The 144,179-nt window shown below is 40.5% G+C and overlaps 4 protein-coding genes and 1 non-coding gene across 8 annotated transcripts; 3 read left to right on the top strand and 2 right to left on the bottom strand.

The window, feature by feature from the left end:
- Window positions 1-19,993: 19,993 nt before the first annotated feature.
- Window positions 19,994-29,294, bottom strand: LOC136711314 (synembryn-A). Its single transcript, XM_066687484.1, has 14 exons — window positions 29,209-29,294; window positions 28,691-28,782; window positions 27,976-28,023; window positions 27,123-27,140; window positions 26,574-26,666; window positions 25,666-26,255; window positions 24,953-25,109; window positions 24,642-24,830; window positions 24,202-24,296; window positions 23,739-23,889; window positions 22,796-22,891; window positions 22,480-22,624; window positions 22,022-22,292; window positions 19,994-21,880 (listed from the first exon to the last, which is right to left on the bottom strand). The coding sequence occupies exons 2-14, from the start codon at window positions 28,772-28,774 to the stop codon at window positions 21,742-21,744; spliced, it is 2,076 nt and encodes a 691-aa protein (XP_066543581.1). The 5' UTR covers window positions 28,775-28,782; window positions 29,209-29,294; the 3' UTR covers window positions 19,994-21,741.
- Window positions 29,295-53,045: 23,751 nt separating this feature from the next.
- Window positions 53,046-56,851, top strand: LOC136711366 (insulin-2). Its single transcript, XM_066687573.1, has 2 exons — window positions 53,046-53,294; window positions 56,398-56,851. Exons 1-2 carry the CDS (start codon window positions 53,048-53,050, stop codon window positions 56,562-56,564), a joined length of 414 nt encoding a protein of 137 aa, XP_066543670.1. The 5' UTR covers window positions 53,046-53,047; the 3' UTR covers window positions 56,565-56,851.
- A 10,560-nt stretch (window positions 56,852-67,411) lies between these two features.
- Window positions 67,412-67,485, top strand: LOC136712029 (small nucleolar RNA SNORD66). The gene has a single exon (XR_010804801.1). It is a non-coding gene; the product is annotated as a small nucleolar RNA SNORD66 (small nucleolar RNA).
- A 22,957-nt stretch (window positions 67,486-90,442) lies between these two features.
- On the top strand, window positions 90,443-109,042 carry atic (5-aminoimidazole-4-carboxamide ribonucleotide formyltransferase/IMP cyclohydrolase). The gene is made up of 16 exons (XM_066687514.1): window positions 90,443-90,599; window positions 91,197-91,323; window positions 91,694-91,770; window positions 92,140-92,206; window positions 92,810-92,898; window positions 93,933-94,084; window positions 96,063-96,219; window positions 96,580-96,705; window positions 97,526-97,633; window positions 102,708-102,793; window positions 103,202-103,291; window positions 104,436-104,561; window positions 104,931-105,023; window positions 106,951-107,133; window positions 108,214-108,369; window positions 108,816-109,042. The coding sequence occupies exons 1-16, from the start codon at window positions 90,584-90,586 to the stop codon at window positions 108,933-108,935; spliced, it is 1,773 nt and encodes a 590-aa protein (XP_066543611.1). The 5' UTR covers window positions 90,443-90,583; the 3' UTR covers window positions 108,936-109,042.
- A 1,693-nt stretch (window positions 109,043-110,735) lies between these two features.
- LOC136711255 (fibronectin) lies at window positions 110,736-143,373 on the bottom strand. Of its 4 annotated transcripts, none has more exons than XM_066687377.1 (46): window positions 143,032-143,373; window positions 142,156-142,281; window positions 141,810-141,947; window positions 141,217-141,348; window positions 140,810-140,947; window positions 139,175-139,333; window positions 138,890-139,087; window positions 138,450-138,629; window positions 138,035-138,211; window positions 136,783-136,938; window positions 136,271-136,399; window positions 134,648-134,791; window positions 133,017-133,138; window positions 131,920-132,088; window positions 131,398-131,574; window positions 131,118-131,246; window positions 130,939-131,028; window positions 130,412-130,606; window positions 128,892-129,176; window positions 128,476-128,739; window positions 127,962-128,056; window positions 127,653-127,821; window positions 127,038-127,124; window positions 126,668-126,859; window positions 124,955-125,227; window positions 123,694-123,876; window positions 123,309-123,398; window positions 122,822-123,088; window positions 122,508-122,624; window positions 121,723-121,887; window positions 121,176-121,331; window positions 120,787-120,900; window positions 120,255-120,524; window positions 119,628-119,815; window positions 119,366-119,453; window positions 118,850-119,026; window positions 118,478-118,567; window positions 118,034-118,222; window positions 117,615-117,704; window positions 116,655-117,103; window positions 115,672-115,810; window positions 115,003-115,155; window positions 113,410-113,535; window positions 112,745-112,851; window positions 112,302-112,412; window positions 110,736-111,776 (listed from the first exon to the last, which is right to left on the bottom strand). In XM_066687377.1, exons 1-46 carry the CDS (start codon window positions 143,174-143,176, stop codon window positions 111,708-111,710), a joined length of 7,407 nt encoding a protein of 2,468 aa, XP_066543474.1. In that variant the 5' UTR covers window positions 143,177-143,373; the 3' UTR covers window positions 110,736-111,707. The 4 variants fall into 4 exon arrangements, with proteins under 4 accessions (XP_066543474.1, XP_066543478.1, XP_066543477.1 ...); XM_066687381.1 differs by having other exon boundaries at window positions 116,655-116,779; XM_066687380.1 differs by lacking the exon at window positions 124,955-125,227.
- Window positions 143,374-144,179: the final 806 nt, after the last annotated feature.

Below are 144,179 nucleotides of genomic sequence, written 5' to 3'. Positions count from 1 at the left end.
GTAAATTGCATTTGTAAGCATATGTATTGCAATTGAGCACATCAAACTTCACAGAATGAAGATATTGCAAAACCATCCAAAACAAGCTTCTTTCAGTCTGATATGCTCCCACACTATACTTTAGAGCACTCTCTGTCATAGGTGAAGAGTTTACATGTATATTTGCAAGATAACATTGCAATTCATCAAACTCTTGAAACCAAGTCAGTTCTGACCTGAAACAACATGAAATGTTGTAAAATTCCATTTGTAAGCATATGTATTGCAATTGAGCACATCAAACTTTACAGAATGAAGTTATTGCAAAACCATCCAAAACAAGCTTCTTTCAGTCTGATATGCTCCCACACTATACTTTAGAGCACTCTCTGTCATAGGTGAAGAGTTTACATGTATATTTGCAAGATAACATTACAATTTATCCAACTCTTGAAACCAAGTCAGTTCTGACCTGAAACAACATGAAATGTTGTAAAATTCAATATGTAAGCATATGTATTGCAATTGAGCACATCAAACTTCACAGAATGAAGATATTGCAAAACCATCCAAAACAAGCTTCTTTCAGTCTGATATGCTCCCACACTATACTTTAGAGCACTCTCTGTCATAGGTGTAGAGTTTACATGTATATTTGCAAGATAACATTACAATTCATCAAACTCTTGAAACCAAGTCAGTTCTGACCTGAAACAACATGAAATGTTGTAAAATTCCATTTGTAAGCATATGTATAGCAATTGAGTACATCAAACTTTACAGAATGAAGTTATTGTGAAACCATCCAAAACAAGCTTCTTTCAGTCTGATATGCTCCCACACTATACTTTAGAGCACTCTCTGTCATAGGTGAAGAGCTTACATGTATTTTTGCAAGATAACATTACAATTCATCAAACTCTTGAAACCAATTCAGTTCTGACCTGAAACAACATGAAATATTGTAAAATTCCATTTGTAAGCATATGTATTGCATTTGAGCACATCAAACTTCACAGAATGAAGATATTGCAAAACCATCCAAAACAAGCTTCTTTCAGTCTGATATGCTCACACACTATACTTTAGAGCACTCTTTGTCATAGGTGAAGAGTTTACATGTATATTTGCAAGATAACATTACAATTCATCAAACTCTTGAAACCAAGTCAGTTCTGACCTGAAACAACATGAAATGTTGTAAAATTCCATTTGTAAGCATATGTATTGCAATTGAGCACATCAACTTCACAGAATGAAGATATTGCAAAACCATCCAAAACAAGCTTCTTTCAGTCTGATATGCTCCCACACTATACTTTAGAGCACTCTCTGTCATAGGTGAAGAGTTTACATGTATATTTGCAAGATAACATTGCAATTCATCAAACTCTTGAAACCAAGTCAGTTCTGACCTGAAACAACATGAAATGTTGTAAAATTCCATTTGTAAGCATATGTATTGCAATTGAGCACATCAAACTTTACAGAATGAAGTTATTGCAAAACCATCCAAAACAAGCTTCTTTCAGTCTGAAATGCTCCCACACTATACTTTAGAGCACTCTCTGTCATAGGTGAAGAGTTTACATGTATATTTGCAAGATAACATTACAATTCATCAAACTCTTGAAACCAAGTCAGTTCTGACCTGAAACAACATGAAATGTTGTAAAATTCCATTTGTAAGCATATGTATTGCAATTGAGCACATCAAACTTTACAGAATGAAGTTATTGCAAAACCATCCAAAACAAGCTTCTTTCAGTCTGATATGCTCCCACACTATACTTTAGAGCACTCTCTGTCATAGGTGAAGAGTTTACATGTATATTTGCAAGATAACATTACAATTCATCAAACTCTTGAAACCAAGTCAGTTCTGACCTGAAACAACATGAAATGTTGTAAAATTCCATTTGTAAGCATATGTATTGCAATTGAGCACATCAAACTTTACAGAATGAAGTAATTGCAAAACCATCCAAAACAAGCTTCTTTCAGTCTGATATACTCCCACACTATACTTTAGAGCACTCTCTGTCATAGGTGAAGAGTTTACATGTATATTTGCAAGATAACATTAAAATTCATCAAACTCTTGAAACCAAGTCAGTTCTGACCTGAAACAACATGAAATGTTGTAAAATTCCATTTGTAAGCATATGTATAGCAATTGAGCACATCAAACTTTACAGAATGAAGTTATTGCAAAACCATCCAAAACAGGCTTCTTTCAGTCTGATATGCTCCCACACTATACTTTAGAGCACTCTCTGTCATAGGTGAAGAGTTTACATGTATATTTGCAAGATAACATTACAATTTATCCAACTCTTGAAACCAAGTCAGTTCTGACCTGAAACAACATGAAATGTTGTAAAATTCAATATGTAAGCATATGTATTGCAATTGAGCACATCAAACTTTAAAGAATGAAGTTATTACACAACCATCCAAAACAAGCTTCTTTCAGTCTGATATGCTCCCACACTATACTTTAGAGCACTCTCTGTCATAGGTGAAGAGCTTACATGTTTATTTGCAAGATAACATTACAATTCATGAAACTCTTGAAACCAAGTCAGTTCTGACCTGAAACAACATGAAATGTTGTAAAATTCCATTTGTAAGCATATGTATTGCAATTGAGCACATCAAACTTTTCAGAATGAAGTTATTGCAAAACCATCCAAAACAAGCTTCTATCAGTCTGATATGCTCCCACACTATACTTTAGAGCACTCTCTGTCATAGGTGAAGAGTTTACATGTATATTTGCAAGATAACATTACAACTCATCAAACTCTTGAAACCAAGTCAGTTCTGACCTGAAACAACATGAAATGTTGTAAAATTCCATTTGTAAGCATATGTATTGCAATTGAGCACAACAAACTTTACAGAATGAAGAGAATGCAAAACCATCCAAATCAAGATTCTTCAGTTTGTAAAGCTCCCACATTATACTTTAGGGCATTCTCTGTCATACGTCAAGAAATTACATGAATATTTGCAAGAAAACATTACAATTCATCAAAGTCTTGAAACCAAGTCAGTTCTGACCTCAAACAACAAGAAATGATGAAAAATTGCATTTGTAAGCATATCTAATGCATTTGAACGAATCAAACTTTACAGAATGAAGATCATGCAAAACCATCCAAAAAATGATTCTCTCAGTCTGATATTCTCCCACAATTTTAGGGCATTCTCTGTCATACGTCAAGAGTTTACATGAATATTTGCAAGAAAACATTAGAATTAATCAAACTCTTGAAATCACGTCAGTTCTGACCTGAAACAACAAGAAATGTTGTAAAATTGCATTTGTAAGCATATGTAATGCAGTTGAACAAATCAAATTTTACAGAATCAATTAATTGCAATATCAACCAAAATAAGTTTCTTTCAGTCTGATATGCTCCCACACTATACTTTAGGGCATTCTCTGTCAAACGTGAGGAGTTTACATGAATATATGCAAGATAACATTAAAATTCATCAAAGTCTTGAAACCAAGTCAGTTTCTGACCTGAAACAACAAGAAATGATGAAAAATTGCATTTCAAAGCACATCTAATGCTGCAGAACAAATCAAACTTTACAGAATGAAGAAATTGCAATACCATCCAAAATAAGTTTCTTTCAGTCTGATATGCTCCCACACTATACTTTAGGGCATTCTCTGTCAAAGGTGAGGAGTTTACATGAATATTTGAAAGAATACATTACAATTAATCAACGTCTTGAAACCATGTCAGTTCTGACCTGAAACATCAAGAAATGCTGTGAAATTGCATTTCTAAGCATATGTAATGCAGCTGAACGAATCAAACTTTACAGAATTTAGAAATTGCAAAACCATCCAAAACAAGCTTCTTTCAGTCTGATATACTCCCACACTATACTTTAGAGCACTCTCTGTCATAGGTGAAGAGTTTACATGTATATTTGCAAGATAACATTACAATTTATCCAACTCTTGAAACCAAGTCAGTTCTGACCTGAAACAACATGAAATGTTGTAAAATTCAATATGTAAGCATATGTATTGCAATTGAGCACATCAAACTTCACAGAATGAAGATATTGCAAAACCATCCAAAACAAGCTTCTTTCAGTCTGATATGCTCCCACACTATACTTTAGAGCACTCTCTGTCATAGGTGAAGAGTTTACATGTATATTTGCAAGATAACATTACAATTCATCAAACTCTTGAAACCAAGTCAGTTCTGACCTGAAACAACATGAAATGTTGTAAAATTCCATTTGTAAGCATATGTATTGCAATTGAGCACATCAAACTTTAAAGAATGAAGTTATTACACAACCATCCAAAACAAGCTTCTTTCAGTCTGATATGCTCCCACACTATACTTTAGAGCACTCTCTGTCATAGGTGAAGAGCTTACATGTGTATTTGCAAGATAACATTACAATTCATGAAACTCTTGAAACCAAGTTAGTTCTGACCTGAAACAACATGAAATGTTGTAAAATTCCATTTGTAAGCATATGTATTGCAATTGAGCACATCAAACTTCACAGAATGAAGATATTGCAAAACCATCCAAAACAAGCTTCTTTCAGTCTGATATGCTCCCACACTATACTTTAGAGCACTCTCTGTCATAGGTGAAGAGTTTACATGTATATTTGCAAGATAACATTACAATTCATCAAACTCTTGAAACCAAGTCAGTTCTGACCAGAAACAACAAGAAATGTTGTAAAATTGCATTTGTAAGCATATGTATTGCAATTGAGCACATCAAACTTCACAGAATGAAGATATTGCAAAACCATCCAAAACAAGCTTCTTTCAGTCTGATATGCTCACACACTATACTTTAGAGCACTCTTTTGCATAGGTGAAGAGTTTACATGTATATTTGCAAGATAACATTACAATTCATCAAACTCTTGAAACCAAGTCAGTTCTGACCTGAAACAACATGAAATGTTGTAAAATTCCATTTGTAAGCATATGTATTGCAATTGAGCACATCAACTTCACAGAATGAAGATATTGCAAAACCATCCAAAACAAGCTTCTTTCAGTCTGATATGCTCCCACACTATACTTCAGAGCACTCTCTGTCATAGGTGAAGAGTTTACATGTATATTTGCAAGATAACATTGCAATTCATCAAACTCTTGAAACCAAGTCAGTTCTGACCTGAAACAACATGAAATGTTGTAAAATTCCATTTGTAAGCATATGTATAGCAATTGAGCACATCAAACTTTACAGAATGAAGTTATTGCAAAACCATCCAAAACAAGCTTCTTTCAGTCTGATATGCTCCCACACTATACTTTAGAGCACTCTCTGTCATAGGTGAAGAGTTTACATGTATATTTGCAAGATAACATTACAATTCATCAAACTCTTGAAACCAAGTCAGTTCTGACCTGAAACAACATGAAATGTTGTAAAATTCCATTTGTAAGCATATGTATTGCAATTGAGCACATCAAACTTCACAGAATGAAGTTATTGCAAAACCATCCAAAACAAGCTTCTTTCAGTCTGATATGCTCCCACACTATACTTTAGAGCACTCTCTGTCATAGGTGAAGAGTTTACATGTATATTTGCAAGATAACATTACAATTCATCAAACTCTTGAAACCAAGTCAGTTCTGACCAGAAACAACAAGAAATGTTGTAAAATTCCATTTGTAAGCATATGTATTGCAATTGAGCACATCAAACTTCACAGAATGAAGATATTGCAAAACCATCCAAAACAAGCTTCTTTCAGTCTGATATGCTCACACACTATACTTTAGAGCACTCTTTTGCATAGGTGAAGAGTTTACATGTATATTTGCAAGATAACATTACAATTCATCAAACTCTTGAAACCAAGTCAGTTCTGACCTGAAACAACATGAAATGTTGTAAAATTCCACTTGTAAGCATATGTATTGCAATTGAGCACATCAACTTCACAGAATGAAGATATTGCAAAACCATCCAAAACAAGCTTCTTTCAGTCTGATATGCTCCCACACTATACTTCAGAGCACTCTCTGTCATAGGTGAAGAGTTTACATGTATATTTGCAAGATAACATTGCAATTCATCAAACTCTTGAAACCAAGTCAGTTCTGACCTGAAACAACATGAAATGTTGTAAAATTCCATTTGTAAGCATATGTATTGCAATTGAGCACATCAAACTTTACAGAATGAAGTTATTGCAAAACCATCCAAAACAAGCTTCTTTCAGTCTGAAATGCTCCCACACTATACTTTCGAGCACTCTCTGTCATAGGTGAAGAGTTTACATGTATATTTGCAAGATAACATTACAATTCATCAAACTCTTGAAACCAAGTCAGTTCTGACCTGAAACAACATGAAATGTTGTAAAATTCCATTTGTAAGCATATGTATTGCAATTGAGCACATCAAACTTTACAGAATGAAGTTATTGCAAAACCATCCAAAACAAGCTTCTTTCAGTCTGATATGCTCCCACACTATACTTTAGAGCACTCTCTGTCATAGGTGAAGAGTTTACATGTATATTTGCAAGATAACATTACAATTCATCAAACTCTTGAAACCAAGTCAGTTCTGACCTGAAACAACATGAAATGTTGTAAAATTCCATTTGTAAGCATATGTATTGCAATTGAGCACATCAAACTTTACAGAATGAAGTTATTGCAAAACCATCCAAAACAAGCTTCTTTCAGTCTGATATACTCCCACACTATACTTTAGAGCACTCTCTGTCATAGGTGAAGAGTTTACATGTATATTTGCAAGATAACATTACAATTTATCCAACTCTTGAAACCAAGTCAGTTCTGACCTGAAACAACATGAAATGTTGTAAAATTCAATATGTAAGCATATGTATTGCAATTGAGCACATCAAACTTCACAGAATGAAGATATTGCAAAACCATCCAAAACAAGCTTCTTTCAGTCTGATATGCTCCCACACTATACTTTAGAGCACTCTCTGTCATAGGTGAAGAGTTTACATGTATATTTGCAAGATAACATTACAATTCATCAAACTCTTGAAACCAAGTCAGTTCTGACCTGAAACAACATGAAATGTTGTAAAATTCCATTTGTAAGCATATGTATTGCAATTGAGCACAACAAACTTTACAGAATGAAGATAATGCAAAACCATCCAAATCAAGATTCTTCAGTTTGTAAAGCTCCCACATTATACTTTAGGGCATTCTCTGTCATACGTCAAGAAATTACATGAATATTTGCAAGAAAACATTACAATTCATCAAAGTCTTGAAACCAAGTCAGTTCTGACCTCAAACAACAAGAAATGATGAAAAATTGCATTTGTAAGCATATCTAATGCATTTGAACGAATCAAACTTTACAGAATGAAGATCATGCAAAACCATCCAAAAAATGATTCTCTCAGTCTGATATTCTCCCACAATTTTAGGGCATTCTCTGTCATACGTCAAGAGTTTACATGAATATTTGCAAGAAAACATTAGAATTAATCAAACTCTTGAAATCACGTCAGTTCTGACCTGAAACAACAAGAAATGTTGTAAAATTGCATTTGTAAGCATATGTAATGCAGTTGAACAAATCAAATTTTACAGAATCAATTAATTGCAATATCAACCAAAATAAGTTTCTTTCAGTCTGATATGCTCCCACACTATACTTTAGGGCATTCTCTGTCAAACGTGAGGAGTTTACATGAATATATGCAAGATAACATTAAAATTCATCAAAGTCTTGAAACCAAGTCAGTTTCTGACCTGAAACAACAAGAAATGATGAAAAATTGCATTTCAAAGCACATCTAATGCTGCAGAACAAATCAAACTTTACAGAATGAAGAAATTGCAATACCATCCAAAATAAGTTTCTTTCAGTCTGATATGCTCCCACACTATACTTTAGGGCATTCTCTGTCAAAGGTGAGGAGTTTACATGAATATTTGAAAGAATACATTACAATTAATCAACGTCTTGAAACCATGTCAGTTCTGACCTGAAACATCAAGAAATGCTGTGAAATTGCATTTCTAAGCATATGTAATGCAGCTGAACGAATCAATCTTTACAGAATTTAGAAATTGCAAAACCATCCAAAACAAGCTTCTTTCAGTCTGATATACTCCCACACTATACTTTAGAGCACTCTCTGTCATAGGTGAAGAGTTTACATGTATATTTGCAAGATAACATTACAATTTATCCAACTCTTGAAACCAAGTCAGTTCTGACCTGAAACAACATGAAATGTTGTAAAATTCAATATGTAAGCATATGTATTGCAATTGAGCACATCAAACTTCACAGAATGAAGATATTGCAAAACCATCCAAAACAAGCTTCTTTCAGTCTGATATGCTCCCACACTATACTTTAGAGCACTCTCTGTCATAGGTGAAGAGTTTACATGTATATTTGCAAGATAACATTACAATTCATCAAACTCTTGAAACCAAGTCAGTTCTGACCTGAAACAACATGAAATGTTGTAAAATTCCATTTGTAAGCATATGTATTGCAATTGAGCACATCAAACTTTAAAGAATGAAGTTATTACACAACCATCCAAAACAAGCTTCTTTCAGTCTGATATGCTCCCACACTATACTTTAGAGCACTCTCTGTCATAGGTGAAGAGCTTACATGTTTATTTGCAAGATAACATTACAATTCATGAAACTCTTGAAACCAAGTTAGTTCTGACCTGAAACAACATGAAATGTTGTAAAATTCCATTTGTAAGCATATGTATTGCAATTGAGCACATCAAACTTCACAGAATGAAGATATTGCAAAACCATCCAAAACAAGCTTCTTTCAGTCTGATATGCTCCCACACTATACTTTAGAGCACTCTCTGTCATAGGTGAAGAGTTTACATGTATATTTGCAAGATAACATTACAATTCATCAAACTCTTGAAACCAAGTCAGTTCTGACCAGAAACAACAAGAAATGTTGTAAAATTCCATTTGTAAGCATATGTATTGCAATTGAGCACATCAAACTTCACAGAATGAAGATATTGCAAAACCATCCAAAACAAGCTTCTTTCAGTCTGATATGCTCACACACTATACTTTAGAGCACTCTTTTGCATAGGTGAAGAGTTTACATGTATATTTGCAAGATAACATTACAATTCATCAAACTCTTGAAACCAAGTCAGTTCTGACCTGAAACAACATGAAATGTTGTAAAATGCCATTTGTAAGCATATGTATTGCAATTGAGCACATCAACTTCACAGAATGAAGATATTGCAAAACCATCCAAAACAAGCTTCTTTCAGTCTGATATGCTCCCACACTATACTTCAGAGCACTCTCTGTCATAGGTGAAGAGTTTACATGTATATTTGCAAGATAACATTGCAATTCATCAAACTCTTGAAACCAAGTCAGTTCTGACCTGAAACAACATGAAATGTTGTAAAATTCCATTTGTAAGCATATGTATAGCAATTGAGCACATCAAACTTTACAGAATGAAGTTATTGCAAAACCATCCAAAACAAGCTTCTTTCAGTCTGAAATGCTCCCACACTATACTTTCGAGCACTCTCTGTCATAGGTGAAGAGTTTACATGTATATTTGCAAGATAACATTACAATTCATCAAACTCTTGAAACCAAGTCAGTTCTGACCTGAAACAACATGAAATGTTGTAAAATTCCATTTGTAAGCATATGTATTGCAATTGAGCACATCAAACTTTACAGAATGAAGTTATTGCAAAACCATCCAAAACAAGCTTCTTTCAGTCTGATATGCTCCCACACTATACTTTAGAGCACTCTCTGTCATAGGTGAAGAGTTTACATGTATATTTGCAAGATAACATTACAATTCATCAAACTCTTGAAACCAAGTCAGTTCTGACCTGAAACAACATGAAATGTTGTAAAATTCCATTTGTAAGCATATGTATTGCAATTGAGCACATCAAACTTTACAGAATGAAGTTATTGCAAAACCATCCAAAACAAGCTTCTTTCAGTCTGATATACTCCCACACTATACTTTAGAGCACTCTCTGTCATAGGTGAAGAGTTTACATGTATATTTGCAAGATAACATTACAATTTATCCAACTCTTGAAACCAAGTCAGTTCTGACCTGAAACAACATGAAATGTTGTAAAATTCAATATGTAAGCATATGTATTGCAATTGAGCACATCAAACTTCACAGAATGAAGATATTGCAAAACCATCCAAAACAAGCTTCTTTCAGTCTGATATGCTCCCACACTATACTTTAGAGCACTCTCTGTCATAGGTGAAGAGTTTACATGTATATTTGCAAGATAACATTACAATTCATCAAACTCTTGAAACCAAGTCAGTTCTGACCTGAAACAACATGAAATGTTGTAAAATTCCATTTGTAAGCATATGTATTGCAATTGAGCACATCAAACTTTAAAGAATGAAGTTATTACACAACCATCCAAAACAAGCTTCTTTCAGTCTGATATGCTCCCACACTATACTTTAGAGCACTCTCTGTCATAGGTGAAGAGCTTACATGTTTATTTGCAAGATAACATTACAATTCATGAAACTCTTGAAACCAAGTTAGTTCTGACCTGAAACAACATGAAATGTTGTAAAATTCCATTTGTAAGCATATGTATTGCAATTGAGCACATCAAACTTCACAGAATGAAGATATTGCAAAACCATCCAAAACAAGCTTCTTTCAGTCTGATATGCTCCCACACTATACTTTAGAGCACTCTCTGTCATAGGTGAAGAGTTTACATGTATATTTGCAAGATAACATTACAATTCATCAAACTCTTGAAACCAAGTCAGTTCTGACCAGAAACAACAAGAAATGTTGTAAAATTGCATTTGTAAGCATATGTATTGCAATTGAGCACATCAAACTTCACAGAATGAAGATATTGCAAAACCATCCAAAACAAGCTTCTTTCAGTCTGATATGCTCACACACTATACTTTAGAGCACTCTTTTGCATAGGTGAAGAGTTTACATGTATATTTGCAAGATAACATTACAATTCATCAAACTCTTGAAACCAAGTCAGTTCTGACCTGAAACAACATGAAATGTTGTAAAATTCCATTTGTAAGCATATGTATTGCAATTGAGCACATCAACTTCACAGAATGAAGATATTGCAAAACCATCCAAAACAAGCTTCTTTCAGTCTGATATGCTCCCACACTATACTTCAGAGCACTCTCTGTCATAGGTGAAGAGTTTACATGTATATTTGCAAGATAACATTGCAATTCATCAAACTCTTGAAACCAAGTCAGTTCTGACCTGAAACAACATGAAATGTTGTAAAATTCCATTTGTAAGCATATGTATTGCAATTGAGCACATCAAACTTTACAGAATGAAGTTATTGCAAAACCATCCAAAACAAGCTTCTTTCAGTCTGAAATGCTCCCACACTATACTTTCGAGCACTCTCTGTCATAGGTGAAGAGTTTACATGTATATTTGCAAGATAACATTACAATTCATCAAACTCTTGAAACCAAGTCAGTTCTGACCTGAAACAACATGAAATGTTGTAAAATTCCATTTGTAAGCATATGTATTGCAATTGAGCACATCAAACTTTACAGAATGAAGTTATTGCAAAACCATCCAAAACAAGCTTCTTTCAGTCTGATATGCTCCCACACTATACTTTAGAGCACTCTCTGTCATAGGTGAAGAGTTTACATGTATATTTGCAAGATAACATTACAATTCATCAAACTCTTGAAACCAAGTCAGTTCTGACCTGAAACAACATGAAATGTTGTAAAATTCCATTTGTAAGCATATGAATTGCAATTGAGCACATCAAACTTTACAGAATGAAGTTATTGCAAAACCATCCAAAACAAGCTTCTTTCAGTCTGATATACTCCCACACTATACTTTAGAGCACTCTCTGTCATAGGTGAAGAGTTTACATGTATATTTGCAAGATAACATTACAATTTATCCAACTCTTGAAACCAAGTCAGTTCTGACCTGAAACAACATGAAATGTTGTAAAATTCAATATGTAAGCATATGTATTGCAATTGAGCACATCAAACTTCACAGAATGAAGATATTGCAAAACCATCCAAAACAAGCTTCTTTCAGTCTGATATGCTCCCACACTATACTTTAGAGCACTCTCTGTCATAGGTGAAGAGTTTACATGTATATTTGCAAGATAACATTACAATTCATCAAACTCTTGAAACCAAGTCAGTTCTGACCTGAAACAACATGAAATGTTGTAAAATTCCATTTGTAAGCATATGTATTGCAATTGAGCACATCAAACTTTAAAGAATGAAGTTATTACACAACCATCCAAAACAAGCTTCTTTCAGTCTGATATGCTCCCACACTATACTTTATAGCACTCTCTGTCATAGGTGAAGAGCTTACATGTTTATTTGCAAGATAACATTACAATTCATGAAACTCTTGAAACCAAGTCAGTTCTGACCTGAAACAACATGAAATGTTGTAAAATTCCATTTGTAAGCATATGTATTGCAATTGAGCACATCAAACTTTACAGAATGAAGTTATTGCAAAACCATCCAAAACAAGCTTCTATCAGTCTGATATGCTCCCACACTATACTTTAGAGCACTCTCTGTCATAGGTGAAGAGTTTACATGTATATTTGCAAGATAACATTACAATTCATCAAACTCTTGAAACCAAGTCAGTTCTGACCTGAAACAACATGAACTGTTGTAAAATTCCATTTGTAAGCATATGTATTGCAATTGAGCACATCAAACTTTACAAAATGAAGTTATTGCAAAACCATCCAAAACAAGCTTCTTTCAGTCTGATATACTCCCACACTATACTTTAGAGCACTCTCTGTCATAGGTGAAGAGTTTACATGTATATTTGCAAGATAACATTAAAATTCATCAAACTCTTGAAACCAAGTCAGTTCTGACCTGAAACAACATGAAATGTTGTAAAATTCCATTTGTAAGCATATGTATAGCAATTGAGCACATCAAACTTTACAGAATGAAGTTATTGCAAAACCATCCAAAACAAGCTTCAATCAGTCTGATATGCTCCCACACTATACTTTAGAGCACTCTCTGTCATAGGTGAAGAGTTTACATGTATATTTGCAAGATAACATTACAATTTATCAAACTCTTGAAACCAAGTCAGTTCTGACCTGAAACAACATGAAATGTTGTAAAATTCCATTTGTAAGCATATGTATTGCAATTGAGCACATCAAACTTTACAGAATGAAGTTATTGCAAAACCATCCAAAACATGCTTCTATCAGTCTGATATACTCCCACACTATACTTTAGAGCACTCTCTGTCATAGGTGAAGAGTTTACATGTATATTTGCAAGATAACATTAAAATTCATCAAACTCTTGAAACCAAGTCAGTTCTGACCTGAAACAACATGAAATGTTGTAAAATTCCATTTGTAAGCATATGTATAGCAATTGAGCACATCAAACTTTACAGAATGAAGTTATTGCAAAACCATCCAAAACAAGCTTCTTTCAGTCTGATATGCTCCCACACTATACTTTAGAGCACTCTCTGTCATAGGTGAAGAGTTAACATGTATATTTGCAAGATAACATTACAATTTATCCAACTCTTGAAACCAAGTCAGTTCTGACCTGAAACAACATGAAATGTTGTAAAATTCAATATGTAAGCATATGTATTGCAATTGAGCACATCAAACTTCACAGAATGAAGATATTGCAAAACCATCCAAAACAAGCTTCTTTCAGTCTGAAATGCTCCCACACTATACTTTAGAGCACTCTCTGTCATAGGTGAAGAGTTTACATGTATATTTGCAAGATAACATTGCAATTCATCAAACTCTTGAAACCAAGTCAGTTCTGACCTGAAACAACATGAAATGTTGTAAAATTCCATTTGTAAGCATATGTATTGCAATTGAGCACATCAAACTTTACAGAATGAAGTTATTGCAAAACCATCCAAAACAAGCTTCTTTCAGTCTGATATACTCCCACACTATACTTTAGAGCACTCTCTGTCATAGGTGAAGAGTTTACATGTATATTTGCAAGATAACATTAAAATTCATCAAACTCTTGAAACCAAGTCAGTTCTGACCTGAAACAACATGAAATGTTGTAAAATTCCATTTGTAAGCATATGTATAGCAATTGAGCACATCAAACTTTACAGAATGAAGTTATTGCAAAACCATCCAAAACAAGCTTCTTTCAGTCTGATATGCTCCCACACTATACTATACAGGTTATGACCTCTTTCAAGAACGGCCAGTCCAAGTCGTCAAACATGATTTCAGTAATCTGTTTTTCTGGCTCCTCCACAACCCCTTCAATAGGGTTTGTAATCAGGGTACTGCTAAACAAAACCTTGCGATCGGTAGTTATCGATAGACTCTTCACCTCTCTACCGTAATTCTGCAAGCTTTCCCATTCACACCTTTCAAAACCCTGAGTCGGAGACCCCGTTTCGCATTCTCTTGGACCCTCTTGCAAGCCTTCTAGAATCTTATCCACAAGACCCAGATCTCTCCAGGCCATCACCTTCAACCAGTCCTCATAAGAGTATTCAATTACCGTGTGAAAAGGTTCCAACGTACCCTCCTTCTCTCCCAAAGCAAAAAGCTCCACTCCAACATAGCTGGGGTCCCTTTTAAAGCGGTAACCCCGTCGAGCCCCCCAGAACAGCACCCAGGAGCGTTCAATCTTCAAATTGGTGAGTAAAGGAACCCTTGCCCTTGGCTTGCTTCTTGCGGGGTTTCATGTTGATGTCACTGGACATGTTGAAGAAGCTGGATGTTTCAGATGCTGAGAATTAAAGAGGTATTGCCAAAAAGCAGCGTGGGTTCTTAAATAGAGAGGAGAGTTTCGGGGCGGTGCCTTCAGAGGGGTGGGGGTATTTAAGGGCGGCCTTGTTGTTCAGGGTTTTAGGGGTGTACACATTCTGACGGATATGACGAAGGAATAATTAAGGAAATAAATCTACCTAAAATCATGCCCCCCAATTATGACGTAGGAATATTAATAAGGTTAGGGCATACGTCATAACAAAATAGGCCACGCCCAAAGGACCCTACTATCTTCTCCTGTTAGTTTGGAATCAATGTTTCGGAGACAGGGATATTTCACATGATTGGTTGTAACAACCCATACGTTCATATGCGAGTATGGATGCCATACACTCAGATCACTTTCACAAGTTCCTAACACCGGCCCCTTTGAAGAAAGGGGTCTGAAAATTGGCACAGACATGCCAGGGTACATTGGGGGTGACACCATATATTTGGAGTGGATAGGTCCATGGGAAGCCTGTTAGATTGTAATCAAAAATATGGTGATAGGGATTCATATAACATGATTGGATGCAACAACCCATACGTTTATATGCGAGTATGGATGCCATACACTCAGATCACTTTCAAAAGTTCCTCAAACCTGCCTCTTTGAAGACAGGGGTCTGAAATTTGCCACAGACATGCCAGGGAACGTTGGGGGTAACACCTAAAATTAGGAGTGGATAGGTCCATGGAAAGCCTGTCAGTTTGGAATCAATGTTTCGGAGATAGGGATTTATATCACATGATTGGATGTAACAACCCATATGTTTATATGCGAGAATGGATGCCGTACACTCAGATCACTTTCAAATGTTCCTCAAAGCTGCCCCTTTGAAGACAGGGGTCTGAAAATTGGCACAGACATGCCAGGGTACATTGGGGGTGATACAATATATTTGGAGTGGATAGTTCCACGGGTAGCCTGTTAGTTTGGAATCAATTTTTCGGAGATTGGGATTTATATCACATGACTGGATGTAACAACCCATATGATTATATGCGAGTATGGATGCCCTACACTCATATCACTTTCACAAGTTCCTAACACCTGCCCCTTTGAAGACACGGGTCTGAAATTTGCCACATACATGCCAGGGAACATTGGGGGTGACACCTAAAATTTGGAGTGGATAGGTCCATGGGAAGCCTGTTAGATTAGAATCAATGTTATGGAGATAGGGATTTATAACACATGATTGGATGTAACAACCCATATGATTATATGCGAGTATGGATGCCATACAGTCAGATCACTTTCACAAGTTCCTAACACCTGCCCCTTTGAACACAGGGGTCTGAAATTTGCCACAGACATGCCAGGGTATATTGGGGGTGACACCTAAAATTTGGAGTGGATAGGTCCATGGGAAGCCTGTTAGTTTGGAATCAATGCTTCGGAGATAGGGATTTATCACATTATTGGATGTAACAACCCGTACGTTCATATGCGAGTATGGATGCCATACACTCAGATCACTTTCACAAGTTGCTAACACTTGCCCCTTTGAAGAAAGGGGTCTGAAATTTGGCGCAGACATGCCTGGGTAAATTGTGGGTCACACCTAAAATTTGGAGTGGATAGGTCCATGGGAAGTCTGTTAGATTGTAATCAAGAATATGGTGATAGGGATTCATATAACATGATTGGATGTAACAACCCATACGTTTATATGCGACTATGGATGCCATACACTCAGATCACTTTCAAAAGTTCCTCAACCTGCCTTTTTGAAGACAGGGGTCTGAAATTTGCCACAGACATGCCAGGGAACGTTGGGGGTAACACCTAAAATTAGGAGTGGATAGGTCCATGGAAAGCCTGTCAGTTTGGAATCAATGTTTCGGAGATAGGGATTTAAATCACATGATTGGATGTAACAACCCATACGTTTATATTCGAGTATGGATGCCATACACTCAGATCACTTTCAAAAGTACCTCAAACCTGCCTCTTTGAAGACAGGGGTCTGAAAATTAGCACAGACATGCCAGGGTACATTGGGGGTGACACCATATATTTGGAGTGGATAGGACAATGAAATGCCAATTAGTTTGGAATCAATGTTTCAGAAATAGGGATTTATATCACATGATTGGATGTAACAACCCATACGATTATATGCGAGTATGGATGCCATACACTCAGATCACATTCACAAGTTCCTAACACCTGCCCCATTGAACACAGGGGTCTGAAATTTGGCACAGATATGCCAGGGTACGTTGGGGTTGCCCACCTAAAATTTGGAGTGGATAGGACAGTGGAATGCCTATTAGTTTGGAATCAATGTTTCGGAGATAGGGATTTATATCACATGATTGGATGTAACAACCCATACGATTATATGCGAGTATGGATGCAATACATTTAGATCACTTTCAAATGTTCCTCAATGCTGCCCCTTTGAAGACAGGGGTCTGAAATTTGCCACAGACATGCCAGGGAACATTGGGGGTGATACAATATATTTGGAGTGGATAGTTCCATGGGTAGCCTGTTAGTTTGGAATCAATTTTTCGGAGATTGGGATTTACACTCACCTAAAGGATTATTAGGAACACCATACTAATACTGTGTTTGACCCCCTTTCGCCTTCAGAACTGCCTTAATTCTACGTGGCATTGATTCAACAAGGTGCTGAAAGCATTCTTTAGAAATGTTGGCCCATATTGATAGGATAGCATCTTGCAGTTGATGGAGATTTGTGGGATGCACATCCAAGGCACGAAGCTCCCGTTCCACCACATCCCAAAGATGCTCTATTGGGTTGAGATCTGGTGACTGTGGAGGCCAGTTTAGTACAGTGAACTCATTGTCATGTTCAAGAAACCAATTTGAAATGATTTGACCTTTGTGACATGGTGCATTATCCTGCTGGAAGTAGCCATCAGAGGATGGGTACATGGTGGTCATAAAGGGATTGACATGGTCAGAAACAATGCTCAGGTAGGCCGTGGCATTTAAACGATGCCCAATTGGCACTAAGGGGCCTAAAGTGTGCCAAGAAAACATCCCCCACACCATTACACCACCACCACCAGCCTGCACAGTGGTAACAAGGCATGATGGATCCATGTTCTCATTCTGTTTACGCCAAATTCTGACTCTACCATCTGAATGTCTCAACAGAAATCGAGACTCATCAGACCAGGCAACATTTTTCCAGTCTTCAACTGTCCAATTTTGGTGAGCTTGTGCAAATTGTAGCCTCTTTTTCTGATTTGTAGTGGAGATGAGTGGTACCCGGTGGGGTCTTCTGCTGTTGTAGCCCATCCGCCTCAAGGTTGTACGTGTTGTGGCTTCACAAATGCTTTGCTGCATACCTCGGTTGTAACGAGTGGTTATTTCAGTCAAAGTTGCTCTTCTATCAGCTTGAATCAGTCGGCCCATTCTCCTCTGACCTCTAGCATCAACAAGGCATTTTCGCCCACAGGACTGCCGCATACTGGATGTTTTTCCCTTTTCACACCATTCTTTGTAAACCCTAGAAATGGTTGTGCGTGAAAATCCCAGTAACTGAGCAGATTGTGAAATACTCAGACCGGCCCGTCTGGCACCAACAACCATGCCACGCTCAAAATTGCTTAAATCACCTTTCTTTCCCATTCAGACATTCAGTTTGGAGTTCAGGAGATTGTCTTGACCAGGACCACACCCCTAAATGCATTGAAGCAACTGCCATGTGATTGGTTGGTTAGATAATTGCATTAATGAGAAATTGAACAGGTGTTCCTAATAATCCTTTAGGTGAGTGTATATCACATGATTGGATGTAACAACCCATATGATTATATGCTTGTATGGATGCCCTACACTCATATCACTTTCACAAGTTCCTAACACCTGCCCCTTTGAAGACACGGGTCTGAAATTTGGCACAGACATGCCAGGGTTCATTGGGGGTGACACCTAAAATTTGAAGTAGATCAGTCCATGGGAAGCCTGTTAGATTAGAATCAATGTTATGGAGATAGGGATTTATAACACATGATTGGATGTAACAACCCATATGATTTTATGCGAGTATGGATGCCATACACTCAGATCACTTTCAAAAGTTCCTCAAACCTGCCCCTTTGAACACAGGGGTCTGAAATTTGCCACAGACATGCCAGGAACATTAGGGCTGACAATTTAAATTTGGAGTTGATAGGTCCATGGGAATCCTGTCTGTTTGGAATCAATTTTTCGGAGATTGGGATTTATATCACATGATTGGATGTAACAACATATATGATTATATGCGAGTATGGATGCCCTACACTCATATCACTTTCAAAAGTTCCTAACACCTGCCCCTTTGAAGACAGGGGTCTGAAATTTGGCACAGACATGCCAGGGAACATTGGGGGTCACACCTAAAATTTGAAGTGGATAGGTCCATGGGAAGCCTGTTAGTTTGGAATCAATGTTTCGGAGATAGGGATTTATAACACATGATTGGATGTAACAACCCATATGTTTATATGCGAGTATGGATGCCGTACACTCAGATCACTTTCAAAAGTTACTCAAACCTGCCCCTTTGAAGACAGGGGTCTGAAATTTGGCACAGATATGCCAGGGTACATTGGGGGTCACACCATATATTTGGAGTGAGGTGTAAGAAATGCACCTAGTAAATAGAGACTGAATTATCTGACAATCCAATACTAACCCCAGTTGAATAGTGCTGTTACAATAGGGGGCTGTAGTAACAGTACAGTGCAGTAAAATAGTGGTGTTACAATACGGGGCTGTAGTAACAGTGCAAATACATTAATCTCATCTCTTATCCTCTCTGTCTCAGGCTGATATTATCCAGGTCCTGGGCCTCCCTCTCCTTCTGTCAGTAGGCAGGTTTGGTCTTGTCAGTTGGAAAGAGAACCTATTGTGAACTCAGTCTCTCTCTTACACACACACACACACACACACACACGAAACTCAATAATTCTGGGCTTGATGCCTTCACTGCACCTGTCTGTCCTGCATCACTGAGCACTGGGTCCTGTAACACATAGGTGTCCCCCACCCCAAACACATCTGTCGCTCTCACAACACTCGCACACAGACAGACACTCAAACAGAAGGTCACACTCGCACACAGACAGGCACCTTCAAAAAAGACAAGTACATTGGAAAGCATAAGAGGCTAGTTTAATTTAACTGCAGTTTAAAATACATACAACACTACTGAAACAGTATTCTCCCCCCTACCCCGCAGGCCTGGTCCACTTTTACCCCAGGGGCAGGTCTCTGTATTCTGGGGGAGGGGGCAGGGTTTTTAATCAATCAGTCAATCAACAATGAATAAATAAACGATTAAATATATCAGTTAAGTGCAGGGGCGGACTGGGACCAAAAACTGGCCTGGGAAGTACAAGTCCATTTATGCCAAAATCAACAAACTGAAATAATAATGAGCTCAGTGAATGCAGTGCACCGTCATGATGAAGTATCAATACGAAAAAAATAGTGTTCATATTATTAGTGTAGCAGGCACAGGGCAGAGCTCCCAGCACAGGACTTAAACCATGCACAACAGAATCCTCTGAACCTCCGCACTGCACCTCAGTGATAAGCCCTTGATGATTAACGCTGTACTGATTTAGAGGGGTTACGCCACTTGTAATGGGGTCATTAATTTTGTTGAATGAGTCCCGTTACATACACGTTTAAACATTACAAAAAGTGTATTGGAGTGTACTAACTTCCGCATTATGACATTCTGTTACTGTATGCAAATCTCTCTCTCTCTTTCTCTCTCTCTACCGGGATTCGTTGCGCACAGCGTGATGGGAATTGAGGCGGAGTGGAGTATCTTCTTACTATAGAGAGCCCAATCAGAAAGTGACTCCTCCCCCTAAGATATTATAATATTGACTTAATATTAATTTACACAAGCGATGACTGGGGTGATGATGTGTGCACAAGAAAGCGAGAATGCCCAGTTAATAACTACCATTCTCAGCATGTTAACGGGCAAGAAAAAAAAAAAAATGAAATATAGACCAGTGGCCCACCCAGGTCCAAAAAGTCTGGCCCACCGGGGATTCTCCCGCACTTCCCGATTGCCAGTCCGCCCCTGGTTAAGTGTTAATGAACAATATGGTTCTCTATCTCTGTGCGTAGCCAGTCAGTAAAAAAAATATTGTCTATATTGACCACACCCTCATGTTTTTCACTTTCTTTTTCCATCTCTCTCCTCTCTCCCACTTCCCCTCTCCCTCCATCTCACACCTTCTCTGTCTCCATCTGTCCATCTCTTCTCTCTCATTCTATTTGCCACTCTCCATTTCTCCCTCCATATCACTCCTTTGCTTCCCCTCTTGCTCCCATTGTTTTTCCCTTTCTTATTCCTATTCTTATTCACTAATACTACTGCTCTCTCCTCCTCTCTCTCTCTCTCTCTCTCTTTGCCCAGCTCCCTCTTTGCTGAGACCAGGACACAGACTACATTTCCCATGAGTACTCAGCACAACCAGCCTTTTACTTGCTTGCAGATTAATTGTGGCTAACGCAATGCTCTTGGTTCATTCCGTGTAAGCTTTAAGAGCTTTACATTATTTTTTCTGATAGTTACTATAGTATGAATTGTGACACACAGACAGAATCTCCCCTCTCCTAACTATACACATCCAAACTTCTGTCCATCCCTCTTCTCTTTCTTTCACTCTCATTGTTCATCTCTTTCCCTTTATTTCCTTTCCATTTCCTCTCTCTCCCTCTCTTTCTCTCCTCTCTACCCACTCACCTTTTTTCTCCCTCTCCCTCCTGTTAACTCTTATCCCTTCCTTTCTTTCTCAGTTTCTCTCCTCATCTCCCCCTCCAACCCCTCTCATTCTCCCCACTCTCTCAGTTTCTCTCCCACTCCCCAGGCCCCTCCCTCTTCCACCTCCTCAGTCTGAGTCTCTCTCTGATTGGTTGTCCGGCTCCTCTGGCTCCTCTGTCATTGTGTCATTGCAGTTACTCCCTTCTCCACCCAGGGGCCGCAGCCTCCCATCTGTCATCATCCCCATTGGCTCGATGATCTGATCCCTGAGAAAGGGGGGTAGGGAGAGGTGGAGAGTGAGAGATAGAGACTTGGACTAATTTTCACACTGCACAAACACTGTGACCTCTCTCTCTCTCTCTCTCTCTCTCTCTCTCTCTCTCTCTCACCCCTGCCCCCACACTGACCTGGCCAGTCTGTTGAGCATGCACACCAGTCTCCTGGCCTCCTCCTCCCTCTCCTCCTCACTCATTCCCTCCATTGGGTCAGGCGTCTCCTCCTCCACTCTCCCAGTGACTGGGTTGATTCTGGCCCGCGCGGCCCTGTACTCCTCAGTGTCCGAGTCTGAGTCGGAGGAATAGCATCTGCTTCCCCCAGCACCAGCCCCCGCCAACAACCCCCGGGCAGCCAACAGACCGGCCGCATTGCCATAGCCTGTGTACTTCACAAAGCGAGAGACTGAGAAAAAGAGAGAGAGGGAGAGAGATGGGAGGAGAGAGAAAGATTGACTGACTACAGTATAGTACAGTACAGTATTGGGTCAGTACAGTACAGTGTTGGGTTCCTATCAGGTTAGTAGTGGGTCAGTAGGGGGTCTGTATGGGGTCAATAGTGGATCAGTATGAGGTCAGTAGTGGGTCTGTACCATTTTCCTTGCAGAGCACAAACAGCAGCTCGGCAGCACAGTGCTTCAGGTCAGTGTGCAGGTGAGTCATCAGCCGGACAAGCTGACCCCGCAGACCACTGCCCTGTTCCGGCCGGCACAGCACCTCACGCAGAGGGGGCAGGATCTGCAACACACTGATACACACTGATACACACAACACAAACAATACACACTGATACACACACACAACATACGCTGATAATGATTCGCTGATGGAGAAATAAAGAGATGGGGTGATGGGGGGATGGAAGGATGGAGGGATGGAGGGATGGGGGATAGAAGGATGGAGGAGTACCTTGCTGCGGAGGTATCTGCGTGTCTCTCTGTGGACACGGGAGCTCTCTGTCAGCAGATTGAGCACTGGCGTCAGCCTCTCTCTCAGCTTCTCTCCCTGAGCAACAACAACAATAATAACAATGACAATAATAATAATCATCATCATCATAACTGTCTCCATACATCAGTCCCTCTCTCCCTGTCTCTGTACATCAGTATCTCTCTCTGTCTGAGTATCTCAGTCTCTCTCTCTCTCTCTCCCTCTCTCTCTCTCTCTCCCCTCAGTCCCTGTGTGTGCATCAATGGCTATGTTTCCAATATGATACCTTTTCTCATTCGAATCTTATATTTGGTAAAGCTTGTGCACATTACCCCCCTCTAAGCTGGCATTCCATTAAAATTTAGCAAACAATATTGCCAATGTGATGATGTTATGGGTGGAGTTAATAATCGTGTGCATTGGACCGCTATTGCAACTAATTAAAGATTTCTCTTTTAAGTATTGCACGTTAAAATATTTCCATTTTACCCTCAGGGTTTGTTAAACCCTTTAAATGCCATTTATTTCTCAGGTTTTTTAAACATCACAGCATTTTGTTGCTGTTTTCCGTGTAGTGTTTGAAGCCATGTTGGTGTTTCAATGCAATGCATGATGAGGAATTTGCTTCTTTTATGGGAGTAAAAACTTCTCACATCTGTCTAATTTTCTCAGAATGCCGACTTTATTAATACTGTAGGGTCTACAGTATTAGAAAGTTCGCATCACTGAAAAAATAAATCGTAATTTATCCATTTTCATTTACCTTGTTGCACATTTTTTTTTATCACATTTTTGTAATCACATAAATACATGGCAATGGAAACATATCCAGTGTGTCAATCTCTCTCTCTCTCTCTCTCTCTCTCTCTCTCTCTCTCTCTCTCTCTCTCTGTTTCCAGTTGTGGTCCAGTTGGGATCTGACCCGCTCCAGCCGTCTCTCCATGAAGCCCAGCAGAGCCTCTACGCAGTCCATGTTGATGCCCAGGTACTCAACTGAACCTGGGCCCAGTCTCACTGACACTAGGACATCCAGACAGGACAGAGGCAGCGCTGAGAGGACATTCACTGTGTGACTGAGGGATATGGAGGGAGGGGGAAAAAGGGAGAGAGGGAGGCACAGAGAGAGAGGAAGAGAGGGAGAGAGTAAATACAACATCTTGATATTGACTCCTGGATGCTACAGCAAATTAACAGTACACTGAGAGTTGGGAAGGGGGGGAGGGGGAAGATGCCATCCTAAGTCTATGGCAAGCCAAACTGTAATTTAGAGATATCTCAGAACACTCTTTAAGATATCTTAAACTGAAATGCAGATATCTCAATCTAACTCAATCTAAATGACAATTTGGCTTGCCATATAAGTCCTTCTCCTCCGTCTCTCTCACCCCTGCAGCTCCTCTTTCCTATCCTCTCCCTCACAGTTCAGCAACAGGCAGTGACGCAGTAGGGCTGCTAGGTGGCGATAGAGAGCCTCATTCTCCTACACAAAGGGCGGAGAGAGAATTGACAGAGAGATAATTGAGACATACTGATTAACTGTTCATTACTGTAATGCTAGACTGAGAGAGTGAGAGAGGCAGGTGAGGGAGGAGGGTAGACTGATAGAGATATAAGAAAGATAAGACAGTACAGACACACACAGTGTTAATATTGTACTGAGAGAGAGAGAGAGAGAGAGAGAGAGAGAGAGAGATGGTGAATTTGCCATACTGTAAATCTCCTGGACTGAGGCTGGAGACCCTGCTATACTGTATACTGTACTTTTCTGGTGAACACCTGTTGTACTCTGCTGTACTGTACTGCCTAGTCACTCTGCCTCTCTCACCTCATCCACTGCCCCCTGCTGGACAGTGTGGACGATGTTGAAGAGGACCTTGAGGATCTCGACCACAAGCTGCCAGTCTTTCTGGGGGAGAGGAGGTGCTTTGGGGTCACCCAGCACCTCATAGCTCTCACCCCAGCGTGCATACAATGCACGCTCCAGAGCCCCCACCAGCACAGACACACCTCGCTCCTGAAGTGAGAGAGGGGGGAGAGGAGTGAGACAGAGGGAGGAGGGGAAGGGAAATGGACAGGAAAGAGAATGTCTAACTGACACACTGACTGACTGCCTGATATACTGAGGTGACCTGTCACCTCTCTGGCAAGCTGTCCTCTGAGCTCTGGCCGGAGTGCAGTCAGCAGAAAGAGGAGCCGCAAGTCGTAGAACTGACCAGGGGGGGGTGCCTTCTCCCCCTGCCCTCCTAGACCCACTGACTCCCGCTTCACCCGCCCAGTCACTGCAGACAACAGCCTGTGATAGAGAGAGGGAGAGGAATGGAGAGGGTGAGGGAGAGTCAGAGAGGAGAGAAAGACAGTAGATAGGTCTGTAGTTGGTAAGTGTACATCTCTGTATTGTAGTTCCCCTCTTCTCCACTGCCCTCTCTCTCTACCTCTTTCTCTCCCCTACTACGCAGTCCCTCATTTCAGTATCCATCTCACTCCCTCCTTTCTCCCCCTATTTCTTTCTTTATCCTACTGCCTTTGTACTCTTCCCTTGCCTCTCTCTTTCGCCCTCCCCAACTCCCCCCTCAATTATCTCCCCCTCTATATTCTCAGTGTTTCTCCCTCCCCTATCTCTCCCCCTCTCCCTTTTTCTTTCCACTAGTCCCCACATCTTCTCCCCATTTCTCTCTCTTCTCCTTTGTTTTCTCCCCTCTCCCTAACTAAAGCAATTCAAATTCCAAAAAAAGCCTTATTGGCTTGACTAAGTGACATCAGTGTTACCAAAGCAACCCCAGACAACTCCAGTGCTCAGGAACAGGGAACACAGTCATTATCAGTGTTAGACCTCTCTGCCCATCTCTCACCTCAGTCTGCAGGCATGCTCTTGTGCCCCCTGGCTGTGGTAGATGACATTGCACAGTGCCTTCATTGCCTCCATCCTGGAGTCTTCCTCGTCATCCCTCTCTCCCTCTCTCCCTCCATCTCTCTGGCCACCCTGCCCTTGGTCGCTGCCTTGGTCCCCCTCTCCACCCCTATCTTTCTCCCCCTCTCTCCACCTCTTTCCATCCTTTTCTCCATGCCTCTCTCCCTCTCCAGCATCCTTCCCCTTTCCCCAGGCAAATGCAGCTCTCACTCCCCTGTTCCTCTTCCCCTTCCCATCCTCCTCTTCTTCTGCCCCACATGCCCCAGCCTTCTCCCTCTCCTCCTCCCTCTCCCCATTATCTCCCAACTCCCTCAGTCCCCTCCTCTCGCTTTCCAAACTATCCCCCTCCCTCTCTCCTCCACAGTTCTGTATCCCAGCCAGTCTTGCCAGCATGCTCAGGCCATGTGCTGTACTCAGGGGCCCCAGCACCAGCCTGTCCCTGGAGAGGATGCGCACTGTGCGCAGGCAGGACGCCAGGCAGCAGGGCTGGAGCTCCTTACGAAGGAAACCCATCAGAGCCTCGGCCAATCTCTGAGAGGCAGAGAGAGAGGGAGAGAGTGAGACAGAAGGATAAGGGAGAGAATGAGAGACTAGAGACTGAATGACTGATACACTGACTGATACACTGAGTGACTAACTCATACACTGACTGGCTAACTGACTGACTGATACAGTACAGAGACAGACACTACACTATGGGTGCAGTGCAATCTACTTGTTAAGAGAAGCTGCTGTATTGAATAATGAAGGGACTCTGCCATTTGAATTCCTCTTTTATCTGAGATAGAGTACTGGGAATGCCAGGGTGAAGTTTCGGAAGGTGGGAGGAGAGGTGGGGGGCATCCTCACCTGGCGCAGTTTGAGATCGGGATCGTCGGAGTGATCGGAATCATAATCAGAATCAGTGTTGGGAACGTGATCCCGGAATTTGTTACGACGGAACTGAGGGGAGGAAGGGGAGAGGGACAGAGATAGAGGAGAGAGGAGGAGAGGGAGAGAGCCAAAGGAAGGAGAGAGAGAGGGAGAGAATTTGGTGGAGAAATTGATTGACAGTGAGATGGTAGAGAAATGTGTGCTTACAGTTTGTAGATTATAGTACAGTGCAGTATGTAGATTACAGCACTTTGCAGTGTGTAGATTACAGCAAAGTGCAGCATGTGGATTACAGATTACTGAAGTGTGGAGTCAGGAGTGTGTGGATTAGATTCACAGTCACCTGGAGTCTTAAGGAGCTGCTGATTACCATAGCATCCCTCTCTCTCTCTCTCTCTCTCTCTCTCTCTCTCTTTCTCCTCTCCTCTCCTCCAAACACACTCTCTCTCCCACAAACACACTCTCTCTTTCTCCCTCTTGTGCTCATTTACTGGCCTCTAGCTGGGGGGGGTGAGACTATATTACCTCTTCCAGCTCTTGTTGCTGTGGAGACCAGAGTGTGTGTAGGGGGGGGTCCGAGTGAAGAGAGGAAGGAGAAATAAATGAAAAGGTGACAGAATGTGTTTACACTATGGTGGTATCAATTCACTGGTGACAGTTTGACATAGTTTGTGTTTACCATTGAGTGCATGGTAAATAGTGATCGATAAATATATCACTCAATTAATTTACACAAAACAGCAGTATGGTTTAAAACAAAAGTGCTTACATTAATACAGTATTAACCCCATCACCACCAATAAATAAATACATACATAAACATGATCAGACTGCAATCCAGCCACTCCACCTTAAAAACAATCATGACACACAGAAGCCAATACAGACAAAATAGGGGGGGGCAATAGCAAGAAGACAGAGAAAGAAAGACAATACTGATACAGAGAGAAAGAGAAAACAAACCCACATGAAAACAAGTAAAAGAGAATAATTAATGTGGAGAGATGGAGAAGAGGAGAGGGGTGTAGATAAATAGACACTTTAGGGCCCAGACTGCAGCCAGCACTGTGGGGACTGTACTATAGAAGCCCACATTGTATCCAGCATTGTGTGCCCTATACCTCAGTGATAGCTCCATGTAATAGATTATAATCCTGCTATCCACTTAATATTCCCCTCTTAATACCAGAGATGAATAATAGGATTTAAGACCCTGAACCAGTACATTGGCTAATCTGAGAGAGAAAGAGTAGAGGTATGTGTAAGAGAGGTAAATATAAAGAATCTATGTATCTGTCTACATGGAAATATTATGAATGTCCTGTGAGTTATGAAAGTCTCTCTCTCTGCCTTTTTGTTCATCCAGGGTCTTTCATACCTTCCTTCTCTCCCTCTCCTCTGCGTTGAAGAAAAAGCACTGAGCATTCTGGAAAGGAAAGAGAGAGAAAGAATGGTTATACAGGCATATCGACTGACTGACTGACTAATAGACTATTATATTAAACTGGATTATATTGTACTGTATCTAGTGTACTGCATTGCATTATACTTTACTGTAGTGTAGTAAACTGTATCATGCTGTACTGAAGCATAGTGTGTTGTCCTGTATTTTACTGTTCTGCATTATATTGTACTGTTGTGGTGTACTGTACTGTTGTGAAATGTAGTGTATTATACTGTAGTGCAGAGTAGTGTAGTGTACTATAGTATATTATAGTATTATAGTATATTATACTGTATTGTTGTGTATAGTGTATTTTACTGTAGTGTACTGTACTGTATTCTACTTTATTATAGTGTGTTGTATTGTACCAGGAGCGTCGCTAGACCCTATTTAGGGGGGCTTCACCCCCCCTGTATTTTCACTCAGTCCCCCTAAAAATAATACAACCAAAGAATCCAAGAATGAAGAAGTAACTCTGCAAAACATTGTTAGCAACCCCCCACCCCTCGCTCTAACACTGGAAAAAAACACTGTCAGCACCCCACCCCCCCGATCCTGGACACCGCTTTGAAGCCCACCTTGAAGTCTAGAAAAGCCCCTGTATTGTACTATACTGTTGTGTATTACAATGTGTTGTAGTGTACTGTACCTCCTCATTGTAAAGGTCTAGCTCTCTCTGCACTCTGTCCTGCTGCCCCAGCTCTATACTCTCCAGCACCCTCTCCAGGTCCATCTGTAAAACTATGTGCATGACAACACCACAATATACCACAGTACAGTACAGTACAGCACAACACGACACAGCACAACACAAGACAGCACAACACAAGACAAGACGGCACGGCACGGCACGGCATATTGCAATGCAACTCAACGCAATGCAACTCAACGCAATGCAACGCAACGCAACACAACGCAACAAAACAACAAATGCAACACAGCACAACACAACACAACACAGCACAGCAAAATAACAGGACACCAGTATTAGTTGTTGTAGAGTACTAACATGTAAATACATGTTAATTAAGGAAAAGACAGACAGTGTAGTACAGGACAGCCAAAAATTGTGATATCATTTCCAGTTTTGAGATCTGCAGTTGAAGTAACGATAAAAATGGTATAGTATAATCCTGATAGCCCTCCCCCCTCCCTTGTCTCCCCTACCTCTGTATTCTGTTATTCTGGAGATGGCAGTCAGTATGTCCTACTCTCTCTTTCTTCGTGTCTCTCTCACTGTCTGCCTCTTTCTCTTTCCCTCTCTCTCTCTGTCTGTCTTTCATTCTAATCCAAATCTTATAGTCTCTATAATGTAATTCCTCCCTTCCCCCTTTCTCATCCTGCCTCCTCCCATCTGTTCCATTAAATCTCTTTCTCTCCCTCATTTTCTTTCCCCCTCTCCTTCTCCACCTCCTATCTCAGTCCCCCCTCTCTCATTGTCCTCTTTCCATCCTCTCCTTCTCAATTTTCTCATTCTGAATGACTGATACACTGACTGACTGACTGATATACTGATAGACTGATAGACTGATAGACTGATAGACGGATGGACACCCACAATTCCTCCTTACTGATTCTTTCAGTGGAATGGAACACTGGTTCAGTAATGTCCTCTTACTGACCAATGAGATATTTCTCATTGAAGTCAGTGGGACAACTGAGCATTCTAATAACTGCTGAGACTAAGGTAGAATCTAGTCACTCAAATGCAGACTAACCCATAATATTTCACAGTAATAGCACTCTGCTGGAATCCAAATCAACTACACGCTGTCTGCTATTTCTGCTACAACTATTTACAGTACAGTACTGAAGAGGCCCCAAATTCCTCACCCGTACATGAGGTTACCAAAGAGCACATAATGAGACCAGCTTCTACCAGTTTGTACCAGACGCATCTCTCTGCAGACACACAATACAAATTTAGTACAGAACGTACATTCTAGTAAAACCACAAGAAGATGAGGAAGTGGGAACACAACCCCCCCTTTGACTATCTAGACATGCGTTAGATACGTGTGGAATATAAATAACGAAATGGCTACATATGTCTCCATATTTGGGCATAAAATAGAAAACATTGTGTTTAGGCTTAATCAGGAAGATAGTGAGGATATCATAAGATAGGGAGTTCTCTCCCCCTTATTGGTTCAAACTCACTCTGTCCAGCATATCGCAGTATGTATATAACACCCTGTAAGCTCTATGATTTTAGGGAAGTAAGGACAGAGACCAGTAGTGAAGATTGCAGCTCATGTTACTATTTTGACAGCCGGAAGTCCCACCCTCCCTCCGTACCATAGACCGGAAGGCCCACCTCACCTTCTGGTTACCCCACCGGAACTCCTCTCTCCTTCCCAACCTCCACCTGGGTAATCCTTTGACCCTCACCTGTCAGCCATTTTGGATGTCAGCCATCTTGGATGATATTGGTCATCTTGGATGTCAGCCGTCTTGGATGATATCCGCCATTTGTAAGGTCATAGGTCATCTGGTAAGATGGTAGCCATTTTGTTAGGATGACATCCATCATGGTGAGGGTCCAAGGGTACCTGGTGTGGTGTGGAGGTGTAATGTTTAATAGCATAAACTGTGTTTTTTAAGGTTATATTGTTTTATGATACTGTGTTGGTAAATTAAAAAATAAAAACAAGTTTTAAATACATATATATATAAGGTTATAATGATTTATGATACTGTTTAGTAAATAAAATAAGAATGAGAAAAATACAAGTTTTATATATTTTAGGATATAATGTTATATGATACTGTTTTAGTAAATAAAAAGAGATTAGAAAAATAAAAGTTTTATATATTTTTGGTTATAATGTTTTATGATACTGTTTTAGTACATTAAAAAATAAGAAAAGTTTTAAATACATACATTTATACTTTAGGTTATATTGTTTTAAGATACTGTTTTAGTAAATTAAAAAAGAAAAATGAGTATTTACCCAGAGTGGGATTTGAACCCACACAGACATACGTCCATGTGTTTTTAGTTATATGTTTTATGATTAGGCTTAGGATGATACTGTGTTGGCAAAATAAAAAGGTAAGAAAAAAACAATTAAGAAATGTATAGACTTACATATATTGCATGTCATATATCCTAAAGAGATTTAGGTATATATGTGTGTTTAAGTTATATATATATATATATATATATATATATACACTCACCTAAAGGATTATTAGGAACACCTGTTCAATTTCTCATTAATGCAATTATCTAACCAACCAATCACATGGCAGTTGCTTCAATGCATTTAGGGGTGTGGTCCTGGTCAAGACAATCTCCTGAACTCCAAACTGAATGTCTGAATGGGAAAGAAAGGTGATTTAAGCAATTTTGAGCGTGGCATGGTTGTTGGTGCCAGACGGGCCGGTCTGAGTATTTCACAATCTGCTCAGTTACTGGGATTTTCACGCACAACCATTTCTAGGGTTTACAAAGAATGGTGTGAAAAGGGAAAAACATCCAGTATGCGGCAGTCCTGTGGGCGAAAATGCCTTGTTGATGCTAGAGGTCAGAGGAGAATGGGCCGACTGATTCAAGCTGATAGAAGAGCAACTTTGACTGAAATAACCACTCGTTACAACCGAGGTATGCAGCAAAGCATTTGTGAAGCCACAACACGTACAACCTTGAGGCGGATGGGCTACAACAGCAGAAGACCCCACCGGGTACCACTCATCTCCACTACAAATCAGAAAAAGAGGCTACAATTTGCACAAGCTCACCAAAATTGGACAGTTGAAGACTGGAAAAATGTTGCCTGGTCTGATGAGTCTCGATTTCTGTTGAGACATTCAGATGGTAGAGTCAGAATTTGGCGTAAACAGAATGAGAACATGGATCCATCATGCCTTGTTACCACTGTGCAGGCTGGTGGTGGTGGTGTAATGGTGTGGGGGATGTTTTCTTGGCACACTTTAGGCCCCTTAGTACCAATTGGGCATCGTTTAAATGCCACGGCCTACCTGAGCATTGTTTCTGACCATGTCCATCCCTTTATGACCACCATGTACCCATCCTCTGATGGCTACTTCCAGCAGGATAATGCACCATGTCACAAAGGTCGAATCATTTCAAATTGGTTTCTTGAACATGACAATGAGTTCACTGTACTAAACTGGCCCCCACAGTCACCAGATCTCAACCCAATAGAGCATCTTTGGGATGTGGTGGAACGGGAGCTTCGTGCCACAAATCTCCATCAACTGCAAGATGCTATCCTATCAATATGGGCCAACATTTCTAAAGAATGCTTTCAGCACCTTGTTGAATCAATGCCACGTAGAATTAAGGCAGTTCTGAAGGCGAAAGGGGGTCAAACACAGTATTAGTATGGTGTTCCTAATAATCCTTTAGGTGAGTGTATATATATATATATATATATATATACATACTAGCAAACACACATAAACACACATATATACCTAAATCTCTTTAGATTATATTTATCAAAAGAAACTAAAATCAAATACACCACTTTTCTTATAGAAACAGTGTAAAATGTATAGAATTATATATGTATATTTTGACCAGCCCTGTACTTATTATTTTTGTTACATTAGTGAATGCTCAAACGTAGCCTTAACACATATCATATTTAAGAATATATTGCATTTTATTACATATACATGTATAATATATATATATATATATATATATATATATATATATATATATATATATACTAGCAAACACACACAAACACACACACACACACACACGATGGTGTAGCGTAAGGTACACATATAAATTTCAATTAAAGAAGTGAATTTATAGTATCACCTTATCACGAATCCTGGAATCTTGTAGAATTCAATTTCTGTAATAATTGGACGCAGACACCAATTCCACAGATATAAATTGTCAAATTTATTCAAAAGCAAACACTAAATGTAGCACTACACTAATTATACAAAAGGGAAAAACTCCAGATCAACAAATCAAAGACAAATCACTTCCGTGACCAAATCAAAGACCATGGGATCGCATATGATAACACACAAATCGTTATTAAACACATTGACTACAATACCGGTTAGTAAGACGAAGGTCAGTCTCTCATTAGTATTGTTAGTCGGACATTAAATAACTACGCAGGTTAGTATTTATGTCAGGTAACTTCTCGTTATATATATATCAGTCTCATTTACGTTTAGGTGCCGAGAAAGATCCTATTGTAAGATATTATTTGTTAGAATATATTTTTCTATGGGAAATTCTATACCATCTGGTTTGGTAGAGGAAACAGACCTCCTCCCTTTCACCTGGTAGCCCCTGGTAGCCCTGGTAACCCTATCTTTATGACCAGAGACTAAAAAGGGACCTGTCCTCTGATTGGCTCCTAGCCAAATTCAAAATGACCCCCACTTCTAAATTACTTTAGCATAAGGCACCCAAGTCATGGTGGTGGCAAAATGCTATTGGTTGGAAGGAAACCTTATAAAAGGGAAAACAAAGAGAATTTGAGTTCTCTTAACTTCTTCATCCTGCAAGGAGAGACAGAGAGAGAGACACCGCTTCCTGCCTGACCAGACTGGCCTATAAGCTGTACTGTGAGGAGAAAGAAGAAAATGAGTATTATCTGTTTCTTACTGTAATCCAGCAGAAGCTTAATATTACTTATTTTCAGTAATATAATTGAATGATATTAGTTTCCTATTTTTGTCAAAATAAATGATTATTGCACATCTGTGACTTGACCGCATCTTCCCTCTAAAAAGAATCTTAAAAGAGAAACCAATTGACCTATGAGTTTTCAGTTCAACAATTTATTTAGATTGACTGAAAAACCAAGCATTCCAGATTCTCATACACTATCATTACTTGTTACCACAATTTCCCTTAACTGATTATTATTCAATGATTAAGGATAGGCAGGGCCACCTATAATCTGGTGTCTATTAACTTGTGTCAATTTCAGACTAAACAGTTAAACAGGAATGAGAAGATATTTCTCGGCGTTGACAGATTTTATTTCTAAAATTATCAACAAAACAATTTAATGCAACACACATTTATATTTAAGAAAACTAAATGGTATTACACATTCTAGAGTTATGAATCACAGATTAACATTTCTAATTGATTTCTCAAATGTCATGAATGATGAACTCCAAACTGTTAAACTTATCTGAACTTCGTCGCAGAGAGGCCTCTCTGGCTTCGGGCTCAGATAACAGCACACGGCACGAGGTCTGTGTGGTTTGGAACAAAGGCAGTCCGGTTCGGCTTTGTCCAAGAACTTCCACTCAGTCGATACACCTGGAAGTTGGGGTTTCGCGAAAGTAGAGTCGTTTCCAAACAGATTTTCCACTGGTTTGAAGGCTCCAAGGTTGTGCACAAAATCTTCTTTGTAAGCAGGGGTTCCACCGTAGTTACTTGAAGACAAAGTCTTTGAGGAAAGCAGGGCCCTGTTTGTTCCAAGGGTCAAGTTTCTTAAGACTCAATAGCTATTTAAATGACTGACACTTTCGTGTACAGTCGACTTAGTCAATTGTCCAGCTGTAAAACTCCACTGATCAGGTGGGCACAGGCGGGCATGCGCAGTCTGTAAAGTTCTTTATTTAATAAAGTCCTTTAAAAGAATTCTTCGTACGTCTCAATCTCCTTCTCCCAGTTTAACTCTTCTGTTGCCGGCAAAGACTTGGTTGGTTTCTGGTTCCGGTTCTGGCAACAGAGCTACAGGTTGAGCTGTGGCAGAGAGTTTCTGGTTCAGGTGAGAGATAGCGAGAAAGACTGTCCGCTGTTCCTTATAGTCTGTCAGATCAATAGGTGATTGGTCCCTGAGTTCTTGAGATTGGATTTCGGTTTCAGCCCCCAGTGTCCTATTGGAGGGGGGTTTGATTTATGACTGATGTCAATCCATGCCATCTTTTGGAAATGCCGGTTGGCCTGGGTTCGTAGCTCTATGTCGGGATTTCGGCTCTCATCCACTTCAAAGAGTTTTTATCACCTACAGGCCCCTTTCTCCAGACATCTCATAGCAGAATTCCAAACTATTTGGCCTCTTCTCGGTGCCATCCTCCCCAAAACTGTCACTTTGATGCAAACCAGTTCCAAGCTGATGAGCTAAGGAAATCTGATAACTTTGGGGGGGGGAGAGGTCTTCTTTAGATCAGTGCTTCAGCTCAGAGCCCAAATGCTCTTATCCAAATACACCCAACATAACGCTACAGTATTTTACTGCAAATTTTAAGTTTTGTAAAATTATTTATATAACTTCTAGGAGTAATCTGCAAAGTTCATAGTGAAAATGCAATTAGTCTTCAGGGAACACACACAGCAGACAGAAATAAGCACAGCGTTGTATTTATATGACTCTAGACTGCATTCTACTAAACCCTGAAACTCTGAAAAATCACTACAAACTCTACAGAAACAGATATGCTCATCCTCAACATATTCCAACACAAAAAATATGATATAAACTTAAAGGTTTACCAGTAGCACAGGGGTATTATTAATCTATTATTCTATTTATGCAACTTTTAGACACTTGTCTAATACAGAGCCAACAACTGCACTGACAGTGGGTAGCAGGGTTTAGACACTGCTGTGTGCTGGGATTTAAAATGACTCTGTAGGCCATGGCTTCAAAACTTGACATTTAAAGGCATGTTTTTTGTATCATAAACATTGTATTACTATGTACGTTAATGTGGTTTATACTTTTGATTTAAGGTGTTAAACATAATTTTATCGTATTTTTAATTACAAATTAATATATAAAAATAACAAATACTATATAATAATAATAATAATAATAATAATAATAGTAATTATAATGCAAAAACATATTAAACAATCATATTTTTAATTACAAAATAATATATACAAATAACAAATAATAATGATAATAATAATAATAATACATAAATAAATAAATAATTAAAAAACATATTAAACAAAACTCACCCTGACATTGTCATGACCCCAGGATGGGGAACCTCTGCTGTAGACCCTCATCCACTCTTTCAGTTTGTAGGTAACATGTAACACAAGGGCAGAAACATGAATTCTCGGTCTTGGTGGGTGTTCCTGTCCTGTGGTCTGATCTGATACAACTTTCTACTACGTTTTGTAGTCTATTAAAATAGGAAAAATGAGTAGTTCATTAAAAATGTGGTAAATCTGCTACTCTTATGAGGGTCTCTGCACTACAGCCCCTCATTGCTCCCGTGCGTGACACGGGCTCTTCACATTGTCATTATGGGGTATTGTTTGTAGAATTTGAAGATTTTGTGCACAACCTTGGAGCCTTCAAACCAGTGGAAAATCTGTTTGGAAACGACTCTACTTTCGCGAAACCCCAACTTCCAGGTGCATCGACTGAGTGGAAGTTCTTGGACAAAGCCGAACCGGACTGCCTTTGTTCCAAACCACACGGACCTCGTGCCGTGTGCTGTTATCTGAGCCCGAAGCCAGAGAGGCCTCTCTGCGATGAAGTTCAGATAAGTTTAACAGTTTGGAGTTCATGATTCATGACATTTGAGAAATCAATTAGAAATGTTAATCTGTGATTCATAACTCTAGAATGTGTAATATCATTTAGTTTTCTTAAATATAAATGTGTGTTGCATTAAACTGTTTTGTTGATAATTTTAGAAATAAAATCTGTCAACGCCGAGAAATATCTTCTCATTCCTGTTTAACTGTTTAGTCTGAAATTGACACAAGTTAATAGACATTAGATTATTGGTGGCCCTGCCTATCCTTAATCATTGAATAATAATCAGTTAAGGGAAATTGTGGTAACAAGTAATGATAGGATCTGTCTCGGCACCTAAACGTGAATGAGACTGATATATATATAACGAGAAGTTACCTGACGTAAATACTAACCTGCGTAGTTATTTAATGTCTGACTAACAATACTAATGAGAGACTCAGCTTCGTCTTACTAACCGGTATTGTAGTCAATGTGTTTATAACCTTTTTTGTTTAACGATTTGTGTGTTATCATATGCGATCCCATGGTCTTTGATTTGGTCACGAAAGTGATTTGTCTTTGATTTGTTGATCTAGAGTTGAATTTTAATTAGTTTTTCCCTTTTGTATAATTAGTGTAGTGCTACATTTAGTCTTGTTTTTGAATAAATTTGACAATTTATATCTTTGGAATTGGTGTCTGCGTCCAATTATTACAGAAATTGAGTTCTACAAGATTCCAGGATTCGTGATAAGGTGATACTATAAATTCACTTCTTAAATTGAAATTTATAAGTGTACCTTACGCTACAATACCATTTGTGGTTATCATATCCTTGCAATGTGGTCCATATTTCTGTGTTTTGTTTGTGTTTCATGCTTGCAGTTGTCACCATGTATTTGTAGGTTTTAAAAATAAGGGATCCAAAGGGATAGAAACATAAATGACTCACTAACTTTGCAAAAGAAGCCAACAGTCAAAGACTTAATAGAATATATATGGAATATGTTGGAAATGTTATGGAATGACATTACTCCATACAGGTCAGTGTGTCTTTCTGTCCAATGTTGGTTTTGTGAACCAGAAATTAACGATTACAAGATCTTTACATAATATTGGAGTATTTTTCTACTTCTGACTATGTCCCATGTTGTAATATACATGTTTGAAAGTGTTTCTCACTTTATTTATAATAGACAATTAATGTACTTTGTTGGAGGAATTGGGTATAACTTTGAAAGAAGAATGTTAATTCAAGTCAATAGTGAAAGACTTAATAGAATATTATTATTATTATTATTGTTATTATTATTATTATTATTATTATTATTATTATTATTATTATTATTTTTATTTCTTGGCAGACGCCCTTATCCAGGGCGACTTACAACATAAGTGCAAACAAAGTGCAAAAATACAGTGAAGTACAAGGCATCAATCATTACAAATTCAATTTAGCTAAAATAGCAATTCAAAATAATACATTATACAAATTCCAATTTACAATTTACACAAGTACAGTAAGTGAATACCTATATCCTGGACAGTGAAAGCTAAGTGCTGTCAAGATGTAGGGTCACAGACAAGGGATATGGGAAAGGGAGCAAGGAGGAAAACAATCAAGAACGCGAGAAGCATAATAAAAACTGTGAAGTGCTATCTAGCAGGGATAGAGGACTAATATTACAAGTACTGTCGGAAAAGATGTGTCTTGAGTAAGCGCCGGAATGAGGTCAAGGACTCTGCTGTTTTGACTTCGGTGGGCAGGTCGTTCCACCATTTAGGGGCCAGGGATGAGAAGGAGCGGGCTCTGGAAGAAGGAGAGTGGAGAGGAGGCAGAGTATATATATGGAATATGTTGGAAATGTTATGGAATGACATTACTCAATACAGGTCAGTATTTCTTTCTGTCCAATGTTGGTGTTGTGAACCAGAAATTAATCATTGTATCTGTACAACATTTTGTGGAGTCTTTTTCTACTTCTGACTATGTTCCATGTTGTAAAATGCTTGTTTGTCATAATGAAAGTCACCACTGTATCGTTATGATGGGTTATTTTGATAAGAGCATTTTAGTTCTGAGCTGAAGCACTGATCCAAAGAAGACCTCTCCCCCCAAAGTTATCAGATTTCCTTAAAGCGTGGGACTGGTTTACATCAAAGTGACAGTCTGGGAGGATGGCACCGAGAATAGGCCAAATAGTTTGGAATCCTGCTGTGAGATGTCTGGGGAAGGGGGCCTGTAGGTAATAAAAACTCTTTGAAATGGACGAGAGCTGAAATTCCGACACAGAGCTATGAACCCGGGCCAACTGGCATTTCCAAAAGATGGCATGGATTGACATCAGTCATAAATCAAGCCCCCTCCAATAGGACACTGGGCGCTGAAACCGAAATCCAATTTCAAAAACTCAAGAACCAATCATCTATTGATCTGACAGGCGTATAAAGGACAGTGCATGGCCTCTCTCTCTCTCTCTCTCTCTCTCACCTGAACCAGAAACTCGCTGCCACAGCTCAACCTGTAGCTCTGTTGCCAGAACCGGAACCAGAAACCAACCAAGTCTTTGCAGAAGAGTTAAACTGGGAGAAGGAGATTGAGCCGTACAAAGAATTCTTTTAAAGGACTTTATTAAATAAAGAACTTTACAGACTGCGCATGCCCGTCTGTGCCCACCTGATCAGTGGAGTTTTACAGCTGGACAATTGACTAAGTCGACTGAATACGAAAGTGTCAGTCATTTAAATATTTGAGTCTTAAGAAACTTGACCCTTGGAACCAAACAGGGCCCTGCTTTCCTCAAAGTTTGTCTTCAAATAAGTACGGTGAGAGACCCTGCTTGCCAAGAAGATTTTGTGCACAACCTTGGAGCCTTCAAACCAGTGGAAAATCTGTTTGGAAAAGACTCTACATTCGCAAAACCCCAACTTCCAGGTGCATCGACTGAGTGGAAGTTCTTAGACAAAGCCGAACCAGACTGCCTTTGTTCCAAACCACACGGACCTCGTGCCGTGTGCTGTTATCTAAACCCGAAAACAGAGAGGCCTCTCTGCGATGAAGTTCAGATAAGTTTAACAGTTTGGAGTTCATCATTCATGACATTTGAGAAATCAATTAGAAATGTTAATCTGTGATTCATAACTCTAGAATGTGTAATACCATTTAGTTTTCTTAAATATAAATGTGTGTTGCATTAAACTGTTTTGTTGATAATTTTAGAAATAAAATCTGTCAACGCCGAGAAATATCTTCTCATTCCTGTTTAACTGTTTAGTCTGAAATTGACAAAAGTTAATAGACACCAGATTATAGGTGGCCTTGCCTATCCTTAATCATTGAATAATAATCAGTTAAGGGAAATTGTGGTAACAAGTAATGATAGGATCTTTCTCGGCACCTAAACGTGAATGAGACTGATATACACTCACCTAAAGGATTATTAGGAACACCATACTAATACTGTGTTTGACCCCCTTTCGCCTTCAGAACTGCCTAAATTCTACGTGGCATTGGTTCAACAAGGTACTGAAAGCATTCTTTAGAAATGTTGGCCCATAATGATAGGATAGCATCTTGCAGTTGATGGAGATTTGTGGGATGCACATCCAGGGCACGAAGCTCCCGTTCCACCACATCCCAAAGAGGCTCTATTGGGTTGAGATCTGGTGACTGTGGGGGCCAGTTTAGTACAGTGAACTCATTGTCATGTTCAAGAAACCAATTTGAAATGATTCGACCTTTGTGACATGGTGCATTATCCTGCTGGAAGTAGCCATCAGAGGATGGGTACATGGTGGTCATAAAGGGATGGACATGGTCAGAAACAATGCTCAGGTAGGCCGTGGCATTTAAACGATGCCCAATTGGTACTAAGGGGCCTAAAGTGTGCCAAGAAAACATCCCCCACACCATTACACCACCACCACCAGCCTGCACAGTGGTAACAAGGCATGATGGATCCATGTTCTCATTCTGTTTACGCCAAATTCTGACTCTACCATCTGAATGTCTCAACAGAAATCGAGACTCATCAGACCAGGCAACATTTTTCCAGTCTTCAACTGTCCAATTTTGGTGAGCTTGTGCAAATTGTAGCCTCTTTTTCTGATTTGTAGTGGAGATGAGTGGTACCCGGTGGGGTCTTCTGCTGTTGTAGCCCATCCGCCTCAAGGTTGTACGTGTTGTGGCTTCACAAATGCTTTGCTGCATACCTCGGTTGTAACGAGTGGTTATTTCAGTCAAAGTTGCTCTTCTATCAGCTTGAATCAGTCGGCCCATTCTCCTCTGACCTCTAGCATCAACAAGGCATTTTCGCCCACAGGACTGCCGCATACTGGATGTTTTTCCCTTTTCACACCATTCTTTGTAAACCCTAGAAATGGTTGTGCGTGAAAATCCCAGTAACTGAGCAGATTGTGAAATACTCAGACCGGCCCGTCTGGCACCAACAACCATGCCACGCTCAAAATTGCTTAAATCACCTTTCTTTCCCATTCAGACATTCAGTTTGGAGTTCAGGAGATTGTCTTGACCAGGACCACACCCCTAAATGCATTGAAGCAACTGGCATGTGATTGGTTGGTTAGATAATTGCATTAATGAGAAATTGAACAGGTGTTCCTAATAATCCTTTAGGTGAGTGTATATATAACGAGAAGTTACCTGACATAAATACTAACCTGCGTAGTTATTTAATGTCTGACTAACAATACTAATGAGAGACTGACCTTCGTCTTACTAACCGGTATTGTAGTCAATGTGTTTATAACCTTTTTTGTTTAACGATTTGTGTGTTATCATACAAAAAAACACATATATACCTAAATCTCTTTAGGATATATATATATATATATATATATATATATATATATATATATATATGTGTGTAATGACATGCAATATATGTAAGTCTATACATTTCTTAATTGTTTTTTTCTTACCTTTTTATTTTGCCAACACAGTATCATCCTAAGCCTAATCATAAAACATATAACTAAAAACACATGGACGTATGTCTGTGTGGGTTCAAATCCCACTCTGGGTAAATACTCATTTTTCATTTTTAATTTACTAAAACAGTATCTTAAAACAATATAACCTAAAATATAAATGTATGTATTTAAAACTTTTCTTATTTTTTAATGTACTAAAACAGTATCATAAAACATTATAACCAAAAATATATAAAACTTTTATTTTTCTCATTCTCTTTTTATTTACTAAAACAGTATCATGAAACATTATAACCAAAAATATATAAAACTTGTAATTTTTTCATTCTCTTTTTATTTACTAAACAGTATCATAAATCATTATAACCAAAAATATATAAAACTTGTTTTTTTCTCATTCTCTTTTTATTTACTAAACAGTATCATAAATCATTATAACCTAATATATATGTATTTAAAACTTGTTTTTATTTTTTAAGTTACCAAAACAGTATCATAAAACAATATAACCTTAAAGAACACAGTTTATGCTATTAAACATTACACCTCCTTTTGCCGCCAAAACAGCCCTGACCCATCGTGGCATGCACTCCACTAGACCTCTGAAGGTGTGCTGTGGTATCTGGCACCAAGACGTTAGCAGCAGATCCTTTAAGTCCTGTAAGTTGCGAGGTGGGGCCTCCATGGATTGGACTTGTTTGTCCAGCACATCCCACATGCTCGATTGGATTGAGATCTGGGGAATTTGGAGGCCAAGTCAACACCTTCATCAGACCAGGCCACCTTCTTCCATTGCTCCGTGGTCCAGTTCTGATGCTCACGTGCCCATTGTAGCCGCTTTAGGCATTGGACAGGGGTCAGCATGGGCACCCTGACTAGTCTGTGGCTGCGCAGCCCCATACGCAAAAAACTGCGATGCATTGTGTGTTCTGACACCTTTCTATCAGAACCAGCATTAACTTTTTCAGCAATTTGAGCTACAGTAGCTCGTCTGTTGGATCGGACCACACGGGCCAGCCTTCGCTCCCCACGTGCATCAATGAGCCTTGGCCGCCCATGACCCTGTTCACTGCTTTTCCTTCCTTGGACCACTTTTGATAGGTACTGACTACTGTAGACCGGGGATCACCCCACAAGAGCTGCAGTTTTGGAGATGCTCTGGCCCAGTTGTCTAGCCATCACAATTTGGCCCTTGTCAAAGTCGCTCAGATCCTTACGCTTGCCCATTTTTCCTGCTTCTAACACATCAACTTTGAGGACAAAATGTTCACTTGCTGCCTAATATCCCACCCACTGACAGGTGCCATGATAATGAGATTATAATGTTATTATTATTATTATTATTATTATTATTATTATTATTATTATTATTTCTTGGCAGACGCCCTTATCCAGGGTGACTTCCAACATAAGTTCAGTTATGGCTGATCGGTGTAAATGTACTACACTGCACTCCAATACATTGCATTGTATTGTATTGTACTTGTATTGTACTATATACTGACCTTAATTGTATTACACTACATTGTATTGCAAGATATATAATTAATGTAATAATGATAATAATAATAACTAGAAGTTGCATGCAACTCAACTTTTAATGCTCCCATGCTGTATCAATAGGTTTCAGATTTTAGCAGGCATTTGTAGTTTAATTGCATGTTATTACGTGTGTAATTTTCAATTTCAGTCCAATGTAGCATACATTTGCGGTTTTCATTTTTTGTCATTTGAAGTATGTATACAAAGTCAGTGGACTTTTGTATCAATTTCTTAATTGCTTGCTTCATTTATGTAAGGTACAATTGTATTTTTCACTTAATTCTAGCAAGTAAGTGTAGATTTCATTATTGTGTCATTCAAGATGCAGAATGCAATTTATAGGTTTGGCCACATGATGGAGGTAGCGGTCTACATAAGGAATGTCATGATTTGGCTGACATGTGAAGCTGTCATTTTGGTTGGTGTACAGCAGCCAGGTTTTGTGTCCTATGAACTTGGCTTCATCAACTTTGACAGATCTTTGTACTAGTTTAAGTACATTAGGCTATAGTTCTGAAGATCTTTGCTGTCATAAGTGACATATTGTCACAATTTGGTGAGTTTTTGAATTTTGCTTATAGTTTTTTCTGGAGTCAATTTCATGCTTTTATAAATACAAATTTGCATAAATGCACAGTCATTTTCTTTTGGCTGCCATGTTTTTGCATGCAGTCACTTGCCTCTTGCAGACGTGATAGATAGCAGTGTCTATGTAAGATATGCAAAGTTTCAGGGCACTGGGCTTTAGAGTTCCGGAGCAGTAGCCGTTTTCATATTTGCACGCAGACACATGTTAAATCCAACATTTGCAGCTTAACAGTGCACCCTACAAACTTAATTATCTCGTTTTATGTGTAAATGTGTAACATGTCTAACGTGGCACATGTTTTTTTTCATTGGCCGACAGAACCCATGTCTTTCACTGGGGCAACTCGCCTTTAACAACCTTGATAGTACTCTGTACAAGTGTCATGCGTGCCAATTTGTCACAGTGGGTATAAGTGGCATGGAGTAGAAGGCACCAGAGCTTGAATCAGAGAACGCAACATGGCAGACAAAGCGTGAGACTGAGCAACTTCTAATGGACAAGCTTAATAGTGGTATGCCTGTGTATGAAGTGGCATATGCATGTGTCATTTGGTTTTGGAGAAGAAAATGTTTGTAGCATTTCACAATTTCGCCACAAAACGCAATATGGCGGCAGCACCATGTGACCGGCATGTGTTGTTTTCACTGCATTTGTAGGTGTATGTGGTGTCTACAATACTTGTGAGTTTTCATGAATGTATGAGTGTTTTAGGGGCATTAGAAGTAAGCATTAGAAGGCAGAAGGAAAAAAAAATTATAATAATAATAAAAATTATGGTCATGGAAGCCTAATAATAATTGTTAGCCCACCACCCCCCTCCCTTCATAAACAAATAAATGACAACTGTGCTTCATCCAAAACTCCCAAAAATACATTTCATGACAGAAACATACAAGGACAACATATTATTATTTATTTATTTATTTATTTTTATTATTATTATGTATTTATTTATGTATTTATTTAGTAGCAGATGCCCTTATCCAGGGTGACTTACAAAATATAAGCGCAATACAAAGTGCAAAAATACAGTGCAGTACAAGACATAACATTTTACAAATTCCAATTTACACAATATATGAGGTCTTACATCCGGGATTGTAGAAGCTGATAAGTGCAGACAAGATGTTAGGTCACAGTCAAGGGCCCGGGGAAGGAAGCATAGGGGAAATCAAAATAATACGAGTACTAGTAACACAAGGCAAGTAGTATGGTGAAACGTTGTATAAGTGCTATCTTACATGAGAGTAAATGACTAAATTACAAGCACTGTCTGAAAAGATGTGTTTTGAGTAAGCGCCGGAAGGAGGTCAAGGCCTCTGCTGTGTTGACTTCAGTGGGAAGGTCATTCCACCACTTAGGGGCCAGGGATGAGAAGGAGCAGCTCTGGAGGAAGGAGAGTGCATAGGAGGCAGAGTTAGTCTTTTGGCACCAGAAGACCACAGTGGTCTGAAGGGGATGTATGGAGAGACGAGGGTCTGAAGGTAGCTTGGTGCAGTGTGGTCAAGACAGTGGTAGGTGAGGGTCAATGTCTTGAACTGAATGCGTGCTGGTATCGGGAGCCAGTGGAGGGAGCAGAGCATTGGATTAGCGTGTGCAAATTGGGGCAGAGAGAATACCAGACGAGCCACAGAGTTCTGGATGAGCTGGAGCGGGTGGGTAGTAGTTACAGGCAGACCGGCCAGGAGGGAGTTGCAGTAGACATAGACACTACAGAGAAAACCTATATTTCCGTGTGCGTTCTCTCTCATTCTCTGTCACACACACCACACAATATGTCGAGTAGTGCTGAGTGCTGAGTACAGGTGTGTTGTGTGTTCGTGAAAGTGTGTGTATCGGTGTGTCTCTCTTTCCCTTTCAAAATCACCCCTGCTCATTCTCTCCTCTATATTCTTTTCAAATTTCTTTCATCTCACGAATGTGTTTGTCTTTCAAGATGGGAGTGCTTTGAAGTGAAGGATGAGGGAGAGGAGGTAGATAGGGATAAAGGAGGGATAGGGGTGTCTGAGAGCACAGAGGAGAGAGGAGGGACATGGGGGCAAGTAACAGAGAATGAGAGAGGGAAGGGGGGGATTTTGTGCATATATATATGTGTGTGTGTGTGTAGCAGAAACACTGTCTACTTATGTTTATCTCAGCTTGGATAGAAGACAGTATATAAACTGACAGACAGATGCAGCCAAAGCAGTCTCTGACCAGTTTCTAGAGACAGACAGATGCATGGATGGACTGACACACACACATTCTACAATGTAGAGATGCAGACAGACTGACTGATCCACTGACACACACATTGTACACAGTGGAGAAACAGACAGGCAGACAGACTCACTGACACCAGAGGGAGGAGACAGAGACAAACAGACTTGCAGTTGGTCAGACAGACAGAAAGCCAGATTATTAAAGACACACAGACAGAAAGACAGAACATATAGACAGACTGATTGACATAGAAACTAGAGTAGAGAGACATATAGACAGATACAGCCAAACTGTTGCATCTCTCGGCCTTGCACTAGGAATCAATTCACAAAGTATCTGAGAGGTAAGAGTGTTTTCCAGACTGTTGGTCTGTAGCTGGCTGTCTATGTGTGCATGCTTCTGTGTGTATGCTTGTCATTCCGTGTCTGTCTCTTTGTCTGTCTCTCTGTCTGCGTGTGTTTGTCTGTCTTGTTAGTGTGTCTGACTGTCAGTCTGGGGTGAAACCCTGATTTACATTAAAGTCAATGAGTTGGTAGCAGAGTAATCCAGTCAGTCAGTCACATAGGGTCAATTGCAAGAACTGAAAGCTGCTTACTAACTGGAGGTGATCCCATGGTTAGTACGCAGCTCCATACTAAAGTAGTATGCAAGTTAAATACGCATTGCAACGAACTCGGCAACTGAAGTTAGTCCCCGGCTCCAGACTAAAAAAGGTCTCCATTTCAACAAACCCCAAAATCACTGCTGCTGCCCTCAAGAGGAGACTAAGTACGGGATTAATTTAGTCCTGCTCCAGGGGAACTAAGGGGAACAAAATGTGAAAAATCACAATGTATTGACTACTTTTGTAACTGAACTACTGATAACTCGATTCATAACAATTAATTGTTTTGTTTTACATATCAAGTAGTTGACATTGACAAAATGTAATTTATTAATAATGCTATGTTGTACACTGGTGAAATTGACACCACAGCTAAACAAAAAACATAATTAAAATAAGAACCAGTATACAAATTGTTGGTTGAAAGGTTTTATTAAATACTATGAAATAATTAAATATATTGAAAGCTCTACAGGAATTATTACTCAACTGGAATTGCAATGCGATATTCATTTTATGAAGTTATAATACAATTGCACTGTATGTATAAATGTATCATTATATCATGTTATATGGCATTTGCATTTTAACACGATTAGCATTGCCAAAGTGCAGCAACATTAGCATGCCACCACTGGTGCTCTGCTCAGATTTTTCTGCTTAGTAGCATAACAACAACCTTAATCCTTATACAGTACTAAAACTGGTGATCAGTTAGTCTCCAACTCTGCTCCACCCCATTTTTCATTGCAATGGGTACTAACTTTAGTCTGCAGCTGGGGATGATCCCAAGATAGTACCATACTAGCTAGTACTCAACTTAGTACAGAACTCCGTACTAACTGACCCCTTAAGTTTACACAGTGTTTACAAAAGATCTGTTTACCTTGTAGATCACCATGTATATTTGTACAGCAAATTTACAAACTGTAAATATTGTACTTCACACTCAGTTTACTGAATAATGTAAGGTGTAAACTTCAGGTTCACAAACGTATCACCTTTAGTGAGCTGTAAACGCACAAGTTAAATTTCACAAAAATAGTAGGTCATCAGGTTTACAAATTGTAAACTTTAGGTTTTATATACTGTTTGTACAGCAGTGTACTATGCAAATCACATGTCTAGCCACATGTATTAACTGGTAAACTGTAAGTTCACTAGGATTTTCATCAATCTTAACATTGTAAACATCTAGCTCTATATTTTCCACTAAGTGCAAATGACAGATACCATAGCAAATGTATGTGGGCAATTTGTCCACAATGGAAAAATCAGGCCCTTAATGTTCACAATGGTTAGACTGGAAATGCACTTTTATCTAGCATCTATACATTTTCTGCAAACCATAGGGGACCTGAAGAGGCAGAAGTGGGTTGCAAGCTAAAGTTTTGTCATACAAATATAACACAGATAATTTTACATTACATAGTGAAGACAGTAATTGTTTTCTCTCATTGACTCCTCAATTACATTTTTGCAAATATATGAATACATTGACAACCCCATTCCCCATCAAGCTTAGTGCTCTGGCTTCTTCCCATACATCTGCTTTTTCCCATTCGTATTGAGCTCCAGCACCTCGTGATATACAATTTAAGCTCTGCTGTTGGATATTAACAAGAATGTTATATCTTTATTATGGTATATTATGTTTGTTTTTACCATTAGGCAAAAGTAACAGGTATATTCTATGTGTGTACTGCATTCCTAAAAAAACAGTTTGCACAAAATATACAAGCCATGACGTCCAGAGGTAATGTATCAGAGTTGATTAATAATAATATAAAAGTTATCCACTGCAAAACATATTTAAAAAGTATGTGTGGAGAACACAAGCCAAGAGCACGTGGACATATCATGGTGATTTTTATTCAATTAAAATACAAATACTGTATAGAAATTCTCTACCACACAATTTTGATATGGCAGCAGAAGTGCTCACCATCATCGTGTGATTCTTCCCAGAGCCATCTATAACACCTTCCACTGAGCTATTAAAACAAATATTTGTATAGCTTTTTAAAATGATTAGATAGTGCAAATCAACTATAATAACAATCTAGAGCTTAGCCGTTTGAATTTCGAACCAACGTAAGTAACCAATATAACCTCTAACGCAGACTGATGGCTAGAGAAGAAGACCCAATTGCAGGGCAAAAGCGGAGCACAGGAGAAAATAGGGGAATAGGTGAAATCTGAAATTGAGGTCAAGAAACAAGCAAGTGGTCAGAGATCAGGCAATCATTAAACAAGGGAACAGGCAATGGTCAGAGAAACAAAAAGGCAAACACAAATAGAAAATGCTCCGACTGTCACTTGAAAGCAAATAAGCCTTCACAAGAAACAAAGGAACAGGGTGGTATATATGCAGGAAACTAAAGAGCCAGGGAATCGACAGGTGTGCTAAATGACCAGAAGGTAAGCATTAATTAACCAATAAAGGAGAGAATGAGCAGAGAACTAGGGGAAAACAGAGTGAACTAGTGGTAACTGAGCTATCTGGTGGTGAACTTGGGAAAGGTCAGGTTGAGGACATGACAACCTCATTTGCAGTAAAATAATAATAATAATAATAATAATAATAATAATAATAATAATAATAATAATATATTTGAAAAGTAAAGTATTTTAAATTACACTCTTATTCTCTTATTATCCATCTTTCCCGTTAAATATATTCCAAATTCAATTTCTTCAATCTAATTATCCCCTGGGAGTGGTGGTGGTTGCAGTAGCGCTTGTGTTTTCAAATAGTGTAGCGATCCTGCGGACTCGTTCAGGTGACTGGGTGTTTTCAGTTGCTGAACTGTGGTTTGGGTGACTGGGGCAAATCTCATTGTGTATGGAAAACACTGGTACTTTTTTTCTTAATGTTCACGTATTTGTTTGGCCAGATGGCAAATATACCAGCAGGAAATCATACAATTCATACAAATCACTCAAAAAAGGACAATTTAGTCAACACATTTTTAACTTTCATTTAGTCTTGTTTCATTAACACACTTCCATTTACTATAGGCAGGCTAGGCTTTTTACTTCCTAATTGGCTTGCTTAGCCTAGCCTACTTCATGAACAGTTCCAACTATACAACAATTAAGAACACAAATCAGAAGAAGCGAGATCACCAGGCAGTTTCTTATGTTAGTAAACAAAGGATGCAATAATCTCAGGTATGCTTAACATGTGACTGCTTTTATTATTCTCTCTCACCCCCCTGCCCCACCATGGAAGACAACCCCCCCTTTAAAGTAGTATGCCTTAAGCAGTATAGGTTCTAGTCAAACCCCTCCACCCCCCACCCCTTTTTTCTTCTTCTAATACTTCTGCAAACACAACCATATGAACCACAAACCAAATAAGCATTCAACAGCTCTCAGGTGTGGAAGTCAGTAACAAAGCCTTTAAAGTGTCCTGGCCAAGACTGGACATGAGTGGGTCATAGTGGAGGGTCAGCTGGGTGTTCGGCCTGTGGGACAGACCATGAAAGTATGGAGTGAATTCATTGTCAAAAATCGAGTGCCAGAAATACAACTTGTACATGTAAAACTGCGTTTTTTGTTTTACACTTATAATAACACTCTGCGCTGGTTCAATATTGTTTTTGCATTTGAAGTTTTGCACAATTACAATTCTCGTGGCACGCTTGCAATTCTTTTTGAAAGTGTTTGCTCACAGGGGCTGCAGGTGGGTTGTGAAGGGATCGGGACAGCAGATTTGCAACAACATTTTCACACCCAGGGGTGAATTGCAACTTGAAATTGTAATGTTGGAGCCTATCAGACCAGCAGTGAAACCTGAGTGGCCTGTGGCCTGATGTTGCGAGCAGGAATGTGAGAGCCTGGTCTGTCAGCAGGATGGAGGCAGGTCCATAGAGGTATAAATGCCATCTCTCACATGCTCAGATACATGCCAGAGTCTCATGTTCACCCACTGAGTATTTTCGTTCTGCTGGGCTTGGGAGGCAAAGACAATGGGTCGCTCTGTGCCACTTTGGAAATGGGAGAGCACAGCACCCACCGCTGTGCTGGAGGCATTGCAGGTGATGAAAGTGGGTCTGGAGAAATCAAAGTGTGTTGAGGACGTGTGGTGAAGTGAGTTGGGCCTTCACAAGCCGGACGGCCTCTGAGCAGGTGGGAGTCCAGACCCAAGTTGTATACTTCCTCCACAGTTGACGCAGTGGTGCTGTGGTGGCCGAATACTGGGTCAGGAAGCGAAGGTAGTATGTGGTCATCCCGAGTAAGTATGTGACCTGAGCTGCATTAGTGGACTCAAGGAGGTGTTGGATTGCCTCGTTGTTGGAGTGGAGTAGGCTGAGACCATCAGCTGTCAGGCGAAACTCCACAAAGTCGATGGCAAGACACATTTCTCTGGGTCTGTAGTGCCTCAAAAACCAGGTGGAGACACTTGTCATGGATGGCAGTTGTGGGGCCATATCATACAGGTAGATGACCATCCCTGGGGCAACAATTTCAACTTGGAGCTTGGGGCAATGAGAGCCGAATGGAGTCCACCATGTGATTTTTAAAGCAGCCATAGCCACAAAGGGTGGTATAGGGAGCAGCAAGGGTCATGTGAGAAAATAAATGGACAAGTTCAGCAGGTACACCGTCACCCCACTGTCCAGCAACAGGGGTATGCACACATTGTCCAGTTCAACAGTGCAGGTTTTAAAAGCTAATGATATGGAGCTCACTGTGTGTATTGTTGTAGGCAAATGTGAGGTGGAAAAAGACAGTATACAACCAACCAGCCAAGCTTTATAAGAAAATGACACAGAATGTTGTGGCAGTTCATCCAATCAAAAGGTGCAAGCCCGAGTCCGTTTATGATCTGTCTTCCCGGGGGAAGATGTGGGATCCAGGGAGAGGTGACTTTTTTTGATCTATGCCAGAGGTCCGGTCCCAAGGTCATCTTTTACAACTGTCCCTCAATCATTAACAAAACAGTTCCTGACAATCTGGGGAAGCAATTAAGTCCACAAACAGACTTTTAACAAACAAACAGCTGTGGGATATTTCTCTGTTTGGGCTTTCCTCTTACCAAAGTCAAAGTCAAGTCAAAGTGGAGAGAGGAATGTCTAGAGGGTATGCCCTGAACAACTGCATAGTGGCTGTTGCTAGCTTAATAAATCTACTTTGCTCGGTCTGCAAACATTTTGGCCAATGTTTTTTGGTTCACAATTTAGTAGTATATTCTTAAAATATAACCATCCATTTTCGACTGAATCTGTATCCAGTGTGCTCCAGTCTAACTCTTCTAAGTGCCACCTCAAAGGTTTGCTTTTCTAAAATTATTGATCATTGTTTTTGACTTGGTCCTTGTTTTTTGAAAGAATGCCTCAAAGCTAACCATATTGTGATCACAGTTTGCCATTGGTTCTCTAACTAGTGTCCCTCTGACTTGATCTTGGTCATTTGAAAAGATCTAATCAATGTATGCACGTTCTCTGGTTGATTCCCTGACAAATTCAGTTAAAAAGCAGTTTTTTGCCATCTCAACCATTTCTATTTCTGCTTCTGTAGTCCCAACTGAGCTTTCCCAGTCTATGTTTGGGAAATTAAAGTGCTTGAAAGCACAGTTCCATAGAATTATGGAACACAACAACCGCAGTGAATGCGACCGAAAAGACTGGGCATTTCACGATATGTGTTACGCCATATGGGGAAGCAGCCCATCGGCTAACCCGGTAGCCATTGAGAGCTCCCTCACACTCGCAGCACCACAACCAGATGACACCACACTTCTTTCATCTTGCACGCCATCTTAGTGTAAACAACGGAAGCATGAAACATGGTACATCCTGTGACGCATATCCGCTGTTACCAGCAATCTCTGTTTTCTGTGTGAATACATCCTAGCCGGAAATTTTATGACTTTCAAACCCAATGTGAATGGGGGGCAATGGGAAAAAAGCAGAAAAACGTTGCCAGCAAATTCCCGGCAATTTGGCGGCATTTCAGTGTGAATAGGGCTTATATACATCAACTTAATGATGTCATAGACTTTACACCCTACACCGCTTCCAAGGGTTCTAAGAAATAAACCTGGATACCAAATTGAACTGAATGTTTTTTTATCTATAAAACAGGCACAAATCTTTCCTTTGTTTTTTCTTGTGGACGTGATTGTCTATTATGGTGTGTAGGGTGTATATATGATCAGAGGTAAAGTAATTTGGTAGAAAGCCAATCTGACTCTTACTCAGGACACCATGCTTGGCAAGGAAGGCCATTATCTGGGCATTGAGAATACTGCAGAACACCTTCCCCAGTTTACTACTCACACAGAATCTGGGCAGTTGTTGGGGTCCAATTTGTCTCCACTGTTTTAAATCAGGGTGATCAGTCCTTGATTCCAGACCTCAGGGGAAACACCTAGCTCTTAGATCCAGGTTGTACAGCTTCAGCAGCTTAGGGCTGCTGTTATCCAGCATCTTGTTCAGGATGCTGTCGTGCCCGCTGGCTTTCCTGGGCTTGAGGTCTTGGAACTTTTCTCTTAGTTCAGCTACTGTTACTGGGGAGTACAGTGGGTTGTCATATTATTTGATTTTCTTCTCTAATTTATCTAGAATTATATTTTGATCTGGATTTAAATAGTTTTTATTACCTTCAATTCTCTCTCTCTCTCTCTCTCTCTCTCTCTCTCTCTCTCTCTCTCTCTCAGTGATGTGCTGGCAGTCCCTGTGTCTCTCCCTGTCAGTGCTGGCTGTATTCTCAGTGCTTCCACCAGATGGTGAAGGGCTGGTACTGCGGCGGCTCTGTGGCTCCCAGCTGGTGGAGGCGCTGCTCTTTGTGTGCGGGGAGAGAGGGGTCTTCTACAGAGCCAGCCGCGGAGCGAGTGTGGAGCAGGAGGAGAAGCAAAGTCACAAGGAAGAGGAGCAGGAGGAGATGAGGAGGAGGCAGGGGGCCATTGGTGAGTGAGAAGTGGTGCAGATCCGACACTGCAGCCTGAGACCGCAGAGATTTAAAAGGACAGGGAAGGCAGAAAACGGCGCTGCAGTTAAAAAGCGCAGCACAAATGTAGCGGGGCCGCTCCCGGGGAGGTTTACTGCCGAGCAACACCATCGAGGAGCTATGCGGCTCTGACAGTGACGGAGAGGCGGGGCTGACGGGCTCCTCTGTCGCCTCGGGCGCCAGTCAGGAGTTTTAGGGTGGATTTTCCTTTAAGAGGATCAGGAGCTTTCTGCAGACATCAAAGGACAAGAGAGCGATTGTGTTGAAGGAATATTTCCCCGATGTGCAGCTTTTTATTAGTTCGGTAAAACACCTGATGAGGAACGGACAGGGAGCAGATCGCTTTACACACCTAGAAGGATACAGAATTAAAAGTCTCCTTAGTAAGTTGAAAGCGTCTGCTAAACTTACTCAAAATGATGGATGGTGGGTGTTTTACTTTTTTTCCCCCCGTTGTGTTTTGTTTGTGTGTGTTGCTCACTCTACCTCTATAATGGGCACAATTAAAATAGGCAGTTTGAATGTGAATGGTTGTCGGGACACGTTAAAGCGAGCGGCTGTGTTTGAGTATGTCAGGCAGAAGCGCCTGTCCGTGGGTCAGGGACTGCGAAAGGCGAGGTCTGTTTTAGTCATGGGTCACGACAGGGCGCAGGAGTTGCAGTTTTATTTTCAGAGCATTTTAGACGAGTTTTAATGATTGAGGTGGTGGAAGGACGCCTGCTTGTGGTCAAGGCAGTAGTTGAGGGACGGTCGTTTGTTTTTATTAAATTATATTCACCGACAAACGGCAGGGAGAGAATGTTTTTTTTAAACAGCTTGACAATGTTCTGCAGAACTGCAATATTGACGATTACCTGTTTTTGGGTGGAGATTTTAAATTGCATCCTGCATGACAAGCTTGACAGGAACCACACTGAGCCACACTCCCAGTCTGCCAGGGAGATGAGGGCGCTGCAGGAGAGGGTGACCTGCAGGATGTGTGGAGGAGTTTGCATGGGGCAGAAAGGCAGTATAGCTGGTCGCAGGTGTAGGGGGACACTCTCTCCCTAGCCAGGCTTGACCGGTTTTACACTTTTAGTCAGCATTTTAGTGTTTTTACTGCCAGTTTTATCACACCTACTTCTCTGTCTGACCATTGTTTAGTGTTGTGTACCTGTGTCATTCCAACAGCTAACAACAAAAGCTCCCATTGGCATTTTAACCAGTGATAAACATTTTCAATCGTGTTTTATTTATTTTTGGCGGAGGGGTAAGATTAACTCTTTTTCCTCTGTGAGGCAATGGTGGGATGTGGGCAAGGTGCAGATCCACCAGTTCTGTCAGCAATACACTGGGAGTGTTACCAAGAGCATTAACGAGTCAATGAGGTCCCTGGAGACTGAGATTGTGGAGATCCAGTGTGTTCTGGACTCCACTGGAAACAGGGGGCTGATTGACGCTCTAAAGCCAAAAAGGGGGCTCTGGTCAGGTCGAGGTTTCAGTGTATGTCTCAGAGCGATGCCCCCCCACAGTATTTTTTCAGCCTGGAGAGGAAGCAGGGCCAGAGTTGGCTGATCCACTGCCTGCGCTCGGCTGCAGGACGCGAGCTGAACCGGTCCGAGGAGATCCGCAGCAGGGCTGTGGAGTTCTACTCCCAGCTATACTCCAGTGAGCTGGGTGAGCCACAGACCAACATGCAGCGTTTCCTTGGAGATCTGCCACAGGTGCCTGAGGAGGAGCAGGCTGGGCTGGAGGGGGAGCTCACCCTGCAGGAGCTCACTGCTGCCCTTCATGGGCTGAGCACAGGGAATGCCCCGGGCATCGATGGCCTTCCAGTTGAGTTTTATAGGACCTTCTGGGGTGTGCTGGGGCCTGACCTGCTGGCAGCAAGGGGCACTGCCAGTGAGCTGCAGGCCTGCCCTCGTGGCAATGTTGCCCAAGAAGGGTGACTTGTGCGAAATAAATAACTGGAGGCTGGTGGCTCTGCTCTGCATCGACTCCAAGCTCCTCTCCAGAGTGCTGGCCAGTAGGCTGAGGCCGGTGCTGGGGCACCTGATCCACCCTGACCAGTCCTACTGTGTGCCTTGTAGGTCCATACAGGACAACATCCTGTTGATTAGGGATATTATGGAGGTCTCCAGGCTGTTGGGCTTATAGACCGGTCTCATTGCGCTGGACCAGGAAAAGGCTTTTGACTGGGTTGAGCACCAGTACCTGTGGAGGACGATGGAGGCTTTTGGGTTAAGCCCTGGTTTCATAGCCCTGACCAGGGTGCTCTATGGTGACACTCAAAGCATATTGAAAGTCAACGGTGGCTTGAGTGCCCCCTTCAGGGTGTGCAGGGGAATCAGGCAGGGCTGCCCCATGTCGGGGATGCTCTATTCCATGGCCATTGAGCTTTTGCTGCAGGAGCTGCGCAGAGTGGTGGGGGGCTTTCCGTCCCTTGTTGCCCGACACCCTTCCGCCTCTGCCTACGCCGAAGACGTGGTGGTGCAGTGTGGCGCCGCTGAATAAGAGAGCTGGGGTTCTGCAGTGGAGGGTGCTCCATGCCATCATTGCTGTCAACTCCTTCCTGCCGCTAATTAACCCTGCACAGTCCAACGGGTGCCCGTTTTGTGAGAAGCGGGAGACTGTGTTTCATTGTTTTTCATATTGCACCCGCCTACAGCCTCTCTTGAGTGCAGTCAATAGAGTTTTTAATGGTCTTAAAATGGTTTTTAACTATTCTGTTTTTATATATAGTGTTCGGGGTGGGAGGGAGCTGCGTGGGAGACAGCAGCTTGCTACTTTCACCTTGGGGCAGGCCCAAATGGCCATTTACAAGTCCAGAAAAACAAAATTTAGTGCTGGTGCTGAGCAGAATCTTGTTGTGCTGTTTAAATGTTTTATTAAGGCCAGGATTTTAATTTACTATAAGTTTTATACACTTAATATGGACCTTGAAACTTTTAGTAGATTGTGGTGCATAGATGATGCACTATGCACCCTCAGGGAGGGGGAACTCCTCTTTATGTTACCATTCTAAGTTTTGGTTATGTCTCTTTCTCGTTCTCTCTCTCTCCCCTTCTCCCTAACCCTATCAGGCATTGTGATGAGGCAGAGCGCCCCTTATGGACCAAAGGCCAGAGTGCTACTGGAGAACAGTGAGGAGGAGGAGAAGGAGGAAAGGCTGAGCAAGAGAGGAATAGTGGAGCAATGTTGTCACTACTACTGCAACTACTATGACCTGGAGAACTACTGCAACACATAGAGACAGAAAGGGAGAGTGTGAGAGAGGGAGAGGGGGGAAGGAGGGAGAAAGGGAGAGAGAAAAAAATAATGGGAATGTCTAATTTTATAATCAGCATGAACCACTGTACTGTTCAGTGTTGCTCTGTTGCATCAGCTTGTGTGCTAAAACCATAGCCTAGCAGTCTTCAGTAAGTTATTCAGTATTGATTTACTGAGAGGTTGTACATTCTGTAGTTTGTGTGGGTGTACTGAATAATGTGTGTAGCTGTAAATATCTGTGTGCAATAAAGTGAATCAAGATCCTTATGGGGAAGTTGATTTGTGTCATTTTTTTGGCTCCAGTGAGTCAGTGTATGTATTCCAGATGTATATATACAACTGATACATTAGGCCTACAAGGCCTACAAGGAACTTGCAGTTAGTATGGAGCTGCACACAAAATTATCTACTATCTTGGCATCATCCTTAACTGTGTACTAAGTTAGTACCCATTCCAAAAACTCTATAGTTTGTTCTGTGAAGAGGGACATTTATTTTAAGTAGCATAGGTAGCATAAACCCCATTCACACTGAAACAATTGCTGGCAAGGTCTGTGTGAATGGAGCAGGAAAATTATTGCTGCCAAATTCAGCGTCAAGTCCTTGGGTGTCGACACCAGGGTCGTTGCTAGGATTTGAGGACATCCGCTTATTGCTTATTATAGACAATAATAATAATACCCTCAGTACTACACCTGAATATGTTCCCTGCTTTTATTTTTTGTTATAGGCATAACGCTTTTAGATAGCTAGAAAACGCAAATGTAGGCTAATCATAATTAACACACCGACTGTTCATAGACGAAGCATGGTTCACGACCTCCGTGAAGTTGGCACCCCAAGTGTTCAGAATATGAATAAAAACATATGCATTTGTTTGTGCTGCATTTGTGCTGGTTTGTACCGCAAAAATCATTGTTTGTGCCGGTATGGTTTCCAAGATATTAAAGATTATATTTTATGAGCTGTGACATCACTCAGCACCCCATCAACCTCCAAATCGCGTCAAAATAGTGTCTTTCGTTTGTGCTACGTTCGTGCTGGTTTGTGCCGTTAAAATAAACATTTGTGCTATTTTATTTCTCAAGTTATTAAGCGATACTTTTGAATGAGTGACATCACTCAGCACCCCATCAACGTCCAAATCGCACCAAAATAGTCTCTTTCATTGTGCTACATTAGTGCCGTATTTGTTTTCATCAGTGCATTTATAGTTTTTTAGATATTCATTTTTTAATTCTCAGCGATGATGTCACCTAGCACCCCATCAAACTCCAAATTGATCCGAAGTGGTGTCATTCGTTTATGCTATGTTTGTGCTGATTTTTGCAGCAAAAATAATGGTTTGTACCCACATGATTCTTGAGATATTACACATTATATTTTAATCACTTAACAGTGATCTCTGTCCTTTATGCTACGAATGTGCCAATTTGTGCTCGTACGTTGCAGTGCAATTGCATAGCACGTAGACATACAGTGAGGGAAGAAATTATTTGATCCCCTGCTGATTTTGTACGTTTGCCCACTGACAAAGAAATGATCAGTCTATAATTTTAATGGTAGGTGTATTTTAACAGTGAGAGACAGAATAACAACAAAAAAATCCAGAAAAAACGCATTTCAAAAAAGTTATAAATTGATTTGCATGTTAATGAGGGAAATAAGTATTTGATCCCCTATCAATCAACAAGATTTCTGGCTCCCAGGTGTCTTTTATACAGGTAACGAGCTGAGATTAGGAGCACTCTTAAAGGGAGTGCTCCTAATCTCAGCTCGTTACCTGTATAAAAGACACCTGTCCACAGAAGCAATCAATCAATCAGATTCCAAAATCTCCACTATGGCCAAGACCAAAGACCTGTCCAAGGATGTCAGGGACAAGATTGTAGACTTACACAAGGCTGGAATGGGCTACAAGACCATCGCCAAGCAGCTTGGTGAGAAGGTGACAACAGTTGGTCCGATTATTCGCAAATGAAAGAAACACAAAATAACTGTCAGTCTCCCTCTGTCTGGGGCTCCATGCACGATCTCACTTCGTGGAGTTTCAATGATCATGAGAACGGTGAGGAATCAGCCCAGAATTACACGGGAGGATCTTGTTCATGATCTCAAGGCATCTGGGACCATAGTCACCAAGAAAACAATTGGTAACACACTACGCTGTGAAGGACTGAAATCCTGCAGCGCCTGCAAGGTACCCCTGCTCAAGAAAGCACATGTACAGGCCCGTCTGAAGTTTGCCAATGAACATCTGAATAATTCAGAGGAGAACTGGGTGAAAGTGTTGTGGTCAGAGGAGACCAAAATTGAGCTCTTTGGCATCAACTCAACGCGCCGTGTTTGGAGGAGGAGGAATGACCCCAAGAACACCATCCCCACCATCAAACATGGAGGTGGAAACATCATGCTTTGGGGTGTTTTTCTTTTGGGTGAGAACCTCCTTCCCTCAGCCAGGGCATTGAAAATGGGTCATGGATGGGTATTCCAGCATGACAATAACCCAAAACACACAGCCAAGGCAACAAAGGAGTGGCTCAAGAAGAAGCACATTAAGGTCCTGGAGTGGCCTAGCCAGTCTCCAGACCTTAATCCCATAGAAAATCTGTGGAGGGAGCTGAAGGTTCGAGTTGCCAAACGTCAGCCTCGAAACCTTAATGATTTGGAGAGGATCTGCAAAGAGGAGTGGGACAAAAAATCCCTCCTGAGATGTGTGCAAACCTGGTGGCCAACTACAAGAAACGTCTGACCTCTGTGATTGCCAACAAGGGTTTTGCCACCAAGTACTAGGTCGAAGGTTTCCCTCATTAACAAGCAAATCAATTTATATCTATCTTTTTTGAAATGCGTTTTTCTGCATTTTTTTGTTGTCTGTTTGTTGTTTGTTGTTTGTCTCTCACTGTTAAAATACACCTATCATTAAAATTATAGACTGATCATTTCTTTGTCAGTGGGCAATCATACAAAATCAGCAGGGGATCAAATACTTATTTCCCTCACTGTATATTTTTAGCTTTTGATAACAACGAGCAGCAGAATAGCACACATATACATTACACATGTTCTGCAATGTCACAGACACTAATGGATTTCAGATACCTTGTGATGGGAGCTAGTAAGAGAGTCCCAGTGTTGACCAATAACAAAAGTCAACCAAAGACAGTGAGCTGGTAATACACTCAAATATCTACATGGAACATGGAATTAATACAAATATCAGTATAACTCCTTGAAGTTGAAGAGTGACGTTTGGCTTGTTTGTTTTCAAGTGATATTTCCCTTCTGTGAATACATTATTCTGGTTCTATTACTGTTTTCCACAAAGTATTTTTAAATCATCTTCCAAATAAAATCCCATTGCTTATGAAATTATAGAGACGTTTAGCAGAATGTGCTTCAGCTAGTTTGCAGAGAAAAGCATCACAATAAGATCCACTCAAAATGAGGTTCAGAAATAAAAACAGGCTGAAACAATTTAAAGGAACTATAAGCCAAATGGGATTCAGGAGACACCCGTGTTGCCTGTTTTTAACCCATCTGGACAGACAGCAGTTGGCCGCAGTACACAGAAGTAAAGGATATTCCATCTCTATACAAACATCACCAAGCCGGATTGGAAGTCGCCCTCAGCGTGGTCATCAAACATGCCGCACTGCACTTTCGGCTCCTCCTGGGCATTCCAAACAACACACAAAACATGGGTCAGTTTTAGGCATTACATCGCATGATTAAAAAGAGCACACCAAATAGAGAACATATCAAATTGCTCCATATGCATGCTTCTGTATTTCTCACAGCCAACAGTGTTGCCTTTCAATAACTTCGCACCTTAGCTACCTGTCGGGTCCGTCATAATCAAATGGTGAATCCAGGTGTGGGGCTGAGAGGAGAAGGGAGAGAACAGGAGGAAGGCGACACAGGCAAACAGGTTTAATGGGAAAATCCAGAAATCGTTGTCAAAAGAGCGAGAGGTCAATAGATCAGGAGAACTGGGCTACAAGGGAAAATCCAAAATCACCAATGAGAAAACAAGCAAGGTAGGGCTACAAACTATGTAAGGCTCAGAAATGCGGTGAGGAAACTGGCAAGACTTCGCAGAGAGTTCTGGGAGAAGTGGGATTATAAAGAGGAGATAATGAAGAGAGAAACGAGGAGCAGGTGAGATCATTGAACAATCATGAGGGGAATCAGGGGAAGATTAATTGAAAAACTGGAGTACATGAGGCATCTAGCAGTGATGATCAGACTGCAGGCCTGACACTACCATATGTTAAAGTAATTACAACTGATGTAATTATGTGTTTAATCACTAAAGTGGTAATCCATGTGAAACCTTACAGATGAACATGTTTTCAGAAAATGTCTCTTTGTATGTATGGGGCTGCATTACTGAATACTTATTAAAAATGTGTATAACAAATACTTATGTGCATGAAAGGCAACAAGAAAAGATACATGTGAGAAAAAAACTAAAAAAAAAGTTAATATTTTCCATGTTTCTCTTATCCCCCCAGCAACTCCCCATCAAAAACTTCTGTTCCAGACTGCCCTCAATTGTGCATCATTTCTGCCAACATATAAATACATGCACTAAAACATACTACCAGCAATTGTTATTTATTTAATTTCATGATTTACTGAAATTGTGACTTATCCACAATGCCTTGCCATTTTAGTTTAAATGTACCCCCATGGCCTGTCCAATACCTGCTGACCCCAGCGAACCTTCGGACATTATAAAGCTGCTGTCACACCAGACAGATGAACCCAGGCCGAGTCCGGGTCGACAATCAAGCGCTTTCACATTGCAATCTTCAACCAGACATGAAACTCTAAACCCGGGGTGAATGTGAAAGGAACAGGGTCACACGGGCCTCAGGTTGAAACCCAAAACAAACGACAAGGGGCAAGGGGCTCGCATCTGCCCCATTGTAAAGACAAATGGCAAGAGTGCTCTGCTATGAGAATGAAGTCCGGGAGCTGCTCATGCTGTGGGCAAATGAAAATATCCAGCGACAGATGGACAGAACAAAACGCTACAGAGTGCCAGGTACGACAGACATGCATCTTAAAAATAATAATAAAATAATAATAATAATAATAATAATAATAATAATAATAATAATAATATTATTATTATAAAATAACAAGTTAAGATTACAGTTGTAATCAAGTGGGAGTGAAAAACTCGTCACTGTTCTCCCCGCCACTGTGTTTGACCTGGTTGTTGATATGTTGTGACCCGGGTATTGCAGTGCAAGGCCAATGTGAATGCCAGCAGGACTGAACTCCGGGATTAGACCGTGTCTTGTGAGAACAGTTTAAGGCAGTCTTACTATTGATCACAAAAAATCTATTAATTTAATATTTGAGACAGGCAGTGTTATAGTTAAAATTAAAATGTGCTAAGGAATGCTCTCTTATGATTTACACAAGTTTGGACATTAACTAAGCAAGGTGGGTAGCTTTAGGATCATTTGTATGAAAGCAATCAGTTTAAAACATTAAAAAATATTTATAGTATTTATGTTCTTCAGTAGTTTTGCATTTCTCCCTCATTCACCTACCTTGCTGTTCATGAAAGCTTCTATGCACCTGACACTTAACACCAACACCACTGTAAAACACCAACCAGTAAGAGGCAGTTACTGAGCTATTTTAATAACAAGCTGGGTAAAAAAGCCAGGTTTACCAAGCAAGTTGTCTTTATGTTGAGGTGGAATCCTTATCATGGATTTCATCACAACCCTAAGATGATGCACAGGATCTGATCCACAGTTTCAAGCCTCCCAGTTCAGAGACTCACCAACTTCTGCTCAAGGAGCTCCAGGACATATTCGTCAGGGCGGTCAAGCAGCATCGCCTAGTGGGGCTGGGGTCTCCTAGTGGGCGGCCGAAGAGCGCCTCTGACTGGGGATGCTCAGCTCCTCCTGGTCCTGCTTCATCCTCATGCTGGTGAACCTCTCCAGCTGTAGGGGCCACACAGAGGCAACAGCAGTGTGAAACCTGGACAGTTACTGCAGACATCAGATACCAGTCCAGGGGTGGACAAATCACTGTGTGTGGTTGTCGAATGGGCTGCCAAAAGGTAAACTATGGGAGTCGCCACAGATTTTGGTAGCCCACACTATTAAGTTCTATTTAACGCTCTGTTAAATACATTGTAGACAGATCGAAATTTAAGGTGGCAATGAAAGAGTTGTCAGTAATACAGAATTAAACGGAATTGTACAAATACCACACAGTATATTTTAAACCATGATCAATCGCTAATCGAAACAGTAATAATCATATTAACAACTTAGCAAGGTGCAGAAGTGGCAGCAGCCCGCTAGCAAAGTCAAGGGCTGCCGTATTGCCCAAGACGGGACGAGTTATTCGTATATGAACCCGAGATCATCACACACAGCGTAAACTGCTGGAAATCGGAGAAGGGAAAGTTCATCAAAACACATTTCAAGAGAAACATGCAGCGCTACCGCTTCAACACAGTCCGACACGCCGCTCTGCCGCACTAGTCCCGCAGCCGCCCGGCGCAGCTTCCTGACTGACAGCCGCCAGAGCGCCCCCTGCTGCGCGGCTGGACTGACAACCGCCGCCGGATCTGCGTCATTTCGTGCGTGCAAAAATAGGGGCACGACACTAATGTGTGCGTTTAGTTACACCTTTAAACCGCTTTGTAGTTGTATAGGTTTGAAACAGAATAGCCCGTAAATGACACGATTGGCCATTGATTTTCTTCTCTGGAACTCGTTCACTTTGAGTTTCCATACTCCATACTCCATACTCCATACTCCATACTCCATACTCCATACTCCATACTCCATACTCCATACTCCATACTCTGTTCCAACTATAGTTTAACTTTGATTACACTCTCTTATGTTGCATGCTTTATAGTGTCACGGGCGGGGCGTGACTGTCCATAAGCATTAATTGATCACTTATTATTTATTTACTTATTATAATTTTTTTCACTTAATTATTGTTTGCGCACTGTGTTCATTATTCACGATTGTTTTACTTATGAAGTATGCTCTTTTTAACTTCCTTATTGTTTCTATTTCTACGGTTAATTTGTTATTTGGGGTGATTATTGGTTTAATTAATTAATCGCTTCTGTTGCCAAGCGCAAACTGCCGGATCACATTCCCACACGGACTAACTCTGCACGTTTTCTCATTGGTCGCTTTTACCTGTGCCCCCATTTTTCTATGTAGTATTTAAGCCCAGGGAAATGGTAATTTAGGATAGAGAGCAATGGACTATTGAGCAGGGCATCTGGCGGAGAGGGGGGCCAACGCCAACGCCAACGCCAACGCCAACGCCAACGCCAACGCCAACGCCAACGCCAACGCCAACGCCAACGCCAACGCCAACGCCAACGCCAACGCCAACGCCAACGCCTCTTCAATCAAGGATTATAAAGGGAGCTTTAGAAACGGCGGGCATTGGATTGTTGGAGATGACTGCGCATGCTACGGAGCGTTAAGTACCCGGCTGTATTTCTTTAGAAGGGGAATAATTAGAAAAGAGAAGCCACACGTTGCGGAGGTTGAACTTTCTTGATTAAGATGCTGAGATCTCCGCTGCCGGTTTGCTTTGTGGAAAGGGTTCCCTGTCCTGGGGTAAAACTTACCTGCTGCGATTTATTTTTCGGTCCTTGTGATGCCGACGGGTGACTGCGGGATGGAAGAAAATGCATTCATTAATTGCTCAAATTAGTGTAAATCGAGACTTTGCTAATACTTGTTCCTACCTGCAGTTGTTGGGGTCCCAGCTCCAAACAGACTTGTTTCCTCCGAGAGGAAGGGGGGATTCTTCCGTGTGGTGTCCCTTCTTGTGAACAGAAGAGACTGTAAAACTGACGTGCTTTCTGTATTTTATATTAGGAACTTGGGTTTTATTCTATTCAGTCTGTTTCTTTTGTTATTCTGGGTAGGGTTTTTGGTGTCTTGTGCCCATTTTATTAAAGGCATTTTAGTAGGTTTTAGAATTACACATGCCATTCCTAAAGTACTGTGCTATTACAGTCCTGTACTAGCTATATATAACAAATTGTTACTTTTTGTGAACTTGCCTTCCGTGTGGCGGTGTTCTGCTGTCCGGTCGAGCCTGCCCGGGGAGGGAACTGATGAGCAGCAGGTGGGTCACTGGTACGTCTATGTAAAACCAGGAGCACAAGCGTCCATGAGTTTTTGAAACCAATAATTAGGAAAGCATTGACATAACCTAGAGGGACACATTATCATAAAAGCATACAGTATTATAACCTGCTTTATTTGGAAATGGGTGGGTAACACCACAATTGACATTTAATATGTATACGTCTCCTCTTTGTTCACTGTGATAAATCCCCTTTGGGAAGGGACTTGGATCATTCTGATCTATATATAATTGGTATTACTTTATGTAGCTAACACCTTTTATCAAGGGGGACTTTGGAAGATCAACAATGTATCTGGGGCAGACGTACAGATCAAGGTCATGTCTATCCTGCCTTTTTTAAATGCAAGTAACCAGAAGCATCAAACGCGTTCTGCCCGGAGCAGTTCTGTCCAATCGGAGTCTAAAATCTCCCGTCACTGCTTGGCTCTTGGAGCTCTGCTTGAAGGTGGGACTAAGCAGAGTCACAGTCCACAGAGCCTTTCACAGGTTACAACTGTGTTCAAAAATTAAAACCGGAGAAAGCAATACTGAAGTTTGGAAATGCTGGAGGTCAAGAGCTCTGATCCTGAGGCAATGTCTCAGTTCAAGGAACATATAAAAACGAAGAGCTAAAACTGCAGCCGCCTTGCTTCACTCATTGCGTAAAAGAAGCTGCAATCTGTTCCCAAAGGTGGACATTTTGCTCTGTCTGAACCGCCTGTGAAGAATAGCAGGCTGACAGGCTGGTCCAGACCCATGTTTTGGTGACATCATCAAGGACTTCGCTTCCCGAAGATCACGAGGAAAACCCGTGTAAGGCGGGCCCTCTCCCCAGACTAAAGCCTTGTATTGGGTGTTGATGACAGGCTGTCCCACTCATTTAGCAGGAGGCTGCAGCTGCTAGCTCTGCTGTGATCGGGAGTCACAGTCACTCGCAGCAGGCTGGACTGAGGGACACTTGTTGTGTTGCTGCTGATGTGATCAGCCATCCGGATCAAATGTTGATGCTGCTTTATTTGTTCACTGGTAACTATAAAAAAAAAAAAAAAAGTGTGGCCTCTGCTATTTCCTAGAAACGATGTGCCTTTGCTTTTTCAGGTGGCTTATTTCAGTCAGCCTGGCGATGGGTCAGTATGTAAATCTCATTGTTTCAGTGCTTTAGTCACTCAATTCAAGTAACTCTGTGTTTGAGGATGTCATATTCGTCATGGTGTACACTTCAGACTTGACAATGTGTGCGTGTCGCTGCTGGGATGAACTGGACAGAGTTTGGGGGCTGGAAACGCGTCATATCCCTGGGCCCAATGTGCGTTAATGCATGGTGTGTTCACGGTTTCTCTGGACGGATCACGCGCGTTTCTGCAGGATTTGGGGAGTTTGGAGGCTGTGTCGGAGATCCCACCACGGAGGACTTCAGATCAGTCGGTAAGTGAGACCTGTCCTTAATAATCAGCAGTGACTCTTCATGGCAAAAGAGCCGCATCCAGTGCAGCCGCGCATTAAGTGTGCACTGCGCCGCTCAGACTTGGGCCGGTTGGACAGCGCGTTGAGCCTGGCTGATGGCTGGTGCATTTGCGGGGTGATGCGAGCTGCTGACGGGACTGAATGAGTTTGTTTGACACGTGTGGAAATTTGGCTTAAAGGCATTCAAGACAGAAAACGGGAGATGCTTTTCACACCGAGAGTTATTACAATCTGGGACAAACTCCCCAGTGATGTGGTTGAAGCCACCGTTTGGGAACATTAAAAATAGACTGGATGCGATCCTCGGAAAACATAGTTATTAATGGACACCAATTAGCTGATGGGTAGAGTTATTTCCTAATCCTCCGCGCAACCATGTTCTTTAATACAAAATTGTTTTAGGTTGAAATATTTCCATGACCAGAAGGAGAAAAATGAGGCAGTTCCTGCAGGACTTCGAGTTAATCTCTGACAGGCTGCAGGAAATCCCCATTAGCGATGTGGTTAAGGTACGCTGAGCCCTGCTTGTCTAGAGGACCCTAGAGGTTTATTGTCTTCTAGTTATATATAAAACCTTCTGATTGAGATGGTTACCTGCATTGTTCTGATGGATCTGTTTAATGTTGATATTGGGCATTTGTACTTGTATACCATGTCGCATGTTTTGTCAACTGCTGTCTAATTGTGATTGTTATTCAGATTACTGTATGTGTGTTACCTGTCCACCACAGCAAGTTCCCAGAATACTGTTTTATGGCTTGAAGGAATAGCAGCTTTGGTCTGACCCTTTCTCCCTCCCTCCCCTCTCTCCAGGCCACGAAGAGCCCTGTGCGTCCCCTGGACCCCAGTCGGCTGACGGGGATGAACTCTGTCCCTGACTTTACACCCTCTCTTGCCAACCGTGGCATACAGCCCATGTGGAGACATGACCCAGAGTCTCTGTCCCCCCAGCCCTCAGCAGAGGGTCCCCGGTGCTCCCGGAAGGGCGAGAGGATTGTTCCGCAAATTATCAACGTGTCATTCACAGATGAGGTTCAGCTCAACAAGGCTGAGACAGCCTGGAAGCCTAGGATAAAGCAGGCTTCCATAGTGGGTGATGACCCCGAGGTCATTATTACCCAGCTATGTAGGAGCAGAGTGCACGGTTTGTGTTTGGGGGTTGGGAATAATAATTTGCTTGTCTAGTAAAGGGGATTGTGGGTAAACTTGGAGCCCCAGTGATCTGTTTTTAGTGCCATGGGGTCTGGGCCTCTGACCTCTACTGATGGAGAAGAGGAACTGAGGGGCTGAATACGCTCACATGCACCCACCTCTCCATAACAAGTAAAAACACGGACTTGGCTGAGGTTTGCAGCACTAACCCTTTTTCCTCCCCCCCCCCCTCCCCCCCTTCAACAGTTACTGATCCGCAAGATGAACAGTATTCTGAACAAGATGACCCCAGAGATGTTCCAGCAGTTGATGTGTCAAGTGGATGAGCTGATCAGCGACTCCAGGGTGTCATGGAGCTCATCTTCGAGAAGGCCATCTCCGAACCCAACTTCTCTGCCACATACGCCAATATGTGCCAGTGCCTTCTGAGGGTGAGAGCAGGACAGTGACGGGGAGAGTGAAGTAACAGGGAGGGGATGGTAGAGGGTTGTGAAGATGCAACATGGATCAGATTCGTTTAGCTCTGGAATTAGTTTGTGGGAGTTCAGTTTTGAATGGACTAGCAGATGTGCCTGTCTTGTGAAGTGCATATCAAGAGTTTTCACTCTGATTCCTATTAAAGTTGAAGCCAGCCTAGCACACAGACCATGCTTAGCAAGTTTCCATCTTGCTTAGGGTGGAGGCTGGAGAGTTATAATGAATCAACATCAATCTCTCTAACCTACAAAATAAAATGAAAATTCACTTCAAACGAAGACTGCTCTGATCGGTGTGTATGTATGGTGGTTAGGAAGAGATTGGGGCGTGTGATATGGGGCCCTGAACCCTTAGCTGGCAGGATAAGGGCTTGGTTATTAATGAATAATTGTCTGAGGTGATGGTTGTGTATGTGTGTGGGAGCTGGGGCTGTGAAATCCTAACCTATCTGAGAAGCTCTAATCCACATCGAATCACTGGGAGGAAGTCCAGAGGCAACTGCCCTTGAGAAGAAGTGATAGGATACAGGTGGAGGCAAGTGCTCGAGGCAAGTGCTCTTGTCAATGTTCAGTGCTTTGAGAACATTCAAATGCAGTAGAGCCCCTGTGACTAACACACATGGCACTGGTACGGATGAATACAAGACCACAGCTGTGTTTCCAGGTGCGATATTTGGATTTAATGAATGCATTGAATCCTGAAATACTGTATGATCATACAGGCGCAGTGTGCATTGTTCCAATTAAATGGAATAAGGAGGGCTCTGGATGTGTCTCAGCTCCCCTCTGTTCCCTGTGTGTATAAATCTTTGTGAAACCACTTCACTGGGCTAATTAATTGTGTGCTTTTCACACAACAAGGCTCTGTGAAAAATCATTACTGGTAGTCTCCAAATTTCTGTTTAGGTCCCTTATTTAAAAAGTGTTTCTAACATAAAATAGAATACTGTTGTTTGAACTATTAAAGTCACTGGACAAAACTGAGAGAGAGAACTTTATATTGAGAGTGTATCTGTTTTCAGAGAAAAATCACTCTTGGTTTTGATTTTAATAAAATAAATGCAAATGAAATAGACATCATCAGGGATCATGTGTTTCAACATGAACTATAACAGGGCAGACCAAAATGCCCTCTGCACACACAGACCCCCTTCCCAGGAGAGCTACACAATGCACAGGACATCCGCATGATTGTGGGACACTGAATTGTCATTTTTAACATTTGAAATGTAGGGGATCTGATTTACTGTGAGGCGAGTATCTTAGCGACATTTGTGGTGAGCAGTTAACGCAGATCCCTTTTGCTTTTGGCTCCTACTTGTCCATCACAATTTAATGGGTCTTAAATATCCCAATATCCTTAAGAACAACTAAATTGCACCATAATAATATGATAATCCCACATAGACAATTTATCACTCTTAGTGCATGACTACGCAAGCACACACACACACACATACATATATATATATATATATATATATATATATATACACATAAACATAAGACAGATTACTCATATTATTTTCACATAATGAACAAAATATGCTAATCAAGCCAAAGGACAGGACAGATCTGATTGTGCTGTTGGCTGAAAAGTTCTGCAGCAGGTTAAGATGATAAATGACACTATGGAAAAAAGATTGTCCTAGATTGCAATCACAGCTCGCAAATATTTATTCTCAAATTGGAGAAATTTTTTAAGACAATTAGCTCATCCGGTCACTAAAAAGCCGAAGCCCTGGGTACTAACTATAAACTGTGGCACAATTGTAGTGTGCTCATGAACAAATGAAGGTTACTGAAAAAGGCACAGTAATTGCAGTTGTTACAGTCCCAGACTAAGGATAGATCACCAGATAAAAGCCTACTCAGATAAAAAAAACAATTTAAAATACAAAACAGGGGTACACAATCAATTAAAAATCGAATATGGCGTTAAATAGTAATTTAAAAGCAATACAAAACAAACAAAGATAAAATAGAAAGATAAAAGCCAGGTTGTCTGACAGCAGGGGGTGCACTTTGGTCACCCCCTGTCTCTACAGGAACTTACAGTCTCTGTCCAACATCAGATTGATGGGAAATCTCCTGGGTTTGATGGCTTGCCTGTCGAATTTTATGAAGCTTTTTGGGCAGTGCTTGGGGGAGACTTCTTCGATGTGCTGGTGGAGAGCATTCGGGTGAGTTGGCGTAGAGCGTTGGTGATTTTGTTACCGAAGTAATATTAGGAACTGGCGCCCAGTAGCATTGTTGTGCTCGGATTATAAGATCTTTTCTAAAGCTCTAACCACTTAAACACTCATATGGAAACTCTAATTCACACAGACCAAACATACTGTGTTCCTGGACGCTGTATTTTTGATCATTTGTTTTTAATTCGAGATGTTCTCACTGTTGCTGGTCTTTTTAATATAAATATGGCTCTGTTTTCCCTAGACCAGGAAAAAGCTTTTGATAGGGTTGACCATGGTTATCTGTTCAAAACCCTGCATTCGTTTGGTTTTGTGGCAGGTTTTATTTCCTATGTTAAGCTCTTATATACCCATGTGTACAGTGTTTTAAAGATGAATGTTTTAAGCAGGCCATTTCCAGTGCTGAGGGGCATCTGCCAAGGCTGTGCTCTCTCTGGGCTTCTGTATTCTTAATCAATAGAGCCTCTGCTGCATGTTCTGAGGAGGCACTTGGGTGGGTTTACATTGCCTCCGAAGTGCCACAGAAGCTGCTTTACTCCTTGGAGAACTTAAGCTGACACACTATTTTTGTGGTACGGTATTCTGGAAAGCAGAGAGCCTTATGTTCCTTGGTGAATTTTATCATTGCCATTCTGAAGGCTCATACAGCGGGTAATGCCGGGGGGGTGCTGTCATGTGCTGGGTGTCCTGAAGGTGCTGGTGGTTAGCAGGATCAACCTACAGTGTGTTTATTTTAAGTTGATTACTGATTTGGAGAGTTTGAAATCAAACTGGTATATAAATAATGCTTTGTGTGATGCTGGTGCTGATGGTTTTTCTTTTTGTAAGTCATTTACAGGTGTCTGTTGATTTTAATGCATGCACATTTTATGATTTGTCTGCCGTGTTCAGTTAGTCTTTATTATCTAATCTTGTTGATGTATGCGATTCTGTAATTTGTTGAAAATGGCAATGTTTCACTTTCTTGGAAAAATGTGAAGAAATGACATAGGCAAGACATCACAATTAGGCCTACAGCATTTTCAAGGCATTGGCCAAGTTGTTCCACAGTAACAGTATATATATATATTTGTCATATTTATCAATAGAGAATAAAGATAATTTCACCACAGTGAAGCACCATTTGTGAATACTCAAAAGTATACAATAATATATGATATATTGCTGAATAATATATACACTCACCTAAAGGATTATTAGGAACACCATACTAATATTGTGTTTGACCCCCTTTCGCCTTCAGAACTGCCTTAATTCTACGTGGCATTGATTCAACAAGGTGCTGAAAGCATTCTTTAGAAATGTTGGCCCATATTGATAGGATAGCATCTTGCAGTTGATGGAGATTTGTGGGATGCACATCCAGGGCACAAAGCTCCCGTTCCACCACATCCCAAAGATGCTCTATTGGGTTGAGATCTGGTGACTGTGGGGGCCAGTTTAGTACAGTGAACTCATTGTCATGTTCAAGAAACCAATTTGAAATGATTCGACCTTTGTGACATGGTGCATTATCCTGCTGGAAGTAGCCATCAGAGGATGGGTACATGGTGGTCATAAAGGGATGGACATGGTCAGAAACAATGCTCAGGTAGGCCGTGGCATTTAAACGATGCCCAATTGGCACTAAGGGGCCTAAAGTGTGCCAAGAAAACATCCCCCACACCATTACACCACCACCAGCAGCCTGCACAGTGGTAACAAGGCATGATGGATCCATGTTCTCATTCTGTTTACGCCAAATTCTGACTCTACCATCTGAATGTCTCAACAGAAATCGAGACTCATCAGACCAGGCAACATTTTTCCAGTCTTCAACTGTCCAATTTTGGTGAGCTTGTGCAAATTGTAGCCTCTTTTTCCTATTTGTAGTGGAGATGAGTGGTACCCGGTGGGGTCTTCTGCTGTTGTAGCCCATCCGCCTCAAGGTTGTACGTGTTGTGGCTTCACAAATGCTTTGCTGCATACCTCGGTTGTAACGAGTGGTTATTTCAGTCAAAGTTGCTCTTCTATCAGCTTGAATCAGTCGGCCCATTCTCCTCTGACCTCTAGCATCAACAAGGCATTTTCGCCCACAGGACTGCCGCATACTGGATGTTTTTCCCTTTTCACACCATTCTTTGTAAACCCTAGAAATGGTTGTGCGTGAAAATCCCAGTAACTGAGCAGATTGTGAAATACTCAGACCGGCCCGTCTGGCACCAACAACCATGCCACGCTCAAAATTGCTTAAATCACCTTTCTTTCCCATTCAGACATTCAGTTTGGAGTTCAGGAGATTGTCTTGACCAGGACCACACCCCTAAATGCATTGAAGCAACTGCCATGTGATTGGTTGGTTAGATAATTGCATTAATGAGAAATTGAACAGGTGTTCCTAATAATCCTTTAGGTGAGTGTATATATATATATATATATATATATATATATATATATATATATATATATATATATATACAGTGGGGGAAAAAAGTATTTGATCCCCTGCTGATTTTGTACGTTTGCCCATTGACAAATAAATGATCAGTCTATAATTTTAATGGTAGGTGTATTTTAGCAGTGAGTGACAGAATAACAACAAATAAATCCAGAAAAACGCATTTCAAAAAAGTTATAAATTGATTTGCATGTTAATGAGGGAAATAAGTATTTGACCCCTTCGACTTAGTACTTGGTGGCAAAACCCTTGTTGGCAATCACAGAGGTCAGACGTCTCTTGTAGTTGGCCACCAGGTTTGCACACATCTCAGGAGGGATTTTGTCCCACTCCTCTTTGCAGATCCTCTCCAAGTCATTAAAGTTTCGAGGCTGACGTTTGGCAACTCGAACCTTCAGCTCCCTCCACAGATGTTCTATGGGATTAAGGTCTGGAGACTGGCTAGGCCACTCCAGGACCTTAACATGCTTCTTCTTGAGCCACTCCTTTGTTGCCTTGGCTGTGTGTTTTGGGTCATTGTCATGCTGGAATACCCATCCATGACCCATTTTCAATGCCCTGGCTGAGGGAAGGAGGTTCTCACCCAAGATTTGACGGTACATGGCCCCGTCCATCGTCCCTTTGATGCGGTGCAGTTGTCCTGTTTCCACCTCCATGTTTGGGGGTGGGGATGGTGTTCTTGGGGACATTCCTCCTCCTCCAAACACGGCGAGTTGAGTTGATGCCAAAGAGCTCGATTTTGGTCTCATCTGACCACAACACTTTTCCCAGTTCTCCTCTGAATCATTCAGATGTTCATTGGCAAACTTCAGATGGGCCTGTACATGTGCTTTCTTGAGCAGGGGGACCTTGCGGGCGCTGCAGGATTTCAGTCCTTCACGGCGTAGTGTGTTACCAATTGTTTACTTGGTGACTATGGTCCCAGCTGCCTTGAGATCATGAACAAGATCCTCCCGTGTAGTTCTGGGCTGATTCCTCACCGTTCTCATGATCATTGAAACTCCACGAGGTGAGATCATCTCACCAAGGTGCTTGGTGTTGGTCTTGTAGCCCATTCCAGTCTACAATCTTGTCCCTGACATCCTTGGACAGCTCTTTGGTCTTGGCCATGGTGGAGAGTTTGGAATCTGATTGATTGATTGCTTCTGTGGACAGGTGTCTTTTATACAGGTAACGAGCTGAGATTAGGAGCACTCCCTTTAAGAGAGTGCTCCTAATCTCAGCTCGTTACCTGTATAAAAGACACCTGGGAGCCAGAAATCTTGCTGATTGATAGGGGATCAAATACTTATTTCCCTCATTAACATGCAAATCAATTTTTAACTTTTTTGAAATGCGTTTCTTCTGGATTTTTTTGTTGTTATTCTGTCTCTCACTGTTAAAATACACCTACCATTAAAATGATAGACTGATCATTTCTTTGTCAGTGGGCAAACGTACAAAATCAGCAGGGGATCAAATACTTTTTTCCCTCACTGTATATATATATATATATATATATATATATATATATATAATGTGTTCATTTGTTCATGCTCAAATGTATAGAATTAATAAATACAAGCACACACACACACAATCAGGGTGAGATGGTGGCAAACACCTGTCAGGATGACCTGTGTCATCCTAACAAGATGGAGGTCATCCTAACAAGATGGCTGTCATCCTAACAAGATGGCGGTCATCTGTCCAAGATGGCTGACAGGAGAGGGTTAAAGGGTAAAACCTGGGGGGGGGGGGGTGGGAAGGAGGAGAGGGTTCCGGTTCAAGGGCCACCAGGGTAAGGAGGGACTTCCTGGCCGGTGGGGCTTCTGGGTAAGGTGGGGCTTCCCTGCCCATGGGGCTTCCAGCTGTCACTTTGACATGAAGTCACATTATCACTACTCTCACCATAATATCCAAAATAAACCATAATTGCATATAATCTCTGAATATTTAAAGCATCTTTCTATGACATTTATATTTTAAAAACAAAGAGTGATAGATCAATTATTTAAAAGTAATAGTATTATATCCAGTCCAAACAGTAGTTCAATAAATAATATCATTATGTTTTATGAACACTTAAAAGTCTTTCTGAAGTTGTATTGTAAACAGATAAAGGAATCCGTAAAGAATGGTAATAAGACATTGTGCTACGGCTGGTGGTTCAAAAATACTATTGCAATCAGAAATCCTGATTCAGAAATACCAATACATTAATATGTGGGAGAGGGGAAAAAAGTAGACAAAAACCCCAGACTGATTACACACAAGAAAACATGGCTGCAAAGCTGAACCATCTTCAATAAGAAGGAAGATTAGTATGGATCATGGCTATAGCATCATAAATGCTTCAGAAAGTATTGTTTTGTAAACAGTGACACTGGCAATTTAAATATACATGACAAAGTAGGCATTCATTTAAAGAAACTTTCGCAATTTCGACATCAATTACAACAACGTGTGGCTGATATGTCAAGTGACATAGTATGTTTTTAGTTTAATAGTTTAATTATTAGAACTCTACCCAAAACTCAAAAATATTTTCTTTCTCATTAGTACTCATTTTTAAAATGAAGTACATATATAAACATTCACAGGTACTAACAAGATGAGAACTTTGTCATAAGAAAGATAAGTTCCTCATTTAAGAAGCAGATAACGATAAAACAAAGTATTATTCCAAGGCTTGTGTCCTGTTGTCAGTACAACAGTTGTGCCTTTTAACTTTCCTGAGGTAAGGTGCATATTCAAAATTGCACAAATACAATGTGTAATGATCATGCTGTTTAATCAGCTCCTTTATATGCCACACTTGTCAGGCGGATGGATTATCTTGGCAAAGGAGAAATGCTCACTAACAGGGATGTAAACAAATTCATGGACAAAATTTGAGTGAAATAAGCTTGTAATGCATATGGAACATTTGTGGGATCTTTCATTTCAGCTCATGGAACATGAAACAGGCATTTAAACCAACGAGCGCAGACTAGACAAGAGTGAATGAACATAGCCTTCCACAAAGCAGCGCCCTCTATTGCCACGTACAGAAACACCCCACTTATGCTGGTTATTTTACCCATTCCTTAGCATAATAAGACCGTGTCATGTATAGAAATCAGATGAGAGATTGGTTAGTATCATAATGTCCTATTTCACCATTTTGTAAAACAATTCTGTAAACCCATGCATAGGAAACTAATCCCATTGAAACTAAGACACTAAACTGACAGGTGACAGACAATACTCACGTGTTAAGTCTCTGTACAAGTGTTTGATTAAAGACCTTATTCGGTTTTCCAGGAGTAATTACATGTACACTTGATCAGCTTTTCAACCCTGTGCTGTGCATGAGTAACCCTTAGGTGTCAGATCAACCCATTATAACACGAGTCTCTATTGACTGCAGAGCTCTCAGGGGAATCCAAAGAATGAGACAAATTAGACAGTGAGAAATTTAAATATTTAATAATACATTCAAAAAGAATCATCTAAGATCCAGCGAATGATTGTCTTGCTGGTCTTTGTCTTTCAGTGTAAGCTTCTCAGGGTCTCTTTCAGGGGTCATGGGTGTTAGCCAACTTTAGTGGGAGCAGCAGCCCTTTGCTCTTTGCTCTTTGCGGGGATGTTCATGTGATTGTGTCCCAGGCTGAATATTCCCAAGCACTCTCAGGCTCTCTGGAGCTCCTTTCTGAATCCTGACAAACAAACATGAAGCAAAAGAGTGAATCTCTGCAATTGATCAACTGCAAAAGAAAAAAAGCAACAAAACATTAAACTCAAAGAGTCTAAGAGTCTCAGGGGAGCCCAGGAGAAAACCTGATTAGCTCAGTTCAGTTTGATATGGAAAGCATCTGTCAGTACACAAACAGTAGATGCTTCAGAGTACGACCAAGCACACACTGTTCACTTCCACATTATAGCTGTGTTTCCATGCCACCATAATCGGAAGTGAATATTTGTGCATCCAATTTAAAAGGCTTTCAATACAGCGGAATTAAAGCCACTATGTCACATAATAATAAAAGCTCCTGGATCCTGGTGGTATAATAATAGCTCACTGATAAATTATACCATATTTTTTGAATGTGGGCTTAAACAAATGATCTCTCTGTTGTAATTACAAGGTATCAGTGATGCTGAAGGATGCGTTTTGAAGTGGTATTCACATTAAACCTTGCTTCCCCTCCAGTGACTTTTTTGTGGGAGGTGACAGCAATCCCCTGCCTCTCTGCTTGCTAGATGCACCTTCCCTAAAAATCGCTTTGGAAAGAAGGAAAACGTTACAGCAGCGATCCCAATATTTTCAAGGGAGAGGGGAAATAAAAACTCTGAAACTTATGAATTTTGCTAATTACACAGTCATTCTCTGAGGTCACTTTTTTTAAATAATGTGGGTCTCGTTCCATTTGCTCTGCACACAGCAAGCTGTAAGTCTAAATATCATTTGATTACAAAATGTATTATATTAGTTGCCTTATTAGATGCAAACATTAAAAAAAACATAATGAAATGTGCAAGCACCATGTTGCAAATAGAATCAGAGGGGAAAAGTAATGAAAGGGAGTAAAATGGATCTGAAATCCTGGGGAGAGGAATTCGGTGTTTGAACAGGCTCACTTCGGTTGGGGATTAAATGATGAGAATGCCTGAGCTCTCTGCAAAGAGATTTGACAGAGATCTGCCAAATACCTAAACCAGAGAAAAGTAAGATGGACATTTTCCCCTCTTTGAGGGGTAAATTTATTATTGCTGTTAGCCCTGTTTGGGGCTTATTAAATTAGCCCCAAACAGGGCTAACAGCAATAATAAATTCACCCCTGAAGAGCTAAAGACTGATCCAGACACAAGTAAAAAAATGTCGGTACCAATAGTTTTAGTTTGAGGTAAGTGCACTAAATCACCAAACTATGTGATCACTTGTAGGTTATTGAACATTTGGTGTTTATTGGCGTAAGTATATATAAGTATTACTTGAAATAATTTAATATATAATATAATATAATATAATATATAATCTAATATACACGATCTCCATCATTGCCCAGCTGCTTCAAAGCCCCACCCCCGTAAGGACACTGAATCCAGACTTTGTTCAGTCGTAGGAGGTCCTCTCACTTGCATCATGCTCTGTTGTGCTTTCTGCTGCTCCCGCCTCACCTCACCTCACAGTCTCTGTGGCTGTTTAGAAGTGGGGCACTCATGAGGAGTCTTCTTCTGGCTCGTGACTCCTGGCCATCACTCTCGCTCTTGGGTGTCAATACTTTTTTCAGAGTGTCCCTCTCAGGTCCTGAATGCACCCCCTGACAACCTCGTACTGTAGGAGACTCATCATCAGAAGAATTTACAAACAGAAGTATTTACAAGTTGCCACAGAGAGATAAAGGAGAGTACAGGTGAGAGGCAGCCATCTTGTTGCTTGACTAGTTTCAGACCAGTCTTAACATTGCCGACACCTGGCAAATGAAATTCAATGTGGACAAGTGCAAGGTAATACATGCAGGTAACAAAAATGTCCACTATAATTACACTATGGGAGGTACAGATCTAGAAGTAATGCATGAGAAAGATCTAGGAGTCTATGTGGACTCCAGCCAAGCAATGTGGGGAAGCAATAAAAAAGGCAAACAGAATGCTAGGGTATATTGTCAAAAGTGTAGAATTTAAAACAAGGGAAGTAATGTTAAGACTGTTGTAGCATTAAGTGTGGGGGTGTATTCTGATAAGAGCATTCATAGCTCTGAGCTGAAGCTCTGATCTGAAGAAGACCTCTCCCCCAAAGTTATCAGATTTCCTTGGCTCATCAGCGTGTGAACTGGTTTACATCAAAGTGGCAGTCTTGGTGGATGGCGAGAATGGGCCAAATAGCTTGGGATCCCTGCTGTGAGATGTCTGGGAAGAGGGCCTGTAGGTAATAAAAACTCTTTGAAATGGACGAGAGCCGAAATCCCAACACAGAGCTACGAACCCGGGCCAACCGGCATTTCCAAAAGATGGCATGGATTGACATCAGTCATAAATCAAGCCCCCCTCCAATAGGACACTGGAGGCTGAAACTGAAATCCAATCTCACAAACTCAAGAACCAATCATCTATTGATCTGACAGGCGTATAAAGGGTAGCGCACGGATCTATCTCGCTCTCTCACCCGAACCAGTAACCCGCTGCCACAGCTCAACCTACAGCTCTGTTGCCAGAACTGGCACCAGGAACCAACTAAGTCTTTGCCGGCAACAGAAAAGTTAAACTGGGAGAAGGAGATTGAGCCTTACGAAGAATTCTATAAAGAACTTCATTAATTAAAGAACTTTAGAAACTGCGCATGCCCACCTGTACCCATCTGATCAGTGGAGTTTTACAGCTGGACAATTGACTAAGTCGACTGCAATATGAAAGTGTTCAGTCATTTAAATAGCTATTTGAGTCTTAAGAAACTTGACCCTTGGAAACTAACAGGGCCCTGCTTTCCTCAAAGACTTTGTCTTCAATTAACTACGGTGGAAAAACCCTGCTTGCACAGAAGATTTTGTGCACACCCTTGGAGCCTTCAAACCAGTGGAAAATCTGTTTGGAAAGGACTCTGTTTTCGCGAAACCCCAACTTCCAGGTGCATCGACTGAGTAGAAGTTCTCGGACAAAGCCGAACCGGACTGCCTTTGTTCCATACCACACGGACCTTGTGCCGTGTGCTGTTATCTGAGCCCGAAGCCAGAGAGGCCTCTCTGCGACGAAGTTCAGATAAGTTTAACAGTTTGGAGTTCATCATTCATGACATTTGAGAAATCAATTAGAAATGTTATTCTGTGATTCATAACTCTAGAATGTGTAATATAATTTAGTTTTTCTTAAATATAAATGTGTGTTGCATTAAACTGTTTTGTTGACAATTTTAGAAATAAAACCTGTCAACGCCGGGAAATATCTTCTCATTCCTGTTTAACTGTTTAGTCTGAAATTGACACACGTTAATAGACATTAGATTATTGGTGGCCCTGCCTATCCTTAATCATTGAATAATAATCAGTTAAGGGAAATTGTGGTAACAAGTAATGATAGGATCTTTCTCCTCACCTAGACATAAATATATATATATATATATATATATATATATATATATATATATATATATATAATGAGAAGTTACCTGACATAAATACTAACCTGCGTAGTTATTTGATGTCCGACTAACAATACTAATGAGAGACTCACCTTCGTCTTACTAACCGATATTGTAGTCAATGTGTTTATAACATTTTTTGTTTAACTATTTGTGTGTTATAATATGCAATCCCATGGTCTTTGATTTGGTCACGGAAGTGATTTGTCTTTGATTTGTTGATCTAGAGTTGAATTTTAATTAGTTTTTCCCTTTTGTATAATTAGTGTAGTGCTACATTTAGACTTTGTCTTTAATAAATTTGAAAATGTGTATCTTTGGAATTGGTGTCTGTGTCCAATTATTACGGAAATTGAGTTCTACAAGATTCCAGGATTCGTGATAAGGTGATACTATAAATTCACTTCTTTAATTGAAATGTATAAGTGTACCTTACGCTACACTGTACAATGCGCTAGTTAGACCTCATCTGGAATACTGTGTGCAGTTCTGGGCACCACACTTCAAGAAGGATATTGCTGCTCTAGAGGCAGTTCAGAGGAGAGCAACCAGACTTATTCCAGGTCTGAAGGGAATGTCCTACTGAGAGACTGAGGGAACTGAACCTTTTCACCCTGGAACAGAGGAGACTAATTGGGGACTTGATCCAAGTCTTCAAAATCATGAAAGGCATCGACCACATCAAACCAGAGGAGCTTTTCCAGATCAGCAGGGACACACGCACCCGGGGACACAAATGGAAATTGAGCTTCAAGGCATTCAAAACGGAAAACAGGAGACACTTCTTTACACAAAGAGTAGTCACAATCTGGAACAAACTCCCCAGCGATGTGGTAGAAGCTGAAAGTTTGGGAACATTTAAAAATAGACTGGATAGGATCCTTGGATCACTTAGATATTAATGGACACCAAACGAACATGATGGGTCGAATGGCCTCCTCTCGTTTGTAAACTTTCTTATGTTCTTATCACACGACCTCTTTACTGAGTGGCACTGAGGCGTGGTTTCAGCTTTTCCCTTTATGAACGTTGATGCTGTTTCACAGCATACTGGGATTTTGCTCGACTGCAAAGTCCATCGAGCCAAAGAGCCTTTGTGATCTTTCACAGTGAGTGTGTTCTTTGCATCGGGAGTCGAAAGCGCAAGATATTTCTATGATGGTTGATTCCACGGCTGAAATGAAGGCTGTGTTTACGAATTGCATTTCACCAGAATGGAGGTTGATGTTTCTTTTACAGAAACATAGCATGGGAATGAATGTCATTCTGTTCCCTTTCTTCGACTCCTCATTTTCTTTGTCACATTTGTCCAGCTGTCCAGCACATCCCACAGATGCTCGACTGGACTGAGATCTGGGGAATTTGGAGGCCAAGTCAACATCTTGAACTCGTGATTCATCAGACCAGGCCACCATTGCTCCGTGGTCCAGTTCTGATGCTCACGTGCCCATTGTAGGCGCTTTCGGCAGTGGACAGGGGTCAGCATGGGGACCCTGACTGGTCTGTGGCTACGCAGCCCCATATGCAACAAACTGCGATGCACTGTGTGTTCTGACACCTTTCTATCAGAACCAGCATTACCTTTTTCAGCAATTTGAGCTACAGTAGCTCGTCTGTTGGATCGGACCACAAGGGCCAGCCTTTTCTCACCACGTGCATCTGTAAGCCTTGGCCACCCATGACCCTGTCGCCAGTTCACCGCTTTTCCTTCCTTGGACACCCCACAAGAGCTGCAGTTTTGGAGATGCTCCGACCCAGTTGTCTAGCCATCAAAATTTGGCCCTTGTCAAAGTCGCTCAGATCCTTACGCTTGCCCATTTTTCCTGCTTCTAACACATCAACTTTGAGGACAAAATGTTCACTTGCTGCCTAATATATCCCACCCACTGACAGGTGCCATGATAATGAGATTATCATTGTTATTCACTTCACCTGTCAGTGGTCATAATGTTATGGCTGATCAGTGTATATTACAACGTAGTAATATCAGTTGACAATAAGGTACAAATATACTGTAGTTCGATGATGTTTAATTCATAATTGTACAACAAGATGGGTTTTATGGAATGGAAACGTAACATTAAAAATACAAAAATACTTTTGAATCAAAAAGTTAATTTCATGTCTTACCTTTGTTTAAAGAAAAAACTGCCAATAAACTCAGTAACTCTTAGAAAGTTACACTACAGGCACTTGAAGGCATGAAGGTCTGAAATGATCTGTAAAGAAAACAGAGAACTCCTTGTCTATATAGATGCGATCTACTGATTAAATCAAATGTGTTTTGTAGCACTGAATGTCCAAATAGCAGCGAATAAATCATCTCTGAGCATTCTATACATACATTACAGCCAAGGCAACAATAGAAATGATGTCATCAATGTGTAATTTCATGGGGTAACGTAAAAATCAGTTCTGAATGACCCCAGGGCACATACATCGGATTTGACCATTCATACTGGAGTCGCATGGCCAGATTTGAATCGGAATTAAACCACCTCTGAATGTGGTTTGAAATGAATCAGATAAGAACTACACCTCCAGGTGTTTACTCAAGACACCTGCTCAGTGTATAATTGTAATGATTATTATTAGTAGCAGTACTAATAATCATCATCTTATTATATCATTTTGATAATGAATGTTTACTACCTGTGCATCACACACACACACACACACACACACACACACTACCCTATGAGGGGCCATTTCTTCAAAACATTGGCCAAAAACTAGTTTAAGAGAATTATGAAAAAAGTGTAAAGATAAATAAAATGTATAGCATATACAAAATGGATAGAGACAAAACCAAATTCAAGGAATACATAGAACTGCAAAGAGATGTTAAGAGAGGGATCAGGAAAGCAAAGAGGGAAATAGAAAGAAACAGCTCTTGCAGCTCAAACTAATCCAAAGAGCTTTTGTCAATACTTTAACAGCAAGAGGTCAATAAAGGAGGAAAATAAACATCTAAATGTAAACATTGAAATATCTTAGGAAACAAACAAGAAGTGGCAAATGAGTATTTCTGAATTAGTATTTCACAGAGGTTTTTACAAAAGAAAAAACAGATAACTTGCTACAGGTTAACAACCAGTCCAATCATACTCTAAGAGAGATCAAAAAACTAACAAATCACCTGGGCCAGATGTTATATTTCCAACAGTACTTAAAGAAATTAGGGAAATTATTTATAGGCCGCTAACTAAAATATTCCAATTGACACTTCTTCAAAGGGATGTGCCAACTGATTGGAAAACTGCTATTGTCTTACCAATCCACAAGAAAGGAGACAAAACTGAGCCAGGAAATTACAGACCAATCAGTCTCACCTGCATTACTTGTACAATTCTGGGAAATAATATTAGACAGAAAACAGAGGAGCATCTTAATGAAAACCATATTCTTGGAGACAGTCAACATGGGTTTAGATGAGGCAGATCATGTCTTACTAATCTGTTAGTTTTGTGGACATGCAACTGCAGCTGTAGATCATGTGAAAACATATGATATAATATACTTAGATTTTCAAAAAGCTTTTGATAAGGTTCCACACCAAAGACTGATCCTCAAATTGGAATCTGTAGGCATAACTGTGTTGCAAGTGCATGCATGCATGCTTCATCGAGATTTCTTGGTCAAACCCCTGTGCTTAAGGGAAATGGTTATTTCTGATGCTGCATTCTTTATTGATATGCTATGCTGGATAAATTCAAATACATTTTCCCATTGTGCCTTCTGCCTCTGTCTCATGCATCCAAAACGTCTTGTGCAACTGGCTTCTGTGTCTTTGCTCATCTGTGGAGTGGAACAGGTATGTGAGGTGACTGAATGTCATTAAAGCGCAGGTGAGTTGAGTGCTTGGTCTTGGTGGGAGAGACTGCTGAGCTTGTGTGCCTTGGCATTCTTACTGCAAACTAAAGATTTAAAGGATTTCATCAGAGTAGAAAAAAGCACCCACAATTTTCAACTCACAACTTTTCCTGTGAATTTTTAATGAAAACAAGCAAAGAATATGGTTTAATCTAAACAACAATTTGTAACCCAGCCATTGGAAGTTGTGAACCTCATGACCTGTCAATGACAAGCCATGATTTTTGACATTTCAAGGTTTAACCAACAATTGTATTTATAGCCGACTGAACATGAAGTGACATAGCTGACCCTATTTGCAACAATTGCATGGAATCTCCAATTCAGTGAAGACCAAACCTTGATTGGTTCAAACCCTTGTCCAGTATGACATAAACCCAAATTCTGCAAATATCTGTGGCTACACAGATCATACTGTGATCAAAACTGAACTTTCAAATATGCCGTCCTTGAGGTGATGTTCTCTCACCATCTGTTGGTTACAGATTAAAAGGTCAAGGCGTGTTTCTTACACCGTTTCGCTGATCCATGTACTTCTACTCCATGGACATATAAATCCATAGCCCGGATGCCCGTGACTACCAAAAATTGGTACCGTGATTCTAAAAATATATTGGATATATTTGAAACCACATACTACCATACTATATGTTCTACATACCAACATTTCAGTAGTATGCAGTATGCATATTGGACATATTATATGAATTTGTAGTATAGTAAAAGTACCCGGATGGCTTGCTACATTCATCAATATATGCAGTATCCAACCAGGACCCCGTTCCTTGTAGCTAGCTAACTGAGTTAAGATTAATAAATCAGTGTACTATATACAGTTAGGTCAATAAATATTTGGACAGTGACACAATTGTCATCATTTTGGCTCTGTATGCCACCACAATTAATCTTTAATTTGAGGGTAGTTATATCCAAATTGGGTGCACGGGAATTAGGAATTAGGAATTAGGAATTACACCCATTTTTATATGTGTTCCACCCACTTTTAGGGGCTCAAAAGTAATTGGACAATTGGCTGCTCAGCTGTCTCAGCTGTTCCATGGCCAGGTGTGTGTTATTCCCTCATTAGTTCAATTACAGGAAAGCAGATAAAAGGTCTAGATCTGATTTAAAGTGTGGCATCTGTTGCTGTTAATCATCAATATGAAGTCCAAAGAGCTGCCACTGAGAGTGAAGCAAGCCATCATTAGGCTGAGAAATCAAAACAAAGCAATCAGAGAGAGAGCAAAAGCATTAGGTGTGGCCAAATCAATTATTTGGTACATTCTTCAAAATAATGGTGAGCTCAGGAACACCAAAAGGCCTGGAAGACCACGGAAAACAACTGTGGAGGATGACAGAAGAATTATTTCCCTGGTGAAGAAAAACCCCTTCACAACAGTTGGACAGATCAAGAACACCCTCCAGGAGGTAGGTGTATCTGTGTTTAAGAACCCTGTACAGTTAAGAACATAAGAACATAAGAAAGTTTACAAACGAGAGGAGGCCATTCGACCCATCGTGCTCGTTTGGTGTCCATTAATATCTAAGTGATCCAATGATCCTATCCTGTCTATTTTTAAATGTTCCCAAACTTTCAGCTTCTACCACATCACTGGGTAGTTTATTCCAGATTGTGACTATTCTCTGTGTAAATAAGTGTCTCCTGTATTCTGTATTGAATGCCTTGAAGCCCAATTTCCATTTGTGTCCCCGGGTGCGTGTGTCCCTGCTGATCTGGAAAAGCTCCTCTGGTTTGATGTGGTCGATGCCTTTCATGATTTTGAAGACTTGGATCAAGTCCCCACGTAGTCTCCTCTGTTCCAGAGTGAAAAGGTTCAGTTCCCTCAGTCTCTCAGTAGGATATTCCCTTCAGACCTGGAATAAGTCTGGTTGCTCTCCTCTGAACTGCCTCTAGAGCAGCAATATCCTTCTTGAAGTGTGGTGCCCAGAACTGCACACAGTATTCCAGATGAGGTCTAACTAGCGCATTGTACAGTCTTAACATTACTTCTCTTGTTTTAAATTCTACAATTTTGACAATATACCCTAGCATTCTGTTTGCCTTTTTTATTGCTTCCCCACATTGCTTGGATGGAGAAAGTGAGGAGTCCACATAGACTCCTAGGTCTTTCTCATGCATTACTTCATCTAGATCTGTACCTCCCATAGTGTAATTATAGTGGACATTTTTGTTAACTGCATGTATTACCTTGCACTTGTCCACATTGAATTTCATTTGCCAGGTGTCGGCCCACAACTGAATATTATCTAAGTCCCTCTGAATAGCCTGTGCTGCCAAGATTGTATCTGCTGAGCCACCTATTTTAGTATCATCTGCAAATTTGACAAGTTTGATAACTATCCCAGAGTCCAGATCATTAATATAGATTAGAAAAAGCACAGGCCCTAGTACTGATCCCTGTGGAACTCCATTAACAACCTCACTCCAGTTAGAAGCGACTCCTCTAATCGACACCCTCTGTTTCCTATACTGGTTCTGGAACAACATCCTATAGACAGATGAGACAAAGATCAACTTGTACCAGAATGAGGGGAAGAGAAGAGTATGGAGAAGGGAAGGAACTGCTCATGATCCCAAGCATACCACCTCATCTGTAAAGCATGTTATGGCATGGGCATGTATGGTTTCCAAGGGAACTGGTTCCCTTGTATTTAGTGGTGATGTGACTGCTGACAAAAGCAGCAGGATGAATTCTGAAGTGTTTAGGGCTATATTATCTGCTCAGATTCAGACAAATGCTTCAAAACTCATTGGATGATGCTTCACAGTGCAGATGGACAATGACCCGAAGCATACTGCGAAAGCAACCCAAGACTTTTTTAAGGTGAAGAAGTGCAATGTTCTGCAATGGCCAAATCAATCAAGCATGCATTTCACTTGCTGAAGGCAAATCTGAATGCAAAACTCTTCAAGAACAAGCAGGAACTAAAGACAGCTGCAGCACAGGCCTGGCAGTGCATCACCAGTGAAGAAACCCAGCATCTGGTGATGTCTATGGCTTCCAGACTTCAGGCAGTCATTTACTGCAAAGGATTTGCAACCAAGTATTGAAACTCACAATTTATTTAATGATTATGTTAGTTTGTCCAATTACTTTTGAGCCCCTAAAATTGGGGGGACCACATATAAAAATGGGTGTAATTCCTACATGAAAGATGAAAGTCTACACTTCAAGCACATCTTGATTGTTTCCTTTCAAATCCATTGTGGTGGCGTACAGAGCCAAAATGATGACGATTGTGTCTTGGAACCAGACAAAGAGAGAAAAGTGGCTGTACAGGGGGGGGAGAGAGAGAAAGAGAGAGAGAGAGAGAGAGAGAGAGAGAGAGAGAGAGAGAGAGAGAGAGAGAGAGAGAGACAAAACTGTACAACACAATATTTTATATATTACATTCAAATAAATATATACATATTTAAGTAAATATATTTATGCAGAGCTGCTATGTCTTTTATTGTATTAAAATTTCTGACAAGACCTCAGGTCTTTCAGCACTCAAGCTGACATTTGTGCCCTGCTGAGAACATAGTTAATTTGTTCCAACATGGTAAGAGCTGCAGTTTGTCCTGCATTAGCTGTACCAATCAGCAGGTGACAACTGCTCCTGTGTTGCATGGGAAGTGCATGAGCTTTAGAACTTTAGAACTTTAGAACAGTACTGATCAGAGCTGTGCAGTATTTCTTGCATAATATGGACCCTTAGATTTTTTCACAATAATCACAGCTGTGAAGTCTTTGTCTTAAAGTCCCATTCTTTCAGACTTCCTGATGTACTCAAACATTCCCACACTTATGATACCTGTATGGTAGCTCTCCTGTGTGTTTACAAAGCTACATTTAATTAGTGAAACTCTTCTCACAAGGATTACAGATTCATGGTTTCTATTCTGTGTGAAATTGGTAATGAACTTTCACGATTCCTGATGTAATAAAAAAAACCTTCCCACACTGTTCTGTGGTCTCTCCTGTGTGAATTCTCTGGTGTGACTGAACCCAGCGGTATGGCCCGCTCTCCTGTGTGAATGCTGGGTTTGTGTTCATGACCAGTGGGCTACAAGTGCTGAAGGTTAATTTCTGTGTGTTAGGTATAGTACCTCCAGTGAAGTTGGTACCCCATGGGATCAGAACATGAATACAAATATTTCCATTAGTTTGCGCTGCAAAAATCATAGTTTGTGCCAGTATGGTTCCTGAGATATTAAACATTATATTTTATGATATCACATCACCCCATCAATGTTCAAATCAAACCAAAATAGTCTTTAATTTGGGTATTTTTTGTACAAACCAGCACAAATGTATTATCCTGTTTAATAGGCTATCAGAAGTCAAAGTTAGAATGGAACAACTCTACTCACACATCTCAATTAGTTTATTAGACAGGAAAAGTTTAATTCATGTAAACAATAGTGTCCAAGGATATCCATAAGTCGTGGTCGAAGAGGCAGGCAAAGGGTCGATGATCGAGCGAACAACACCGAGAGGGCAATCCAAGAGGTGGTGGTCGATAAGAGGGCAGCGAGGGTTAGTAACGGGGAAGCACTAATCAAAGGCAATCACAGGGATAGAGTGCTAGGAAATGCTACTGGGAAATAAACAAGACTGAGCATTGAATGGGGATATATACGAAGAGAAGAGGGAAGCAGGATACCAGTGTTGGAGATGACAAATGGGGAAGAGGACAGTACAAACAAGTGCACATGGTGTTTTGGAATGTTAATTGAATAATAGGACATGGAGCTGAGGAATGATTGAAGCAATTAGAAGTTGGGGGATGTTGATCTCTGGTAGCAGACTGAGGAAGTGTGAAGGTATAGATTTGACAGTGAGCTTACCACGTCCTTGTGGTACTGGGTTTAATGATACATTTCCGAAATGTCGTTTCGTTTCTGTCATCAGACAAAGAATATTCAAATCAGACAGGTCCATCCAATAAGTGCAGAGGAAAAAGCTTTATTCGTACAAATGAGCAAATGTACTATAAGGATATTTAATCAATACAGCCTCTAGGCTCTCTATACATTTACAAAGATAACTATTAACACTAAAACAGAAAATAACAATAAAAGTGATACAAAAACAGAAACAAAGTAATGTTAAAAACAGGCTCCTCACCTTTAACACCCTCAGTATAATAACGACAAAGAGAAATAGAATTAAACTAATGTCAGGAGCACAGTGAACTATGGTGGTTAACAATATTTACAAACATTTCTAATAAAAACATTTACTAGTAACAGATATCCATGTAGTGTAAAACTCTGCATGTTCTATACACTCACCGAATCTCTGTGTGGAATGTCCGGATGATAAAGGCAGCTGCTGACCTGTTAAAATTTGGTTAGATAATAAACCCAGTAAGCCTCATTTACAAGCCTCTGTTTATTACATGGTAAACAAATGTTGTTCTAAATTAATTCAACACAGTAGCTCTTTTTGGTCCTACTCCATCTTGTCTTCCTTGATACTCCCACTCCCACTCCCACTCCCACTCCCACTCCCACTCCCACTCCCACTCCCACTCCCACTCCCACTCCCACGCGCCCTTGCTCAGCATCTTCTTCTGCAACCTCCTCCATGTTGCCACAAACTGCATGCAGTCTACATATCCTTATATGTGGTGTTGGGATAATTGTCAATTAATCCTACTTCCATTTTCACAAAGTGAATGCGATTATTAATAACAAGATAACATTCTTGGAGATAACAATTAGAGTGAGGCATTTTGAAAAACAGATGTAAGCATTTGAAATATGTATTAAAGACTGAGCAAGGAATATAGATAATTGTGAAGGTTTTGTTAAATTTTGTAGTTTGTATGTAATCAAATGCAAAAAGTGCTTGGGGTTCTGAAGTAATTTGATTTCTGCAACTCTCTGTGAAGTATTGTGTTATTAGTTTTCAAAATTGTGCCAATGGATTCCTAAACTTGATTGTAACCACTGACAAAACTGTAATGCCACAGTTGACCTGCTTAGATTCACCATCTGCCCAGGAGCCTCTCACATGAAATGGCCATCATTTATCACATGATTTACATCTCTCCTTCTTCTTTCTCACTTACCCAATTGTCATGTGTAGAGTGTTGTGTTTACTGTTTTGCAAAAATGTATACGACTCGTTTAGGTTATGGTGTTGGTCATGTTGATCAAGGTTTCATTCACATTGACTTATTGTGAAAAATGAAATGATTTAGTCAGTAGGCATCAGAGCAAAACAAGGCTAAATGTCACTTATTTATATAATACATATACAGTATATATATAGATATTATATCTATCTGTATATATGTGTGTGTGTGTGTGTGTGTGTGTGTGTGTGTGTTGTCTTGACAGTATAAATGGATTGGATTTTTTTTTAAACTAAAGTGTGTGTGTGGGTGTGTGTGGGTGTGTGTGTGTTAAGAGCAATGCATATTCTGTCCACTGGAGTTTTAACAAGTGTCACTTAAAAACTCAAGAAACGCTTCTCTACGTGTGTTTCAGTGATACGGATGGTACAATGAAGTCTCAAGGAATACTTATTCTTGAGCCTGGTATTCTATATCTGAAGATATAGAATTAACAAGATAATGGTTCTTGTAAATACTGAATGGGATTAAACTCCCTGTCCTTCCTACAATTGACCATTTTTTGCAAATTAAAAAACTGCAAAACCACTTTCAATAACTGCTTCACCCAGTGCAGGGTCATCGTGAGCCTTATCTGGCAGGCACAGGGCACAAGGCAGGGTACACCCCGGACAGAACGCCAGTCTATTGCAGAGCAGCACACACACACACACACAAAAACTACAGGCCCTTTAGAGCAGTCAGTGAACCTGAGCAGCATGCCCTTGGGATATAGGAGGAAATTGGAGCACCAGGAGGAAAGCCACATGGACACGGGAAGAAATTATAAACATCACACAGGTAGACACCTATGGCCAAGACAAATGCACCACTCCCCTGCTCTGTTCATTGTGCCGTACGAGCACAGGGGGGCGGACCTGAAGCTCGGCGCTGGACTTCCCGGCATGCCGCGTCCCGACCAGCACTGTCGTATAAAAGTGGGATCCACGTGTTTCTGTGAACACAGCTGCAAACTGCGATTTATTTTCTCTAAAGGCTGAGAGCAACTGGAGGATTAACGTCATGGCTACTGAACTGGGTACCGCATGCGACAGATATGTTATTGACTTTCAGTTTCATTTTCTTACTGCATTATCACACGTTTTGAAGTCACGGCGCCTTCCTTGTTTGCAGTTTTTGCAGACATTGCGCACTTCATATTTAAAAATGGATTGCATGAATGATAAAGGCTAATATCAGCCCTAATGTGTGATAGTATATTTTCTGATGCATGCATTGACCATTGCTGAATATTATTATTAATAATAATAATAATAATAATAACCGAGAGCATGTTCACAAGAGTCGCATGGAGTTTTCGAAGTTAATGTGCATACTTTTTTTATTGAAAATGCTTAATCTGCTTTTCCCAAACTTGTTCAACGATATGCTATTGTTCAAGCTCAGTAATCAATGCAGGTTTTGCATTTTTCAGCGAAGGTATTGATGCCCTGAAGAAAGGATACTCCGATACTCCCACAGCTCCTTGTAAATAATAACGCGTGTGTTTTGTGTTCATGGGGAGAACTGTGCACTGTACTGGTTATGTCCTCTGGAATCTGCAGCATCCAGTTAAAACCAGTCCATTTGAAAGTGAGGGTCCTGTAATCACTGGTCTCTCTGCCCTCTCCCCCAGCGCTGCTTAGTGTGTCGGATAAGACGGGGCTGGTGGGTTTTGCCAGGCGGCTGGTTTCCACAGGCCTGTCTCTGGTGGCATCTGGTGGCACTGCCAAAGCGCTGCGGGATGCTGGCCTTTCTGTCAGGTTGGTGTTTGGGCACAACACAATTAAAACGCTTTTACAGCACCGTAATGTACCTGTAGATGCGTACTGCAAAACATCCTTGTATGGGTGATTTTAAACCTGTATAGATACATCTGTTGTACCATGTTCTGCATTGCCTGAGTGAGGGGACATTTTGATATGCTACTTTAAAACAGCGATTACTGCAACTTTAATTCAACTTTCATTCATTCACTCATTTAGAATCGTGGGCTTGCATATTAAATGGTGCCTTTAACTAATCCTGCACTACACTTCTTAATAACTAGTCACCATGGCCTCAGAGACAGGTTACCCATTCCAGTGCTTTTCCTTTTGGATTTAAATTGAAGTATTTTGTTTTTCTCATCAGGGATGTCTCTGAGCTCACTGGTTTTCCAGAGATGCTTGGGGGGAGAGTCAAGACTTTGCACCCAACTGTTCATGGAGGTAAACATATAATGCATGCAATGTCTGATGGAGTTGAAGTTGATTATGGCCTAGTTTTGTTTAATTCCCTATTTAAACAGTTAATGTTGCAAATACTAATGGTTAAAGCCTGCTTCTTCTTTTTTTTCTTTTTCTTTTAATAAATATATTCAGGAAAATGGAAGTAATGGTTTCAGTCATAAGCTTTTGTTAAATAATTCCACACAAGTGTTAATGACAGTTATTCAGTTTTCTTTTTAACCTAAAGAAGTCTTTGTTTAAATATCACATGTTGTGGTGTTCATTGTATATTACTTTTGAGCTCATAATTTGCACCCTAGTGACCTTCGTGCTTAAATCTTTTTACCCTTTTTTTTTGTTTACTCCTAGGCATTTTGGCCAGACACACCTCCACTGATAAAGCTGATATGGACAAACTAGGATTCAGTCTTGTGAGGTATGAGGAGAGGGCCGAGATGTAGTGGAGCCAGGTTTAACCTATTTGCTGCAGCACTGGCTACTTTTCCATTGCTCTGGGACATTTCAAAAGGCTGCTTTGTATTGGTTCCCCTCAAAGAAACCCATGTGATCTGCTCAAAAATGCATCAAATTGATTTTAATGCATTTACACCAGGGGGGTTGGTCATGCGTGTTTGATTTTTCTGTCGTGGTCATTCGATGTCTGGGGCTTTGTCTTAACTCTAATGATGAATGTGTGGCTAAGATTAAGAGCAAGCTGTAGGATTGGCTGAGATGTTGGGTGTGTAGCTTGTGTTGGCTGATCAAATTATTAATCAATGATGTGCTGAAACTAAACTGTTCCCCATGAGAAGCATGTTAAGTTACTTTCTCCTTACTGAGCATGGATAGGCCCTGTTTTGGGATGAAGATGAATAGCACCGCAACGGCTTTCTATCTTAGGGTTTTGAAATTGAGAAGGACACTGGTGTGACATCCAGTTCTGAGCACATCAAATAAATCCTTTTTCACAAGTTTCACAACCAGCTTTTCTTGATTCTGAAGACCAAATTAATGTATTTTGCAATTTCCACCCCCTCAGGGTTGTGGTATGTAACCTGTATCCATTTGTGAAGACCGTCTCTTCCCCTGACGTCTCTGTGGCCGAAGCTGTGGAGCAGATTGACATTGGTAAATTGAGAAAGCAGGAACGCGATTGTCCTTTTTCTCCTCGTGGAACAGTGCCAGAACCCTGATGTGATCTAGAGCTAGACCAAATCCAAACTTTGACCTATCCTTGAATCACGAAGTGTAACGTCTTAAGTTATTCTGAGAAGCCTCTTTCTAAAAAAAATATGTATTAATGTAAGATAAAATACAAGTTTGTAATTTGTGCTTCACTCACATTTGGGTCAATTTGTTTTGGTCTTGCCCCAGGTGTCCTTTTGTTCTTATTCCTTATGTCATATAAATAATGGCTTATCTAGCACAGTGCCACTATTGCAGTAAAACTATTAAATGTAAGGTCTCCAGTACCTCACTGGAGTATCTGCAGTGAATTGCTTCCTTCTGTTATTAAAGATATTTCTAGATCACGATTGTGCATTTCCCTTTGGGTGGTTCCAAAGTAAGCATTACACTGCAGATACTCCACAAATGCTCTACAAAGCCTACTGTGCATAAGCATGTTGCAGTGTTGCACCTTTTCAGTATAACCAACCACCCAATTCACTGCACCCTTGCTTACCTGTTTATCCGTTGGATTTATTTTGCTTTTAGTAGGAACTGCATCTGCTTGATTTTTGCTTTTCTCAATATTAGACCTCATTCACAACTTTTGAATATTTGTAAGGCTCTTACAAGTGCACATGAAATACAGAAATCGTTCAAAGATGTCAAGGTAGGTGTTTCACTTCAAGGTCTATTTCCATAAAGCCTTCTTGTCTGTTGCTAATTACCTTCTGTCACTAAACCGTAGAGACCATAAAACATCTTTGTCCATTTATTACATTAAGGCATTGACATTTATTCATATAAAAAAAAATGAGAAAACTATTGCACTATTAGATTAGATTATATTTTATAACTTTTGGTAGGTATAAAACAAGCAGCACAAGGATATCCATGAGAATTGCATATTCATTGTAGTTAGACTATGAAATGTCCATACTATACGTTGGTCCGCTTCATTGTGACAAGATCACGTATCGGTCTTTGTGCTTCAGGTGGGGTGACCCTACTGCGCGCTGCAGCGAAGAACCATGTGCGGGTGACCATTGTGTGTGACCCCACTGATTATGACCTGGTGGCGAAGGAAATGGAGGCTTCGGATTCCAAGGACACAACCCTGGACACCCGCAAAATGTTAGCTTTGAAGGTAATTATTCTACCACTTAATAACGCAGTGGTTAGATTAGATTCTGACCAGGAAAAAAACAAAAGCATAGACTCACTGGTACAGTCCATTTTTTTTAAATCCTAAAACCTAGAAGTGTGTGTTTGCATACGTAGCTCTGAAGTCATGCACATACACGCATTTTGAACAAACTATGCTATGCACCCCCACCCCATTTGTCTTTTTGACAAATCTCACGCATTTAGGTTTTGAAAGCTTGAGCTATGTGGCTTTAGTCATTCACTTTAGTCATTCTGCATAGAATCTGCGGGACGTCTGCACTCGTTGACTATAAATGGTCAGATTCTGTGCGCAATGACTTAAGTCTGCGCGACATGAACGCACCCCCATGTAAACAAGCAGAGAGATGCTGGTAGTTTAGTTTCTACAGGAAGCTTGCTTAGTTACAACATGTAGTCTGAGTTATTGATAAAAAGGGCTGAGATTAGAGTTAAAAACACTGCTGTGGGTAACTGTAGGATGTAATTAAAGGCTGTTTTGAAATCATTATAGGACAAAAAGGGGTATTCAATCTAAATTAAAATTAGTAGTTTTACATCAGGGTTTATTTATGTAACTACTGAATTGAATACTTACTGTATGTGTTATGTATGATTTAATGGTCTATTGAGGTTTTATTTATGTAATTTGTATGTGAATACGTACTGAATCTGCTATTTATGATTTATTATAGTGCTACTATAGAGTCTACTTCAAATTATCCTTTTAATGTAGTGATTTTAACTCGTGACACTCCCCCAACAGTAATACCGATTTACCGTGGTGAATTCTTCAATGGTATAGCGATACTAAAAATCTGTCACTGGCAGAGCCCTATGAAGAAGTGTGTAAAGTATATGTAGGTGATGAATTTGTGCCCACATCACAAATTAAGCAAGACTGACACAATTTGAGAAAATTCTAATTGGTAGAACTTCAGACAAACTCCCTCATGTTTCGGAGACACAATTTTTGTTTGCTCTGTGAAAAGCTCTGGTGAGTCTGTGGGGGATTAACCTTTTAAGCAAGGGTTATCACTTGTGGGTTTTATTGCAACACACTTTATCCAGCATGCACATGGTTTATTGGGTATGTTCTCCTTGTCATCCTTCTGTATACTGAACATTGCCCTCTGACCAAACAACAGTCAAGGCATGGGTAACAAGAACCAGGTAGATTTGGGATTCTCATAATCTAAAGTAATAAGGAGGGATCCTGATGTTTTTCTTTATGGATATAGTGAGAAAACATGCTGTGTACATTTAATTAGTGAATGTGTTTATTTTAAATTGCTGTTGGCATTTACAAAAAAATGTGAATGCATATATAATGTTTCTATGCAAAATGCTTTTATTAATACTGATGCGGAATCCATACTAATATTTTTCCTTTAGTTTTCAATAATGCTTCCAACCACTGTTTGGAATAAAAATAGAGGAATATATAGATTTATATTCTACTGTGATAATATCCCTATGTTAAGGTTTGTATTGTCCATTTTTATTTCTTGGTTTCATATTTGATTGTACAGTGTTTTGATTTTGCTTTTATAAATGTTTTGGTGTTAAAAATAGAAAAATATTGTTCTGAAAATATGTAGCACCACATGTTGCTCAGTTAAAGTACCTTTTATTTATTTTGTATACACATAGTGATGAGTTATTAAACACCATCCATGACATTAGGTTTTGGGGGAAGTGTCTGTACTTTTCAGCATCTTGGTTGACATCTTTAAGGAGATTGCTTTAGAACAGGATTATAACCTCATTGCATTGCAGTGGGACCCATGATAACTTAAAAATGAAAGCAACATGTGGAGAACAGTAACCACAATTTGGGAACCGTGTGGTTTTGCTCTTTTAAAGCAGTTGAATACAGAATAGCAATTGGGCAGATTTATCTGTGAATGCAACTGTAGTCACACTTATTTTCCTCACCATCTTTCTGCCTCCCTCTCCAGGCCTTCACCCACACTACTCAGTATGATGACGCTATATCCGATTACTTCCGGAGGGAGTACAGTAAGGGGGTGTCTCAGTTGCCCCTCCGCTATGGCATGAACCCCCATCAGGCCCCTGCCCAGCTCTACACCTTGCAGCCCAAGCTGCCCATCACAGGTACACGGGACACCCCTGTTTCCTGAAGGATTCTTGATCTGTCATTCCATCTGCTTTATGAACCCCTGGGGACTGATCTGTTCCAATAATAATACAATCAATTTTAAACCTCAAGCTCAAGTGAGCACAAGCCTTCTGGGACCTCAACATTTAAAAGCGGAGGCCCGGACCCCTTTACACTGGTGTTCCTCAGCAGGGTCATCCGAGACCCTCTAGGCCTCTTCAGTTTTGTCAAAGCACCCATGACTCCAATGTGGTGAGCGATGCTGACCGAATCTGTTCTCTAGACCTTTAACGGTTGTAATTGGTTGGCAGCGTCTCGGTAACTACAAGATTCCTGCCTGTCTGGTCTCGTTTCAGTTGTGAACGGCTCCCCGGGATTCATCAACCTGTGCGACGCTCTGAACGCCTGGCAGCTGGTGAGAGAGTTGAAGAAAGCCCTGGGTCTCGCCGCAGCCACGTCCTTCAAGCATGTCAGCCCAGCTGGTGAGGATAGCTCGGCTTGGCCCTTCCCAGCTTGGGTTCTTATTGCAGGCTCTTGGCTCCGTTTTGTTTTTTGAGGACTACAGGGTCTTCTGGTTTTCATTCCCCGCTGTAAATCGCACAGTTGAACTTGTTATTCACTGGGCAGTACCGCTTTCACCACATGTATTTAAAGAGATCTATAAAACCTGCCTGGCTGCGGGCTCTTTGAAGTCTAGAGTTTAAAACGGCCCGTACCCATGTTAAAAAATCCCTTTTAATGTCCACAATATTATATTTTCCATCGTTCTGTGATATTTTTGGTGTATATTTATTTAGATGCAGACATTGGTTAGTTTAGAGACATTTCAAATTAAAAAAAAAAAAGATTTTAAATAACTGCAAGTCTCTTCCAAAGTTTTTCTTGCCTCTAACCTCTATACTATGTAATTAAAAATGGTACAACGGGGGTAAATGTTTGCATACCTAAATTATATGAAAACAAATAAAAAAATCTGCCAGTCTAAATTGATTAATTCCATAAACATTTCCCAACTAATCTAGAGTAAATATGCAACCAATTTACTGATGTGCAGTTTCATGGGAACGGGTAGGTGAGCTCAGTCCCTCGGGGAGTGCTATCTTTGGAGATGGCAATGGAAGGTGTGTGTGATTCTTTAAAACCCGACGCAGGACAGCAGAAAGAATGCATAGTCCATACTGCCAATGCTGAGCATACTATTCAGATCAGTACATTGCCTCATGTTTTCCAATGATGCCATCAGCACATGTCCCTAACACATTCAAGAACACAGGTTATGTGTTGTCTTATTATGTCCACTAGGTGCTGCTGTTGGCGTGCCACTGAGTGAGGAGGAAGCCAAGGTCTGTATGGTGTATGACATGTACAAGGACCTCACCCCACTGGCTACGGCCTATGCAAGAGCTAGAGGTATTTTCAGGTGGAATTTCAGGATTTTTTTTTTTTTTTTTTTTTAGAATTTCTTTGTTGAAAATCTTGTCTCATTGTGTATCCTCTGGATGCTGTAGTAGTATTTGATAAATGGTATATGCACTTTTGAAGAACTTAATGCTTTTATTAATTTTAGATGTACTTTTTGCTGTTGTAGTACTGTTTTAACCTTTTAAAACTAATTTCACACAACTGTAAGCTGTAAATGTCCAAGAGAAGAAATCCTTTAGGACAGTGGAGTACCACCTATCCTGCTGGTTTTTGTTTCAAACGACCTCTCCATTACTTAATTGAACCCTTAATAGAACTAATAATCTCCTAAATCAGTGGTTCCCAAACTGTGGGGCGCACACCCCTGGGGGGGTGCAAGACCCTTTATGGGGGGGGGGGTGCGGGGAAAGAGCTGAATGTGACAACTGTTGATTGCTGCGTCGCTGATATCGCATTGGATTAACTGATATTTTGCATCGACCTATTTCTGTGAAACGACTTTTTCCGCACTTACACACATTAAAAACAAACTACTGTCTGACTCACGAGTGGAAACTGGGTCTCGGTTATTGGATTCTTCCATATCCAGTCCTGGCCAATCAGAATAGAGGATTGGCAGGTAGCAGTGTCTGTGAGCCGCTAATTGGTAGTTGCAGATCAAAATACACAGCAGTTTATATGAGGTGATTAATTACGGTAAAATAAATACATAAGAATAACTTGCAGCTCCAAAATGTCATCGACTGGGAAACGAGCTCGCCAGGACTCTGCTGCGATATTTTGGAAACGCATTAACCAAAAATACATTTAATGCAAAATAATGCAATGTGACAATTTTTGCAATTGCAAGAAGTTCTGAACTTTATTTTAAAATACTCATCTAACGCAACAACTTTATTAAATAAATTTGGAAACGTACCTGTGTGTTCAAGTTCCAGTGAAAACAAAATGTATAGCAATAGCTGGCTGTGTGTTTTTTAATAATATTTGTTTGTTTCTCCTTTTCTGCCATTGCTAGTTTCGCCGAAGGGTGTTTGGCTTTTAGGTGGTTAACATACCAGCTGTAGATTTGTGGTATATTAATTGCACTGCACATATTATACACTTAACAGTGTTTTAATTTACTTTCTCAAAGTATTTCCATGCAGAAATTCTCTGAGAGGAAGCCATTGGTCTCGTTCTTGTAGCGCCGCAGATCTGCGCGGATCTGCAGAATTCCACCGATCCTATTGGCAGATCTGTCATTGTCAGCCAATCACAGACAAGAATGACAAATCCCACCCACCCATCAATCTTCATTACAGCTACATAGAGATCCAATCAACCGCACAGGTTTTAAAATTAAATAATAATTATTATTATTATTATTATTTTAACTATCGAATGTTAGATTCACTTGTCGATAGTGGCCATCTTTAATGAATAGTTAAATAGTCCTTAATAAATATATATATATATATATATATATATATATAATTATATATATATATATATATATATAATTATATATATATATATATATATATATATATACACTCACCTAAAGGATTATTAGGAACACCATACTAATACTGTGTTTGACCCCCTTTCGCCTTCAGAACTGCCTTAATTCTACGTGGCATTGATTCAACAAGGTGCTGAAAGCATTCTTTAGAAATGTTGGCCCATATTGATAGGATAGCATCTTGCAGTTGATGGAGATTTGTGGGATGCACATCCAGGGCACGAAGCTCCCGTTCCACCACATCACAAAGATGCTCTATTGGGTTGAGATCTGGTGACTGTGGGGGCCAGTTTAGTACAGTGAACTCATTGTCATGTTCAAGAAACCAATTTGAAATGATTCGACCTTTGTGACATGGTGCATTATCCTGCTGGAAGTAGCCATCAGAGGATGGGTACATGGTGGTCATAAAGGGATGGACATGGTCAGAAACAATGCTCAGGTAGGCCGTGGCATTTAAACGATGCCCAATTGGCACTAAGGGGCCTAAAGTGTGCCAAGAAAACATCCCCCACACCATTACATCACCACCACCAGCCTGCACAGTGGTAACAAGGCATGATGGATCCATGTTCTCATTCTGTTTACGCCAAATTCTGACTCTACCATCTGAATGTCTCAACAGAAATCGAGACTCATCAGACCAGGCAACATTTTTCCAGTCTTCAACTGTCCAATTTTGGTGAGCTTGTGCAAATTGTAGCCTCTTTTTCCTATTTGTAGTGGAGATGAGTGGTACCCGGTGGGGTCTTCTGCTGTTGTAGCCCATCCGCCTCAAGGTTATACGTGTTGTGGCTTCACAAATGCTTTGCTGCATACCTCGGTTGTAACGAGTGGTTATTTCAGTCAAAGTTACTCTTCTATCAGCTTGAATCAGTCGGCCCATTCTCCTCTGACCTCTAGCATCAACAAGGCATTTTCGCCCACAGGACTGACGCATGCTGGATGTTTATCCCTTTTCACATCATTCTTTGTAAACCCTAGAAATGGTTGTGCGTGAAAATCCCAGTAACTGAGCAGATTGTGAAATACTCAGACCGGCCCGTCTGGCACCAACAACCATGCCACGCTCAAAATTGCTTAAATCACCTTTCTTTCCCATTCAGACATTCAGTTTGGAGTTCAGGAGATTGTCTTGACCAGGACCACACCCCTAAATGCATTGAAGCAACTGCCATGTGATTGGTTGGTTAGATAATTGCATTAATGAGAAATTGAACAGGTGCTCCTAATAATCCTTTAGGTGAGTGTATATATAGATATACAGTGAGGGGAAAAAAGTACTTGATCCCCTGCTGATTTTGTACATTTGCCCACTGACAAAGAAATTATCAGTCTATAATTTTAATGGTAGGTGTATTTTAACAGTGAGAGACAGAATAAAAGACACCTGTCCACAGAAGCAATCAATCAATCAGATTCCAAACTCTCCACCATGGCCAAGACCAAAGAGCTGTCCAAGGATGTCAGGGACAAGATTGTAGACCTACACAAGGCTGGAATGGGCTACAAGACCATCGCCAAGCAGCTTGGTGAGAAGGAGACAACAGTTGGTGCGATTATTCGCAAATGGAGGAAACACAAAATAACTGTCAGTCTCCCTCTGTCTGGGGCTCCATGCAAGATCTCACCTCGTGGAGTTTCACTGATCATGAGAACGGTGAGGAATCAGCCCAGAACTACACGGGAGGATCTTGTTAATGATCTCAAGGCAGCTGGGACCATAGTCACCAAGAAAACAATTGGTAAAACACTACGCCTTGAAGGACTGAAATCCTGCAGCGCCTGCAAGGTCCCCCTGCTCAAGAAAGCACATGTACAGGCCCGTCTGAAGTTTGCACATGAACATCTGAATGATTCAGAGGAGAACTGGGTGAAAGTGTTGTGGTCAGATGAGACCAAAATCGAGCTCTTTGGCATCAACTCAACTCACCGTGTTTGGAGGAGGAGGAGGAATGACCCCAAGAACACCATCCCCACCGTCAAACATGGAGGTGGAAACATTATGCTTTGGGGGTGTTTTCTGCTAAGGGGACAGGACAACTGCACCGCATCAAAGGGACGATGGACGGGGCCATGTACCATCAAATCTTGGGTGAGAACCTCCTTCCCTCAGCCAGGGCATTGAAAATGGGTCGTGGATGGGTATTCCAGCATGACATTGACCCAAAACACACAGCCAAGGCAACAAAGGAGTGGCTCAAGAAGAAGCACGTTAAGGTCCTGGAGTGGCCTAGCCAGTCTCCAGACCTTAATCCCATAGAAAATCTGTGGAGGGAGCTGAAGGTTCGAGTTGCCAAACGTCAGCCTTGAAACCTTAATGACTTGGAGAGGAACTGCAAAGAGGAGTGGGACAAAATCCCTCCTGAGATGTGTGCAAACCTGGTGGCCAACTACAAGAAACGTCTGACCTCTGTGATTGCCAACAAGGGTTTTGCCACCAAGTAAGTCGAAGGGGTCAAATACTTATTTCCCTCATTAACATGCAAATCAATTTATAACTTTTTTGAAATGCGTTTTTCTGGATTTTTTTTGATGTTATTCTGTCTCTCACTGTTAAAATAACACCTACCATTAAAATTATAGACTGATCATTTCTTTGTCAGTGGGCAAACTTACAAAATCAGCAGGGGATCAAATAGTTTTTTCCCTCACTGTGTATATAATATATATATATATAATAATCTATATCTATATAATCTATATCTATAGATGTGTATATATATCCTATATATTAAATAATTAGTAAAATTGTATAAAATGGAAAGAGAGAGTTACTGTATCTTCTGTAACAATGTTGATTCAGGCTCATCCGCACTAGATGAAGTAAGAACAGGTTCATGCATAGAGAGATTCCAATGTAATTTGCCAAATAAAATTGTGAAAAGTGAAATATAAACAAGTTTTAAAGTATATCCATCCTTGGTAAACGTTAGGGCTTTAAAAAAAGTTCATTATTTTTAATAGGAGTTTTCAGTTTTAAAATTGTATAAGGAAATTATCTTAACTACAGAACCAACTTTTTTTTGTATCCGTTACAATTTAGTAATCCAATTTCTTTAAGGGTTCAATTAAATTTTATTGAGAGCTCGGTTGGAACAAAAACCTGCAGGATAGGTCATACTCCAGGACAGGTTTGAGAACCACTGCTTTACGATAAACGCCATGTCATATGGGAATTAAACAAATGTATATAAAACATCACACAAGATTTCTTGGAACAGCTTATGAATTGTTTTGGGGGGTTTATTAGGTTACTGGTTCCCTCTCTCTATACAAGATGTTTTTGTTAACATTTGCTATTGAGGATTTCCATGTCAAAACTGAGGAAGTCTTAAAACGGTTAAAGCAATGGAACTGGGATTCCTGCTGGCGTTAAAAGGCTATTGCTCATGACCAGTGCAATGTTTTAATCTACTGAGGCTGAAATAATGGATTGTACCTAAGGCAAACATGTTTGCTCTCTACAATGAGGAATGGAATTCAAAAAAAATTCAAAAGTGCTTTAATCATAGCATCTTAGAAAGCAACCCTCATGAGATGCAATTTCATTGCCAGGGTCTGACCGAATGTCCTCCTTTGGAGACTTTATTGCCTTGTCTGACATCTGTGATGTTCCTACTGCCAAGATCATCTCCCGAGAGGCAAGTTCATGCTTATTTAGCTACAGGCAAATTATTTCTTCAGCTATGGAGTGGGGGGATGGGGGGTGGGGGGTGTCATTTTGATATTACATTACATCGCAATGCTTCAAATGTTTCAATATATAGTTAATCAAGTTTTTCATACGTCTCTGTGAGAATCTTGATGAACTCATGTCACACTTGACTTGAAATCCATTTGGGCACATTGCTAATTTAATGGTTCTATAAAAACAGACCATGGGATTAAGTTCTTGAGCACTTATAACTTAATGAGCTGTAGTTTTGCTGGTTTCTTTTGTCTACACTGGTCTAAAAATCTGTAGACTTTCCCCCCCCCCCCCCAACTTCTTGCAATTTTCATTTTTATACAAATTTTAAATGTTCATGATTTCTGAACATCATTCCCAGGTTTCTGATGGGATAATTGCTCCTGGTTATGAAGAAGAAGCTTTGAAAATTCTGTCCAAAAAGAAAAATGGCAACTACTGTGTCCTGAAGGTGAGAGACTGAGATTAATTTGTAATCTTGGACACATTTTTGAAACGTGTGTAGTGTTGTATTTTGTTTTATTTTTAACTGTTCTGTGGTAGAGGGAAAAAACGCTGAAAATGCAATTGATCAAACTGTAATAAAATGGAGCATAACCCAAGATTTTTTTTTTTTTTAAACACCTAAATCTCTAATCCCAAATTGTCATCTGCCACAGATCTAGCAATACCAAAATCGTTAAATACCAAAGTTAATTAAATTTACAGTTCGTATAATTGCAGTCAAAAGAGAATCGACTGCACGTTTGAAAATAATGTTCTGCACTTAAAATGCATTACGCAACACATTGTGATCCAGCTGGATGTTTCATTGGCAACAGTCATTGCAAATGCATTGTGTGTAATCATGCATCCTACATTTGTAATTTGTTTATAACTTTTTTTTTTTTTTAATTTAGAATAGATATTTTTCTCAGGGTGGATAATATGGACATTAATTTCAGTGTTGGCTGTTTGGATACTTTAGAGTGAGAATCAGTGGGTGCTGCTACCATTACCCAAATATTCAAACCTTGTCCAAAACATTATACAAATGAAAGTTGTCAGTTTACTTATACAGACCTGCTCTGTTTTGGATAAATTAAAATGTACAGCTGATGTTGTGCCTCAATTTCTCTAATCTTTTGGAAAGTGTTTGTATAGAATAGTATAGCATAGTATAGCAAAAAAGCAGAACAGCTCCCAGTTTTATATCCTGTATACAAATTCTCACATGATAATCATGAACTAACTTCACAACAAGAAAGACTGGACCCATACTAGAGAAGCAAAATTGGTTACTTGTATGGATTCATTTAGTTGAGTGAATAAAACACTGCTACTTTTTGTAATTTTATTGGAGTATAAGTGAAATGCTAGAAGAGTCTGGAAAAATTGAATGTATGTGTGTATGTACATTCAAAACAAACCTTTATCCCAAATTATTTTAAAAATAGCCATTTCAGATTTCTAAAAGATTAATGTTCATCTTCCTGTTTCTCATCAGTGTTGCCTATAGTTTTATAAAACTGAGTTACTGTACACAAAGGGTGGGAAGGGGGGGAGCAGAATCCCTGGAAAAAAAACCAAACATGAATCTTCTCATGTACTGTCAGATGGATCCTGAATATGAGCCTGACGAGAATGAAGTGCGGGTGCTTTTTGGGCTGCACTTGAAGCAAAAAAGGAACGGTGCCGTTATTGATGCCTCCCTCTTCAACAACATTGTCTCTAAAGGGGAAGTAAGTTGTCCAGGTCACCTCTGGTGGAGGTGGCTGTGGGAGCGTCAAATCGATGAAATCAAAGTTAATGAAAGGCAGTTGCAATAATGCTTTCAAAAATCTGATTTAAATTCTAGGACCCAGACCACATTCATACTTCAAATCACAAGACACAAATCACAAATCACAAGTACCCAATCATGCTTTATTTTATCCGAGGCCACTTTATACTACTTGTGAACCAGTGATTAGGTACCCGTGTTGTCATTTGTGACCATTTCCTCTGTGTATGAATGTGTTGCAGACTGTAAGATTATTTTTTTAAAGGCTTCAGACAGTTAGCGATCCTTGGCTTTGCTTCTAATTTCTGATCCTCTTCTGTTATTCCAGCTGTCGGAACAGGCTGTCCGGGACTTAATCGTGGCCAGCATTGCCGTCAAATACACCCAGTCCAACTCTGTGTGCTACGCTAAGGACGGACAGGTATTTGGGCCAGGAGACTCCAGGGGTTGTGGAGAGAGGCATGAGAGTAAAACGCGTCTGGCTTCACTCAGGATGTTAATGTTTCTGCATATAGGTGGAGTGTTAATGAATCTTGATTTCTTACTCCATCCTAATCCCACCCCTCCCAGTCTCTCTTCTATGGTTATTTATGGGTTAAATGGAAGGATGTTTTTGGCAGTGTCCCAAATTGAAAATGTTCACTACGATCTAGTAATACACCTGTCAGAGGACTGGGGAATGGCTGAATAGGGTTCTGGATTTATGTCCTTTGGAGATGTATGGAGGAATGGTTAAATCCTGGGAAGTTAAAGGTTGCCCCTGAACTGGCTCTTTAAACGGCTCTTTTTGGCTTCTGTTGGAAATATTTAGCAGTTACTTTCTGAAAAGGATCCACACTTGATTTAATTGGGGGAATAAGCATTCTTGAGCTCAGTTTTAAAATTTGAATCCTTAAGAAATACTTCGAAAAATTGTCCTGACACTAATGTCCAACTGATCGGTCTCGGCCACAAAACAATACAAATGTATTCCGTCCCGTTAAGTATTGAAAGCACTTTGACTGACATGAATCAAAGGCAAGATGTTTTAGAAAGGGAATTGATGAGGACGGCCACAGAGACGGCTGCCTTTTCACAGACTCCACAGCCCCATTGTTATTGCAGAGATCTGTGGAGTCCAGTGTGTTTTGCACTCTGAATCTCTGACCGATATTAATATTGCATCCTATTGTATAATGAGGAATCGTAATTCAGCATTAACTGTAAATAAAGGGAAAACAGTCCTTCAAGGATCATAATCTAGTTTACATCGTATTGGCTTTTAAGTGTGTGTACAGTTGTGGACAGAATGCCTGGTATTGAGGTGGCTGTTTATAGGGTGTCTGCAGTTTTGATGCTTTTGATTTGGTGATTCACGGTCTTCATTTATGTTTGGACATCTGTTCTAGGAAACTAACTTGCAAGACATTTGCTAATTGTTGGCAGGAGTTGAGCGCCCCTTGATGTTAAAATGCTCTCTGGGAATAAATAAATCACGTCACACAGTCAATCTAATGTAAATAAAACCTTTGAGGGGGGGTGGGTTAATGAGTTTGAAGACTTAGGTGTTAATAAGCCAAGGACTCTGCACTTGGTCTTCTCTTGGTTGTGCGTGAGAGCATCTGATGCACATTGGACAACTCTCAAATGATCTCAAACTATTCCTAGTGTAGCAGAGGCGACACTGCAGCTGCTACGGGACCCTTCACTACATGCTTCACACACCACACGGACATCGATTCGTTGATGAAGTCTGGCTTTATTTGTGCCTGTTTTAACAGAAAATAAAATGAAAACTGGCACATGCAGACGGTCTCGCATGTTCTCTCCCTATATAAAATAATAATTCGTCACTGAAACGTTGCAATACAGCACAAGCAATACCGGCACTTTTTTTTTTTCGTGTATAATTGCATTTTAAATAATAAAAAAAAAAAAAAAATAATAGACTGTGTGAAGCGTCACTTACTCTTAGTATTAACAAAAGACAACTGAGGGATTACTGGGTAATTTCTACATGTGCTCCGTCTTAAAGTCACAGTTCGAATTAATGACCTCCGATTAAAAGAACAACATCCCCTTAAGGTCAAAACACAACCACCTTACCAGAAACTTTGGTGAAATTCAAAAATAATATAAAAAATCAAAATACACTTGTTACACCAGCATCTTTTTAGATGGGGACCTGCTAAGCTTGAAAGGGAAAGTATTCTTGAATAATGCAGTTTATTTAGTTGTTCTTGACAGTTTCTACACTATTTAACCAATGATCTGTATTATAATGATACTCAAGAAGTGTTAAAGGGACAAGAGCCCAGCTATAGCAGTGCAGCTCCCTGTGATAATTGGAATTGTGCCATTTATCTCAGGTGATTGGGATTGGCGCTGGACAGCAGTCTCGTATTCACTGCACCCGTCTGGCTGGAGAGAAAGCCAACAACTGGTGGCTGAGACACCACGCCCGAGTGCTGGCAATGAAGTTCAAGAGTGGAGTGAAGAGAGCTGAAATGGCAAACGCCATCGACCAGTATGTCAGCGGGACCATTGTAGAGGTAATGAAATGGACACCTGAAAGTAGTTCATACTCGGGTATATTGTGGGGATTTTGGGACTATTCAGAGTAGTGTTTCTGATAAATAGTAAATAGACATGCATTAATATTTTTTAATTATTCTGACTTTTTAAATAACTATTATTTCACTGATAATTATAATCAGTGAATTATAATTGTCAATAATAATTTCTCTGAAATTCACATCACACCAAAATCTCATGTTTGAAAAAGTAACAGATGTGAAAATTAATAATAAATTAAAAATCAACACTTCAGTTAACCTGATTTATATTTGTTTATAATGTTTATATTTTGGTGATAGGATTTAAAACCGTACTAAGTTAAATTAATATTAATACTAATATTATTACTCCTTACAATAGAGTGGTAAGTACTGGATATTGGCTAGAATAGAACATTTTGTAATGCGAATGTGATCTAAAAATTCCAGGGATCCCTTTTATGATGGTGACATTAACCTTAAACCTGTATTTATGCAGGGAGATGGAAGAAATGGTAACATGAACAAGCTGATAGTCTTCTTTCTTTGCTGTGGGTTTACATACTATAAATAAAAGTCCACTTCATTCTGCTTTACATTTAAGTGTAATTTCAAAATCTTAAACCCTTTCTTAAACTTCTGTAAAGACCTGGGTTGTTCACTGTGAGTCCCACAACTCCATAAGGGACCAGCCCATTGTGCAGTTTTTTAACCATAAAAGGTTTGACTACAGAGCGCAGCCTCCGCTTCCGAGTGTTGGCTTTGGCGAGCACTACTGCAGTGAATGTTAATTGGATGCGTCCTCTAGTACTGCACTGCCTTCTGAAGGGCCCTCTCTGATGAAGGACACCGACCCAAAGAAGTGATGAGCTTTCCAGGCTCTGCAGGGCTCTGTAATCTCTTTCGCCTGATTTTGCAAATAACGCTCGAGTTACAGATAATGAATATACTGTTGATATTGGCAAGCTGTCGTGTCTTCACATGCTTTTGTTTAGACTGACGGAAGAAATGTATATCCAAATAGACAGGCAAGCCTCGCAGGTAATGCATAACCCATGCAGGGCCTTGTCCTTGCAGGGTGCTGATCTGGAGGCCTGGAAAGGGATGTTTGAGGAGGTCCCAGAGCTGCTGTCTGAGGAAGATAAGAAGACCTGGATAGTCTCTCTGAAGGCCGTGGCCCTCAGCTCTGATGCCTTCTTCCCCTTCAGGGACAACGTGGATCGAGCCAAACAGGTACATCTAATCGGCACGCTAATGGAAAAAGCTGTAGCAGCTGTGTTTGCCCAAAAGACTCCACATGCATATCACTGCTGACTATTTCACTGCCAAGACATTTAAATTGTGTGAAGAATACAGTGCAGTGTTTTAGATTTGCTACACGATTTTTTAAACAAGTACAGTATTGTTACAGTGAATCATAGTATTGGCTACTTTTGTGATGTGACACCCAGCTGGATACCAATCTAAAAATGAGGTTTTGCAATGTAAGATGCTTTTAACTAAATGCAGACTGGATTAGTTCCATTAATTACTTGAGAATTGAGATTTCCAAAAGAGGTATCATGTCCTCCTACCTAGCCTATCCATGGCTTATGCAGGAGAGCAGTCTATATGTGTTGCACTGACATTAAAGGAATGATTACTGTGTAGCTGCTCACTGGCTCTATTATGGTCTCCAGAGTGGTGTGGAGTTCATTGCTGCCCCATCTGGATCTGCAGCAGATAAGGTGGTGATTGATGCCTGCAATGAGCTGGGGATCGTGCTAGTACACACCAGCCTGCGTCTGTTCCACCACTGAGACGCCGGCCACTCCACTGTCATTCAAGGGCTGCAGTCATTCCACATCTAACATGGTTACCTAGTTTAATAATAACTCTTTGTCATGCAATAAATTGGTTTTGCAGACTTCTGTTCCTGATGTTTTTTCTCACATTTTAATCCTAATGGAGGATCTGTAACCCTGAAGTAAGGCATGAAATTATTCAAACAGGATTCGCCACTGTAATTGAATCCAACTCTCCAAGGTTTGTACAATGTGGAAATATGCCTTTAAAATGGTTGATTTGCTTGTGAAGAATTGCAAGAGGGTTCATGTGTATGGGCTGAGAAGCAATGCATATATCAAGAATGCATCCAACTGCCACATGTTTATTCACTGTGGGACCTCTGGTCTGGACTGCATTATGCACTTTATAACAGGCCTGACATGACAAGCTTGTTTCAAGATGTGAAGTATAGAATTTTCTTATGCTTTTCTTATTTTTCTTCAGACTTCTATTTTGTAATATAGAACAAAGTATAACCTGGCATTGGCATCTTGTAGAAGAGCCTCAACCCACTTGCTTATTTCAGTAGATTCAACTTTAGAAATCCCTCTCGGGTGCATGACTCCAAGGTCTCATTCCAGTCTGGTTTGGTTTCACCCCCTCCCACCACATAAACCTACTGTCTTCTTGCTCCCACAATTGGATAATGTATTCAGGCAGGGCAATCCAATAAAAATTTAATTCCCATTGAAATGAAAAACAAAATGAAGACCATCGACCAGATTGCACTTAGGATCAGAACTAATTAGATTTCCCTGTTGGCATTTGTCCATGGTGTGACCCTTCATGTTATATATAAATTGAACTTCCCCCCCTTAGGGTAATGTTCTAACCAGGATGAATCGGTTTAAGGTATAACTACAGTGGGACATTTTATACATAACACAACACACACTTGAGCAGCTTTTGTGATCACTAAGAATTTCCACTTTAACCATTGATAGAGAGGTGGACTAAGTTGGGTTCAGAGTGTTCATTATTAGAATACCATCAAAGTAGTTTATTCAATGCACACTGGAGACTGCCAGTCGTGAAGACTCCTCTAAAGTTTTTCTAAAGAACATGCGATCACTTAGAGGATTACTCATTGTGGTTGCTGGGCAACCACATGACATCCATGATGTACCCCAAACCTTATCATATTGTCTTTTGACCTCAAGAGATTGTGTTTATTCTAAAACCAGCTACACAGACCAGACTGAACCTGGCCTATCAAGAGCATGCACAAACCTGGAATGCACCTCCTTTACACTGTCTTGCTGCAACAGTAATACAAAGTATATTTGACATTTAGAAAGGGCACAGTCCTACATCACTGCAGGTCATCCACAGCCTGAAAACACTTACTACTCCTCCTGATGGCACACGCTGCATTCCTGGGCCTTGCAGAGTTCTGGGCATGAATGAGATTACTGAAGATGTCTGGTTTTCAAAGTGCATTCATTTTTAGTAAACAGCATTTGGTAAAATATGTATTGTCAATTATTTCCATGATCCCCTTTCTGTTTGGATGTCTGGAAGAGTGGTACACATCTTACATATACACTATAGCAACAGGTAGAGAGAGAAAACCACTTTATTTTGGTTAATGTTTCCCTTTAATATATTAGAGTACACCATGGTATTCCATAGTATACCCTACCATGAAAAATATATCTATTTCTAACATTTCTCCAGGGAAAAGTGGAATAGCTACAGTATAAAGTAAAATACATGATAGAGGTACATTTTAAGAGTAAAATAGTTTACAAAGATGGAGATCCATACTGAGGTTCTTTGTAAAACTTTATTAAAAAGGGAATTTCTGTCCACAGTAGTAACAACTTTGGCACCTACAGTATAAAAAAATAAAAACAAAAATCACAAAAGAAATCTTAAGTTTACACCTCAAAGAGTGCATTCACACAAAATGCTTGGATTAAAGAAATGGGATAAATAAAAGTTGAACAGATACAGCTTGAAAATTACAACAAAATCATTTAAAGAAACAAAAAAACAAAACAGTTAATTGTCAATTGTCACATTAGAAGCAGTGCTGCACCAGTCAGTCAGAGAAAAATGGGACACTGGTGCTACAGGAAAAATAGATTTAAATCAATGAAGAGAAAAAAAGTACTGGAATTTCAATTGCCTAAAACTAATGGGTCTTTGGCTTGCATTTTGTAAAACAATGCTTGATTTCTGTATATTGTATTTTTGTTAAACAAAGATAGTGACATTAATACTGGACAGGCAGTTTTAAAAGGATTGTTGCATTTTAAAATACTGTAAGGCAGTGGTTTCCAATTAATGTCATGGACATCCCTTTTGTACAACTTTGTCCTCACCTTTTTAAAATGGGAATCCCAGATTAATGGCAGTCTGGAAGGCAGAACATTTTAAAACCGCATTATAGGAGGTTCTAGATCGGAGGCTCTTGGGGTAAGGTTTCAGATTGTGTATAACCGTCCCAAACACCATAGGTTTGCATGTGCATTAAAGTATACTGAATGGTTTTTTAGAAAAAGTCAGGGAATGTTTTTAAAGTGTCTTAAGGAGGAAAAAAAAAAAGACAGCAAAACAGACCTCTTGCTCTCATATCTTTTTAAGTAATACAAAGTGATTCTCTGAAAAGCTGTGATTTGGAAAAGCAGCATTTTTTAAAATGTTTAAATAAGGCACAGAGGTGTTAGTACAGTTTTCAGATAAGAAGTACTCCACAGCATCACTGGCTTCGGACAGAGTCTCGGGGATGGCGTCCGCGTTTATTCTCTCGGGCTGTGTGCGTCTGCAAGGAGGTCTGGTCGTGTGCACTCAATAGGACATTTGATGTGCTGCAGAAACATTTAAAAATGCACGAATCAATGGCTGTCTTACATTAGTAGAACTTAACCCTGCAGCAGATTCACATCACAGTTTTAAAGTGATCACAATGGAAAAAGTTTAAAATGTCAGGCCAAGTCACAAGCTTATTAATGACCATCGCAAAACTTGGGGTTTCTAATCGGGTTTCTAAAATGTATAAGCAGCTCATAGTATCAGCATGAGGATATTCCTGTCAAACCTGTTCACCTAGTGGATGAGGACAGTGGCAACCACAACTAAAAGTACTTAGCAGGCTCAAATCTACTATGAAGGACACCATCACAGAAGATTCTTCCGAGTGGCTTAAAAGGGCATCAGACTATAGTAATAAAGTATACAACTCATTTTTTAGAGGTGGATCACATTCAGTGTTGCATACCAGACTTAGAGTAGGCATGATAAGGAATGGTATTAAAGTGCAAAACATTTACACACAATTATACAATGCCTGCAGCTGCACATAAGAGATGGGTATATACACACACTGTACTTACAACTTTCCTCAAGATGTTTTCCCCGTATCGGTCTGAGAACTGTGTGTGTGTGGATGGCAAGGAGACATCTACATCACCTGTAGGTCTGCGGCAGTTCTCACAGCGCCAGCCCTGCAGGGGGAAGATTTCCACACAATGAAACGCCCTCTATATACTCCCCATATTAACACTGCACAGGCATGGGGAATAACTGGGAAATTCAGTTTTCTGTGGCTGTTTACTCCCAATACACCAATACTGATTTGCATGTCAAACAGTGAAAAAGATTAACAAAGACCAGGAGACATTTATGACCTCCAAAAAGCATTTTAAAGACCTTTAGATGGGACTTCAGCATCAGAACATGCCTGAGAAAGTGGGGTTGCTGATTGGCAGTTCACTATGAGCCATGGAAGGGCAGCACCACACAGTGCTACACAAAAGGAGCAGAAGAGTGACCTTACCTGCTGTCCACCGAAGCAAGTGCAGGTGCAGATAGCTCCCAGATACTCCTTCTGCCACTGCTGTCCTACCTGGTACATCTTCCCTTCATCATAGCAGGTAGCCTCATCTATACAGATATTAAAAAGTGATTGATAGGAATGATTTTAGTCAGGATTTCTTAATGAAGAATATAATTAAAGCAAGCTTGAATTTACAGAATCCCTTTGTAAAAATGTTTACCTGCAGTAAACATGCTGCTCTGCTTTTTTAATCTCAAAGTTCAGAAAGACCATCAAAAACAAGAACATTGAGGTTTCAATTACCATAACTTCAGAAAAACTAAGGACAATGCCTCAACTTTTACTAACAAAATATATTTAACTATTGTCCTGCAAGAAATGGCATGTTAGACAAATTAATGGGTTAGAATTAATTCAGGGTATGTGTTCCAGTCATACAATTATCATTACAGCTTTAGAAAGGCTCAAAAAGCTTGATTGTAACAATATTTTTAAAGTCAGAATTACTTAATTGATATGATATTCATTAATATAGTTGACTGTTGTGCTCTCGGTCTCTTAATTCAAAACAACTCCGAGTCCCTGCCATCAGTTTTGTTTGGGTTCTCAGGTAAATTACGCTTTAATTCAGGTCGAGAATGGAATAAAACGTGTGTAACACTTACGAGGTTCGCACTTGAACTCTCCTTTGCCATTGCCCAGACACGTGCAGCTCATCATGTGTCCGTTCTCTGCCTGACGGTCCCATTTCTCACCAATCCTGTAGTTGTTGCTGTTGTCGTGACACCATTCTGTTTAAGTATGATTTTTTTTTTTTTAATAAAGCACAATGCTTTGTCAAATAATTTCCCTAGAGTTTTCATTGGCTAGAGAAGAAATATTAAAAGGGCATGAAACTCCAGACAGAACTTGCAAGGTTCTCCAACTGTTATAAAAGATCCTCCTACTAGCTTTGTCAGCAAGAAATAAAATGCAGATCTCTTTTATCCACAGTTAAAATTCTAATAGAGTGCTATTTTGGTAAACATTCAAATCATAGAACAATCCAGGACAAAAATTTGCAACACACTGTAGCAAATGTAATTAAAAACAAAAATATAGCAATTCCATGCATAATATTTATAATCCAAAATGTTAATCCTCCTAATAAATTTGAGATTGAGACCAATGACTTAAGTGTTTAAGATGAGACACCAATATGCAGTGAGATTTACCATTTAATTAGTTTCCAAAATACATTTACCTTTCTCTGGCAATATTTGTTAGAAAGACTATCAGGGATTTTGTGAAACGTATGTTATTTGGTTTTAAGAAACATCTGGCATTGACTTATTCTGCCTTAAAGCAAAACCCAATCTTCCACAACACTGACATTGTATGTTTGTGTGTGATTAAGAGTAATTTGTATTGTTTGTAAATTAGGTTGGTCAGTTGCACTCACTAAATTGATTAACTTTAAATTCTTTAGTTCATAGGATTCCTAGCAAAGGCCAGAGCTTCATGGGGGGGATTGCACCTGGGGCAAAGCTTTTCCACATTTTAAGGTTGCTGCCCAGAATAGATGCTTTTTTCCACAGGTGTCATTAATTGGCATTTTCTGAGCCAGCTGAAAATCAACATATGTTGCACATTATGCTATTGTCAAGACCCTGCAGCACTGAGTACTGCCAATGCCAATTAATGACACCTGTGGAAAAAAGCATCTATTCTGGGCAGCAACCTTAAAATGTGGAAAAGCTTTGCCCCAGGTGCAATCCCCCCCCCATGAAGCTCTGGCCTTTGCTAGGAATTCTATGAACTAAAGAATTCATTAAGGGAGGAAAATTTTGGTTGCGACTTACTAAAATTAAAAATGCTTGGTTTACTTGTGGTTGCCATTTACCATTGCATTCGCTTTACAGATCAGAATTGTTGGGAAGACAATTCACATGAATGGAGTGAACTGAATGTAATGGAAACTGTTCCAAGGTATAGCATCATCTTAATAGCAGATAATACAAACTTTGTCTTCTCATTCATTTCCATGTGTCATGTTGGAGGAGGGGGAGGGGCTTGAAGCCTCACAAACGTGGTGCGGGCATGTCCTGTATAATGAAAAACACTGTGGTGCAGTAGGGGAACTGCATTTACTGGAAGTCTTACTTTTCTAGGTTGGAATTGGTCCAGTCTGATTGTGTACTCGGCCCACTCTAGCTTCATGGGTTTCCAAACCTGGTCAAATGGCAATGAATGGATGGCTAGAAGAGAGGATTACTCACTGGATGAATCACATCTGAAATGACCACTGCCAAAGCCCAAGCAAGTGCACCACAGCTTAAAACCGGTCTCGGACATGCGCTCCCACTCGGACCCGACTTCGTGGTACGTTGCAGTGAAAGTGTCATAGCACATGTCTTTTGCAGGAGCTCCATCTGAAAATGGGAAAGGTCAAAAGAAAAATAATTGCATTAGTCAGTGCAGTGCTTTCAAAAGTGTAGTTTTCAAGTCCATTCACAAGACTGATAATTGTTGGCCAAATTCATGTCTGTTTTATATGCATCAACACTTACAATCATGTCCACAACATCCATATTCTACCCATTTGATATTACAGGAGATATTTTGCATCCTGGATTCAGAAATTTAAGTAGCTCTTTCCAACATTGATCTCCTGAAACCTTGCTGGATTCAACACAGGGACAACTTGGTCTTAACCCCATTTCACACAAGCATCAGGTCACCCAAAAGAAAACTTATTTTGCTTGTTGACAAGTAACATGTACTTCTCTATAAATCTGAATCTTCTAAAACAAATAATTCCCAAGACAGAACATTTTCCAATGCCTCCAGGTTGAACAGAGCCTGCACAATGTTGGCATGAAAAGGGCATAAAAGTACAGCACCTTTGGAGTTAAGATGGTAACATAGTCAAGCATTTCTGCTCCTACCAGTATTTTGTACTGTGATGATCTCCTCTAAAACCTTCTGCTTCAACGCTCCTTTCAAGGCCTCAACGATGACGTTGTAGGAAGCTCCAGATGTGAGGCCAGTTAGGGTAGCGCTGGTGGCAGTTCCTGGCACACGGAACTAAGGAAACAAAAAATGAAACCACTTGAAATTGTTAAAATATATCATTGTTTCTGACTGGGCATAATGCTAATGCAGCCTTTGAAACAGAATAGCAGAATCCTTCCACAATCGTACATTCCCGTTCTCCATAGTAGAACCCTGTGTGGCCGCAACATAGGGGCAGAGGCAGGCCTGTTTGGAGTGGAACGGCTTGACCGGCAACACTCATAGTCAGCTGGGAAGTAACAGCACGTCCCTAAAATCTCGCCACCTCTTCAATCAAAAGATCAATAATAAAACAAATCCACATGCAGTTTTAAAAATATAAATTTTAATTGATCTGATAATGGAAGAGACCGGAAATTACAGAAAATGCCTTAGAACTGTGACATCACTAAAAATTCCTACTGGCATTGGTCAAAAGAAAAAACTGTTCTCCAACTGGTCTGAGCAGGGGACTAGATGAATAGGGGGGGGTGGGGGCAGAGAGAATTTTTAACCCAATGTCTTATTCTTGACCCTAAACCATCTCCCCCTTTCTTACTGACATTTTGGCAAGTTCAGATGGAGAAGCCTACTGCTCAAACAGCAGGATTGGTTAACACTGGCTTCTTAAGAAACACTTTGGAAGTGATCCAGAATCCAGCCAAGCAGACATTAGTAGCAGACGATATTTCCACAAAAGGTTTCCCCTCCCTTTACAAGGGTTTTGGGTGTCTGCACGAGTCAGTTTTTAATTTTTTGCCCTCTGTCAAACAGCTGGTCCAAAGTCTGGGTAGGCCGGAGCTGTGGGTCAGGGTTTTAAATTATTTCCTTGGACATGTGGGGATTTCAACCAAAAAACTAAAATGCAAGTGTTTACCTGGAACAACTGCTCGTTGTGCGAGAGAGGGTGACAGGAGATGAGGTACTCTGAGATCTGCTGCAGAGGCATCCAAGAGACTGTGGTCTGGGATTGGGCTTCCTGGGTGGTGTCTGTCTCATTGTCTGGAATAGGAAATTGAGAGCCCAGCACAGGCGGTTCAATCACTCGAACCACCGGAGGAACAGGGTATCTGACTCCATCTTTACCCTGGCTAGGAATGTAAAGATGGGGCTCAGTGCCATGGGGCCCAACATTGGGGCGATGACTCTGGTACTCAGTATATATGTGCTGGCCCTGCTGTCCTTGCTTGTCAAAACCATTGGTGCCTGTCAGCTGCACTCCATTCTCGTCATCAAATCTGGGGACTGTGGTGAATTGCTGTTGATCGGGCACATCCAGGATATCGGGCACTGGGCGCTGGGGGTTTGGCAGCTGTGCTTCAAGTTCTAGCAGAGAAATGAGGGTTAGAAGCAAGCGTGTTAGAGATCTACCAGTTAGCTGTGGCAGCTAGCGGGTGTGTGGTTGTGTGTGTAAATGGCAGCAGTGACCTGCTGCAACAGCAGAAATAGCAACTTTGTCAACTACAGCAAAAGCTTTCTACTCTTTAGACTCTTTGGGAGAGAATTTCAGAAAGAATGCAGCTTGCGTGACATCTATAGCATTATGTGAAGCTTGCTTTGGTTTGTCCTTCAACTTATTAAGGCAATTAATAAGTTAAGGGGTGCAATTTAAAACACTGCAAGCTGTGGTCAGGTCACAATATCTACAATAATATAGCCTTGAAGCAATAAGAAACAGGAAAGTTTATACATTTATCACACTTTCTTTCAATAACAAACCAAGATTTTTTTCTCCCCCTCCTCGTTAAACCTCCAGGAATTCTTCCACCATCTGTTCCAATAAGATCCCCATAACTCACATTTGTGACTTTGCCACAACAATTTTATCTTAACTTACGTGTTCTGGCTCTCCCACTTAGGGGAGCACTTCTTAAAGCATTTTGTAAAGCGATGATCCTGATGATGTAATCTGTGCCCGGTCTCAAATCTATAGACAAAGAAAACAAAAAATGAAGACTTAAAAGCTGAGTAGTTCCTTTCATCTTGGGCTTTCCTATGGATTCAATTACAACTTCAATTTTTATATAAAGTCACACACAGCATGTAGTTCTTTGAAGGGAAGATTAAAATAACCTTGGAGAATATTCTTATAGTTTACTGCCTGCCCCCCCAATGCTGCACTTGTCAAATCTCACTGAGAAAAGGACTACTTCTTAGTGGAAGCACAGGAGAAGGTGCTCCAGATGTTCAATGCAGTTTAATGGTGCTTTTTCTAATGGGTGTTTAAGAAAACCTGAAACCTAAAAAGCTGTATACCAGAAATAGTAGCCTGGCTGATGCCAGCGTGAGGTCTTGGGGACAGTTCTCTGGGGCTTCCACCTTCTTCTTCATAAGTGATGAAATAGCCAGTGATCCTGGTGCGAGGAGGTTCCCAGGTGAAAGAAATGGTGTTTGGGGTGATGGAGATAAATCTCAGATTTGTTGGAGACTCAACTGCTGGCTTATCTAGAATGGAAAACAAAGTAAACCATATATACATTATTCCTCAAAGTGCTTTGAAGTGCCAAGTGGACACTTTAAGAAGGGAAACTGGTTATGTGGGCAAGAAGGCCCAGAGAGATGAATACATTTAATATTAATATCACGGTTGAATTATAGTTTGAAACCGAATTCAAAAAGGAAATGTGTCCATTTTGGAAAGAAAAAAACACCATAACGAGGACCATCACCACAGAGCACGTTTGTAAACGCAATACTTACTTGTGGTTACAATCAAACTGAACGGAGCGCTGCGTGCTTCACCATTCATGGTGTAAATGTTGATGGTGTACTGTGTGCCTGGCTGTAGGCCTGGAAAAGATTAATTGTATTGTTAAAAAATGAACACAGTGGTAGAATGACTTGGTGGCACGATACCATCAATTATGTTCAGTTTATGCTAAAGATGGCAGCTGGCACAGGTTTTCGTTTGAAAAACATTATACATAATTCATACATTAGTAAGCTACCCCAAGTGTTCCCTGCCCCCTCCACCTGAAAATGAAATTTACACTAAAGAAAGCTTGGGGACAAATCCAACTCCACCTCAAATCAGTCTAGTCAATTCCAGCATCAGTTCCAGAGAAACAGTACCTGTAATGGTGTGGCTCCTGGCATCAGGATGCACGGTCTTTGTAATGGGCCTCTGGTTGCCAGCTGGAATCGCGTCGATATGGAAGCCAGTTATGGTTTCGGTTTTGGAACGCCAGGTGAGAGTGATAGCCGACTCGGTCACATCAGTGATCTTAACGCGACGGGGTGGGCTTATATCTGTACAAACAAAGATGCATTGGACGAAAGGCTTTTATTACCTTACATTACAAAAAGGCCTGCCACCGGAGATTAATTGCCGTGTCCTTTGATGTGGTCATCATGACATCAAACTTGAAGAAAAAAAAAATCAGCCTCTGGCATGCTATTGCCTACAAGCCTGCGTGGAAGCTTCTACTGTTCAAATCTTATTTTCACCCATTGATGCTGCATCCCAGTATGTTGAAATACAGTCATTCTATTGCGCTCACTGCCATGGAGGTCTCCTCCCACAGATACAAAGCAAACATTTTAGAAAAATCACAAACTGGTTATTTCCATTACGGAACGAGAGCTCACTGTCAAGGGTGACAACTTCTCCGCGAGCCGGTCGGCTGGTCAGGGAGTTCTTCAGGGAGAAGACGCTTACTTCATATTTGGTAGCAACCTGGACGAGATTCAGAAAAGGGCTTTTAAGAGTGGGGAACCTTCTTACAATTCTGCTCAAAGAACAATTTAAGTAGCCAATGTTCAGTGTTTTGCATTGTTAACATTTCACAATTTGGATCATAAGAAACCAAAACCTCAGGATCAGTTAAAAGCCACACAAGGAAAAGCTTACCATTAATCCAGATACAAAGGCCTGGGTGGTGTCTGGCGCAAGATTGAACTCCTTGGTTGGTCCAGTCTTGTCCTTGGGGTTGACCACCACACGGTAGCCAGTGAGTATGGCATTGGGGGCTTGCCATGAAATGGTCAGGCTGGATGGAGCAACCTGGCTGAACTGTAAGTCAGTGGGAGCAGGGATGTCTTGGAGCAGGGGAAAAAAAAGTGGGGGGAGGAATTTTGATTCAGATCAGAGAACACTATACATCATAAAGCAAGCATTTCTCAAGCCAAAGAACAACTCCAGGTACAAAAGGGATAAATGACTTGTGAAATCTGTTAAAACAACCACTATTAAATTTAATAAAATCTAAAATGATATTAAATGTATAAATAAGATTTCCAAAAATTACTACCAGACTATTTAGGAAGAATGTTTGTATTCCTTTAAGTTTTAAATGGATTTTAAAAAGATGTATTGTTATTTCAAGAGCACAAATTGTTTGAACACACTTCAAAGCCTCATAACCCCCAGCAAAGCTCTTTAATAAAATAACCACGTCAAGAGGCACAATGTAGCATGAGGCCACATGACGCACAATTAACATAAGCTGCGATCAACTGTCACCGAGTTCCTGGCTACCTGTGGTCTGTGTTCCAGAGAGCGGCTGGCTCTCCAAGCCATTGTAGAGGGCAATGACCTTGATGGTGTATTCAGTGCCTGGTCTCAGACCATGCAGCTCTGCAGTGTCATCGTCCCCGGTGGGGGCTGGTCTCAGCTCACGATCCCCATCCTCTGGGCTGGAGTAGATCACTTTGTAGGTGGACACATGGCCCTCGGGGCTCTCCCAGGCTATCTTGATGGAGGAGGTGTCAACATCTGTGAAGGAGAGGCCTTTTGGGCGGTCAACATCTAGAAAGACAGAATGGTAATTTGGTTAAACAAAATAAACGTTTAATTTGAAACTGGTAAGGACTGATGTATAAAGACTCCACAATGCCATTTAGCGATTTATTTGATTTGTATTACTCTGCATGTTTATCATTTGGCCAGATTCAAATGTAATTTAGTTTATAAAAAGGTATCCCAAAACAGAACATTATTAACTTGGACACCAACATGTGGGACCAATTTCTCAACTTCTAGGATGTCTCGTTCAGTCAAGAACACTTACTGGTGAAGGCAGTTTCTACAAGGGGAGGGCTTTCTCCATTCTGGCCCTGGGCATACACACTGAAAACATATTCAACCGTTGGCATCAGACCCGAGAATGTGATTTCACTCTGATCTGAAAACACAGAATATAAGACTTTCACATTCAGAAAGATTGTGTTAAGGTTAGGAGGCAGTAGAAGGAAGTTTTTGTCAGATTCTGGTGCAGATGAATGTAATCTTTCCAGTCTTCAATAAGCCAAAACTACATTAATTTATAAAAAGTTATGTGTTGGTATATAACCCTGTTGCCAGGAAACTATAAAAACAAGAGATCTGGCACAAGAAAAGCATGCTCTTGGATTAGTCAACACATCTGAATGATAAAAGTAAAAACAAAAAAAGGCTTACCAGGGGCCACAACCTCAGAGAAGGAAGGTCCAAGGCCATTCTTGGGAATCCCAGTAACTCTGTATCCAGTAACAGGTACAGTTGAAGGGGTCCACCTCACAGTAATGGCATTGTCCTTCACGTTAGCCACCTCCATCTCGGAGGGAGACTCGATTTCTACACAGTGCAGAAGAGGCATGCTTTAATACACCCTCGCTGCATTTCATTTTTTTTTTTTTTTTTTTTTTTACAATTCACCTTCATACCCTGAGGAATTCTGACAGGAGAACCCAGCTTGGAGGAAATTATAAATGATTAGCAATACGTATTGGCATGCAGAAGTCAAACTGTTTCACAACCTCTCACACTTCAAAATGTGGAAGCGTTTTACTATGATCATACAGAAATGGAAACTCGTATTACTGTACCATCAAGATGTATATTTGCTCATTTTGGAGAAACTGTTAAAAAGGAACATGCATGGGGTGCACTGTACAATTATATTGTTAATTGTATTTATTCTCCCCCCCGCTTAAAAATAAAGTTGTCTACAGTTCCTCTTCCTTACCGGTTTTGTGGGTGACTTTGATTGGGGTGCTAGAAGCAGGGCTGTCCCCTCTCCCAGTCACAGCATACACGGTGATGGTGTAGTCGGTACCTGGCTTCAGGTTATCAATAGTGGCTGTGGATTTGGGGCCTGGGACAGTGAACTCTCTGGTCGGGCTGCTGCCTCCTACAGGCATTAAGAAAACAGGGCCATTAAAATCATATACATGTATACATACACAGTTATAAATGGATACTATTTTAATTTTAAGATGTTTGATATATTTAGATCTTCTAAATCAAGCTTCTGGATATCACTAAGTTAAGTAATAAGTTAGTTCTTGTTTGAGATTTTTTTTACCATAACACCAGTTACTTTAGGTTTTCAAGTGCTCAGTGTTTGGAAATATGAACTCGCTTAAAAAGCAACCTGTTGAAAAACATTAACATTCTGTTTAATGTACATACTTTACAGCACAGTCTTTAGCCAAGACCAAGAAACCTTAAAGTAACAAGAAACACATGCTGATTTTGTAGAGTGCGGTTATTGGCATAAGCCGTTAGCATTCAAAATCAACCTTGGTTAAGGCTTTTCTATAGTTCAATTTTCCATAGAGTGGCATGATAGCTCATTGCCATTTCCTATTAGTTCGTAGTATGTGAAGCTCAAAATGCTTATGTCTGTCAAAAACTTCCAAAGAAAATCCACAACTCCAGAAAACCCAACTTCAACCAAACACATTAAAGGTTTTGTAATCTCTCCATCAGATACCACATGCCCTGTAAAATTCATAAGGGTGCACAGACCTGACTCTCCGTAGGTGATCCTATAGTATCGGACGGTGACTGGGGGGGCTTCCCAGTTGATGGTTATACTTGTGGGGGTAGAATAGGCGACTTCCAAATCAGTAGGAGCATCAGAAACTAGACAGTGCAAGAAAATAATCCGCTATCACACTGTGGAAAGCAACAACTTCATTACAGCCCTGTGTACGTCCGAGAAGTATGGTTTATACATCAGCATAATCTTTCATTGAACTAAAACAATTAAATCTTTGAATAACCAACTTTACATTGTTGTAATGGAGACCTTTGTAAAACTCCAGGAGAGAGGGCCTTACTTGTTGCCTGGTGACCAGTGAGGGGCAGGCTCTCATCAGAACCGCTGACGGCGAAGATATGGATGTTGTACTCGGTCTCAGGGGCCAGTCCAGTCAGGGTGAATTGGTTGCGAGACGGTGGCAGTCTTTCGTCCTTCGCCCGCCCGCCACTTGCCATCTGGTAGCGGATCCTGTAGCCGGTGATGACTGCGCGGGGAGCCAACCAGTGCACGGTGAAGGAGTTGGGGTACACCTCGGAGAAATCAATACCAGTAGGGGAGTCCAGCGCTAGATGTTTTCCAAAACATATTTAAAGATACTTGAGGACAAATGGTTCCTGCTGAAATCATTCGCATCAAACAAATTTTAATTAAAAAGTTGTTCACAAGATGTGGTCAGTGCCTTTATCCTTCAGAAGGGGCCCCCCAGAATTTCACTTGGCATTTTAAAAATGTAACCAAGAGTGAAATCAGAAAATAATGGACGGATGAACATCCATCCAGCCTACCTGTTTTCGGAGTCCCAGTGAGTGGCCTACTCTCCCTTTCTTCATACACAGAGGACACACTGACAGAATACTCCGTGTGAGGCAGCAAATCTGTGACAAATCAGAGGGACTATCAGATGCAGGAACTGAAAAAATCGAAGCGGTTTTCAGTATGGTTCTCAACAACCATTTAACAGTTGATCACCCAAACTCAGCCAGGACAGATCTTGCACCCTCCCTACATCTTATTTTACTAAGCTTTTATCATTGCACTCAAGTCTTTCACTTTATTCTGTATCCTTTAAATTTATTTCAGAATTCAGCCAAGTTTTCAAATATTCAATCAGAATCTCATACCATGCAATTGTACCTCAAAACCTCCTCAAGGTGTAGTTGGGGAACTTACTTCTCAGAATAATACTATTGCTTGTAGCAGGAACACTGCCCTCAGTGACATCCAAATCATTCTTCACAGGAGAGTAGCGCACCACAAAACGAGAAATGGTGACAGTCTTGGGGGCAGTCCATGTCACTCTCATAGTATCGGGACCAACATCAGCAAACTGAAGGTCGGTTGGTGTTGGAACAGCTGAAGAGAGGGGGGCGAGGGGGGGGAAAAAGGTTTCATGTGATTCAAAATATACCAGTGTTTGATTGTGTAGCTATGGAGATTCACCATGCAAGTACGGACATATGTAGACAGCTAGCACAGAAGCTACGAAGAGAAAGGAGGAGAAAACTAAAATCAAGAGAACACTTAGGGTTAAAAGAATTGAAGTAGAACAACTGAATGTCATTAAAAAAGTAAGCAGAAACTACACTTTACAGTCTGATTTTACTGTAAATCCTGAGGGAAATAAAAGGAAAAACCATGATTAAATAAAAAGAAAATTAGCTCCAGCTTTCAGTTAGTGATTAAGGGCACTGGATTGGGATTGAGCAAATTATGGCTCAGAAAATAAAACCACATGGGTCTTTATTTTAAAGACATTTCCTTTGAAAAATGCCAACAAAGAGTCCGTTTACTTTTTTTCCATGTGGCTTGTCAAAAACTTCGAGGGTAGGTGCACACTAGCCATTTCGATGGGGATTATACTGAAAAGAAACCTAAAGAACTACAAAACCAATTTGTGCAGTGCGTTTCACTAATGATACATGTTTACCAGTCTAAATGATTGAATATATTGACACTGTCAGATACAGTCTGCCATTATTGCTTTCATAGAATAGTTTAATGAAAAGTAGGATTAAACCTTTTGTGCGGTGGGAAAAAAAAAAATATATCCTCCAGCAGTAACATAATACTCATTCATTTAAAGAATTATACAGTATTAATTTACACTGCAGGTAATTTAAATTGATATGCCTATGATTCCCATTCATCCAATAATGCTCTAGTAGTGAACAGATGAAGGCATACTTGGTCATTCAAGGCCATTTGAAATGCAACCTGGTATGGCTTTGCTATCCAAGACATGCAGTACAAAGAATTGGCAGTACCTGCACACAGATGCATAACCAAATACACATTGATTTCACTTAATATGACGGCCCTCCCTCTCCCCGGTCCTTTTTCCTTGATGTAAAAAAAAAAATGGTTTGGCAAGTATCAAGGATTCAGAATTGAAGAGGAAAAAAATAATTTAGAAACAAATGTGAAAATTCACCAGTTTGCTGTGTCAGGGTAGTAGGTTCACTCTCGCCGCCCTCAGTGAGGGTGATCACACTGATGTCATAGTCAATGCCGGGCTCCAGTCCATGGACAGTGTAATATCCTGTTGAGGGCTCCACAAAGTCTTCAAAAATGGGGACACTTTCTCCGGCAGCAACCACAGTAATGCGGTAGCCAGTGATAGCGGTAAAGTTAATGGGGTTCCACCTCAATCCAATTGTGGTGTCGGAGACATTGACAAAGTTGAGGTCAGTGAGCTTGGGGACGTCTAGCGGGTTTAAATAGCACAGGGAAGCAGAAAGAGGAAAACAAAACAGAAGCCATGATGATCAATTACTAAAGAGCAAAACAATTACAGTATGATTAAGCGGTTAGTGATATGAAGTAATTTTACCATAGCAAGTTTGGCTTTATTAAAAAAAAAAAAAAAAATCTATAACATGTAGATGGCATACTATAATATCTAAAATACATTATCCTAGCAGTAATTATTAGTACCACAAATGGTGTAAATGTACAGCCATGGTTTTCAAGGCTGAGTTCTAACACCAACACACCAATAGCAAATTAACCATTGTGTAACGATTTTAAAATTGGAGACAGAAAAATGGGTCTGTAACCTTAAAAATAATACAACTCTGCACTGATGCATGCTTCCTCCACATTCATTACACAGCCGCCACCACACGTGCATCTTCAAAAGGGTCAGGACTCGTTGCACACAAACTCCATAAATACACATCTCTGCTGCTCCAGGTTGTGCACACTACGCTCTCCATCTGTTCTAGAAGTGGAGTAGGACAAGGACAACTAATGGTCTCAAAAAGCCCATATATGTGTAGCCAATTCCTTGGAACAAACCCTATAATAACCTCCCGTGAGGATAATCTGACATGACATTGCAGTAGTTACCTAATCGTTCAGTGTGAAGGAGCAGTCTTTTACTTCTGCATGTACAGTCAAGTCAACATGTACAGAGTTGTGTACAGCCTACAGGCTTATGGAGTACAGCCTGACACCAAGTTCACAAGCCATTCCACTGAAGAGGACTGAACTGAACTGTACTACTTGGAACAACTCCTGTTGTCTTCCTAAAATGTTTTAATTTGCCTGTGTGGAATTTCCCACAGCGTCCTTCCCGGTTTTCAATACTGTATGGAGGGACCCTTTAGTTATTTTGATCTGCTAATTCCAAAAGCTTGCTTGGTAATATTCATATCACCTTTGGAATAGCCTACTGAGATTTCCAGTATAGCAAGTGATCATGTTAGTAAAATGGTGTGCAATTACTGCAGTGAACAGAATAGCAAGAATTACATCGCTTAAAGGGGCTATAAGCAGTGGCCTTTGGGGTATGCTTCGACTTACAAAACCTTTCCAGATGCCAGACTGCATTGTTCCAAGGACTTTATGAAAAAATAAAAAAGGTATTTTGCACTTTTATGGAAGACGCCTTTGTGATGATCGTACCAATAAACTTGGAGAAGCAAGCCTCAAAAAAAGGTATTAAACTCGGATTTTGTTGCGATTTAAACTAAGCCAGTACATCTTGGCTTGCAACCTACTGGGGTTATCCAATAAAGAGCAGCAACGTAAAGGAAAAAAAACTGCTGGACATTTCGGTAACTATCTCCTTTAAAAAGATGATTTACCTCCCCCTCTAAAATAAACTAAAATAGAACACCCTTCCCCTCCTAGTGCACTTTACCTTGCGTGACAGTGGTAGAGACCGGTGTGCTCTCCATGCTGTCTTTGACCGTGTACACACTGACGTTGTACTCTATGCCTGGACTCAGGTTCTCCAGGGTGCAGGAGTTCTCGCCGGCCTTGACGAATTCTTCCAGGGAGTTTCCTCGCTGGCCACCAGTCGGTGTGCAGGTCACTCTGTACCCAGTGATGTCTATGCGAGGGCGGGAGAGGGCAGATGGCAACATTAGGGGAGACTCGGCTCAGGCCAATCTCTGGGTCCTGGTCATACAAGAGGTCATGGAGTTTCCACTGAATAGCAACATACTAAGAGACATTCAAGTGCAAGTTGTATTAATATTGCCCTGTGTCATATGAATGACTATGCTTACCAGGAGTCTTAGCATCCCCCCAGGAGACAATCAGCTCTCCAGTGTTTGGATTCGACTCCAAGTTCAAGTCAGTCGGGGGAGACAGCTCTGAGGGGAGAAAGAAAAACTGATGAGAGATCACGGATGACCAGGTTCTGATCCATGAGGCTTAATTATTTTCAGTGCAAATATACAGTGCCTTACAAAAGTATTCAGTCCCTCTCACAGTTTTCACATTTTGTTGCTTTAAAGATTGCAGTCATTACACTTTCAAGTAGCAATTTATGTTTTATATAAACAACCTACTCTACACATTCAAAGCAAAAACAAAAAGTTGTAAATAGATCATGAATATGAAGTTAAACTGGAAAAAGTCATAAGTATTCAAACACTTTGGTGTGGCAATCTAATTCAGGTGCAGAAAATGACCAATGAGCAATAATAGTGGTTCTAATGATTTCAGAGTAAAACACCATACTCAGTGATGTTCCTTGTTCACATAGCGAATTTCAAGCAGACTCAAGCATGAAGACAGAGCTTTCAAAACAAGTCAGGGATGATCCAAAGCACAAGGAGTGCACCAATAGGATGCCACCAGCCCATTCCCTTTCATCACCACAGAGGAGGAAGACTTACGTGTGGTGACCCTCTTGGTGACGGGTGTGCCTTGGTCCAGCCCGTTAACGGTGGGCTGTATGCTGTAGGTGTACTCCACCCCTGGGGTCAGGCCTGAGATGTAGATGCTGCCCGACTCAGAGGTCACCTCCCGGGGGGCTTCTCCACCCTGGCTAGGCCTCACTGACAGCTGTACAAGAACAGAGATTAAATACTTCAAGTGTATGACTCAGGAGGCAGAAATATTTTAAAATCAAATCTACTAAATTTGTATATACAAAAAGGTGTAGTATAATATTTTGTCTCAAAAGAGTGAGCAAATAAAAATACCTTGTATCCAATTCGTGGCACGGGGGTCCAAGTGATGACAATAGAGGTGTCCGTTACATCAGTGCTGAAACGAGGGGCGACTCCTGTGCGTTCCACTGAAAAGAGATTTTTTTTTTATTTTTCACTTCAGTGTCCAAATTGCTTAAAAAAAAAAAAAAAACTGAAGTTGCTTTAAAACAGCCTTAGTAGTTTCATTTCGATTGTAAATGGCCTATTTCTTGCTAAAAAGTGAACTTGAGAAGGTTCAAAACAAGATACTCTTATTTTATAGGTTTCTTTTAACAATTCAGTTTTTCATTTGTAACATCTCTTTGAAACATTGTTCTTGCTGCCATAGCAACCAGCATTCCATTAAAAAAAACACACAATTTATTAATCACTTCTCTACTAGTTATGTGACACAGGCCTAATTAAAAGTACAACATTTCATAACAATTGTTACTTCGCATGCTCAATTACATTCAAATTATGTTGGCTTCCTTTCCGATTTACTGGTACTAAAGTGTATACTTACAGGTGCGGAAGACTCCAGAGACCGCATCACTGTGAATATTGTCCTTTTCCGCATAAAGCGTGACTGTGTATTCAGTGTCAGGCCGAAGGTTTCCGAGAGTGTACTGGGACACCCTGGGGGAGATCCTCAACTGTTTAGGGTGTCCCCCACTGATGCTTAACAAGAGACGGTATCCAGAAATTCTGGCCCTTGGGACACCCCACATGACAATGACCCCATCATCGGTCACATTGGCGAGCTGCAGATTGGTGGGGGTGTCAATTTCTATGGGAATGAAGAGCACAATTAAAACTTGTAGCACCTGCGCTATATATTCAAAACCAGAGAATCAAACACTTGTTATGAGGTATTCATTGGCTTTTTTGACATCACTGGTTTTAACTCGTGCAGCTAGTACAAGGAGGTTTTGTACTTACTGGTGGTCTTCTCTGCCACCAAGGGCTCGCTCTGCACCCCTCCGTTGACCGCGAAGATGTAGAAGCGGTATGTAGTGCCGGGCTGGAGGTGGGTGACCTCTGCAAAAGGGTTGCTGGTGACTGGCAGGTGCCTCTCTTGTCCAGATGCACCAGGAAGGCCTTCTGGTTGGACGGTCACACGATACCCAGACACCTGGCTCTGAGGAGGAGGCTTCCATGTGATTGTGATCTTGACATCGGTGACTTCCAAAAACTGCAGGTCTGTGGGGGATTGCACAGTCTCAGCTGGAAAACAACATTGAGCTTTGTTACAACACCGATCTGTACCATATGAGGATGCAGGAAAATGTGTAAGAGCTTGCAGAAAAAAAAAAAAAAAAAAAAAAAATGGATTGCTTCTGCAGCTGCTTACCATCCATAATGATTATACTCCGACTACAAATTGCAATATTCTGGATTGCATCTTTTTCAAAACAAAGCATATTTTCTCTTTTCCCCGCAAAAACGCAACGTTTAATGACAGACCTTACGGTATAACTACAAAATAAGTTGAAGCAATTAAAGGCACAAATCCAGAATAGTGTGACAGTTGTATTGTAGTCAACATGGACTAAAAATGTTTAGGCAAAAGAATTTAAAAACATCCTTGCACATATGCTTTTTTGAGAAATAGCCAAAGAGATGTGTAATATACACATGGGTTCCAAAAAATAAAAAGTTGTTTGCTTCCAGACCCCACTTAACAAAGCCTGAATAAACTGGTTTGTAGAAAGAGCAAGGAAAGCCATAACAGTTGACATGTTTAGATTTGTTGAGGGGGGTGGTATTTTGTACTGTAAAATCACTGCTACAGTATTGGAAATGGAAAACAGACATGAGAAGCTCAGCAAGCACTGCTCTCATGCTGAACAGGAAATGGGAGTCTGTTCTGCAGGAGTCAGACAAAAACCAAGCAACCTGTCAACAGCAATGTTTTTAGGCACAGAGAGAGACAAAGATTTGTTGCTAAAGCTCGGCTAAGGTTGCAGCCAGTATGCGATTTAGTCATTTCCTCTGCCCAGGCATCATTATTAAACTACATACATCATTATGCATACGAAACATTGGTAATGACCAGCCGGTAAATGTCCTGCAAAGCAAGATGTTGTGCCGAGTTAACATAAATAAGCCTTCAGACACAGAGCTGACCCTATATGGGCTCACTCAAATCAAAAGAGCCTTAATCATTGTGGAGCAATCCATTCTGGCACATGCTGCTGTGGTCTAGTCCATCTTAGTCTTCGAGTGACAATTACAAAAACTTTTCTCCTTCAAAACTCTACGCTACCACTTTTCACTCATTTACAGTAGTTTTCATCGTCCATTTTAGAGGACTGATCAAATTCAACGCAATCATTTTGAAAGGGTTTGGTCAAAGAAAGCTTGCACAAGAAGTCAAATTGTAATGCAGACATTGTATATTTTATAAATGGCAGAGAGTGTAAACACCTCTAATTTTTAACAGGGGGAGCTGGCCTTACCTGGCAGTGGGTCCCCAGCAGTGTTAACCTGCACAAACACGGGCTCGCTTTCTTGATTCTCCTCCACGGCGTAGATGCTGATGTTGTAGAGCTGACCGGGGCGCAGGTCGCTCAGGGTAACTGAGGTGGCAGTGTCAGGCAGGATGAGCTCAGTGCTGCTCCCTTCCACAGAAGGGGTGTAGACCACACGATAGCCTTCAAATTAACACAAAACGTTGTGAACACAGGCTCCACACAGAACAACGAAGTATCCTTGTATTAATATCTTGGCCCCCACGTTTTTTCATTCTGGTTTGAGGGCTCCTGATAAACACAGGAACAGATGCACCCAGGTACACATGACTACATCTAAATACTTCAAACCTAGCTTTACCTTTAGACACTGGAGTAGATGACAAAGAAACCACTTTGTAACACTATTTTTCAAAAGTTAGTTTAAGAAAACAAGATTAGTTGGATTGAAGGGGAGAAATACTAGAATAGCTTGCTTGAAAAATGACCGTGAAAGCAAATGAGCTCTTGGATACCTGTAATAGGAGCCAGGGGTTTGGACCAGCTGATGACAATAGAGCTTTCTGCCACCTCATCGACAAGGTGATCAGATGGGGCATCGGGAGCTGATTGTGGGGGAAGAGAGAAATAATTACACAATTTGCACTGTATGTTTGTACTCAGGCATGGGAAATGCCCAGCTGCCCATTCTTACCAGTTGTTAGAGAGGTGGTGAGGATGCGGTTCTGCTCCCCTTGATCTGTGACTTCATACACATTCACAATGTACTTGCGACCAGGAAGAAGTTCATTGATGTTGACAGAGGTAGCGGTATGAGGCAGGTCTTCGGGGAAGAGAAAAAAAAAAACATTTTAGGCTTAAGTTAACATTACATCAACCCCCATCTCAAAATAGCACGATAAAGGCAAATATGAACATTTTGATGATTCTTACAATGTAAACTTTCCCGAAAGCTAACCCTACAAATTCCTTACTGAGAATCTTAGGCTGGGATCCCTCTTCGCTGAGCTCATACTCCACTCTGAATCCCGACACCGTGTCCGATGCAGACACCCAGGACACCACGAAACTGCTGGAGGTGATCTCAGTCACTGACTCGGAAGTATCCACGACCAGGGGGGGTGGTGTGGTCTCACCCTCAGATGTGGACACTGTGGGGTATTACCAAAAACAAAACATTAGGTTGATGTGGAACTCCTGCGATACAGAATTAAAACTCTTCACATGAAACATCTAGTTTCATAGGACTTCAAAAACATAATGGAAGTGGTGCAGTTACAGAAGAGGCATTGCAAAACCACTTTGCTTAAAATGTCACAAAACCAACCAATTCCAAACAGCACCTACACTTCTGGTGCGTCTGTATAATGGCTCTCCCTTGTGCACGTGTGTAGGGGAGGTGGGGATGCAACTGGATGCAACCCTTGTAAAGGGCAAAAAGCTCCCAGCATTGAAGTACATTTCCACACGACTAATAGCAGATAGGAGACACCTACGTGATCCATAGGTCGTGGTGAAATCGAAGCGCGTGACCTCTCTGGGTCCGTATCGCAGGACACTGATCAGCTGGCCCTCGTATGTGATGCCTGGCTTCAGGCCCGCGATGGTGTAGGAGTTGAGGTGATTAGGAACAACAACCTGCTTCCACTGGATATGGGTGTTTTTCTGTTTATATAAAATAAAGTCAAAACTGCATTTCAACACGTTTTCTCCTGTTTGAACAAGCTTCTGCCTGCATTCCAGAATAAACCAAATACAAAATCAAGTTATAATACAATGTGGAGTTCTTTCTGCTTTCTTTTGAGTTTTGAAAGGTTTTACAGTTCATGAGCAAGAGGCCTGTGGGGGACAGTTGCCTGAAACAGTCCTGCATGCCGAGGTTATGCAGGCTCATTAGCCTGAAAGTCTGGACAGCAATTCTACACTGGCTTTGTTGGAGAGGTCGAAAATGATGCCCACTGTGGTTGCAGGCATTTGCCCTTTCCAGCACTGCCCATTCTGGAAAAGTTTGGTTTCCTAGTCGTCTGGAAAAATATATACATTTCAAAACACGACTAAACATCCAAAATGAAAGGTCAGGTAAACTTTTGAAAATAATGCAAATATTTTCCAAAATGCCAGATGAATGCTTGCTTTTTCATAAACTACAGGGATTTTTGTTTAATGGACGTTTACATCAGAACCTGTGTTGCAATTTTAATGTGGTCACAACAGTTTTACATTCATTACCTTCCTATCAAAGTTCCTATAAAAGTCTTGGGCATGTTTGTGGTACCTCAGGTGGGTAAATGCCAAGTGCAACTGCAAGCCGTTTGTTAGCCTTCAGATGTCAATGAATGGCAGCAAATACTTGTGCTGTTTATGTACTTTGCTGGACTCAAATGTTCCAGTCAATGTTTGCATGGCCTTCTGGCTGGGCAGGTGCAAGTATTTCACAAACATTTTAGTAATGAAATGAAGTGCGGGAAACGCCGTTGTTTAAACAGCCATTTGCTATTAAATTACAAACATTTGTTTTATGTTTAAGTCTTTAGAAACGTATGATCAGTTTTTATTTTTTGGAGACAGTGCACATCAAAGCTGGATTTCTTACCGGTCTCCACTTGAGGATGTACTGGATGATGTGGGCAGACTGTGGGGCATTCCACTGGATAGGGTGAGAATTGGCATGGTTGCCATTTTCTGTGATAAGAACCTGGACTGGGTGATGGCCAGCTGAGGGACAAAGCAAAGAAAACAAGAATCAAGATGAATTCTGTTGGGTTTAAACATTTCCCAAATGACTTTAGCTTGTGAACTTTAGATGTTCTCCATTTTCTTGGGGATTCATACAACTTGCTACTGGTCTTGTCTGATGGGATAAATAAAGTGAATCAAATTATGTTTAGCGTTCACATCTTATTTACTTTGTTGTGGTAAAAAGGTGTACGGTGCAACCACAAATTAGAGAAAGGGAGGTGTGTTACAGGGAGAGTGAAATTCAGATTAAAGAAAATACATACAAAAGAATAAATACAGAAACAGTACAGTGGAAGCACGACATACAAGCATGCAAGTCTCAGAGCTCGGAGCAGTGGCAGGAGGTACAAAATTCACACAGCCGTGCCAGATTTTTCCAGTCAGAGTTCCTTGAGCAAAAAGAGTAATATCTATTCTGGAGATAGTTACTGGCTTCAAGAATACAAGGGCAACTTAATATCTATGGAGGTGGGGGGGGCAGTTAACATTCTACAGATATTGTTAATATTCCAAGAATTCTTTGGGACGCAAGCTGAACGGTTATAAACAGCTCTCACTGGTGAAGTAACACTGAGCAGAGAACAGCTATGGGCTGAGATAAAACAGACAATTGCTTGAAGGGAATTGGTCATCTAAAATGTCTTTAAAACTTCAAGGAGAGTTGGAGCCACAGTGCAGCTCAAATAGTGCACCTCTCCTATGTGAAAATGAGTTCTTGAGGCAGTCTGCTTTAGAGAAATCTGGTTTCCATTTACTCCAAATTATATTAATTAGAGCTTACAGGCACATGCACTGTATACAGCATTTAAATGCCACTTAGCAGTATATAAAACTTTCCATTATCAGCTGCCCCTTATCCGTTACAAATTCTTAGTACCGTAATTTAGGACCCCTGGTAGTAATTTTGTTCAGGAAAGTAAATTGAGGGGTACCTCCACTTTTAAAAGCCAAGACATTTCCAAAATGTAGAAAAGTAAACATTAAATGCATAGGTTTTTTTGGGGTTTTTTTTCGGTTTTGTTTTTAAGTGGACCATATTTTTTTTTTTTACAAAGCTATGAGGGCAGCTATAACTTAACATAAGTGACACGTTGTGCCAACCTGTGGCGAGGAAGTGAGCACAGGTGATAAAGTAGCTCCCCACTGTGAGGAAGAATAACAGTATTCAGACACTCTTCTGTTAGCTGCCGAGATCCCAGAGAAGAAAGAAAAACATCAAAGGAGGCGGGGGGAGCAAAGCAAACTGAGCCTGTCCCAAGCAGAAGAAACTTCAAAGTGGCCAAAGCTGTTGAGAGGAAGTTAAGAGGGGAGAGGAAGTCGCGAGGCACCAGAGTACAGTCTCGCGGAGTCGGTTTGAAAGAGCCTCAACAAGGACTTCAGTCATTTCAAAAAATCAGAAAGGTTCCCAATAAGCGGAGGCATTGTGTGGAAAAAGTAAAGGCTGTGGAAGACTTTAAAGGACAAAGGCACAAGATGCATCCTTACCAGGGTATGGCTGTGTGGGTTCACAGCTCAGCTCTCCAATCCCATTGCCATAGCAGTAGCACTTATACTGGACGTTATGGATAACCTTATCCCAGGATTCTCCAATTTGGTAAAAAACTCGAGATTCTGGTTCTTGGCATTGGTCTGCAATGGTGGACAATAAGTCTTAGCCCTGGATTCAACTACAGTTTCCACTCAATCTGTAACCCAGACAATGGCTAACCTAGTTATTGGTGGCTTGGTTCTTATGGGGTAAGAAGGGAAGTATTTTGACATTTCTGTGCATAACCCATGCACTGAAGTTTAGATTATACAACTAGGTTTAAATAAGAGGTAAATTGTACCCAGCTGGCCATTAATAATAAAATGCATAAACTATTATAATGCTTCAGACTTTCTTAGAGGGCTGAGATCAGGTTGCATAGTGTTTTTTCAAAACGAGAAAATATGAAATCTTACATAAGATTCAATCCTTTTACAGTTTATATCTAAGTGGAATGCATGTTTGAGCTAATGCATATTGATGCTGAAAAAATCTGCCATCATAGATTAGTTTTCTGGCAACAGACTGTGCTGTATTAATGCTGATAAATGTAAATGGAAAACAGGGACTAACTGGAGCTTTATAGGTTTATATATTATGCATTCCCAAACTAGAATAAAAAAATAAAAAAAAAAGGTAAACGGCAGTCCACCCTCCTGTTTATGTTTGCTATAGAATTCACTTGCATAAATACAATTAATGCATTTGGAGTTAAACACAGCTAATACTGGAAATGTCATCCTTCAGTGAAAGTCAGATCAGGAGAGACTCCCTGTCAATTTGTCCTTTCACTTTTGCAACTTTCTCTGAACTCACACATAAAACATTTGCTTTTATCGTGGGAGTGTTTGGATATGTGCACTCTTCCCCCCCCCTCCAAGCACCTACTTTTGACACGAGGCAGCTTCAGAGCCAAAGCAAATAACACCATTGTGAAAGGGCAAAGAAAAAAGGGCAAGATCCGATAGGAAAACTGTAATTACAATTTAAGTGATCCTCTCTTTCAGGCAATTGTATACATAAATGCAGATTTAAAAAGGAGTCTTCTTGCATAGAGCTGTGCCTCAGTCTGCCAGCTCTATGAACTTTTTGTAGTACACTCAAAAAAAGACTAACTCAAATGTCATCTTTTTAGTCTTTTGAAATCCTAAACTTGGAGCACCATGCTTGCTTTGGTACCCAGAGACTATTTTTGCCATAGATGAGGGCTCATCTGCATCAGGCTTGCAAAGGTTAGAGGTAAAGAACATGTCCTGTCCTCACTGGTATGAAATCATTTTAAATTTAATTTGAGTTCACCATTTATATTCGCAAACACAAAGCTTTCTGAAGTATGTTGCTTAATGGCCGTCTACAAACTTCAAGACCATTTCTAAGAAAAGATCACATGCATAGGGTTTGAATAGCTAAATCTTTGTGCAATTGAGTGGGCGAAACTCCAGTGAAAAATCAGTCTCCCCTTTCATATTTGTAATTTTCTTTTGAGACTGGTCTGTGCTTTTGAAGTGACCCATCGTTTCAGAGAATGGTGACAAAAAGCTGTATTCCTTAATAAAAATAAATAAAACAAATGGACATACCAATAGCGTCACACTTCCATCTGCCACGGCCCTGTCCATAGCACGTGCAGTTCATCATGTATCCCTCGTCATGGCGCTTGGTAAAGGTCTGGTTCACCTCGTAGGTCAGGCTATCCACAATGCACTGATCTGTTTTGTGTAGAGCACAGAAAGGGTCTTAGAATGTGTATTCTGGCCTTTTGCTGCAAAACACTTCAATAGAGTGAAGTGTGCCAAAAACACTCAAAGACCCGCCAACATCTAAACCAGCAGGAGACAACTGCAATTCTGGAGGGCCACAGTCCTGCTAGCTTCGTAGGTCTCCATAGATCTCCTTGCAACTTATAAATATAAATGTGTTAGTGCAAATTAGTAAATGGCAAATGTAACTAAGGTAATTAAAGCACAAGTGGGACATAAACCTACAGGAACAGGGTTGTTGGCCACTGATCTAAACCAACAAAATGAAAATCAGCATCCTTAAGCATCTGTTCTTTAGAAAGGCCAGTAAATGGCCGTGCCAAGAGACGTACCTCTGAGCTGTGAGTAAGCAATGCAGCTCCACTCCCCACGACCATTGCCCATACATGTGCACCTCATCATGTGACCCAGGACATCATGGCGCTTGTCCCACTGGTCACCCACACGGTACATGACTCCCTCACTGGTGGTGCACACCTCCTCATGAGCTGGAAATAAGTACGCAGATTTATTAAGGCCTGAGAGAATTCACATGTTTATCATTGTGTAAAATAGTGTGCGCAAATGTATTACAATGTTTTTGTATTTTCCCCCCATACTTGCAAACAAATAAAGCTCACCTGAAATGATACCAATTTTAATTCAATATTTCTTGGAAGGGGGTCATCTGTGTACAATCATCCGTGTACTACTGTATAGCTTATCCATTTTTCCATATTTTGTGTAGTCTTAACTTTACAAAAGATTTTTCTTACCATTTTAAACAAATTTAAAATAAATCCCTAAAATGTATTATTTTTAGCCCTCATGAATTGTGCAGTGTATTGATACCCTTGGATATTCAAAAAACCAAACAAATCGCACATGTGAAAATTTAATGTCAAGAGGTCTACAGTGACCATGAGAATCTGAATGAGAAAGAAGGAGGAAATCCAGTACTCCAATGAAAGGGTTAAATAGATTCTGGACCATGTTACCCATGGACAAGAGCCAGACTACAATGGTGCCAGCCAGACTTCTGTTTTGGAGAGATCTGTATAGAAATGTGACTTTGGCCTGTTGCCAGAGTCTCAGAAGCCTCTTGTTCATAGTTAAACAAGTGCTGCTAAGAAATAATGACCAGCTCTTTAAAGAACATTAGCAGAGATTCTGCATTATAAACCATTAGTCAAACTGCTTTAAAATTACACTCTTTGTCTTTGTTTGCCAGCAGATTTAACGATTCTGTGAATTTTCAGTGACCCGTTCATCTAAAACTCAAGTACTTTCTGGAAAATAGACCTGCATACCTCAGACAAAATTTACAATACAAATTTCCCCCACCTTTCCTCCCACCAACACCAGCCATCCAATGAAGAATGTCTTGCATATCAATAAATCCCTTGGGCTGCATCACATTCACACCCCATCTTTCATTCAGGTCAGACCTCCCTACTGACCCCCTGCTGTTGCTTCAAAATTGGCCATTTACACTTCAGCCAATTCTCCTTACGGTCCTCTCAAGGGACTTTAACAATGGTTTTGATGTAGAACCAGCAATTAATCCCATCACCCCCTGCACCAAATTCCAAAAGACTGATTTACCTGCCATTGGGCAGAAGCCAAATTTCTGGTCGCCATCATAGTTGCTGGTCGTGCCGCACCACTTCATGCCATCCCTCCGACCGTCAGCAGTGCAGTCAGTGTAGTTGCGGCCATTGTAAAGGAAAGGAAAGCTACACAGTGCGCCATTGGAGGTGCCGCCTCTTGTTGTAACCAAAACTGTAATTAACCAAAATGACCAAAATATAGAGATATAGGGATTACGTCAGGGAACAAACATAGGCCACAAAAAACAAAAGGATTTTGAGTTTAAACTAGAGGTTTTGAAAGCAGAAAATAAGGGGTTGGGAGAGATCTCTTTCAATCCTAAAATAAAGTCGTTATTTTTTATGAAAGTGTCCAAAACACCCCCATGCTGACCTTGTAGGCCTCACTGACTGTATTCATTAACACTCACCATTCTTCTCTGTGCAGAAGGAGTATTTGTGGTCCTGTTCATAGTCAGAGGAAGTGCTGCACCACAGCTGCCCGTCACTGCGGCCATCAGAAGTGCAGGAGTAATAGGTCTTACCCATGAACACAAAGGGGAAAATGCAGGGCTCGCCATTGGAGTTGCCACCATACACCTGTGACTGGCCTTCAATGGGAAAAACAACATTTAACTAAGTTATCAAAGTTTGAAAGCAGAAAAATACCCCAACCACTATCCACCTGTGCCACAAATAAACAAAAAGACTAAAACATTTCCTTTCTCTGTATTCTTACAAGTCAATTATGGGTTGGGACAGCAGTCTATTATGCTTTTAAGCCCTGGAAATAGATGGCTTTGTAAAATCACTGGAAATTTTATTTAATTGGGTCTGCTTAACTGAGTGAGTTCAAAACTGCAGTACTCACCCCACTCTTCGCAGCTTACTCCATTGCCCAAACATGTGCAGAGCATCTGCTTGCTGCCTTGTGTCTTTAACCACCGCATCCCCACGCTATACGAGACCCCAGTCTCAGAGATGCAGGTTCCTTCGGTGGGTGGCTCGGGATGGGGCTGGGGCTGGTACACCGCGGTCTGCACGTTGGTCACCACACGTGATCCTGTGCCTGGAAAATATCCATTGAAGAATGCAGTTTAAGAACCAGCATGACTCTGGTATACAAAACATGAAGTGGCACATATATATAGCTCACCAATGCCTGTCGTGTGTAGAGATGCGTGTCTCTCGCACTTCCATTCCCCACGACCATTGCCAGTACATATGCACTGAAGGGTGTTTCCTCTGGTGTCGACTTTGGACCAGGTGTCTCCGATTCTGTAAGAGGTCCTAGTGTCCTGGTCATTGCATCGGTCTAGACAACAAAACATGGACACATTTTTTAAGAATTAGTTTTAACAAGGCAGATCGTATAGCAAAAGATGTTTCGTTGGATAATGTGAACTCGTTTCAAAGCTTGCGGTACAAACTAAAACATATACACTACCGGTCAAAAGTATTAGAACACCCCCGTTTTTCTAGTTTTTATAGAAATGGAAGCAGTTCAAGTCCAGTGAATAACCTGAAATGGTACAAAGCGGTAAACTGCCAGGTTAAAAAAAAAAAAAGTTTACAGTACCAAAAACTTTCCATCTTGACATTTTGAGCTCTCTACGGGTGTGTGTTGCTTTTACAAAAACATGAATGGTCTTGTTTTGATCAGCAGACGGTCTGGTTCCAGAATGTCATAATCGTCAATATTTTTTGAGATTTTGTATTCCTCCTCAAACCAAATATCCCCCCCATATGTTGGAATGCTTCAGATCGTTAGAAAGCGGAGAGTCTCAGCTTTCATGGGATACCAAACACTTGGCAAGAGTGAAGAGTACACATGAGATTAAAGAGAAGCACATGAATTTGGTGCCAGAGGGGTTTGTCAGTTTAAGGGGTTACATGTTGTTAAACAAAACTATTCCAGTCTTTATCTCCAATTGTTTATTTGTTCTATGCTTTAATTTCAGACATTAAACTGCGTACATGTCAATAAAAACTGGAAAAATGTAGGTGTTCGAAAACTTTTGACAGGTAGTGTATATGAACAGCCTGTAATGTCTTTGAGATTAGGGTTAGGTCCATCGGTAAACTTACTGTACACATTCTCAGGCTGAAATTGCATAGCTTCTAGTTAACCTAGTGTTAAGGACAATCAGATGAGCTTGGCCTAAATATTCTTTAATAGATCCAATTCTGAAATTCTGATGCACTCTATTGGTTCAGTTAAGGATAGACTAAGGTTTTATTTTCAGTGACAACATTAAGCTAAGAAAGTGTATAATGGCCTTAGTGAAGTGTTTTAGTGTGCCTTTCTGAACAAAGACATCTATGAACAGCCTTAAACCATGTATGTAATAATTTTCCATGCCCTGCTCCAATACAGCTGCAGACAGACACAAGTGGATTAAATAAGACATGCAAGCATTGGGGCAATGATATCATAAGGCGTAACTAAAAACATTTTGAGGATAATGCAAGAAATCTGGCAGAAGCAAAGCATCAAGAAGAGCTTTGCCAAAGTCTAAAAGTCAGTGGGGGGGGAGGGGGGGGGGAAATAAAACAATCTGCGGTTTAAAGTTCAAACCCTGACTCATTCAGTCATTCTGTAGCCTATATCCCTATTATTTCAGGGCCATGCACCATTTTAGACCACTCACAATATTTGGGTAACGTATTCTAGTGCACTCCATTTTGAGGCATCCATATACATTTTTTGTGATTAAATGTTAAATGAACAGCAAGCCACACAATCAATACAATTAGAGCATCTGAATGGCAAAGCACGACTGTTCCTTACTTCTGGAAGTGCAGGTGATGCGTCCGCTGCCTTCGCCCAGACAAGTGCAATCCACCATCATCCAGCCCTGATATGGTTTTTCCCAGGTCTCCCCAACCACATACGAAGTGCCAGCATTATTGTCATAGCATCTCTCAGCTAAATGAGGAGGAACAAAGCATCAGCCTGAGCTCGTTGGTAGCAGATGGCTCCGAGGAGCAATAATACAGATGGCCGGACAATATTTGATTTGACAAACTAAGCTATTGGTCAGCATTACATCGGTTAAACAAACTTATGTTATTTTGGCCTATTCATGATCCACACTTGACCTCTGCATAAGTCATTTTAAAGGGCCAAGAACTGTTTGTACCTCCAGTTTGTCATGAACCTTTACTGCAGGGAAAACAGTTTGCCTATTCTCTTACCAACAGGCTTGCATGTCCATTCTCCCTTTCCATTGCCCAGGCACACACACTCAAGCATGTAGCTGCCAGTCTCGTGGGGCCTCTTCCAGGTGTCTCCAATCTTGTAAGACTGTCCCCCCTCATGGCAGCGGTCTATCAGAGAAACCATTTCAGAAAGGGCCAGATTTGGCTAAAATGTTCATCAAACTATTTGGACACAAACTACAGTTCTTGATAATAGCAGTTAGTATTGAGTAGGTTATGGAATACCCATCAGGTTCCAAACCACCATCCAAAATAGATCAACAAATAAAGACTATATATGTATTATTTAATATATGCACAACTGTGGCATACAGAACAGATTAAGATTTGAATCCACCAATTAGCAGTTCTCCCAAACCTTCCACAATGTTATCTTAGTTGGAATGAAAAAGCAGGATTTTAAATTACACTTTTAAAACACATGCACAAATACCTAAACACCAAAATGTAGCATTCAATCAGTGCACAAGATTCACAATTATTCAGTTATGAAAGCACGTGTTATATATTAACACAATCTTGACTATGCTCAAACTTATTCCACTTCACTAATCTTCAGATTTACTTACTTGCAATAGTACAGCTAATTTTCCCTCGGCCAGATCCAATGCAAGTACAGTCCCAGATCATACCATCCTTTGGACGCTCGTAAGTCTCTCCTACACGGTAGGACTGTGCATTGATTTTATCGTAGCAAGTCTCCTCAGCTGCAGGAAAAGCATTAAGTTAAAGGAGGTGAACACACGCATCAGCACAGAAGGGACTTGTTGGTTTTGTGTCACACTGAAAACTTTTCATTTCGGTTCAACACTGCCACAGAGATGATCTTTTATTGTTTGCCGTTTGTGGCTCTTGCACTTTTATTATGACACCGTGGAGAATAAATGATACAGCAATTGTGGCAAGCAAGCTCACCTTCTGGCTTGCTTTTGCATTTAACTCCTGTAGTCCCGTGACAAGTGCACACCAGCGTGCTGCCCAGGTACTCACGCTCCCATTGCTCGTTTGGTCTATAAAATCGGTCGCCTTCAAGGCAGCCATCTAAGGGGCGAAAGAGTTATTTCACAGGTAAATCTGTGTGAAATAGATTTCACCATACCTACCGTCCAGGCACATTCTCGATGGAGTTCAAGCCCACTTTCTCCCATATCATGATTACCAGCCGTTACTATACAGATGGGTCTAATTTTGTAATCCTTTTCCTGGAGCTTCGAACATAAGATCACTGAGCAATAAAACAGTGTGCTGTGCAAGTTGCAGAGTAGTAAATCTTTAAGGGACCTAAAATACATCACCAATTTGCATTAAGAACATAAGAACAAAGTTTACAAACGAGAGGAGGCCATTCGACCCATCGTGCGCGTTTGGTGTTCATTAATATCCAAGTGATCCAAGGATCCTATCCAGTCTATTTTTAAATGTTCCCAAACTTTCAGCTTCTACCACATCGCTGGGTATTTTATTCCAGGTTGTGACTACTCTCTGTGTAAAGTAGTGTCTCCTGTTTTCCGTTTTGAATGCCTTGAAGAAAAACCAATTAGCTTCGTCTACAGAGTACACGAGTAGAAAAGTCCAAAACAACAATAATAGTTATATTATAATACTAAAGAAGCATTACTCGTAACATTGATTGGACCGTCGAGCTACTCTTTCCAAGACGCAAATAAAGCTGCAGACAGTGTCGCATCCGTGTGCGCAGATGCTCGCAGTTCTGCGCGGCTCCACGAATGGGATGGCGAGACATTACCCACATTGGAAAGCCTGGAAGCAGATATCGGTAAAGTTTCTTACCCTGATTTGATGGTGCATCTTCGATGGGGAATATTACTTGTTGCTGCGCATGCCTCCGGCTCTTGCCTGCGTGTTTGGGCATACAATGCACAGCGCTGCCAATGCACAGCGCAACCAGCAACCCTGTCACAGGGCCACTGGTCATTGTGGAGCTGGGGAGAGTCTGGACGAACGCGAAGGCTAGAAACTGTCAACTGTGTCTTGAGCACATCAAACTTAAACAGGGAGAGCGGTGCAAATGTAATCCCTGAGGCTAGTCCTTCCCAAACAGTTACTCTGGCTCCTCTCCCACAGCCAACCAGTACCAAGCCTCCAACCCCTCGGAATGGAAGAAGCGCTGCCCCGGGGAGGGCTTTTATTCCCGGAGTAAGTCGACCCTGGAAAAGAGGAGGGTCTTGTCCTACCTACTCTTTTTGGACACTTACGTCATCGCAGCGGTTATTCATCCTCTTTTGCAAACAAAAGCCAAGAGAGACTCACCTCTGTGGTTTAGCCATTAGTGCAAATTATTCATTGGTGGTTCGTGTGAGTTAAAATCAGACCCGACTGTCTGCGGCTGATTTCCTGTTTAAATATGTTCTCCCATTAACTGTGGCCTACGTGCAGACTTGGGTTTTGCGTTTTCTTTGACCATAATGGTGCAAATCCGAAATGGACAGACATCTAGGGACAAATATTGCAAATAAAACAAATGTTTAAAGTGGACTTCATACTGGTTACATACCTTCCTGGTGTTTTTGTGTCGTTACAATGTAGTCCCTTATACCGTTCAAATCAGTTTCAAGGTGCGTTTCCAAACTGCTGAATTTCACTTATTGTTTGCTGTTATTACAACAGACATTTATGATAATACTCTTACAAAAATAAATAAACTAATTCATGTTTTCAGTTATCAGATGAACAAAAATATAACCCATAGACATTTAATAAAATAGTTAGGGGAATCAAATAACATCACATGTATAGTAAAACAAAAACAAACAAACAAAAAAGTAGCAGACTGTAGGATCACTTAAATGTAACGGAAAATACCATAAGCAAGAATGTATTTGTCATCAATTGAATCTATGCTACTTTGGCACTATTGTTGCAATAATATTAATACTACTACTGATAATAATAATAATAATACAAATAATATTTGTAAT

Source organism: Amia ocellicauda, chromosome 16 (genome assembly GCF_036373705.1).
Source record: "Amia ocellicauda isolate fAmiCal2 chromosome 16, fAmiCal2.hap1, whole genome shotgun sequence".
NCBI lineage: Eukaryota > Metazoa > Chordata > Actinopteri > Amiiformes > Amiidae > Amia > Amia ocellicauda.
Note: the sequence above shows the minus strand (reverse complement) of the source record. Positions and strands in the feature narration are given on the sequence as shown.

What these genes read in the sequence shown, in the direction of transcription:
- LOC136711314 (XM_066687484.1), bottom strand. Translation starts at nt 28,774, where the DNA reads ATGGACCTGGAGAGGGTGCTGGAGAGTATAGAGCTGGGGCAGCAGGAC. An exon ending in GAGCATGCCTGCAGACTGAG is followed by an intron (nt 25,110 to 25,665) that starts GTGAGAGATGGG and finishes TCTCTATCACAG; the next exon opens with GCTGTTGTCTGCAGTGACTG. An exon ending in TGTGCTCTGCAAGGAAAATG is followed by an intron (nt 22,293 to 22,479) that starts GTACAGACCCAC and finishes TCTTTTTCTCAG; the next exon opens with TCTCTCGCTTTGTGAAGTAC.
- LOC136711366 (XM_066687573.1), top strand. Translation starts at nt 53,048, where the DNA reads ATGTGCTGGCAGTCCCTGTGTCTCTCCCTGTCAGTGCTGGCTGTATTC. An exon ending in GAGGAGGCAGGGGGCCATTG is followed by an intron (nt 53,295 to 56,397) that starts GTGAGTGAGAAG and finishes TAACCCTATCAG; the next exon opens with GCATTGTGATGAGGCAGAGC.
- atic (XM_066687514.1), top strand. An exon ending in TGTGGAGCAGATTGACATTG is followed by an intron (nt 92,899 to 93,932) that starts GTAAATTGAGAA and finishes TTTGTGCTTCAG; the next exon opens with GTGGGGTGACCCTACTGCGC. An exon ending in GCAAAATGTTAGCTTTGAAG is followed by an intron (nt 94,085 to 96,062) that starts GTAATTATTCTA and finishes CTCCCTCTCCAG; the next exon opens with GCCTTCACCCACACTACTCA.
- LOC136711255 (XM_066687377.1), bottom strand. Translation starts at nt 143,176, where the DNA reads ATGACCAGTGGCCCTGTGACAGGGTTGCTGGTTGCGCTGTGCATTGGC. An exon ending in CAATAGTATTATTCTGAGAA is followed by an intron (nt 123,399 to 123,693) that starts GTAAGTTCCCCA and finishes GATTTGTCACAG; the next exon opens with ATTTGCTGCCTCACACGGAG. An exon ending in AGAAGTTGTCACCCTTGACA is followed by an intron (nt 119,027 to 119,365) that starts GTGAGCTCTCGT and finishes TTGTTTGTACAG; the next exon opens with ATATAAGCCCACCCCGTCGC.